Raw genomic sequence first — 144,179 nt, forward strand, 5'->3', positions numbered from 1 at the left:
GTCAGTGACATCACCGATTACATCACTGATGACAACTCAAATGACTATCTGAAATGTTCAGGGTGATTCGTCAAGTGGGGGCCTAGAAAAAGAGGGGTTCCCAAAATGCATTTTCCCCATGCAATTTCACATAGGAATTTTAGACACAACTACAGCCCCGCACCCTTGAAAGGAATTACTTCAAATTTGGCAAAAAGCTAGATCTTGGACCAGAAAGAGTGCTTTTTTGTCATTTGGTGTAAATCTGATTAGGAGTAATTAAACAATAAAGATGAATGTATAGCTAAAGATGTGGAGTATCCTTGAATCCAACAGATCTCAAACTGAGATCTGACTGGCTACCACCACTTCAACCAGGAAGTGGGGGCAGCCATCTTAGGACTGGGGACTCGGTTTACAGTCCTAAAAAGCGAACAAAAAAGACACAATGGGGCTGGGTAGGAATTCCCTTCCGCGCAGACAGGGAATCCATTATGTATCTGGCTGGGTATTCCAGGACATAGCTGGAGCCGGCCCTTGGGGTGGTGATCCCTAAGGCCATTAATGGCTCCAGGAGGGGGGCTACTTAGTCGCCCTTTTTTGAAAGTGCCAGCCATGCCTCGGGTGGCCTTCCCCAGGGCCTTAAAAGGCCTGGTGAGGTGGGGCCACGTGGCCCCCTCTTAGTTCTGGAAACTAGCCTGACCCTGGGGAGGAGGTTATCCCTGGGGCCAAGCCAGGTGGCCCTCATCCCCCTTCTACAAATCGGCCTGACCCCCGAGGGAGGTGGACGTCCCCAGGACTGAAAACAGCCCAGGAGATAGGCCATGCACACTGCTTCTCCCTTGATTCATTTAGTCGGGCCCTGGCGGTCCCGGGGGACAAAATCAGCCTGAAGAGGGGGGCCATGCATGCCCCCATTATAGTATAACCCTCCCCCCACCCGGGACCTGTCCCACTTGGAAGGTAAATGAAAAACCAAGCAAAGGGGGCTATGCTTGTTTTTTTTTTCATGAATTTGCATATCCACTGTGAATGTGTGGCAAACATTTTTAAAAAAATGTTTTTGGGCCTAGGTGGTGTCCTTGTGGACCCCATTACAAGGCCTAGCGGTCAGGGATTTCCCACCTTGTACCCTTGTGTTTTTTGCTTCATGTATAAATATGGCTTTGTGTGTGTATTTGTGTATTACTGAGTGGTGGCCTCCACTCTGTAGTTACAGTTGGAACTAGGATTCCATAGGAACTGACCTTTTTTTGGGGGGTTTGGTAATAACTCTGGTGCCATTTCACAAATCTTCACAAAACTGTCCAAAAAAGTGTTCTTTTTACTTCAGCTCTTTACTGGAACGTTTAGGGGTGATCAATCAAGCAGGGGCTGAGGAAAGAGGTAGATGGACCCTAAAACACAATTTCTCCCTTGCAGTTTCCAAAGGGATTGTTTTGAAAGGGCTACGGTCAAAACAACTGAATGAAATTACACCAAGTGTGGCAGAAAGCTACATCTTAGTCCAGAAAGTTGGCTTTGGTGTAAATCCATTCAGTAGTTTTGAGAAGTTAGGGTTCAAATACTTTGCATATCTAGACACCTGGGTTCGCAAGAGGCTCTTGAGAGTCCTGTGGTCATGCAAAACCAAAAAATAGAGCCATCTGATTGGCCTTGGAGGCTTTTTTCCTCATCGGCTGTCTTGCTCCTATGGGAGCAAGTGTTCTTGCTGGAGCATGTGCTGTGATTGTTTGGTGCAACGTGAAGAGAAATTATGCAGCCATCATTTCAGGACACAGGTACTCAGTCCCTGGATAATTTAAAAATAAAAAGAAATATGTGTGTGCAGATTAGGGGTGCCCTTACCATGTGGATAATGTGGGGGCATCCCAGTGGGACACACCTGGGTCCAAATGCAAAGAAAATAATTTGTTTGAGGTTAAGTGATCCCATGGGTGTCCAGTGAGAGCTAGGTAGCCCCTTAGACTCCCGCGGGAGTCTCCCGGGAGTGTGGGCGCCTTGCTGGCTCCAGTAGGATACTCGCTGGATTAAAAAAAATATAAAAAATGGGGCTGGGCCTGAGTGTCTGTGGTTGATCCCCACAAATAGGCTGCTGTCCATGCATTCTTCAGCTGTGTGCAGTGTAGGGTTGGCATCCAGGGACCACCCTCATGCTGCACATGAGCAAATGCCATGTGCGGCAGAGTGGTTGGATGCCCACAGGGTTGAAAGCAGGGTTTGAATGCAGCCCAGACCCTGCAGCCTACCCCATGCTGCATGTGGTCATAAGCTATGCACAGCATATTGTTGGCAACCTGCAGGTGTATGATGCATGGCTTGGCCACAGGCCAGGCCATGCTTCCAACCCAATGCTCTGCACAGCCAAAGGCCATGCACGGTGGGGGAACTGGCTGGCTGAAGAGGTGGGTTGGGTGCAGGGCCTGGCTGAAGGCCATGCTTTGAGGCCAACCTCATGCTCTGTATGGCCTAAAGTCATGGGCATGGGTACTGGCTTCCCACAGGGTGCAGGATTCAGGCCCTACAGCCGAAGTGATTCTGCCCACGCCCAAAGGCCATGCGCTGAGTGGGTTTGGCATCATGCGGGTCTTAGATGCATGGCCTGGCCACAGCTTAAATCTGGTGGCATATTGAGCACGGTTGGCTAAGTGAGCAAAAAAACGATGGATTAAGCCCAGATCTGGACGGGGGTGAATGTTTGGTTTGTGCAGCATTCTGTCCATCGTCTGTTCTTTATGATTTAGCCGTAAGTGGGAAGGATATGCCCAGATGTGGGCCCTGTGCTCACTGTGCATTGGATTCAAGCTAGCCTGGCTAATGAGGGGTGATACCTCAAAACCGGTCGCAGGATGCTTGTTTCTAGTCCAGGGATGACCTGGCCTGGCAGTTCAGACTGGACTGTTCCCATGGGGAGCGGGATCAGGACTGATTTGCATATGACTGGGTTCAAACTGGGGCAGTGTGGTGAGCAAAAAAAAGATGGATTAAATCCAAATCTGTAACTGGGGGTGAACGTTTGATTTGTTCAGAATTCCGTCAATTATCTGTTCTTTTCGAACTTATCAAGTCAGGCAAGGAATGTGTTTATTAACAAACAAGGTATATTAGCACCCAATCATAAAATCTCCAGTTAGTGAGACCTGAGCCTTCTAAATATTTTCATAGTATACGGGCACATACATTTATGGACACACACATGTGGAATATAACATGCTATTTCTTTACTCACGTTGTGTGTGTTGTGGGCCACACCTCACAAAAGTAAAGCCCTACTATCTAAACACCCCCTTCTCCTTCAACGATGAAAATATATCGCACATAACTGAGCGAATCTGCGTACCTCATGCTTTTTCTGGATAGAAATTGTAAACGCGGGAATTTAATTAGAAGCGGGGCACAATTGATTAAATATTTGAGGTGAGATGAAGTCTCATTAAATACTCGTTCTGAGTTTGCGACCAGTTGTTTTCCTTTGTAAGACCACTTTAAGATTGCCTAGCTAAATAGCATTGTGATAATAAAATTCACTATTTCTCTTACCACAGACACGACATAAGCACCTCTCAATAGGTATATTCATAAACAGCTCGCCCGTTGTTGAATTAATGTTAATTTGAACGCATTCTCGTTAGACCAAGCACATATGAAATATTTCACACGTCACTAGAGCGCTAAAACATCCTGACTGAAATCACTTCTGAGGAACGTTACACTGTTGGTTTCCATTCGAGCTTCCTGGCTTTCCCCGATATTTCATATTTGCATCAAGCAGCCTTAGACGTTAATCTACTAACGCGCACACTTCATATTTCCAGAAATGATGACTGCTCGTCGTGGGCAATGAAACGCCGATAAAGCTGGCAGTATTTACTCTGCTGCAGTAAAACACGCGACCGCGCGGGAGGTGGCGTAACGGCCGCTCCCGACAGTCCAAGGCACAGCGACCTGCTTAATTTAATGAGGGAAGAAAAACCTCCCCCCTGAATGTTTCACTTCGCAGTTATTGGGGTTAGAGTAAAGCTCAGGGCGATTAATGGGCAAGTGAGAGTAACGTGGGCCTCGCTTTGCAACAAGAACTGAATCAGCGGCAAAGGGCTTGTCCGAGGTTCCGGGGTGTTGAGGGTAACAGCTGGGGGGGGAAAAAACAACCCTGTGACTTTTAGAGGTAGCAGCGTCGCAAGTCCAACCCCTCTAAAAGAGAGTTGAAGGATGCACTCACTTTATCTCTTGCGGAAAGAAGAAGCATTATTTTAGAGAGTGGCGCAGAATTTTATCATTTATGGGAAACATGCAGGGCCGCTTTGACGAGCGTGGCGCGACCTTGCCAGAGTCTGCGCTCACCCCCCGCCCATGGGCTAAAGATGCCACCGCAGCTGACAGAGCAGAGAATCCTGAGAGGGCCAGAAAATGCACAGAAAGAGAAGACGGTGTCAGTGCCAGCAGCAGATGACAAGCTTTCCTAGAGTCCATGGGATAGGTGCCCCTTCCTTCATCAAACTATTTCGAATACCCGTTCGAATCCCTACACAGGGGGTGCTGTCCACGCATACCCCCCTTCACAGGAGCACGAGCCTGCCTCTCCAGTCACACAGAGGGCATTGAGCTGGATGAAAGGAGGAGCGAGGCCGCGTAGAGCCGTAGGCTACCTGCAGAGGCAGGACCAGCAGTGAATCCGCAGCACCGATCGCCAGATTCATCCTTGCCGTGCCGATTACTTGTTCCTCTGTCACCTTAGGACGGTGGAAATGCCAGACCAAGAGTTAAACGGAGACTGCTTGTGGAAAGCGCACTTTGCCCCATATTTATACTTTTCTTGCGCCGAAGTTGCGTCTTTTTTTGAGGGCAAACTTACTAAATACAATTATATTTTGTAAGTTTCCTCCGCTTTTGGTCAAAAAAAGCAAATTGGTCAAATGCGGAGCAAAACAAGTATAAATATGGGCCTTAGTGGTCAGCGAAAAGCGTCTGTCTTCAAGTACCATGGGTTTCGAGTGTGAATCTAGTTTCACATGCACCCTAGACATTAAACCAAGGCCCATATTTATACTTTTTTAGCCGCATTTGCGTCGTTTTTTGACACTACATCAGCGCAAACTTACAAAATACACTTGTATTTTGTAAGTTTGCACTGCTTTTGCATCACAAAATGACGCAAATGCGGCGCTAAAAAGGTATAAATATGAGCCCAAGTGCTTTAAATGGGAACAGCAGGGGCGTATACAGGTCCCTGAGATGCAAGGGGGTCCCAACCCTTCAAGAGGCCCCCAAACATTCAGGGGGCCACATTCAGCCCAAACCTAATGCACACCTGTGGGATATGGGATGATCAGGGACCCTCAACACATTCTGTAGGGGATGGATGTGCATCATTTTACATGAAGTCACTGGCAGTGGGCGCTAGATTAACCTTACAAAGTAGTAATCGGTGCCATTACACCGCAATTTCTTGCACATCGAGCACAAGGGACACAATTCCTTGTTTTTGAAGCTATTCATTTATTATTTATTTGCAGTTTTACATAGGCATACGGCCTAGGGGCATTGGAGAGCTTTGCATGAGCACCATATCACCTTACAAAAGGTCAGTTTTGGGGGGTTAGGGGCTGGGAGATTCAGAGATTTGCCCAGAATCACAGCTGAGACTCCAACCTTGCTCAGAAAGAGCTGAGACTCTAACCCTGCTCCCCAGTTTCAAAGTCTTATTAAGTGCTGTCACCGATCCATGCGCCTCCCGAGCAGGCCCTGCCCCCGTCTCATTAATTGTGCACATTCGGGCCATTATTCTTCGGTGTTCAGATCACGTGTGAAGCTATTAGTTGCATCCGGGGGAAGGAAACAACTGCTGCCCGCACGGCCGAGGGCGGCTCTCACCTTGTCAAAAATCACAAGATGAAGCATTGAGGCTCCGTGCGCAGCCACTCCACACTGGACTGAGCGGGATGATGGGATCACAAACGCACCAAAGCGACCCCCTCTGCAACCGTTCATAAATGCACAGGGAAATAAATTATATTCTTCCCAAACCCGGAAAGCCAAATTACACAATCTCTTTTAGGGTTTTTACTAAGAGGCTTCGCCCAAAAACCCAGGCAGATGCTGCTGGAATAGAACACGAGATTGTTCTCAGTGGATGGACCTCAACCCAATATAATTTAGCATTTGTTCGTGTAAGTGACATCATCTTGCACAAGTGTAGTGGCATTCACACACATGTCGCCAATTACATGATATCAAAATTAAGTGGCATTGCGTTTGAGAATTTTCCTAGGAGCAGTTAGAAACACTTTGCAATTAACATTAATAATTTCAATTACATTAAAATTAGCAGCGGAGTAGCATGATGGAGACCGGTGAGCGCGTTTAGGCGTGTTTAATAGCCCTTACTGCTGCTCGGTGTTTATAAACAAAGGAAGGAACGTGCGGGGAACGGCGACGTCCTTCCCTAAGCAGGCTCCTCCGTTCCCGAGACCGCGGCTTTGAAGTGTCACTTTCATCCGCTGTTATTGACGCGTCGCGCTAAGATTCCGCGCAACCACAACGCGCAACTGGCAGTCACTCCAGCCCGCCTGTCTGCGGCAGGACTGGACTCGCAGGACATCTCCCTCCATGAAAGGGATGGGTTGGGTACCTCAGAGGTGCACTTGACTCACTAATTAATCCCACGGATTCCCTTTTACGAGCCAACAGGTAGGATTACGACACCCCCCTCATTCTTTATCAATTATCTCTCGGCTTCCAGAGAGCATCGATCCGCTGCTCCCGTGATAGCTGTCAGTCCCGGGGCGGGAGTGGATTATGAGAGACACAGACTATTAACTAGGGGCGTCTCGCCCTAAGGATCCGATCCAGATCGATGCCAGCCCACCGGGCCCAAAGCAGTGCGGGCCCGTATCTAAAGAGATCCCTTTCGTGTGTGTGTTTGTTTTGGGGGGTGGGGGTTGTCTTGCTCAGTGCTCCATTCTAATGTTTAGAGGCTTCTTGTTTGTCTATTACTCTTTTTGGGCGAGGAGATGACCTTTTATTCCATTCATCATATAACTACACCCCTTCACTTGTTTGACTTTAGATGGATTCTGGTTTGCCGCGACCCTTTCAAGTTTTTGAGGTTAATACTCGTTCCTATGTGCCCATTTCTGAGAAATGTGGGGTGTACTCTGGATTTTATCAATTTCAGCATTCACAGAATGGATATAGATCTGGTGAGGGTGTCTTTCACCTTTATTTGGACTTATTCTTCCAAACCACCATTTTTTGTGTGTGGTGGTATTTGATTTGCTTTTCATTTTGTTACATTATTTTTCTACATAACAAGGTTATACTTCTTTCCTATGTGTGTGTTTTGTGGGGAGCAACAGCTCTGATTTTCTTTTAGCATTCAATTATTTATAGAATACAAAGTAGCCATTTTTAGGGATGCAGCCGTTGCTCCCCTTTCCCAGTTGCTTTGGCAATGAAGGCTCAGGTGGGAGTTATTTTGCTGTTACTACTTTCAGGCGCACTCTTTTAGTCTTTGATTTCACTATTAAAACCCTCCGCCAACTCTCACCTTTCTTGAATAAATGGCCTGGTTGGCCTGTTGTGTTTGTTTATTAGTATTATTATTTTCATGTGTATGTTTTTTTTTTTACTTTCGTATATTTGTAGAAGGCTTGTATGCTTGATTTTGGTGCGGGGTGGGCGGAGGCAGAGTTCGCCCCGCCTCTTCATAAGTTTTCCACTGTGGTGTTCCTTGCTGGTGTGTCTGCCTCACCTCCCACCCAAGCAGGGGCCCTGGACTGCAGGGCGTGATGAAGTGAGGAGGGGAGCCAATTGCCTGGCCGAGGAGGGGAGAGATAGCTGCTGGCTGCGGGCTGCGGTAATTGCCGGAGACAGGCAGGGCTGGGGGTTGGGCCGAGGTGGCCGCGTATATATAGTGAGCTCTCAAAAATTGAGAGGCATAAATAACAGCAGGAGTGATCTCAGCCCGCAGAGCCCCGCTCGGACGTGCGCCAATAAAACGCTCCCGCCCCCTAGAAAAAAAGAGGAGAGGAGGAAAGCGAGGCCCGGTCCAACCGAGGACGCAGGAGAGGGGTCCGGGCTCGCACTGCCCGGCGTGGCCATGGAGGAGCTCACCGCCTTCGTCTCCAAGTCTTTCGACCAGAAGAGCAAGGAGGGTTTGGGGGGGCTGGGTGTCGGCTGCACTCCTGTTGCCGGTCGAAAGGATGGCATCACGTATCGGGAGGTGCTGGAGACTGGCCTAGCACGGGCCCGAGAGCTGGGGGGGCCCGAGGACGGCGGCCCGCAGGAGCCCACCGAGGGAGGCGCGCACCACTGCCCCCTCTTCAAGGAGCTTCCCGAGTCCGAGCGGGACAAGCTCAAGGACTTCGGCAGGGGGGGTTCCGAAGGTAAGAGGACAGCTGTGGACGGCACGGGGGAGGGAGTGTGGTATGCAGGGAGGTGCAGGGGGAACTTCCAACTTTACAATATCATCTGGAGGACACCCTACCTCACAGTATCACGTATGTATGAAAGTCTCACCTGCTCCTCTCCACAGTATCACCTTCACCCTATCAGTCAATCTTAACACCTACACATTACCACCTCTAAAAAATAACCTCACATACACATACATCTATGGATACCCACAGGGCTTCGTGGCGCTAGGACTAGATAGCACATCATCTCCACTGTTTCGCATATACACATCAGCATTGCATATCGGCCCACATTATCTTTCCACCCTATCGTAGCGTGCACAGCATGGCTTCTACTGCACCCTCCCACTTTATTCCCCCACAAGACACCCTCCTCATTATTTTCGCCCACTATTGCCCCCATATCACCAGTTACGCAATCTTATTCCACACTATCCCCTTCACAACAGCACTTGTGTATTCTCATCCCACATTTTCACCTCCACAGTATTCCCTGCACAGTATCAGCCCACAGCATGACCGACGGTATCACTCCTGCAATGCCACCTGCCATTACCACTCACAGCCTGTCACCGCCAGCATGGTACCGGCACAATGTAACCACAGAGTACCAACGTCGAGCAGTTTCACAGTATGCGGTGTAGCGCCATGGTAACACCACGTAACATAACCCACACAGCATCGATATCATATTGTCGCACCCACTGTACTGGTTACATAATATTACGCCGGAATATACACTTTCAGAGTAACTGTAGCTATCCGGCCAACCCCCTGCCCACAACTGCACCTCAACAATTCATACGTTTCTTGAGTTTTGTAGTTCGACATGAAATTGCCTTAACAATGAATGGATGCTACATTTTTTTAAAAAAAGTTGAGCGGTCTGTGTAGCGCCTCTATGGCAACATTACGTGGTGCTGTTTTGTTTCCCAAGCATTTGCATTGATTGAGGGTTGTTTTAGGAGGGTGGACGTAGGACAAGTTACATAAAGCGAGTATCAGTCCTAAATTGGAAGCGTTGGCATATGTGATAGCGCACAACACTATCCACTAAATCTCCTCTGGGCGCTTTAGCATTTAGCCTAGACCTACAGACGAGCAGCCCTCTGCACTTCCTGTATCCAGGCTCAAAAGACTTATTCGCTCTCTAATTCACTTGGAGGGGGTTATCCGTGTACTGAATTTCAAGGAATAGCGAGCTTGCTTGTACTTTGAGAATTATTATTTTTAACTATTATTATAATTTGTTTTAACTCTTGAAACAATTTCCCAGCCTGTGCAGCGGTTGGCTCCTTTTTCCGGGACCCAGGGTAACAACACACAGATGTGTCGGCGGCTGTTTTTCCCATTCACAGCGCAGATACAGGAACTGTTTCCAATTTGAGTGAGGGAGTGTGGATGGCGCGGAGTCCTGCGCTCTGACGGGACATTTGCATTTCAAACGCTGCAACCTTTCGGAGGTCTGCGCAGACTCCTTGTGCTGGGAAAAACGAGTGCCCATTTCAGTTGACAGAAAAGAATTGAAACAGCGAAATTCTTCTAGATCAAGGGGTTTGGATGAATGGCTCTGGCCCTGTAAATTAAAGCAGAGGGAAGGTTGAATACTGTTTTCCACGGCAGCGCAGGGCGTGCACTGGGGAGAAGGTTAATGAGATTTGGACACGATAAACCAGTATAAATATGATCGTGGGTACGTGTGCAAGGGAAAACGCACAAACACACACAGAAAAGCACTCTAACTCCTTATGGTGCACACAAAGCACAGCCTCACAATATTATTTGTTTTAATTTAGATTTTAAATGAAGCGCTAGGTAACATTTTACCTTACCTTCAGAGCGCTAAACAGTAAACAGGCGGGCTTTGTTATGCATAAAGATTTGGATGGATAGAAAGGTAGGTAGAAAAATACGTAGATTGATAGATAAAAGAACTTAGCTACTACGTAAAGCACAGATAAAAACATAGGCGACCGGATGAGATATATTTTAATATACAGAAAGATGGATATATTAGATAGATGGATTGGATAGGTAGGTAAATGGATGGCACTGAATTGTTCTAAATTAATCTGTTGCTCCCATAAACAATGCATAATTCCAGACATCTTATTCATAATATATATATTAACAGTTATAGAAAAGCAGACAATCTATCTATCTATCTATCTATCTATCTATCTATCTATCTATCTATCTATCTATCTATCTCTTAGGCACTTGTGAAGCAGACACAAACGCAGACAGACATTTAATGGCACTCCAGTATCACAAACACACGAATACATTGTGAAGTGTGTTATGGCAGCAGGCCTGTCTAGTGGTAGGTGAAGTCCTCACCTCACTCTGTAGACTTTGGACTCTTGGTGGGGGGGAGGGGGGTGGCTGCTGCACTAGGCCCTGTTGGGGAGCAGACCCCTCCTCCCCCCAGGTTTACAGTAAAACACAATCTCGCTGTCACCCGCGCACCCCACAGTGGAGGCTCCCTTCTCCGCTCCGAGCCGTGAGTTCAGGGCCTGCCGCACCCGGGTGCCTCTGGGAGAGTCTCACCCACCAGATTCCCGGCCGCTCCTCCAGCGCGCTTCTGCTCTCCGGCAGTCCAGCAGTTCCTCTCACTGATGCACTCGATGAGTGCGCTTCAGGGGACGGAGAGGTCAAAGGTCATGATTTCCATCAATATAATGATTTTGTCAGTGGCACGTGGGCAGCATATCCCAAGCCACTGCACTCCCTGGTGTGATCTCCACTCACAAGGCGCCCTGAAGGGAGACAGCTCCCTCGGCACCCGGTCTCCCTTGGCCAGCCTTGATCTCTGATCCGGGGACGGTCCATCCGGGGAGAGGAAGCGAAGGGACAAGGTCACTCCTGCCGTGTAAAGGCACCAGCCGGCCCAAGGGCAATATGCACCCGAACACCAGCTAGAGTACAGCACTACACCGCTTCCGGGAGCATCAGATGCGCATGCACGCATACTCGTGCACAGATGTCTATACCATGACGCTTTCTTTATATGCACGTGCGCATATAGATATGGAAACAGAGAAGATATACTATATATATATATATATATGCATGTATATGTTTGTGTGTGTGTGTAAATATATGTTTGTTTGTGTATATACATGTGTGCGTATATATGTATGAGTGTGTGTGTGTAAATATATACCTATGCGCGTATATCTATGTATGCGTGTGTGTTTGTATATGTGTATGTTTGTAAGGGTGTTTTTGCATAAACAAGGGTTGCTAAATGCAGTGCTCTCACCTCGTGTCTATATTGTTTTATGAAAGTTTGTTAATTTATCAGGGTTTCAGCATATATATATTGTATTTCTAGAGAGAACGAGATAGAAAGTAGAATGAATGAATGTACCCTCATACACATTATTAAATAGATAGGTAGTATTTGAAAATATTCGCTACAAAACACGTGTGATTAGTCACTATAACAGACTCCCGAAATCATACGATTCTCCATGAAATAATTTCAAGCTTCACCTAAATCAACTATCAAGAACTTGCCTTCTGAAGGGCGAGGATTGGAGTTAGAACAGCAAATAAACCCTGAAAGAAAATTGTAAGAAATAGAGTTGGTCCGAATTTATTAAATAAATACAAGTCAAAATATATTCAGAGAGACACTTTTGCAGGCTGTATTTTAGGCTCGACATTTTTTTTTTTACAAATTATTTTTTGCGATTTTGGACCATGTACATTTACTTACGCATACCCATCTCTCTCCCCACGTACATTTACACATATAGCTATACATTGGTGAGTTCATAGAGAGCAGTGGCGTATGCCCATCCATCTGTTAATGTCTACCTAAATAGACACAGTGACTTATTCACGTGCACACACACCCACACGCGCGCCTGTGTTCCTGTTCCAGGACTTGTCTATCAACTTCCTAGCATTTGTGTGGTTTTACAGAGTATATAGCCCACATACACTTAGGTGTATACATAAACATAGGTAATTCATGCACCTTTTCTCAGTCTGTGGGTCTGTGTGTGTGTGTGTGTATATATGTATACACAGATACATACATGAATCTCTCTCTATATATACATATATATATATATAGTGAGAATATATGCATGTATGTATATATATTGATATATATAGAGAGAGAACTGCGTTTATACGAAGCAGCTCGGGACTGTCTATCCACCTACCAGTACATACATAGATTAAACACACTTGTCTGCGTGTTTTCGTGCGTAGTCTTCAAAAGATAGTTATGCCTCAGTACATTCTTCTCCATCCTGTGTACAGAATGTCTGCTTTCATACCGTGCTCAAAACACTGTGCTCCTTCTGGCAATATATACTGCAAATAGCATCTGGCTTCTTTTGTTCTTTTTTTTGTATCCAAGTTTGCGAAAGTATCATGTTTTGTTGCTGTTAAGTGTTAGAAAGATCGAGCTGCTTTTGTTAATTCAGTTAGCACTTTGAGTCTGTACATAAAATGTGCGTCTTCGTCGCACAATATTTTCCGAATGCGTATGTCACAATTAACACGTCTTCACTAACTGTCCTTTCCTGTAGCCCCGGCCTCTAGAAACGGGGAAGCCGTCCATAAAATCATTAGTCACATTAATACACGCAGAAATTTGTTTGTGAGAGAATGTTAATAAAAAAAGCCATACATTACAAACGTAAATACCTAACAAATAGTTCTCTGGACTGCGTTGTATGTTCAACTCAGTTATATTTTTAAATTGTATTTGTATAGCGCTTACTACCCCTGACGAGGACAAAACTAGGTAAAATATATCTCGTTGTTGTATTTATTTTGAGGGTCACATGAGCATTGATCAAAATCTGGAATTGATGCATGTGCAGACTGAACAATTGAGAGTATAGGCCGCGATGGCACAATTTTGAGAAACTCAGATGAGCCTCGAAGCTTCATCGACGATGCGAGAAATATTTCAAAAACGACCTGTGGCTTACTTATAATTCTGATTTCCTAAAGCACCTCCCACATCTAAATTAAGTACAAAGTGTATGCGTGCGCTGCCATGGCATGCAATGTGCAGTTATTCCAGCAAAAAGTATTAAAGAAGGGAATAATTGTATTTTTAGGCATAAACTTTAGCTTGGGCACCGACGGCCTGCTCTGTTCATAGCAGTAGCATGCCCGGGGCAGAGCCGCATGTTCCCCTTTGGTGCTGGTGAGACGGGATCTCTTGGCGCTGGTTTCTGTCACTTACGCCAGAATGTCTGCGGCCTGCGCTATCCGCACATCCCCACCTATGCAGAAAGCGGGGTAAAAATGTTACTTCACACAAAGTGAGGTTGTTAAAGGTTAACCCTCAGGTGAACACTTCAGTTGAGAGCTTCCACTCTGATTTCACGCAGAATGTTTTTCAGTTTTCTGCAATTTACAATGTGTGGCATTTGAGCCTCTAGGCGCCCATACATAAATAAAGCAACAATTCTCTTAATAATATAGACACTATTACACGTAAACATCTTACTTATAGTAATAAGCACACAGACACATACATCACAGGAGAAATAATAGTGATTACAGTTATAACACAAATGTACATACTCTTACCTTCGCACTTACCTACACTACATGTTCTTTTCTACGAAAGAAAAAGTTTATACTTGTAGGGATCAACTTATTTATGTGGTCTTTGTTTATTTTATATATTCGATTAGTCTAGGGTACGGAATCAGGCGAGCAGGTAACGTGTTCGTTTTCTGCACTAACAGTACTCCCGTTTCAGGTGTTCCCTAAAATCCAGGTCTGACCAAAATATGCAGCAATGTTAAAATAAAAAATAACACAATAAAAGACAATAAGTGGGGGAGTTGTGTTTGTGCTTCGGTTCGGAGGAGCGCGTGTCAGGGAAGCCCACGGTGTGTTTGTATATAATGACATCATGTGATATTGACACGCTGGGCGCAGATAAGGAAAGTGAGGCAATCCGAGGCAGCGAGAGGCAGAAAAATAGAATAAGATAGATGGAGGCCTGGAGAGACAGGGCCGGAGCAGCGAGAGGCAGAACTGAGAGGAGAGACAACGAGAGGCCGAGTTAAAATCGGAGAGACGTCGGGAGATGGGGAGTAAAAGGGAGAGGCAGCGAGAGAGTGAGTGCAAGAGTTAGAAGGCGCCGAGAGAAGAGAAACAGAATTCAAGGCGCAGCGCGAGGCAGAAGTGGAGTGGCCGGAAACTGTCGGAGACAGCGTCTAGAAGACGGGCAGGGGGCGACCGAAGCAACCTTAGAGAGAATCGGACAATAGAGTCAGCTCTTGTTTTTCTGATTATAGGAGTCCCCGAGAGCGCTCTGACAGGGGCAGTGAGAGACACCGAAGCTGGGAGAGACGGGCAGACTTAAAGATAATCGGACAATAGAGAAGGCTCCGTCCTGCGTTACTTGTCTAGAGGATGGCATACAGTGGGAGACGGAGACAGCGTGAGAAAGAGCGGGACACAGAGGCACCCGCCCCTGCCCAGTTGTCTCCTCTCCGCCCCAGCACTCGCTGCCTGGTGGCTGACGCTCTGCCTGCAGCGGTGGTCTCTCCCTCCTCGCTGTGGGGCTTCCAGGCACCGGCCCGGAGAGCTTTCGGTTACCCTGCGAGCACCAGTGCTTGTTGCATTCCCACGGTCTGAGGACTGGGCCAGCAGCTGCCGCCGCTCGGGGAGGTACCACTGGAGCACGGAGCTGTGTCCCCCGTGTGCCCCCGAGCGCTGCTCCCAAAACAGACACTGACAGCGCGGGTAACACACACTGAGGCAGACTCTGGTGAACACACACTGGGACTGAGGCTGGCCGGGGTACACACACTGAGAAAGGGACAGACTGGTGAACACTCGTAGGGCAGACTGTGGTAAACACACTGAGAAAGAGGCGGAGCGTGGTAAACACACTGAGGATCAGACTGACTGTGGTAAACACATTGGGACAGGGGCTGACTGCGGGGAACACACAGTAGGTCAGACTGTGGGAAACACACCGGAAGAGAGGCAGGGGCTGACTGTGGTTAACACACACTGGGGAAGACTGTGGCAAACGCACTGGGAAAGGGACAGAGGCGGAGCGTGGAAAACACTCTGGGGATGAGACTGACCGTGGTAAACACACTGGGACTGAGAGTGACACTGGTAAACCACTGGGGCAGATGCTGACTGTGGTAAACACACTGGGTATGAGACTGACTGGGGTAAACACACTGGGACCGAGAGTGACACGGGTAAACACACTGGGACGGAGACTGACTGTGGTAAACACACTGGGGATGAGACTGACTGTGGTAAACACACTAGGACTGAGACTGACAGTGGTATACACAATGGGACAGGGGCTGACTGTGGCGGACACGCGCTGGGGTAGACTGTAGCAAACACACTGGGAAAGAGGCAAGGGCTGACTGTGGTTAACACACACTTGGGCAGACTGCGGTGAACACACACCGTGACAGGGACAAGTCGCGATAAACACACCCTGGAGCAGGGGCATGTTGTGTAAGCAGGCAATGAGGCAGAGACATGGACAGGCTATGGTAAACACACGACAGGCAGATGCACGGACAAACTGTGCCAAACGCACACTGGGACGGGCGGCTGCAGTAAACACACTGAGACAGGGGCAGACTGCGGTAATCACACACCTGGTCAGGGGCAGACTAGTAAACACACACTTGGTCAGGGGCAGACTCTGGTAAAAAAAAGAATAATAACAAAACACAAACACTCGCAGATGATAGGCATTGTAGATTCAACCAATTAGAGTGTGACCCGCCAAACTTTGAGACCGAGTGTGGTAAAATGGTGTGGGACGGGACAGGGTGCGGTAAGTACACGTTGGGGGACGTGTGGTAGACCCACACTAGATCAACGTGTGGCTAAGTAAACATTGGGACTGGGCGTGGCAATGCAGGGCTAAGTGTGGCGAAGACACGCGGGGTCAGAGTGTACTGCGTGCAGTGTAGAGCAGTCTCGTAGACACTCGGGGCAGGGGAAGAGGGCCAAACACAGGCTTGAGCAGAGTTTTAAAAGCTCGGCGGGCAGGTGCAAAGTGTGGGAAACACACTGGGATGAAGTGCGGTAAACACATTTGGGAAAATCTGAGTATTTGATAAGCATATTAAACACACAGCTGTAGAGTGTGGTAAATACAGGGAGCCTGCGCAAAATGTGGTAAACACAAAACGAGACAGCTTGTGACAGAGAAGGCTAGATCAGAGTGTAGGAGAACAAACAATGTAGCTGGTGGGTGTGATAAGCAAGAGCAGGTGGTGGTGTGGTAAACAAAGCGAGAATTTGGTAAACACTTTGGGACAGGGCAAAATGTGGTGAGCACGAACTGAGGCTGCGTGTGAAGCAGACATATTGGACAAGAGTGTAGACAAATACTCTGGAAGTTATAAACACGCGCAGGGGCAAAGTGTGGTATGTAATGGGAGGGGGTAGAAGGAGGTAAATACGGAGATGGGTCAACATATGATAAGCACAAACTGAAGCTGCCTGTGACGCATGAAAAATAGATAGGATTGTAGGCAAGACAACACTTCAGACGCTATAAAATACACACAGGAGTAGAGTATGGAAGACAGTGCACAGGGCAGAGAGGGGTAAACAGCAGCGAGACAGAGTGTGGTAAATTCGCTGAACACAGGGTAGAGCATGCTTAAGACAGCGTCACAGGGCTAGGACACACTATGGTACAAAGACTAGGCCACAGTGACGTAAAAAACAACTTTTGCTGCAAGGAGTGGAGCGAGGCCTGTGTTTCTCATCATTTCCCCTTTTGCAGGCATCTACGAGTGCAGTAAGGACAAGCGGGAGGACGTGAAGTCGGAGGACGAAGACGGCCAGACCAAGCTGAAGCAGCGGCGGAGCCGAACCAACTTCACCCTGGAGCAGCTGAACGAGCTGGAGCGGCTCTTCGACGAGACGCACTACCCGGACGCCTTCATGCGGGAGGAGCTGAGCCAGCTGCTGGGGCTCTCCGAGGCCCGGGTGCAGGTGAGGAGCAGGCGGCGCCCCAGCCTCCGCCCACAGAGCTATTGGGGACTGGGGGTCTGATCCATGTGCTAAGGCTGTCCAGGGCTCGGTCCAAGTGAGGAGTAGGCCATACCTCGGTCTCTATCCCTCTCTATCACTGACCTATGGGTGTGGTGTTGGGGGAAACCTTAGCCAGCGGCCGGGGTCACAGTGACCTTGAGGGCCACTGTACCCAAACACCCAATTTCAACGTCGAGTTATTGGGGGAGCTTAGACAAAAGCTGATGCCGCTTGAGTTCAGTCAGGCAGAGGGTCCTGGCCCCCAGAGCCCTACCACGTCCTCTGAGGTGAGGGGAGAGCTTAGCCTCATGCTGGGGGCGAGATATCGTGGTGCCCGTGAGAGGTAGGGCTCCACACCACAAACCCACTTCAAGAACTCTAACACTGATATTGGGGGGGGAGGGGGTGGCTTTGCTAGCGGCTTGGTCCGACCGAGGTCGTGCTGCATGTGAGAAGCAGGTCATTGAATCTACAAACTCCACTTCAAGGACCCTAACAAGGCCACTGGAATTATGGGCAGGAGAGGATCAAATTATGCAGCAGAGTTGACTAAATTAGGCGTCAAGAAGCGGCAAATTATGCAGCATAATGTGGTGTATTTTGTGATGGTATTGCTTCATTATTGTATTACCTATATTAACACTGTCCAAGCAAAGTATTCATCTCATTAGTAACACTTTAGCACCTGTATGCTGCAATAAGATACTGAAAGATGGTCAGCCATCTTTGAGCAGGTCCTTCCACTGGGCTGCAGTGTGTTGCTACCTTTTTAGTATATTTTGGTCCATCTGAGCCCTATATTTTTTTTAAAGTAAAATCTGAAAATGATGCAGCAGATGCTGGATTATGTGGCAACTGAGTTAAACCCATAATTTTCCAAAAAACGCAGCAGAATCACCTAATTTCAGTGGCCCTGCCCAACACAGCAGTTGGGGTAGGGATATCTCAGTCAACTGCTTGGGCCACCCAAAGTCCTGATGCCTGTGAAGAGTAGGCCGGTATGTTCACAAGACCCATTTCAAGAGAGCGCTTAGACAAAGCCTGATGCTGCCTCGACCAGGTGTGCAGTAGGCTGTGACCCCCTAATCGCAACTTCTCGAGCCCTAAGGCGACCTAATGCAAGAGAGGGGCTCAGCCAGTGAATTTGGGAGCCTAAGGTCTGGGTGCAAGTGAGAAGCAGGCTTATTACTCCAAGCTACTGAAGGGTGATGTCCAAAGTTAGGTGTAGTGTTGAACAAGAGCGGTAGTTACATAACAAACATTGTATTCCATGGAGCTTCTAGGCCAGGCTGTCAGCCAGTCAGTGTCAGGGCCCTCTCCATACACTACAGGACATGAAAATGGGTGTGCAGAGTCTAGGGACACTGCATCTCTTTGTGAGACATTGATGTACTAATATTGTTCTCAAAGATAGTAAATAGCTTTAGATACTGGCTGTTTCCCTCATCTACTGGCCCGAATGGTGAGGACACATGGAGAGATTGGTAATAATTCCTAGCGTATTGAGTGTAGCCAAGTTCAATAATGATGTGAGTAAACTGATTGTTATTTCAAGGAAGTTTCAGGTGAGGAGCTGGATCAATGCTACATACTTCATTCAGGGTAACAAGCCTGGCTGAACTGCTGTGGTCATTCTACTGCAGGTGCTTATATAAGTGCTTCACTGAAGTATACAAAAAAGTAATGGGTGGAATACTTGAATTAATCTCAGCCACTGGTAATCGCTCGAGGCAGCATCCCAGTCCATCTTTATTTTGCGCACCATGCCACCTCAATTTGTATCCACTCATATACAAATCAGTCTTGACCCTGCTCCAGTGGAAACAGTCTAGTCCAAACTGCCAGGCCAGGTTCTCCATAAACCAGAACACAAGCATCCCAGGACCCGTTTTTCCCGAAATAGGGCTCAAAAGTCGTGTATAGGTTTTCTAGTGGCACAGTGTGCACAAAACCTGTATCTGGGTATACCCAGTCGACTTAGGGCATCATCCTGGATTAAAAGCGACAGGGTCAGAAGAACACAGAGAAGGATGAGTGGGAAAGACAGAGAGAGAGTGCAAGGGGAAGCCAAACAGAGCCTGGGCAAGAAGAGAAGAACACAGGGAGAGAGAGAATGGAGTGAGAGAGAGAGACAGACAGAGGAGGGATAGAAACAATTACAGACAAACTGAAAGAGATGGAAACAGACATGAAAGTGATGAGAAACCCTACTGAAAGAGAAGCAGGAAAAGAGAGAAAGAAAACTATATAGCGAAAATAAATCCAAACAGACACAAAGAAGGTGAAATTAAAAGAGAAACAGAAATTTCTGGAGTGTCAATTAGACAGGGGCGGGATAGGGAGGAGCGAAAGAGAGTGTTATAACGTCATTTCAGGAAGAGAGATTGAAATAAACAGCTCATAATGGAGGCACGGAGGTGGAAAGAAAGAAAAATATAGGGTGGTGGATAAAGGGAGAGGGGGTAAAGGGATGATGCGAGAGAGCAGTGCAGGTAGAAACTGTGGGTGGGAAAGAAGGGGGCATAGAGAAACTGTGGAGAGAAGGGAAAAGGGGTTAAAGTAGGGAGAAAAAAAAAGAATGGAGGAGGGAAAAGGAGAAGGGAGGAGAGAAGAGGACGGGCTTAGTGGCAGGAAGTACCCCTCACAGTGGCGAAACAAAGGCCCCAGCGGTGAGGTGGGCCGATCTCCAAAGGGCCCTCTCAGCACAGTACACTGTCCAGGGGAGACAGACTCCTGACTGGGTCCAGGGGGCGGCCCCCTCAAGGTACTTTGCAGCCCCCCACCTCTAGTTTCGTTTGGCCACTGACCCTCATGTGTGCCCTCATTGCTTCCCTGTCGCCCCCCCTGAGGATGACCTGTGCTGTGGCTCTCGAGTCTCGGCGCACTTCCGAGTTTCATAAACATGACGTTATCTATTTAAGGATCGACAATTAATCACCGGCGCACATCGATTCCCTTCGCAGTGCACATTACAGAGGCGGGGGGGGGGGGGGGGTGGTGGTAGACGTGAACGAGAACGAGAACACGGGAAAGGTCGACTGTGGTCTCCCCGCCTCTTCCTGCTCGTTGTGGCGGAGGTTGGGTGGGGGCAGAGATTATCTGCAGCCGGAGGGTGGAGGCCCCCGCTGCCCCAGAGGCAGACATATGGATTTTTGTCACTTAAACCCAGCCCATCTGCCACCGGTTCCCGTCCCCCTCAGTGCTGTCAGATGTCTGAAGACCTCAAACAACCGCACCCCACTGCAGGGGCAGCCGGAGGGGGGGGGGGAGGGGGGGCGCCGTTCTCCTCTCTGCCTCATCTACCCCCTGTGACGTGGCACCCAAAGGGCAGTGTGTGTGGGGGGGGACGTGTGGGGATGTTTCCAGCCGCCCGCTCCTAATGTTAAAACCCCCGGCTGTGCTCTGACGCGAGGTGGTATCTGTAACAACAGGCGGTGTGTGCACGTCTGCACACCCCTCGGTTTGTTATGCACATGGGAGCCCAAGGGGCAGCTCTAGTACAGGAGCCTGCACCGACGGTACTGTCGTGTGAGCCCCAGGAAAGCTGCGCTGTCATATGATCACTCCACTTAATAACTGCGCCCATTAACGGTACATCTGTCATTGTCACCTTGGCGCGGCTTCGAAATTAAGTAAAACCAATACATCGTCTTCTAATTGTCATGTGGCTTGTAAAGAGGGACGTCCTGCGCGGTGCAGGACGGGAGAGTGCTGGAAACACGCGGGTGCGGGGACCGTCGTTCGAGACACCCCATCCCTCACGCCCCTTCTCTGAGTATACAAACAGAAGTACACACACACAGATACTGCCACTTTCTTAGACACACACGCACACTCCCCAGCTCTGTCTCACACGTTTATATTCACACAAATATTCACAGCCTCCCACGTACACAAACTCTCTAATACACATACAGGTTATGTCACACACAAACACAGATAAACACACAGAGAGACTCAAATACGATCTACACAGAAACACGTACACACCACACAGAAACACTCCTTCACCCTCACTGACACATAAGTGCGAGTGTATGCGAAAATAAGTAGCTGCACAGAAAAGCAGGAACATGAACATAGCTACAGACCTAAACCTAGTTTCCCATTATATTGAATATCAGAACGCAGAAAATATGCATTTCTCGGGAAAATGTAATTACGGTATATAATAATAATAATAATAACATTTTTGTTTATTATTATTGTTCTTGTAGTTATTATTACTATAATTGTTATTATCCCATGTAATATCAAAGTATCGGATTTTTCAATGTTATTTTTTTATCCACACAGTGGATGCGGTCTGGATGTAGGTCTAAACTTTCTTCTGGGCCTGGAGGAAGCTTAGTGACGGAAAACTTCGATGCACGCACTGCCCGAATCATTAAAACGCTTATCGTCTTAAATTATATCTAGGTGCGTGTGTGTATGACAGTGTTAATTTCCTATAGGGATGCGTGAGTAGATAAGTAGATAACCCTCAAAGCCGCCAGGAACACGCCTAGACACCGCCAAAAGGCAGATGTTTGCTGCGTGTCCCCTACTCGATCAGTCTTGCTGCTGCTTCGAGGTGCTGCGCAGTAGCTGCATGAAACACACCACACAGATAATGCACAAATAGAACTTTGACAGACGGACTCACACAATTAAAAAACACTAAGGAGATGTATAAACCATCAGAAGGTTAAATATAATTTATAAACGTTTTAAATGGTGACAGATAAAGATGACAATAGCCGCACACTGTCGAAGACGCACGGTTTACACTGAAAGCTCACTGATCCCTGTGCTTCCCACATCGATCCCACTGCCCCATAAACGAAGGAGGAGAGTGGCCCTTCACAGGGTGCACTGCCGTGCGTGACATCTGGCCGCTCGTCGCCGCAGCCTGCCCCAGCCCCGGGCCTCTTTGATGTACGGTTTCCATAACCAAGAAACGGCTGTAATTGAATTCCGAGCCCTTTATTGCTATCGAGCCGCGTCGGTGGGACACGAGCGCATCTTGTACGCTGCGGGTCCCGGCTCGCGCACGGGGGAGCGTCCACGTGAAAACGTGGCGGTGATTGGTGCTTGTTCGCCGGGGACCGCGGTTCGAATCGCGCTCTCGCCGCTGTGCCAGCGCTCTTAAACAAGTCGCTTCATCCAGGGGGCAGGTTTTAAATATATCTGATGTAAGAATAACTACAGTGTACTCTTGGGTAACAGCTGAAATACCACTCTCGACCTTTCTCTCCGCTGTTCCTCGAGGCTGGTCTCACATACACCGTTTACCACGCTCGACACGGTTCTTTTAGCACAACATGTTCAAAGCGCCCCTAGCTTCTTGGAGCCATGTCTCCCTTCTATCGGCAGTTCCAGGCCACCTGGCAGGCAAGACTTTCAAGGCGCAAAGTGCACATGCGAACCTGCCAGAAAAATAGGATGACTAGGGTTAATAGTGAACCCATCAAGGATAAGGTGTCCGCCATGTTCTTAAGTTCTTAAGATGCATTCTTGGGGTCGATGTCTCGACTCACCTCGTTTGACCTGCTTCGTAAAAGGAAAGCTCAGCACTGGCACTGTGTCTCTCATACACCCATATACTGATACTGTTTGGTACCAGAGATAGCTTAAAATTTGTAGCAGTGTAAGAATTATTATTGCAGCATCACTTTTCCAAACCAGACCGAATAATAATAATAATAATAACAATATATATATATATATATATATATATATATATATATGGATAGTTTTTTCACGAAAGGCCGATAGAGTAAGTACGTGGGAAGTTTAACGTGCTTCTGTTCGTAGTTCAGAACTCGACTCCTAGAAATGCGATTTAATTAAAGCCGGATTCGCCTTCTATCCACTGGAAAGGGGCCTGGGCTGCGGTCGTTATTAAGCTTGTATTTTTAACGGGCCGGGAAGCCCACAGCGCCCAGCTGTCAGGGGCCTAATTTGAAGTTATGAGCCCGGAGTGAGGAGCCGGCAGTAATTCAATTACCACGAAATATCTGCGACTTTATGGAGCAGCGCTAAATTAAATGTCATTATTCACTGTCTCTAATGGAAATCAAGAGGAAATCAGATTAGAGCATTTGTGGAGGAAATCACGTCGCGGGTCCTAATGAAGAAGTAACTGTCTGGAGCTCTGTCCTGCGCTGTACGCCTCATATTCGAGGCTAATTGCAAAGGCACCCGGACTGCGCTTGATTTATCATCGCTTAACCGAGCGGCGAATATTGCGTTTTCATGCCGCATAACTAGTTGTGTTTCTCTCGGTTTCCACCAGCCTATTCTAGGGCTCCTCGCATTATTTAGAGGGCCTCCTAGAGTTTGCTGAACGTAGAGCTACCGGTTTCTTGCGTTTGTGTTGGGGCAGGGGGAGTTTATTGAGTCATACAAAATTCACTATCCCTTGGGGGTTCCTGTAATTCCCACCAAAGCTCCCCTCCATTTAAATCGCCCCCCTACAGTTCAGCACGAAATATTTCACATTAAAAGTAGCATTTTTTTTTTTAAAGCTGGATTCGCTGGCATATTACGATCGCGAGTCAATTATAAAGTCTAACACATTGAACTTTAATAGTGGCGCCGGAGCCTGTGCAGAAACTTCAAAGCGCACAATATAACAATACGCACTTTTTAAATTAAAAAAAAGAATAGTGTGTGCCATATAATACACACACGCATACAAATGTCGGAGGCATGACACGGCCATAAATAGTAATAATAGCTTTTCTAGGTGTAAACCGTACAACTAAGCTAAATTAATTAGTATTTTAACGTGCATTTGTAAAGCGAGCCTTCACCCCTCGCGGTATGTTGGCGCTGAATCGTAGCGGCTCGTATTTATTTTATCGACGCAGAAAAATGAAAGTCTGTCTGCACGCTCCAGTATTCGAACCCTTGGCCATAGAAAGGATTTTGCTGGGAACAGGAGTCCACTGAGCCATAGCTTGCGACGAAAACAGATCTCAGCAAATTTACCTTTTTGCCCCGTCCTGTGCAAACCACAGTTCTTCCCGCCTTCTTAATCATCCACTAACATAATACGGTCCCTTCCCTTCCCTCTAGTGACACAAGCTTTACAACCGCGTTTTTTTAGAGTGGAATTTAGTCCTTTGTACACTTCGCCTGATTTGCCTTTGTTGTTCGTGCGGAACATGAACGTGTTTCTGAAAACGAGGGACAGCTCACCTGACGGGGTCACTGTCCGCCCCCGGCCTGCAGTAAGTGTGTGGGACGGATGTGTGCATTCTTTGAGAAATGCGCCAGCTTTGGAGGATAGTCTATGGGGCGACCTCGAAGAAAGGATCTAAACTAAGGCGTGGACTGCGGGTAATAACACAGACTACACAGCTCCCAGAGGCTCCTGTGCAAGCACATTCTTTATATTCCATTTCTTTTCAACCTCTGCCGTATAATTCATTATTGATTATATTTCACATATAGTGCTTGAATTAACAGAAAACGAGTAATACAATTCAAACTTGATCTCAACAGGGCCCCCCAAAATACTGTTGCCCAGGGCACCCATAACCCTTAACCTGACACCACGATCCTGAAAAGCCTAAGACTAAAATGCTTGAGTCTGTAGGACCCAGGTACTTTTAACTAGCAGGGAGATAGCTCAGTGGGTCACAGCAAGTGGTGTTTGAGCAATTATATGTCACGTTTAATCAGTAGCTTCGAATGGTTAATGCCATGGGAACTATGGAGTTTGCAACATGGTCTTTGTAGACTTCGGTCAGAGCCGTACAATTGAGTCCTATTTCGGACAAATCCTTAAAATTGAGTCTTTGTAGATCAAATAGCCCGTCATCACACCAAGGTAGATAAAAAATGTGCTTTTGAGATGGGCAATGTTTATATGTAGTTATGTTGATTTATGTAGTGCCTACGTTTTGCATGTTAGACACTTCGGTGACATTTGCTAAAGAGTAGAAACAAGGAGCAAGCTATCGATTTTGAATATTATCACTGCAAAAAAATTGAAAATACATAATAGGGGTCATCGCCCATCAGATGCCTCCCTTATTGGGAAGGCTTAGTTGATTAAGCGTTTTTCTGAAAATTTAACGTGCTTGTTTTATCAGTCAATCACAAGAGTTCGGCGCATAATGCAAATGGGATCTAGGGGTTTAATCGCACACCTTGGAATTGGACACACACCTGTGCATTTTTAGCAAGGAAAAATTAGAGCAGACTAATCCACGAGTCCGAAGAGATGGAAGAACTTTACTTTTCTTTTCTTGTCACAGTGAATAGGACTCTGGATCAACCCCCGACTCAGCCTTACGTCCTTCTGAGATGGATAATGTGAGTTTAATTAAAGTGGATAGAAGCACTTTTGACTATTTACAGCGCCACAAAACCGTACAAAGCTGCAACAATACATAAAACAAACACTATTGTCAGACTTGTTTGTGTTAGACGTGAGCTGCCGAGCTACGGGGCGCAATAGCGCCTACACATTCAGCATTGTTCCTGGGCACTTTATTCCACTCAGTGAGCTCAGATTCACCACACACGCAGGCAGCTTCATGCAGAAAGTTACACTTTTGGCTGAGACACAGAGGCCACGGGAAGTGTGTTAGACACTCTCATAAAGTAGGTCGCATGAGGAAACCCCCAAACCACCGCAGACTAATATCGACTTTGTGGCTGAATGGGTTAACGCACGTACTGCAGAAATCTATCACCTCACGGTCGCAGGGTGTCATCACTGCGGGTCTAACCCACTCCTAACATGTTAAACGTTTTTAAATTCTACCACTAGCTTTAGTAAATATAACACAAAGCGGTGATGTGGTTTTACGTGTTTTACGCAGCATGCAACGTTTTAGGCGTCTTTCTGCCCACCCTTTGAGCGCTAAGCATGATGATTGGACTAGCAATTAATGTTCCCCATACTAGATGTGGGCCTAGAAGTCCCAGCATGCTCTGTGCTGTTGGCTGACAACCCCGAGGTGGCCGAAACCATCCTCGGGGAAACAGGGCAAGGTCGCAGCTTTGGTGACAGCCAGTTGTCCACGCGGCTGACACGAGGCCACCCTGAAAACAAGAGGCCAGTCAGTCGCCTGCATGTTATTAGCAGTCAGTTATCCACTCCAGTGGTCGCCGCTCTTGATAGTGAAGCATCCTAGTGGCATGGGCCTGTGTGACACCTCTGCCAGTTGTGGTATTAACAGCCTCCAATAATGCACGCAGTGGCACGTGTTCATGACGCAGCCAGTACACACCGATTGCATTATTTTCAGTCAATAACCCACGCATTGCTGCTACCAGCGGGCAGTTACCAGTTATGGTGTTATTAGCAGCCATTAATCCAAATAGTGGCGGCCGCGCAGCGGCCAGTTGTAAACAGTAGAATTCCAGCAGGCAGTAATCTACACACGGCAATTGGCTCATGGGCTCAGTTGGCAGCTATGGTATTATTAGCAGTCAATAACTCAACACCGCCGCGGCCCAGGCAACTGTGGTATTATCAGCAGTCAGTAATCCAGCAGTGACCTTTTCTCCCGGAGGACCCAGTTGGCAGATATGATATTATTAGCAGTCAATAATTCTACACTGCCCAGCCCAGGGACGGTTTGCCAACGGTGGAATTATTAGCAGTCAATAATCCACGCTGTGGCCTTTGCTGATGAAGGAGTCGATTGGCAGCTATGAGATTATTAACAGTCAATAACTCAACACTGCGGCCCAGGCGCAGCTTGCCAAGCGTGGTATTATTAGCAGTCAAGGATGCACGCAGGGGCACTAGCTCGTGAAGGACTAGTTGGCAGCTCTGCCATCATTAGCAGTCAATAGTCCACGCAGTGGCCTTTGCTCAAGAAGGAGCCAGTTGGGAGATATGATATTATAAGCAGTCAATAACTCAACTCTGCGGCCCAGGCGCAGTTTGCCAAATTGGGCATTATTAGCCGTCAGTAATCCACGCAGTGGACTTTGCTCGTGAAGGAACCACTTGGCAGCTATGCCATCATTAGCAGTCAATAGTCCACGCAGGGGCCTTTGCTCAGGAAGGAGCCAGTTGGCAGATATGATATTATTAGCAGTCAATAACTCAACTCCGCCGCGGCCCAGGAACGGTTTGCCAACTGTGGCATTATTAACAATCAGTAATCCACGCAGTGGCCTTTGCTCATGACACGATTAGCAGTCAATAACTCAACACTGCGACCCAGGAGCAGTTTGCCAAGCGTGGTATTATTAGTAGTCAGTAATCCAGCAGTGGCCCTTTCTCGTGAAGGTGCCAGTTGGCAGCTATGATATTATTAGCAGTCAATAACTCAACCCCGCCGCTGCCCAGGAACGGTTTGCCAACTGTGGTATTATTAGCAGTCAGTAATCCTCGCAGAGGCCCTGCGATCAGTGCCAGGTTAGGCCTAGGCGCAGCAGAGGAATGACCACCCCGGGTAATGAACGCCGTCAGAGGCGGCTCTCTGCATTAATTACTCCCTTGCAAATGACCGTCATTAAGGCAGCTCCCGGAGCTTGACGCGGAAGTGCAGTTAGTATTAATTAACCGCATGATTACCTGGCAAGTGCGCGGGGCAGCCAGGGTTGGAGGTGTTTGGTTTAACTTCAGCTCTGATCAGTGTTAAGAGATGGGTCTATGTGTGCAGCAGCCCCCAAAACGACCCCCCCCCCCCCCCACAACCACCTTCCCCACCGACTGGCGAGGCAAAGCAATGCCCGCCTATAGTCACCCGGGCAACCCTGCAGTGGCGGACGCGTGCCCGATTAAACATGTCTGCTCTGGATGGACTACTAGGGGCATTCAAGTGGGACGCCATCGTCAGTTTGTGCACGTGCAAACATAGTAAATTGCTTATTAAATAGCGCTTCATGCCAGACTTCTTTCTCGAGGAGCTCTGAATACCGATAATTACACAATTCCATGCAGCCCAATAATCAGCCAGAAAGTACTGAAAGCCGAGGCTTTGAACTCTTGAACTATAGATCACTGCTGCATGTCAGCGATGGGCGTTATCTACCGAGCCATCTTGCCAGATGCACACATTGCCTCACTTGCCATTCGCAAAAATTATGCAACAACAGCTTTTCGATCAGTGCTAGGGACCAAAAGAGCCCAAGGGAGCGTCAAAGAAACTTTGCGCCAGGGCAAAAAAGAGTAAATCCATTTCTACCAGGTTTATGTAAGAAGAATGAAAGCGAACAGTATATGCAGCAAACTATACCTTTGCATAGGTGCAAGATTTCACTCCGTAACACGATATGATATGAAATGGGAATAATAAATAATGCCCAGTTTTCAAAATGTGGAAAAGGGATTAGGTGTGAGGCAAAACCATCTCGTGCTATTTTTTATGTAGTTTGTAAACACACACACACTACACAGAACCCTTTTGCTGTGTTTTTTTTTTTAAAACAAGTTATCCAAGGATTGAGATTTTTACTGTAAAAACCTCTAGCATGCAGACAAAATTATCCGTAAGCAATATACATATTGTGAGAGTATCACAGAAGCACTTCACTAGTTGAACAAAAACCTGTGGCAAATTTCCTTGCACACTTTTGCTGCTTATCTACGAAAGCTTGAGGGAATTGTATTCCACCATAACTAAACATGTGAACAAAGTTATTCCACAATATGTTTCATGCTTTAAACTAATAATAAGTGGATAAAAGAGATTTCTCTACTCATTAAATGCAGTTGTAGTAAAATCAGTCTACGCCATGTTTTGTCTTTTATTGACTATTATTATTTAGGGCTAATATATGTTACAAGTGACTTCTTGACATGAAAGGACAGCACACAACACACAAAGACTTAGCACAAAACAAGCATTGTCAAAGCCAATAGGTCTCACCTATAAGATCTGTTGGCTCTGCTAATGTATTTTTAGCCATGATGTACAGCATCAAGGCTGCTGTGCATAATGGCAATGAAGCAACCTCCAAGTGACCTAATAAGTGCATGCATGCATGCATTCAACATTCGTGACCATGCCTGCAAATCAGCACTTTTTTCCCATCTTGAATCGGTAAATGCAAAACTAAAGTACTAAAGCGGTGCTTTAAAAAAATGAATGGATGAGCGAGTTGTGTGAGTACGTTAGGGTTTAGATGGGGGTGTAGCAACAAGTCAGGTGAGAGGAGAAGCAACATGACTTGAGAAGAAGCAACATGGCAGGTGGGTGGAGAAGAAGCAACAAGAGGAAGAGAACATGGGAGAAAGAGAGAAATGTGGAGGGTGGAGGACAGAATCAGAGGGGCCTGAGAGAGTAACTTGAGTGCTGGTGGGGGACAGAAGAAAGAGAGAGCTGGAAAACACATGCACTCCAATGATGTGCTTAAATAAAAAGGTAATGTATTTCCCTAAAAGAGAGCAGACGCAGGATAGAAGCCAATCAACTAAAGAGGTGTTAGCAAGGGTATGCTCCATGGTAGAGACAAGCACACAATTACAGTTAAGTAATCAAATAAGAAGGAGCCAAATAAAAGTAACAGAAAATCTAACTAATGGTATCCAGTGGGTGGGCTTCCATCTCCTATATGTTCTTGGTAAGTCCACAACATGTCTTTTGCAAACAAACAACTTGTGCTGTTTGGTAGGCTCGACTCAAAGAATCTCACTGAAGTCAATGGACTTCACGCCATCGCCAACTAGATGGAATCAAGCCACCTCAAATTAAACACTGACAAAACAGAGATCCTCATCTTCGGCACCAACCTTTCAGCTTGGAACGACTCCTGGTGGCCTACCTCCCTAGGAACCGCACCCACACCCACCACTCAAGCACGCAACCTAGGACTCATCCTGGACTCAGCACTCAGCATGACTCAGCAGGTCAGTGCAATCTCCTCTTCCTGCTGAAACACCCTCTGCATGCTCCGCAAGATCTTCAAATGGATCCCCATCAAAACCAGGAAAACAGTCTCCCACGCTCCTATCAGCAGCCGTTTCGACTACGGAAACGCACTCTACGTGGGAACCACGGCCAAACTCCTAAAGAAAATGCAACGTATCCAAAACGCATCCGCCTGCCTCATCTTCGACGTTCCATGCCGCTACCACATCTCATCTCATCCCACCTCAGAGGCCTACACTGGCTACCCGTAACAAAGAGGATCACCTTCAAACTCCTCACCCACGTACACAAAGCCCTCAACAACACCGGTCCGACCTCCCTCAATGACAGACTCACCTTCCACACTCCCACCCGCCATCTCCGCTCCGCCAGCCTCGCCTCCGTTCCCCGCATCCACCTCACCACTGCCGGAGGAAGATCCTTCTCTCACATCGCCGCCGCCAAGACCTGGAACTCTCTACCTCTCCCCCTACGTCAGACCCAGGACCTCCTGACTTTCAGGAAACGCCTCAAAACATGGCTACTCAAACAGTAGCTTCCCCCCCCCAGCGCCTTGAGACCCTGACGGGTGAGTAGCGCGCTTTATAAATTACCTGATTGATTGATTGATTGAATCTACCAAATGCACACATTATCCTTGATATGAAATAGCAAAAAAACAAAAATAGTAGATTTAATTCTAATTTCACATGTGTGTTGGCAGTGGTGGCAAAATGTTGAAAGCGGGAAAACATATTGAGAAAAGAAAATTTAAGCAAAAATGAATTGCCCTCTTATGTCAGAAAGTTACAACTTTTTGCAAATTCATTTTTAGGTGTTGACAAACTTGTTTTGCCTGTGAGTGAATTTTCCTCAGCATCCTCCTTTTGTCCAGAGTTACAACACCTGGTGCTCCAACTTTAAAGACTTACATTTTATTGGCAAATTACTACATGTTTACGCACATTGTAGAGTAACTCACGTTACTCTCTTGTTTTCTCTTGTGCATCTTAGACATTTCTGGCTTTGTGAAATATCTAAGTTACATGTGTGCAAGTCATCATACTTTTTTCTGGAACAAGCAATTTGTTTTTAAGGGACACTTAAGGGAAAAGCTTTACACATGTTGTCGTTATTTCCTGTTTTGGAACAGGCACATCATACTCATGCCCCGAGTACTCTTCTAAAATGGGTGTAAGACCATTTATGACAGACTGTACAGCTCAAAGAGGAACACTGACTGCTTAGAAATGGAGTGAGCAGCTGTAGGTTTTCTAAATCTCGCAAGGCCACCTCAACATTTCATTCTTCCAAGACCGGTAAATTGAGTACCATTAAATTGTTTAATGGTAACATCTATTATGTCCAGCAGTTAGAACCCACAGCAGTACAGTATGAAGTGCTACATACATTTTTTTTTTTGGTATTGGTAAGAACTTTTTTCTTGCAAATAATCCCTTGACGTGAGTGAGGGTTTTATGCAGTGATAGCATTTCATAATGCAGGGTGTCTAACCTGAATGTACAGGGCCTCATTTACGAGGCCCTAGCGGCACACTGCGCCACCAGAGCATCATATTATTTGATGCTCCGATGGCGCAGTGTGCCGGCTCATATTTAGAAGGCCACACAAAGCTACCTTGCATGAATTTTCATGGCCTTGTAAATATGGACCCCTTTCAAGCATAACACTGCGTGAAAGGAGCGTTCCATGCCTGTTGCTTGGGGTGTTCCTATACAACACCAATGGAACCTGAAAGAATCTGGCGTATTCCCAGATTAACAAGTCTGGGAATGCATCAGGTTCCTACTCCACCTCTGGGATGGAGCAAGAGTGGCGCATTGGGGAGAAATATCTTTATTTCTCCCCGTTTATTCCTCTTTGTGTGTGTGCTGCAGTCTGCAGCACACATAGAAAGAGGAAAACCTCCTGGGATTGTTATTGTGCAGGAAGGCGTTCCTTCCTGCACAAATACAGTCACCCCCATAACGCAGGCTCCCTTGCACCGTGGTACAAGGGAGCCTGCATTGGCGCATGGCAGCAATTTGTGCACCAGTGCAGGGGGAGAGGACAGAAATGCACTGTATCTTGTAGATATGATACATTTCTGCCCTCTCCCGGTGGCGCTGCAAGGCACTTGCTGCACCTCCCTGCAGCACAGGCCTTGTAAATGAGGCCCTCAGATTGAACCTTTTTATAGATCTGAAATAAGAGTATGCTGTCATTTCCCCCATCCATGCTTGTCAGAATCATTTACAGAGCCCAGGTCAAAAAATTGGAGGGGGTCTTACTCAGGTTGAGAATCTTTTTTTAATTAAAAAAATATGTCCTGCAGGTTAAGAGAAGGCAAGGCAAAGTCAGCATTTAGTGGTATTTTTTCTGCCTCGTCATTAGGAAAAAGTGCAGCGTGATCCAGTAGCTATGAGGTTGTGTTTACAAGAGAGGGTTTACTGAAGTGGTAATTCTGTATTATCTAAATTCAGATGTGGAGAGTTGGAAATCATCAAGTGCGAGAGGACACACATGCGATTTTTAATGAAGTTCAGGATCCATGTCAATCCTTAGGATCATCTGTGTGTCATGTCCCTATTCAAGTAGGGTAAAGCCTAAACACTGAATCCAAGGAGCAAGCTGAGCAACATAAATGTTAAAAAGGGTAGGGCTGGGGGATGATCCGGAAGGTAACCCAAAGGGTAACGAGTTAAAAGAGGATTGCTAAGGAGCCCCGGATACTGAGATCTGGCAATCACGCAGGAAAGAAGCCATTGTAAAGTCCTACCCAAAATGCCCTTGGGTGCCCGCTGCTCCAGCACAAATGAGTGTGAGACAGTGATGAAAGCGGTAGAGAAGTTTAAAATACTCAATGTTGCATGCCTGTCCCTATCCAGATTCATGCTGCTGTGATTAGAACTGTTTCTGTGCTTAAAGAAGCTTGGAAGCAAAACTGATCCCCATCTCTGTCTCTCTGTCTGTCCCTGTACCATCAGTGAGAACATCCCCGGTCTCACTTTCCTCCTCTCATATCAGTGCCTATCTCTTTCTCTCAAGTGCCCATCTCTCATCAGTGACCACTTCCGAATCTGTCCGTGTCACTCTCCCTCTCATCAGTGCTATTCTCGGTTGCTCTGTCACTCTCGTCTGTGCCCACTTTTTTTTACCTCTCCCTTATTAAGGTCCACCTTTTTGTACCTTTTGTACTCTTGCTCTCTCATCACCGCCCACACCCCTTGCATGTTCTCCCTCAGCAATGACAACCTCTATCTCAGTCCCATTTTCTTTCTCTTATATAAGAGTCTACCGCTCCCTCTACATTTCAGGTGCCATATATACCACTCGGTCTCACTAGCACCTACCTCTGCCTCTCTCTGTCTGTCTCTCCCTCCCATCCGTGCCATTCTCTCCTTCACCGTCTCACTCTTATCTGTGTCAACCTCTTCTGCTCTATCTTCACTTCCCACATCTCATTCTCTCTTATCAGTGCCACCCTCTTGCATACTCTCTCACATCAGGACCCGCCTCCTGTGCACACCCCTAGAATCAACCTCAGTGTCTCGTTCCTCAGTTATCTCAAGCCATTATGTGCTTTAACTTCACATTCAAACGAACATCACCAGAAAGCTTAATAGAAGATTTAGGCGTGCTGGCAGAGTCATCACATGGCGCACAAAACGGTAGCATAATATGTGTATTTTATTATTTTTATATATTTATAACTGTGAGTCTTCACAAGCATATATTTAAAACCGCACACACTCACACACAGTATCTAGCCACACGTTAACATGTCCATAGCCTCAACATCACTGACTTAATATTTCATGTCAACTCATGACAAGAGGCAACATATCTGATTACTCATGAGTCGCTATATGTTAAGGAATCATTCATTCTGAGACCATGAGAAAATGTCTTTAGCTTGTATTCGTGCCTCTTGGTTAGCGCAGAGAGAATTGTTTCCCAGCTCCAGTTCCTCTTCCTCGTCAGGGTACTTGCAGAGCTCAGGTTTTCTGGGTTTCTACGTCTATCTGTGGCGACGTGGTTTAATCGTGAGTCGTGTTCAGCAAGCCTGTACCTTTTGAGTGTCTGTCAGTACTGCTCATTCGTGCCACAGAGGAGACACATTGTTGAGCTGTGGTGCATGTTCAGGGGTCCATTCCATATCACTTTTGTGTTCCCCTTCGTTGTTGTAAAGCCTTTCAAAGGCTACCTCTCGTTTCCTTGGTCTGGCTTGCGCCCTTTCTCTCTCTCGCACACTCTGTCTCACGCTCTCTTTCTCTCAATTCCCATATCTCTCTGATGGAACCTTCTTCCTTGGTCTTCTCTCGGGGGCAGCCAAGGCTAGCCCATCATCTACCAGGTGAAGAAGAACTTTCTGTGTCTCAATAGGTCCAAGACCACATTTCCTTTGCTAGAGCTGACAAAGGAGGCCAGTAGATCATTTGAGTGGCAACCAGAAGGGGCAGCATCAATATAAGTGAGAAATGTAAAACACCTTTGTCCCTGGTTGGCGTCAGATCACCCCCTTCTAATCAGCATGTCCATGTAGTCATAAAGGAAAACAACATAAAACTATAGATTCAGCATTCAGTTGGACTGACGACCTCAATAGGGTCCTGCTTGGTCTGCATTTAATTACCAAGGAGCAACCTCAACAACCCAGAGGACCCAAGGTCTTGCAACAAGTGTTTGCTGTAAATAGAGTCAAATAGACCACATCTACTGGCAAAGATAGCACAACGATCCTAACTTAAACTTTTATTCATTTGTATAAATACTTGGAAGTAAAAATGCACAAAATCACTAAAAACGAACTCACAGTCGTAGCCAGGAATTTAATATAGAAACGAATTCATACTCATAATCAAGAATTTGTACAGAATCCATAAGCACTTGAGAATCCAGACATTGGCAAAACAACCAACCAAGGTAAGTCTTTGGGCTCAAAGAAGAGTTTTTAAACTCCCTTTTTAATCATACCGGACACCCAATGACCATAATGTCCAGTGTCATAGCGAAACTTAATGCACCCCCCGCAAAGTTCTAAGTGTGGAGGTATAACATCATGCTTGATAGTGCACTATTTGCAGATTTCACAGAAGTGGGCTATGGACTCTCTTTGAAAGGTCCACATTGAACGCAGCTAATAAATGAAGGAATTATTTTGACGTCTTGTGTTGTCTCAGTGGCATCCTGGTTTAGAAACGATTTCTGTTCCTGGGATTGTGGTTCACTCAGGGAGTGAGCATTCAAGGTACACTCTCTCACCAGTGCACTCTTCTCATACAGTGCCTTATTAATACTATCAAATTAATACCACTCTGTCTCCCATCTATAGACTCCCCTATTGCTGTCTGCTGTCGATGTTCTCTCAGTTTTCTGCCCCTGTGGTTGCTCCTTTCATGTTCTCACTGGTGGGTGTCATGTTGTTTGGCAAAGCAACTTTTTGTGTTGAAAACACAGCTAGAGGGCTTTGGGTCAGTCTCCTTTAAACCGGTCACTTGCTTGAGAGAGCCCCCCTTCAGCCATTGGCTTGAAACATTTTCAGTCACATCTTGGAATAGGCCAGAAGATATTTTATTCTCACCATCGTGCTGTTGTCTGTAATCTTACATCTCTTATGAAGTGTTTCCATTGAGTGCATAAGGGTCTATTTTTTATAGGAAACTACAAACATCACACATTTGTTACAGTTCAGTGTTTATTTTATTAATGTATTGTATACAAAAGCAGACAATTTTGTTTTTTACTTTTTCACTCCAAGACAAATTGGTTATTTTTGCTGCAAAAACACATGAACTGCTAGATAGCCTTCCCCTGCTGGTTTCCATTAGAGAAATGACTCTTTGGCATCCATAACAACTATATTCAGCTGTTAAGATGGCAATACAATTCAGCACACTATGCAGGTTCCCTTTTCCGGCTGCAGGGCTGCTGCTGGGCAAATGCAAATTCGGCTTTAAAAAAATCAATAGGTCTAACTTATGCAAGCCAGACGTGTTTGCTTTTCCAATGCTTGTTGTTTATTAGCTTCAGTTCCCTCCACTAGCGTCCTTCCATCATCTGCACCCCTAACGTGCTCTACAGATTCTCTGGCACAGTCCTTGCTATCTTCCATCTCCATCTCAGTAGTCAAGAAGAAAGAGACAGGAATCAAAAGTAAGTAGGGCAGTTGGTGGTTGGCTAAGGCTGGGTAGAAGGTCACGCCTTTGATGTCATCTAGGGTCAAGGGGTATATGTCTTTTCCATTACCTTATAGGAATTTTTGGTGAATCAGCTACATGTACCACACTAGAGCCTTCTTCATAAGCTTCAGCATATCATGACGTCCCTCTTCAGTGCATCTCTGCCTTTGTATTTAATAAACATTCACAACAAATGTTCTTTTTGGACCATTGTTGGACCTGACCCTTTTTGCAGGGTTACCCCCAAACGTTTTGCCTTCTTCCACCTATTTTTCTGACCTGTTTTGGTTGGCTGTAGGACTCTGGGCACTTTACCCATGCTAACCAGCGCTAAAGTGCATATGCTCCCTATCTAATTTGTAGAGGTGATTGGTTTATCCATTATTGGCACATTTGATTTGCTAGTAAGTCCCTAGTGTAGTGCACCATGCACGTCCAGGGCTTGTAAATCAAATGCTACTAGCGGGCCTGCAGCACTGATTGTGCCATCCACACGAGTAGCCATGTAAACATGTCTCAAGCCTGCCATTGCAGTGCCTGGGTGTGCAGTTGTTAACTGCCATTTCGAGCTGGTAAATGCACCCCTTGTTAGGCCCAAACCTTCCCTTTTACTACACGTACGTCACCCCTAAGGTAGGTCCAAGATATCCCCATCTGCAGGGTGCAGTGTATTTAAAAGGTAGGACATGCACTGGTGTGTTTCACATGTCCTAATAGTGAAATACTGCTAAATTCATTTTTTGCCAGGCCTATCTCTCCCACAGGGTAAGATGGGTGTTGCCTTGAAATGGTTTTTAAGTGTAATTTCCCATTTGCGGAAGTTAGAGAAATGGAGTTTGGGGTCTCTGAACTCACAATTTTAAAATGCATCTTTTTGTGAAGTTGTTTTTTGAATTGCAGGTTTTAAAACTCACTTATAGAATGTGGGCATTTTCTTGCTTAACCATTCTGTCCCTCTGCCTGTCTGTGGAATACACGTCTGTGTCAGGATGACAGTTGGGCTGTTTGTGAATTCACTCTAGACAGTCACACAAAAGGAGCTGAGATGTGCTCTGCATATCCTGATGGCCCATCACGAGGCTGATGGGTCTTCCTGAGCTAGGGCAGTGGGGGGGAGTTGCCACTTGTACCTGCATAGGACTCTGCCTGTCTTCACACAAAGCAGCCTTCAACCCCCTGGAGTGTGTCTGGCACCGGGGCATGGAAAGGCAGGGTCTTGTGCACTACAAAGACTTCTCTTTGAAGTTTGCCTACTTCAAAGACAGAAATGCATATAAGTACTGGACCTTTCATACCACATAGTTAGAACACTTCTGGACTGCGGACAATCTGCCAGGATGTAGAGCTGGATGCTTTACGAGGGACTGCCACTCTGACTGTTTTGTTGTGCTGGCCTGCTGCTTGCTCCTTCTTTCCTGGAAATTAAAGAACTGGACTTTGCTTTCTACATCCTGCTTTCCAAGGGTCTCCAAGGGCTTGAACTGAGCTTGACTCCTGTTAAGATGTCTCAGGGCCTTAAAGACTTCACCTACCAGTACTTGGGCTCTCTTGCTGACAGTCCTGATTTGCCAAGTGGTGCAAAATCCAGTTCCTGGGCCCTTAGAAGTGAGTTCTGCAACACAGGCCCAATACCGCTGCAGCACCTCCAAAGTCCCACACAACATAAGTACCGTGTCACCGACATCAGTGACGCTCAAATCCACCCCAGCACCTGTGGCCCGGTGGTGTGATTGTGACACCGCGAAGTCGACGCCTCACATCTTGACCTGCTGGATTCATTGACCCCGCCTTGTCATAAGGGCCATCACCTCACCAATGATGCTGCATCACCTCCCCTGCAACTACAAGGGACTGATGCCTCATCTCCCCTGCCCAGCAGTAAGGCACCAAAGCCTCACCTCCTCAGTAGTAGCAAGAAACTGATGCCGTACCAGCTCCAGCAATGCCTTACCTCCCTGACTCCATGCAATGTCTTTGCTTCCTCAGCCTTTTCCAAGGTACTATACCTGGGGACTGGGTGATGCCGTGACCAGCACACACTTCCTCACAAGTGGCATCGGGCTGTTGGGAACGACTCCGTCAAGATTATGTGATAACCCCAGTTGGAGCTATTGTGTTTCTAATCACTTTACTAAGATTTCATCTTTGAAAATTCTTATTTTTACTTGTGTATGTTGGATTTTGTCTTGCTTTAATCAGATAGGTATTGGCTGTGTTTCTAAACTGGTTTAGAGTACTTTTGTGGTGTTTTCACTGTGTTACTGTGTGTGTGTGTGTGTACAAATACTTTACACATTTCCTCTGAGATAAGCCTGACTAACCATGCCAAGCTACCAAGGGGGTGAGCAGGAGTTATCTTAGCTGTGTGACTCCCTTCCCCTGACTAGAGTGAGGGTCCCTACCTGGACAGGGTGCAAACCCCTGGCAACTAGAGACCCAATTTCTAACATTGCTGATCAGCAGGAAAGACAGGACCTGTATTTGTACTTGACATACAGTGATTGGTGTACACCAATTCAATATTGCAGACCATCATGAGACCACATACAGTTTTTCCTTTTGGATTTTTTTTGCCTTCTTGAAACTGTGCAACCCTTGAGTTTTGGCCACAATCATGTCTCAGTCTGGTGAGCCATCAGATATAGCTGCAGATTCGGTGTTTGAGCAGGAGAGGTTGGAAACATATACAGTGCCTCAGATCAAAAAGTTCTGCACGAAGTTCTAGTGTTCTTTTAAAGGCCTCACTAGGAAGGAGTAGCTGCTAAAGCGCTGAGGGCCTAGTTGGCAGCTAGGAAATCTGGTGAGCACACAGAGGATTGGAATGATGTTGTGGAGGAGGAGGAACAAATTCTGCACCTGGGATGTCTGGAGGAACCAGCATCGTCTGTGGAGCATGGGCAAGCCTGAATGATGGAAGAGCTCCCTCCAGAGATGGCAGCAGTGTTTCCTCCCCAGGTCTGTCTTCAGAGGAGCTGGAGAGTAGGCAATTGAAACAAGACAAGCTCCAAACTGAGACAGTAAAAGAAAAACTTGCCATAGAGGAAAAAGAAATAATGATAGCTCATGAGCTGAAATTGTGGAAGTTGGAGCTGAAAGCCAAGAGGGCTGAGCTCAGCTCAGCTCAGATGGTGGCAGCAAAAGTGTCATGTCCAGTACTGAAGAAAGGTCCACATATCCAAAGACTTCTGAGGAGGGGGTGGCATACACCACTAGGCTCAGGCATATGAGGTGGCTCCAGTGGTGCGCAAGATCCCTGAGGTGGATTGGGGGAACTGGCATGGGGAGTCATATTCCTAGTGGTGGGAGGGGCACTATACTGGCTCTAGAAGGGAGTGACAGGGAGAGCTTTATCTCCACAGAGGAATCCCTGGTTAGGGAGTATGGAGTCACCCCAGTGAGAGTAGGTTGAGTTTGAAGGACAGTCAGATACTGTCACACCAGATGGGGGATGGGTGGGTACTTTTTCAAGGCACTCGATGGTTGGGTGAAGGGTAGTATGGACAACACATTTGAGGAGCTGCACAACTTGATTACTAGAGAGCATATGTTCAGTCACGGTTCTCCAGAACTATGTCAGCACCTGGTGGAGTCTGGGTTCTCTGACCCCAGGGAGCTTGCAGTGGAGGCAGATCTCTATCTCTGGGTGAATGCCAGAGTATCTGTGTTGGCACTGGGGGAGTGATCCCAAGGAGGAAGGTTTTCCCCACAGAGTGAGGGGGAGGGTTGCAGTGACTCAGGCAGGTCCCAATATAGTAGGGGGGAGAAGGGTCCCAAGTCCTATCCAGGATTGGGAGGAAGGGTGAGGGTGGGAGTGAGCCACCGACCCAGGGTGCCATATCTTTAGCCCCAGTGCTTGTATTGCTGTCAGAGTGGGCACAGGCAGGGGGTCCTGGTCTGTACCAGGAGTCCATCCGCTGATGGGTGTCCCATTGTGTAGGAGAACTTGGGGGCAGCTGTCACAAGTGTCTCCAACAGTTCTGGTGTCTGGCAGTGCCACTCCAGACAGGAGGGTACAGAAGCCTAGACCATGAACAGCAGCAACGGTTTCATAAATTCTGCTTTATGGACTGAAGAGTTAGAAAGCACACTATCACTTTTTCTACTCAGTTCAAGGGAAGGTACAATTTTAACTTGGCGGGTTAATAAAGTCAATCACTGAAAAATGAGTTGACAAGAGGACCTGTAACTTAAAATAATAATGAATTCAGTTCATGTAATAAACAACAAGGCTACTTCTGACATCTTATGCTTTTTCTCCCTCTCCAGAGTGTGCTTCTTATGTGCTCTCTTTCATCAGTACCTTTCACTTATGTTGTTATATGGCATCGATTTCCCATCCTCTCCTTTCCACTTTTGCCCATTCGACCTCTACCTCTCATGCCCCTAGCATCAGTACTATTCCCACATGCGCACACAAGTTTCCTGCTCTTAAGCTCCCTCCGTCATGTGGTCTCACAGACTCTAACACGTCTGCTCTCCTCCTTTCAGGTATGGTTCCAGAACAGAAGAGCAAAATGCCGGAAGCAGGAAAATCAGATGCATAAAGGTAGGTCCCTCGTGGAGCTGTGGTTGGGAATGCAGACAATATTGGTGGGCATCAGCTCAGGCAGTGATTTCTACAGATCTGAAATGCTAAAGAGATTGAACCCTCTGTCGCAGGTGGTGATTAGTCCTAGGTGATTTTGTTGTTTAGTGGAATGCAGAAGGGAAATAGCTACAGTTCATGAAATTTCGCATTTGTGTCATGCGAATGGTGGAAATCAAATTTTGCGAAAAAAAGTGTCACAGCAGTGATTTGTTGTTTCGCAGTGATTAACTTGTGTTGTATTCAGGTAGAAAGTTTTGTCCAACTCTAGTAGAGATTTTAAACTAGCATTATGAAAAAATGTTTTAACAGAACTGATATACACCAGATCAGCAACATGAGCAAATCTATTACACTGTATTATGGCAGGGGTAGGAAGAAAGCATGGATAAAACAATGTATCACTCTTATGAGAGGTTGTGAGCGCTCGCAGTAATAGGAAGTGGTGATATGGAGGTGCCATAAAATAAAGAAAGGATTACGCTAACTCCAAAGGTAATGAGAAATAACGTTGAGACTAATTATAGTGACATATGCATTGGAAAGTAGTCCTAGCATGAAATTTACAGTTTGTGGAGAATCGCCTCTGTGACAAGGTTTACTGCCATTCTTGCTGTCCTTTCACAGCAGAAGGTACCACACATTTATCGTTGGCAAAGGTACGTAATGAGATATCACAAAACTTATAGTGAAAAACCAGACCTTTTTAACTACATATATATATATATATATGTATATATATATATATACATATATATATACATATATATGTATATATATACATGCATACATACTAATATGAGCTTTTAGCCATCCATCTTCATACATTGGCCTGTTCTTGTGTCATTCAGATACAGATTCAGATTCACTACAGAATAAAGCATGAGGCAATTGGTCACCTACTTCAGCCATTGCTTAGCCGACTGTGAGAGATGGCATTCTGCTCTTTCACAAGAAGCAGTTTCACACACAAAGCAGTTATCTGTACATCAGAGGCTACTGTCACACTATATGCGTTTTGAGACTAAAAACAATTTATTTCTGCCATTAGACATTTTTTTAATTGGCTCACTCCCACCCTCACCCTTCCTCCCAATCCTGGATAGGACTTGGGACCCTTCTCCCCCCTACTATATTGGGACCTGCCTGAGTCACTGCAACCCTCCCCCTCACTCTGTGGGGAAAACCTTCCTCCTTGGGATCACTCCCCAGTGCCAACACAGATACTCTGGCATTCACCCAGAGATAGAGATCTGCCTCCACTGCAAGCTCCCTGGGGTCAGAGAACCCAGACTCCACCAGGTGCTGACATAGTTCTGGAGAACCGTGACTGAACATATGCTCTCTAGTAATCAAGTTGTGCAGCTCCTCAAATGTGTTGTCCATACTACCCTTCACCCAACCATCGAGTGCCTTGAAAAAGTACCCACCCATCTGGTGTGACAGTATCTGGCTGTCCTTCAAACTCAACCTACCCTCACTGGGGTGACTCCATACTCCCTAACCAGGGATTCCTCTGTGGAGATAAAGCTCTCCCTGTCACTCCCTTCAAGAGCCAGTATAGTGCCCCTCCCACCACTAGGAATATGACTCCCCATGCCAGTTCCCCCAATCCACCTCAGGGATCTTGCGCACCACTGGAGCCACCTCATATGCCTGAGCCTAGTGGTGTATGCCACCCCCTCCTCAGAAGTCTTTGGATATGTGGACCTTTCTTCAGTACTGGTCATGACACTTTTGCTGCCACCATCTGAGCTGAGCTGAGCTCAGCCCTCTTGGCTTTCAGCTCCAACTTCCACAATTTCAGCTCATGAGCTATCATTATTTCTTTTTCCTCTATGGCAAGTTTTTCTTTTACTGTCTCAGTTTGGAGCTTGTCTTGTTTCAATTGCCTACTCTCCAGCTCCTCTGAAGACAGACCTGGGGAGGAAACACTGCTGCCATCTCTGGAGGGAGCTCTTCCATCATTCAGGCTTGCCCATGCTCCACAGACGATGCTGGTTCCTCCAGACATCCCAGGTGCAGAATTTGTTCCTCCTCCTCCACATCATCATTCCAATCCTCTGTGTGCTCACCAGCTTTCCTAGCTGCCAACTAGGCCCTCAGCGCTTTAGCAGCTACTCCTTCCTAGTGAGGCCTTTAAAAGAACACTAGAACTTCGTGCAGAACTTTTTGATCTGAGGCACTGTATATGTTTCCAACCTCTCCTGCCCAAACACCGAATCTGCAGCTATATCTGATGGCTCACCAGACTGAGACATGATTGTGGCCAAAACTCAAGGGTTGCAAAGTTTCAAGAAGGCAAAAAAAATCCAAAAGGAAAAACTATATGTGGTCTCATGATGGTCTGCAATATGGAATTGGTGTACACCAATCACTGTATGTCAAGTACAAATACAGGTCCTGTCTTTCCTGCTGATCACCAATGTTAGAAATTGGGTCTCTATTTGCCAGGGGTTTGCACCCTGTCCAGGTAGGGACCCTCACTCTAGTCAGGGTAAGGGAGTCACACAGCTAAGATAACTCCTGCTCACCCCCTTGGTAGCTTGGCATGGTTAGTCAGGCTTATCTCAGAGGCAATGTGTGAAGTATTTGTACACACACACACACACACACACACACACACACACACACACACACAGTAACACAGTGAAAACACCACAAAAGTACTCTAAACCAGTTTAGAAACACAGCCAATACCTATCTGATTAAAGCAAGACAAAATCCAACATACACAAGTAAAAATAAGAATTTTCAAAGATTAAATCTTAGTAAAGTGATTAGAAACACAATAGCATAAAATGCATAAGTCACTATAATTAGTCTCAACGTTATTTCTCATTACCTTTGGAGTTAGCGTAATCCTTTCTTTATTTTATGGCACCTCCTAATCACCACTTCCTATTACTGCGAGCGCTCACAACCTCTCATAAGAGTGATACATTGTTTTATCCATGCTTTCTTCCTACACCTGCCATAATCCAGTGTAATAGATTTGCTCATGTTGCTGATCTGGTGTATATCAGTTCTGTTAAAACATTTTTCCATAATGCTAGTTTAAAATCTCTACTAGAGTTGGACAAAACTTTCTACCTGAATACAACACATGTTAATCACTGCGAAACATATATATATATATATATTTGCAAAGATTTTGCAGGTCTGTCAACACTAACATTTTATAAAAGCAATGACAAAGCAAAACAAGCATTGGCAAAGCTAAATGGCTGAGGCAGCCAGTGACAGACTGATTAGGTTTGTTGATGCTTGTTTAGATAGTTAAGGAAGGGAATGTTATTGTAGATAGAATTTAAATTTGATCCAGTTAAATATTCAAATTAAGAGAGGATGAAGGAAGACCCACTACACATCTTCGGTAACTGTAGCCAGCGATTGGAGATGGCATCTATCTAATATCTTTCAAGTGAACCATTTCTTGCTTCTCCTCCCAGGTGTGATCCTCGGCACAGCCAGTCACCTTGATGCCTGCAGAGTTGCACCATATGTGAATATGGGTGCACTGAGGATGCCTTTCCAACAGGTAGTTTGTTTTTTTTCCAAGTCATAATGTTTGCATTGGATAAATTTGTTTGTTGTTTGCTGATTTATGTCGTTTTAACACAGTTGTGTCTTTTTTCGATAATTTGTATGTTTTGATCATCATGTCTGGGCGATCTTTGGCTCTAAAGAAGTGAATAATTTGTTAGATGTCACCTGAATCTGCATAATATTATTGTCCAATTAGCATCTTGCATTTGCATTAAACCTCCCAACAGGAGAAAACACTTGTTTTTAAAGGGATTAGTGGAAACAAATAGAATGGACAATGTGGCTTTGTTTATTTGGAAATTTACAGTATTTTTTCAAGGAATAATAGGTGGCTTGTTCCATGAATCTACCCATAGAACATACATTTTAAGATTAACTTGCTTGGTTGGTTGGTTCTATGGTCTTTACCACTGACAAATGTAAACACCATAAACACAAACAAGTTCTTATGGTATGATCAATTATGCGCTACTTCTTTTTCTTCTCCATCCTCTTAGTTCATCCAATAATTGTTATTTACTTGCATCTGTCAAGTAAAGGCTGACCAAAATTATTTTGTTTTGGGTGTAGGTCTATTTAAGAAAAAATATTTCCTGCACATTTGTACATTGCTTTTCAAGGGGTATTATGTAGTAACTTCACACACATAATAAAAATGTTTAAATCTGTGCATTGAAAATATATCAGCGTACAAATGTGCACATACGCATGTTAAAATGGGCTCTGTGCTGTACTGACATGTCATCGAAGCTGTATCCTAGCCTGCGATTAATAAAAAAAAAGTGAAATTAATGTATGTAACTTGCTCCACTTGCTCCTAATAATGTGCCCCTGGGATGGCTAATTGCATCCTTTGCGAGATTCCAAAATCCCTTTTGGAAGAAGCTTAGCATTCTTTATGTCCCCAGTTCACATGGATCTGATTTTCTGTGCCTGGACAGAATGCAAGGGGCGTGGACTTCGCATGCATTTGAACCCATGACCTTCAATCTGCAGCTATTACAGCTGGTGCATTAAACCCTTGAGCCACATCCTTTGAGTCAGCTATTTTAATTGAGACCTATTAAGTCCCACGACAAAGATCACATGCCTCGTAGCGGAATACCGATGAACACATTTAAATTACATTACACTTTATTACATTTTACCAAGTGAGGTAAATGCCTTGAAAAGTAAAGCTTCTTTTCTAGACAAAGAGTGATGTTCCAGCTATTCTGGAAGGCAACAAGGGTTCCTGTTGCTTTTTTATACAGATCAAATGAACCCGAGTTTTTTTTTGTCCCTTAGTGTGAAATAGCATTTAAACTTTTCTTTTGCTTTGCATCATCATCAAATGTTTTTTCATTTAATTTGTAAATGATTTTAGGAAAACAAATAGTTACATATATGTATGACATAGTTTTAAAGATCTATGATTAAAAATCGCACATAAACCCAAAGACATTTCTGAAAAAAACATTGATGTCTCAGAGCAGATTTTGGAAGTAGATTATATTTCATCTAGCCTAAACAGAGGTGTCATTATCTTCCAGACACAAAGTAGGGCTAAATGAGGTTGAAAGCCCTCAGTGTGAACTTTTGTGGTGGTACTTTGGTAAAGCCAAAATGTTGATGAATAGTTAGTCTTTTAATTGGCCAATCTCTGACACATACATTTTTTAATCAAAGTGAGACAGGGCACCATATCTGACTGCACCAACATGGACACCTTAGTATTGACAAATATGATGCAATCTGCATGAATTCCGGATTTCACCCTTGAGGGGCCGAGTGTTAGAGTTCCTTTCTCCCTCCAGGTAATTTGCTGTGGAACATGCTAGTGCCTTTAGATAATGGCTGGTTCAAACCACAATGGTGAGCATTGCCTTCGCCATAGCTTTTTTATGAGCATTCTCTCCATGAAAGATAGTCAGATTTGAATTTTCTAATTGCAAACATCCATTTTTTCATTTTTCATTGCAATCAGATCTCTTTGTTTGCCGAAGCTTGTGCAAAGTAGCCTCAACCTAGGCCTGGGTAACCTTCCATTTGGCTTGCTTAATCTTGCATAATTTTGCATTATGTTTGCTATGAAGTATTCACAAACGTACACCATTGTACCTTGTAGTACAAATATGCTGCATTGATGGCAAGTTTGAGCCAGGGAGCACTTAACAACACAAATGACCACAAAGAGAGCGGTTGATCTATGCGCCACTTTTGTTTTTTTAACTAATATTTTCTCATGAAATGCATCCTCACGTCCTAAATAAACACAAAGATGCATTTCATTCAGAAATATAATGTTAAGTGTTGGCTTTGCATTTCCCATAATTTCACACAATGTTTGACGAATTCTGAAAAATTGTGTGAAAACAAATTGCATGAATCTCATCCACCCCAATTCAAAACTCTGTCTTACACAGAAAAAGTGTGCTTCTCAACACAGCAAAACGAGTCTTCACTAAAAATCCATCTTGTGAACAAACCAGTTGAACACTCCTGTTTCCTTTTACTGCTGTGACATCATATACAAAAAAAAAAAACATATAACAAATGAAAGGTACCTAGTGGGTAAGTAACATGTGTACTGTGGCCCAATTTAATTTTTGGGTAAATGACTCCATAAGGACAGCCTCTGCAGAGCTTTAACATTTTCTATTGTTTAATTAACAACCTCTCCAGGAAAGTTAAGCAAAACAAAAATAATCAGGGCAAGACTGACAAAGGTAATTTTCTTTTTTTTTTATTTTCCACAAACTCAGAGTTAATAGTAAGTTTATGACTGTGTAGACTCCATAGTCGGGGCAGAGAACGCCACCCAAAGTTCTCCACATGGATTGCAAGGTCTCAGCAATTGTAAACTTACTATTAACCTGTAGTTTGTGAGTAGCAAAAAAATAGTAAACTTACACAAAAGTGTAAGTTTACCTTTGTGAATAAGGCCTTTAAGTTGCAGCTAGGACCAATTGTTAGCTGAACTTTGCAGGAGTAAGTTCAAAGTCCTCTGAACTTAGACATTGCTTTGTTTAATTAGCAGCCTATTTGTGAAAGCCAAGCAAAACCTCAACATTCTAACTGAAATCAGGACCCATTGTTAGCTGAATGTTGCATCTGTGAAAGCAGGTGCGTGTATGCACACACACCTCCATCATCAGAAATGAGGCGCATTAGTAATCATTGCTTTGAAGCGTTCATTACAGGTTGCTTCCACAGCCTGACACTTTATTATTACTGCCAAATAAAGCCAATTTTCTCTAAGCAATAGTTTCCAGAAACACAGAAGGCGTTATCTGTTTGTTTCAACACACATAATTAGTTGCCATTTAGTATTTAAAAATAATTCTTTCAGCAATAGGCATAACCTGGAGAACCCCTTACAATGCACATACCTTTCCACATTTCGTATGGTGTTCTTGTTTACAAATCAGTTGGACATTCCAGTAGTTAGGCTATTATCCAAACTCATGGTTCCTGTAGCCCTGTCCATATCGCATTCTCAGTGGCCGACTGCAGGGGTCCTCATTCTACATGGAAAACTAGAATGTTCCTAAATGATGCTGCACTCATCCTCGTCTCTCCTGTTTTTCATATTTACGGGCTCTTCCCAAATCTTAGCTGAAAAGTTTTTACACCAAACATTGTATTTCTGAGCTGACTGTACGAAAAACTAGAAATAGGGCTTTAGATGTGAATAGGTTGAATGGAATGGAAGCCAGCCTCTGGAAAGAAAATGCAATAGGAACTCAGTTCCTGGAGTATAAGTGCCATCTTTCAAATATGTTATCTCCACGCAGACCTAATTTAATACTGGGTTAATGAGTGCTGCCATGTTGGAATGAATAATGGTCAAATAAAATGTATCGTGATCCCACCATGACTGTTGCATTCGCACCATATTAGCTGTTCCCATAATGCTTTGTGTGCCATGGCCATGCCCAATCTGACCAGGGGTGGCTTTCATTGTCAGTTAATGTTTTTTGAATATCGTCCATAGGTACCTTTGAGCAACACAGTGTGCAAAAATCATTTATTGTAATAACTTGATGTTTGACGTGGGGCTATTCAATGCTGACGTATGGTGTGCTATGAATTTTTCAAAGCTTTCAGCAAACCCCTTTGGATGAACTGAAAATCAATTGTAACAGATACAGTATTATAAGAACCTCATTCCACCTGCCCCTCTCTATCTTCAACACTTGTCTGATTCCAATAAACATCACTCTAATACTCCTAGGACAGCTCCATGTTATTTACTTTCTGTGCAGATCAATGTACATATTGATCAACTCTGCACGCTCCCATTGTATCTCAATAGTCTACTGCCTTTCTTCACCATAGAAAAGCAAAAGTGTGTGCATGAAAAGTGCACCGTATGTCATCAATTTCAAATCCCTGTCATTGCAGAGGAAAGGACAGCAAATCCATGTACTCTTTTATTTTAAGGATTCTAGGAGAAACTTCGTAGCAACGAGCATTAATCTTACTAGCATAGAATGTTGCATTGATTTTTTCAATGCTATATCCCAATAACCAACGTGAATTTGTGTTTTCCTGTTACTCCTGCTGGCGAATCAGAACCATATGTTGTATTACCTAATCCTTACTTTGTTTTGTTTTCTTTCTCTGCATTTCTTTAACTCCTTGCCTATCTTGTGATATTGATCAAAAATGCTATATTTCACTTTAACCTACTATTTCTTTCTCAGTCCTCTCTTTTGTCTGCAAATATCCTCTGTTCAGTGGTATTCAATGCCCCCATTTCACCTTTCCTTACTACTCATCTCTGTGTGTTACTAACTATTATCCAACACATGCACCACTTCCTTTTCTCCTCATGCCATGTTTCTTCCGTTTACCTAAAATCATTTTATTTTTATTCATGAGTAATATTTTTATTGTATTTTAAGCGAAAATCACCAGATTTCATAATAAAATTATGGGTTTATCACATTATTGTAACAGGTGGGAAAACGTATTAATCTCTGTTTTGAATACACCTCCACCAAAATATATTGACTGCATGCTAAATTAACAAACACTAAAAGAAAGGCCAAAGGATGCAATTGTTCAGTAATATTTTTCAGTAGTACAACAAAATGTTTTGTGGAAGAAATGTTACGATGGTACAAAAATATTGCTATTTTTAAAGATTTCAAGTTATCCTTAATCAATATCTTCAAACACGGCTGATGGTCTTAAGAACACACTACATTTTTATTAGTTCATAATGATTAAAATCTCAAAAAACGTGTTTCACAATAAATCAGCATTTTATAAAGCTGAGCGCCATCCTTCTTCAGGCTCACCTAATGTAACGCCAGATCAGGCCAATGATCATTAGGTAGTGCTCATCATCAATGCTCGAAAGCGGGGTCCTGCACGTCATATAAATAATTCTATTATAATGATAATAAGTGCAATCTCTCCTTTATTGGCAGTCTGATAGATAACATCAACAACTCTACTCGTCTAATATGTAATTTTGTTTTCATCAATATTGATAGTGCTACGGCCATGTTATGCCACACCCTCTTTACACCATTCTTAATTCTGGCACACAGTTTTTTTAGCAACAATGCCACTCTTTCAAGAAGTGCCATGTTAATTGCACTTAATCCCTCCCTTTTATCACGTGAACCATACTGCTTTTATGATATTCCTTATTCCGAATTCATTACTTCAATGAGAAGTTTATTAGCTACATAAGGGATGCAACCGAGACATGGGTTTACCATATCACCAAATGTTCGCATAATGCATTCTGCTCAATGTTTCACTTCCGAGATCCTTGCTGAAATTAAATAGGAGTCATGAAATTACTACATTTCCAGTATTAACATTCAAACACGGCAATAAAAAATGTGATTCCCTTGCAGTATATTCCAGAAGGCATCATGACCTTTAAAGCAGGTGAGAATGAAGCTGGACTCCATCCTGATACATTTGTTGACACCCTGTGAGGGACGTCCAACAAGGTTGCATCACTTGTGTGCTAATTAATGTAGCAGGTTGATGGGGACAGTAAGCGAAAGAAAGGATTAACAGAGAAGTGTGATAAATTAAAAATTACTTTGCAATTCTTCAACAAAGTAGTTTAGTAATCCATCACTACTGAATTAGTTTCAGATGTAATTCAGCTAATCATTATACATGCAAGTGAGCATTAGACATGCAGTGGAGTATTAGACATGGAGGTCACTAGATAGCAATTGGTTAGTAATGTCTTAGAAATGCTTGCAATGTATTGTACCTAATTGTTCCGTGTGAGTGGCTAATTTCATAACCTTTCTGATCTATGTATTCATCCCTATGTGGAAGGTAGGGCCCAGGCTGATGATGTCACAGATCAATCACAAATATTCTCTGGGAGAGGAATATGGTAGTGTCTCCACTCAACATCTGCTTGACACTCTAGTAAGCATACCTGCATGGCTGCAACCTCTGATAAATGTTCGTTTCAAAATCACATAATTTAAAATGCGTAACTTCATCATACAATACAATATTTACTAAACTATTATTTTTTCCATGGAGATAACTTCAGGGAAGACTGTGAATAAAATAAATTTGGCTGTTAGTGTCCCCAAATGTGTACATTATTTTTTGTTATAAAAAGCACATTTATTTGGGATTACACCACCTCACGTGCTCATCGAATGCGAAAATTGAAGCAAAATTTCACAAACATGTGATTATATACCTCTCTGTTACTTATTGGCTTATCTTTTCATTGAGTCCTAAGGATAATCATAATTTAAAATATTTCAAACATCTTGCGACCATTCTCTCACCTACAGTTAACATTCTATGTATCTTTACTTTAAAAAGTAATAGTCTAACTACTCTCTTTTCATGTATTCAGGTAGCATTAGCATGGTTCTCTTGTATGCATGGGTTATGATTGACCATTTGCATTTCCTGAGTGCCTTATTTTAGGTCTTAGCTACAGACATGTATAGCTGTCTGTTGTTCAAAGGTATATTGTGGACTTTACTTGCAGTGGGTTTTGGGTCATTACCATTTGTTGGCTTTCTTGTCAATCATATTTTCTACATTTGTATTTTATTGTATTCCTTTCTCTTCCTGTATTTGTCCTTTCCTGGAGCAGAGTTTCTTTATTGTCCTTTTGACTAGATAATTTGTGTCCTTCTACTCCTTAGGATCAGAGAACTAAGGGCCAGATGTAGCAAGCAGTTTTGCCCATTCTGTGTCTATGGGAAAATGTGTTCGTACATATGGCCCTAAGTGTTCTTTCACTTTCAGAACTCCATTACAGTGCATGTGTGTTTATTGCCCTTTTCCTCATGTGCCTTCCACTTTATACCCCAAGCTTGTCCATTGCTTCCTCTGTCCCATGTAGTCTTCGTTTTTAGCATTTTGAATGTATTTTTCCTCCCACCCAAGCACCTTTGTTGTTCCCCTGTCCACTCCCAGTTAGTTTCCAGCAACCCACGTTCATTAGTCCACCAAGTGCTTCTCTGTTGCTGCTCTTCCACTCCTGTCATGTTCTTTTGGAAAAACTTTATTTTAAAATTTTGTGAGGGCCTGGCAGCTGACAATTGCTGTCTGGACACTCTTTTTTTAAATGCTCTTTTGCACATGTTTAAACCATTTTTTTTTTTTTTTTGCTGTTCTAAGGTTTACACCCACTATTGTGGAATAATAGATAAAAAAATAAGTAAAATGGATGCTTCATCACACCGTATGAGCATGAATGCATGATGACACACGTATGTCAATACATCATCATGCTGGGTCACCTTGGCATCAGAGCGCATACATGCACTGGGAACATATGACATGCATGCAGTCATTACATTTTTTGCCTTTCCTCATTAACATTTTTTAAATTTTTTGGAGAATGCTGCTGCATCAGCACAAATCATATTTTTTTGTTGATGCTGAACCTGGTTGGCAAAAACAGAGGCAATAGTTAGAAAAAGTGAGACCTACTTACTTTGCAAATGCTTGCTTTACTGCTCACTTCTACAGAGAGCTGTAAGTTGATTGTGGTTTTGAGTCGTACTACTTTGAGATTAAGACAAGGTATAAAGTGTTTGCTGGCTTTGTGAATCAATAAACACAACCAATCATGGATATTCTTCTTGTAAATGACACTTGGTAAACTTATAAATGTGCTGGTTAAGCCTTGCCCAATGGCAGATGAGCAATACAGGAAGGAAGAGTCTGACGTATTCATGCAGATGATATAAAAGTGAACCTGAGGGATAAAGGCACTGAAAAATTCATCTCTATTTCTATTTTTTATGAGGCCAGTGAGTAAGATACATCAACATAGGTGCTCTGTTAATGAAGGGCTATCTGACAGATGGGCATGGCAGTGGAAGCTTCTGGGACCGTTGTAGTGATCTCATATCTGGCTTACTCTGATTGCATTGCAATGTCCACTTTTTTCTTTCAGTTTCACGACTGACTACTACCAACCATTGTCTGGGTCATAAAACACCTTTCTACTGAGGCAGGCAGTGAACACCAGACAATTCTCAGTCCGTAGCCAAGAAGATAAGAGATTCAAGCCTGGCAACAAAGGGTCCCCCATTTGACCCCCACATGTACTGTCTTACACATATAGGGACTTTGATGAAACCTTATTTGTACACGCCATGTATTATTACAAAATTTTCCAGTTAGGAGAAATTTCTTTCTCCTTTGGTCTCTGAAGGCCACACTTTAGTTAATATATTAATCTGAAGCGAACATGCATCTGTCCTTAAATTGGCAGAGTCTTTAACAGAGAGAGACAAAACCTTTTACACACATTTTGCCATTGTTCAAGAGTGGAGGACAGCACAGCAGTCAGTCCTAACATCCTCGAGGCTTGGCACAGACTATGGAACAATACAACCTCAGCTTTAGTTGCTATTCTAGAGTAATAGTAATTTAAGACAGTTTTCCAGTTATCACATCATTGACAATGCTGGCACAGCTCTATCTATTGTTCTTCCGTAGAACATTTCTCATCTGGACCACTAGCAAATGTTACACCTGGAACTTTGAAGAGTAGGGTTACACCGTCATCTTTTTTAAATTATCCCCGTCACCCTAGCAATCACACAGATGAGGACTGTAATGTCTTTTCTCCAAGTTTTTTTTTAAGATCATCACAGCCCACTTGACATTAGCCGGCCCTACATCACATCGGTAACATGACCAGCCTACTATAAATGTTTTATTGCCCCCTCTCTGTCCCTCATGTAATGGCCTGCATTATAAAGTACGCATGTAAATATGTTATTAAATTGCACCATGCGTACTGCAGCCGGCAGTGTGACTTTACAACATGAATTATTATTATCAATATTTGCAAACATCACATTACATCTCTGGCCAAACAATAGCTGCTTAACAGTGGACACCATATTCTAATTTGTCTAAACGATTTTGTGGCATTTATCTTTGCTGCTCCCCTTTTCCAGCTCACTTTGTTCCTGGTTTAGGTTTTTGGATGTATGCCTTGATAGAAAATGGACTGGTTTACCACCTTGGTCTCATGTGACCTTATACTTACTCTTTCATTGGCATTGCAAGTTCTCTAATCTGTATAAATGGGTCGCAACTGTGTTCACATTTATATTTCCTTTATTGTTGTATCCCACTCACCCAATGAACATGTGCATTATTCATTATTGTTTTCTTTTTACTTTCATCTTACTTCCCTTCCTTTCTTTCGACTTCCGGTCTTTTGCTGTTGACTGTTGTCTCCTTTCCCCCCCTCAAGTTTTTATACAATGGCTTGACATTTTTACAAATGGTTTGAGCAGTAGTATAGCAAGGATGCCCTGGGTCCTGGTGCAAAGAAGGAAAATGGCACATTTGACTGCTGTTAGGGTAGGTAAATACATCAGTTATCCGGGTTTAGTGAGCCCTTGAGGGCTGCTTCACCAATGGCAGCTGTGTCTAGGTCTAAGATCCCATTATGAATCTTTGCATCGTTTTATGTCTGGCTGTTTCCTGTTATAAATCACATTCAGAAAATAGATTTGGGGCGGTTTTAGAGTTTTATTTTTAAATCACGAAATAATTACAAAGACAATACATTTTGTTATACAGTGTGGGCTATTTGGAAATACTAGTTACATCAGTTTTTTGTCATTTATAAAAAGAACAAAATGAATAGGTGAGGGCAACGAAAACTATAGTAGCGTTACTCCGACTTTGTGTAATTCAAACAATTCAGAGCAAGCATTGCAAAAACAAAAGACATTTTTATACTAATGATAATACAACTAAAATAAAAGCCGTTTCCGTTAGTTCATCAGTCTACCATTGGGTGCTTGTATTTCCTAAAAAAGATTAGCTCCATAGTTAATACTGGAAGGCCCCATTTTGAACGGCAATAACTTCCTGACTTCTAGAACTACTCCATCTTGCAGCCGAAATGAACCTATACAACTGTTTGCCAGTGGTCGCTCATCGAGAGATGTCTTAGTTTTTAAAAGTGTGACAAAGAACTTGCAACATCTTCAGTTTTGTATCTGTTGGGTCCATTTTAAAAACAACCAATGCTACAAACATTGCAACGAGGAATTAAAAATGTCCCCTCGTTGTACAAAACATCAACTCAGTTTTCAGTCAGCCAATTTTTCACTCTATTAAAAACACAGCTAATGTAATCCCTTCCCCTTATAACACATGTTTCTGACATATGATCTTCACACTAAATTGACTGGGTAGACTTTTGTTAATATATACGGTTTCTGTAGGGCACAACGCTATTTTAAAGTTTTAACCCCCATTAACTGTTTCTGAAAATAACCTTTTGCTTATCTACTTAATCTAATTAGGAGTTTAAGATTGTCAGGCTGCAGGAGCTGTCAGACCAGATGACATTTAAAAAAATTAAATTTGCCTCTTCACCAATCACATGGCGGATTGCAAACGATAAACTTGGCAACTCGTTGATCCCTATTAAATTTTCTGCGACACGCCTTTAAATATATGTTGTGCTGCACAGCTTTTGCCCCTACTGCGCACGGAGCGATGGGAAGGTTGATCCGTCTCTAGTCATCATTACAGATATCTCTTACAACAATTACACAAATCCATATCCTCTTAATTTTATTTTTTTTGGGTTTAAATCGATTTGTGGAAAGATTTCTGTATATAAGTGGTCAGAAATTTTTAGAATAATTTTAAACTTATGCCCTGCAATATTCTTTTAAATCACTAACTGCATGAGAAGAAGCAATGATGTACAACCCATCAGATTTGTTTTTTTTAACTTTCTTCCCCACTCACTTAAAAAATTCGCCTATTCACATTCTTCCTGTCTTTTTCTTTGAAGTATTCAGGAAGACATTCCATCCACAGTGCTCCAATACCTCCGGATTAGACTGCATTAAAAAAACCTTAAAATAAATAATATTCTGTGTTCATATTAACAGGGTGTTCTGCCTTCAAGCTTGCAGACGGTTTCTAAACCTGATCTTTTCATTTGTAAGCTGTTCCTTTGCAATGGAACCTTGTGTAACCCTCTGTAAAAAGTGCAGTGGACTATTTCTGCAGTGCAGCAACCCAAGTACCCCCCTATTTGTACTAGTGTGTTCCTCCTTAATGAGGGCTGCACTGCCCTGTTGGCCTGCAATGTAAAGATAACATTCCCACCCCCTCCATCTGATTGGCTCACCAAAGGATTGAAGTTCCTCTATTTGATCCTTCATTGGTAGCCCCACTTTCCTTATGACCTCTTATTAGCCTCTCCCTTCAGAAATCTCTACCTGAGACTTTTAACAATCAATAGGTTTCTTCCAATTGCAATCTATTGCTAGTTATACTTCTTGTGCTGCTAAATGAAGGCTGTGAGACAAGTCGCCTTTTCCAAATTCTTTTTTGGCCAGGCCGATGTTAGATAATACTATAATGGTGTCTTCAAAGCAAATACGATTTCTAGACCACCAATGCTTTTCAGGTTCATTTCTGAAATTGCTGATTTTGTCAATCCCTGCTATAATTATTTATCAAGGTCTTTATTTAGATTAATGCATTGCTACGAACACTTTACAACAATGACTGACATGGTTATAATTATGGTAACGTACTTGCGTCAACCACTGCATCGTATTGGGGAAGACTTCACATTTTCATAACTTCTGCTCAAAATAAACACCCAGTAAGCCAGGGACAAATGCAACACATAAACTATGAGACACAATCTAATATTTAAGACAAGACAAAAATATTTGATTGGAAAATGTTTTAGTCTGAATCAAAGTCACATTGCTTGGCAAACGTGTCTTGTTTTTATATAAAAATAGCTGATCAATATACCAATATTTTCAACATTCCTGAAATTCAGTAAAAATTTAAGACAGTCCTCTGAAATTCCTGAAATATCTTTTTGATTACAGAACTCCAGCACAAAAATAAAACGGGTTTCTAATCTTGAAAATTAATACGAATTGATTGTTTATTGATTAACAGTACTATTAATAGGTAGCATTTGCCTACATTGTTGATAAAACATCCCAGATGGACAATTCCATTGCCTTCCCAGTGGCAATATGTAAGGTGCAAAAATGGGGATTAATGGTGTAATCTCATGACAATTACTAAAACTGAAATTTTAATTTCTTACAGTGAGCATTTCATTGAATACACTTGTATTCTAGTGGAAAAGCACAAGAGGTTTTCTTTCTGGTTTGCTTGAATGACAGTTATGATCCTACAAGTAATGGAATTAATTCAATGCATGTTCGTGACATTTATGATCACTTTCAGTGTGGCTTCTGTGTTAGTGAAAGCTTTGTCATCGGAACTGAGCACCAAGACAACCATGTTGTATTTAAGACTCAATTAAAGGAAGAATTTTAAGCAAGTGTTTATGTCAATTCTGATGATGCCATGCTGTTTATACAAATAGTCTCATCAGCATTTCTTATTCCGTTGAATTGCTAACAAGGCAATTTCCAGGAAATCTCTGAAATCAGTCCTGCCACCGTGCTTCAGTTTTGAATGAATATACATGAGGAGATGTGCTAACTGGCTCTAGCCTCGCTACAAGAAGGGTATAATGCTGCCTTACATATTCAGAGTTTCTACAAAGATCGAATGTTAGAAGGTTGATCTTCAAATGAAGTTGTGGTAGAAATTCCAGCTCACCCGTTACAAATGGGTTCCAGTGGATCTAGTTACTGGCATTTGTGGGTCTTTGACAACTAATAAATGGCAGTGAATGAAAATTCATGTGACTCCATTTGCACAGTGGAAATGCTTATCAATGTCTGAAAGGTTCAATTGTTTCAGTATGTGTTTGTTTCCGAACACTATTGCAAATCTTTTTTCCACCATACACATACAATCAAATCCCTCAAATTTCAAACACTCATGTATCAACCTAGTTATGATAAAAAAACATTTGCAAATACTCAACTGGAATTTCTGCTAGGAAACACAAGATTAACTACTTGTATAAATCCTGATATTAAGCTAGACTTTAAAGGAGACTTCAATCCTGACACAAGTTACAAAAAATATAAATGTATTTTGTTAGACAGATTAAAATTAATATTTAATATATTATGTTTTGCATAGTGGTTACACAGTCTCAAGGCCATGTAATGGTGCTTGAGAGCAAGGGAGACTCAGAAGAGGACAGGGATCACCCAGCTGTAAACTAGTATGGGTAATACAACTCTTACTTGCAGACTACATAAGCTGTAGATGCCACTGTATCTGCGTTTGTGCACTTCTTGCTTGGGATTTTGAGTGCCAGAGGGAGGTTGCGATAGTCAGCTGGTAGAAGAAGACGTGCAATTTTAAAATCACTAAGACGGAGGCAGTACTTATTGGTAGGACTCCGTCCCTGATACAGCCTAATGTCATCAGTCAGTCTTAATTTTGGGGCTTTTGGCCTTGTCCTGGCAAACAGAGATATTGTAAAAATCCACATATGTAACTGCAGTCAGTAACATTAGATATGATACACCTTCTGAGCTCTCTTAGCAAGCATGTGTAAACTCAGAAGGCCATAGATTGAAAAACAGCACTCAGTAAAGTCAACTGCCAAAATAACCACCATGCATAAATATTTTCCTACAAAAACGTTGAAATGTACATAAACCAACTACCAGGCACTTCTGCTCAAATATGTTAAAATTGATGTAAGAAATAGTATATGGGCTCATTCTTACTTAAAGTGAGGTTTCTGCAATTGAGAAAGAAGATTCAATGGAAGGGTGTTATTCAATTTCCTTTCGTGCTTTTGTGGTCCTGGTAGCACAACAAATCACAGTTAAAGTGACTATGATGTATTTTAAATGAGAATGAGGATTCCCCTCAGTGTTTAATTTGAGCTGGTTGTTGCCGGTGGGGGCCACAAGAAGTTATTTTCGGGGACCGGCTCTTATTCCTTCACATCAGATATTTCCCAACACCAAGAGAGGGAAAACAAACAAATTGGAAAGGCAAAAGAAGAGAAAGACAGAATAATGTCACAAAGGGAGAAAGCAGGAAACTGCAAGAGTGAGATAAAGGAGCAGGGAGTGTTTGGTAGTTGATTAAAGAGGCATGAGGTGGATTTAAAACTACCAGCTTTGTTGTTAGGTGGACTGATGGTTAAATGCACCTGCCACTGGCATCAGAGCAGATCTTTGACATGGGCACTCTTTCTTTTATAAATTAAGCACTGGTTCACTTGCTTGTCGTATACTTAAGGCATACATCCCCTCAGTTTCCTCAAAAGGCACCTGTTGAAGAAGGCTTTTACTGAACCAGAGTTGGTCATGAGTTAGGCCCACTTATCTAATTCACTCACAGTATGATGATTAGTACAAGTATGAGGAGACCCTGTAGTATTTACTAGCCCTAATAACAAGCCACACTCTGGGGCAACTTCTGGAAGGCTCACAAGATCGTATACAAATGCTCACAGGTGTCACATGAAGCAACCCTCTCTATATTCATCAGTGTCACATGTATGTGAGAACAGAAATAAGCGTTCAATGTCTGTGGAGACAGGTGGTTTGCTTCACCAAAAACCTCTGAAATGTAGTAGTATGTTTCCTTATACATTTGCAGTTAGTTTCCATTTTTTTGAATTAACAAAGGTTTGTAGATGTATGCTTGGGAATCTGAAACTGTTGCAGTTTCCAAGGTGTATGCCTGTAAAACATTTGTGACTTCTCAGTTATGACTATGCAAATGGATTTCTGTATGCAAAAATGTTCATCGAATTCATTGTTGGCTGTGAAAATGCATCTCTTTAGCTCATTTGAAATTTAAAGCTTCTTTATGTCCCACTTGAAGCCTCTTCTTTCAGCCACAATTTATTATATCTTCCTACCTATTACCACATTGGAAACTGATTTACTCCAACCCTTGACTAAGATAGGCAATGGACGTATTTGTGACTATCCATAAGCAAGTGCATGCTTCAGTATTCCCAATGCCTAAAAGGGTTACCTGCCCTGGAATGCTTATGTCCCAACCCTTGCAAAAGATTTACTTGCACAAAAGTATGTTTGGCTAAATGCCTCGCTTGTGTCAATTGAACTTCGACATTTGTGAACTGGGACACTAGAGCTTGTCCTGCACAACATAGCTTTGGAGTCTATAGCAATTTAGCATGCCCCAATGATGTGAAGATATCATTGTTATTTTGTTCACCTTTTCGTTCATAGGTTAATATGATTATTTCTACAGCCTTTGCCAAGTCTAGGGGTTTTGATGTCAGAAAAACTGTCCATTAAGATTTACAAGCTCTAAATACTATGAATGTCACTTAGAGTTTGAAGGACCGGGAGAACTGCTGTAAATCAGACATTCTCCTACCTGATTTGTTGGCATTTCATTGCAGGGCAAACAGCAACTCACTCTTGATGCTGGTGTTTGCCTTGCGGTGATTGGCACTTTTCTTTTTTCTTTTACGAGGATGCCCCGTGAAACTTTGCTCCCCTTCCCATTCTGTCAACAGTCATTTTACCATCTACAGCTGCAGCATTGTTTAGTTATCTCCTGCACTGCAAGCGACTAAATGCTTGTTGGCATGAATGATGAGGCACAAAGTCTGCATAACCTCTCATCCCACCAAACCTGTAGTTCTACAGCCTCATGAACAGTCGGTCTCTGTGAAATGTAAATTACGCCTGCGTAATTCACATCATTTTGGGAATTTCACATTATGCTTATTGAGAAAAGTTCTCAAAATAACGCCATAAAATGAATTTGTGTAATTACATGCTGTTCGCGGTATCGTTTTCCTGCAAGTGCTCAAGAATACCGTGAGTGGCCTGAACGCCTGTGACTGTTACTCCTGCACTTGTGGTGCCGTGCTATATTTTTACCAAGAAATGTATCCCTCCCTCAAAAATTGGTATACAGGTGCATTTTGTGCTAAGACATAGTATTAAATAAAGATTTGCATTTCTTATAATTACGCAAATTTCACACACACCTCTAATTAAGCAGTGGGGTAACTGCCAGATTTATTGTGGCAAAGCCTCAACTATCTCTTCCATCAAAAACCTTTTACTCACTATTCATCTACAGTGGGCTGGCATCATTGAAGTGTTTGAAGGTACTCTATACCAGGACAATCCTTTTAAAATATGTCTTTCATGTGAAGCCTGGCAGATCCTTGCAGGGAAAAAGATCATCATTAGCCCTCATACAAAGAGAGAAAAGCCCTGTTTTGGGGGTGGGTTTCTGAAACAGAAAAAAGTAAGGGACAGATTTACAAAGCCCTTGTATTAGCCTTGCGTCACAGAAGGAGATGCAAGGGAACACAAGTGCCAAGGTGAGATTTACTAAGCCACGTACAATCATCTTGATTGGCTCTGCATGGCTTAGTAAGTCCAGAGTAATGCAAGGTTGTGCAAATCTTTGCCTTGCTTTGCTCTGCATTGGAAAGGCATTCCATGGGTGGATCATGGGCATTCCCATGCATCCTCCCAGGGATTTTGGCACATCCTCAGATTTACAAAGACTTGTAAACCTAGTAATGCATTAAAATGCTGCACCCCAACAACAGAGGCAGAACTAGAAATATCTTTAGATCTAATAATTTTCTGTCTAAGAGTGCTCCATTCTGCAGCACACATCGAAAGAGGAAAATCCCTCAAAGGAGGCAAACGAGGAGAAGGTGTACCTGCTTACACAAAACAATCCTGTCACTAACACAGGTACTCTTACACTATGGAGCAAGGGTATCTGCATTGGTGCTACGCAGCACTAAGTACACCAGTGCAGGGAGAGGGAAAACATTCGTAATTATTTAGTAGATATGGTGCACTCTGGCTCTCTCCATCTCACATGGCACAGGGCAGCAAATCGTCTTGCTCCATCGTGTGACATTTTAATAAATCTGTCCCTTCATTTTTGTTGAATGCACTGCTATTGTATCAGCTGAAGTGTTTTGGTAACACTTTTGGCAAAAAGATTCCTACCAAGCTGGAAGGAATCTCTAATTTCAGTAGATGGTCCTTAGCTGGAATGGCAGATGAAGAGCCTCCCCACACCTATAGGCTGGTGGGTCACCTTCCAAACTCTAACAAAATCCAACATCTCTATCCAAGACAATTTGTCGGGATCTGCGATAAATATTTATTGATTGGTGTTTTTCATTTCTAAATTGCTGTACTTGAGACACAATTGCCTAATCACGAGATAATATTGCATGAAGTACAAGTATTGCAAAAACATGTATTGATGTACAGATGTAGATGTTATCTATATAGATCCTTTAAAATCCATGTTTTTCTTCTTTTTGCAGGTCCAAGCACAGTTGCAACTGGAAGGAGTCACTCATGCACACCACCACCTTCACCCTCACCTGGCTGCCCATGCACCATACCTTATGTTCCCACCTCCCCACTTTGGACTTCCTATTGCCTCACTGGCAGAAACTGCCTCTGCTGCCGCTGTTGTGGCGGCCGCAGCAAAGAGCAACAGCAAAAACTCCAGCATCGCCGATTTGCGGCTCAAAGCGAGGAAACATGCCGAGGCATTGGGTCTTTGACAATTCCAGTCCTTGGTAAGAAGGTGAACTGAGGGTCTTCTTCTTGCCATGCATTTTGACTCTACAGGCACAAAACTTGTTAAGAACATGTTTTTTGCTACAGAAAACCTAAAAGGCCTGAACATCCTTTGCTCTGGGTCAGAGGCACTCTCCGATTCAACTCATTGAAATGCCGAATCTCGGCTTGCTCTTGCCCACTTCCCATTGTTCCCGCCACCACTGATCTGTGGGACACAATGACAGATTAACATTTTCTGCATCAACTTTCCAAGCTGTCAAACTTTACCCAATGGCTCTAACCAAGAACAGAAACTTTTCATAAACTTTTGGAAGGTGGGGGAATGAATACTGTACATTTTCGACTGGCACTTACTTGCAGACATGGGACAACTTGGGAATCTTTGAACCTTGGTGAAGAGCCCTCCTCAGCAACAAGCCACCCGCTGCTGTCACTCCATCCTCCATGTGCATGTGTGTAGCTAAACACGTTTTGAAGGTTAAAGTATAAATATAAATATGTATAAATATAAATCTTTATCTATAAAATAGATCTGTGGGGCTGGTCTCCATGAAAGACGTTTCTCCATTGCCAAGAGTATTAATTCACTGATATGAAAAACATCCACCTCAAAGCATTTGCTGAAGAACAGTTTGAATGTAACATTCAGATTTTCATATTTAGGTCGGGGGCAGTGGCGTTACGAGCACCCTCCCTCATGTCTTTCTTTTTTTTTTATTCAAGCAGCAATAACAAAATTCGTCTCTACAGTTTAAAATAAAATTGCGGAAAATATGATGTTACTGGTATTGTAACTTGAAGGATCATCAATGTGTGCACTTGCTTAACCCTGAGGTACCTGCACTATTTGATAACATGCAAAATGAAAATGTCGTATTTTGTGCCATAGCGACAGGGTGATTATTTTTCAAAAGTTGTCCATGGTCTGCAGCTTGAAAATGTTATTTTCAAAATTGTGGTTTATCAATGTTTTTCGGGGAGGATGAGGAGGATGATGAAAAAGGTGGGCCTCAGAACAGTGGGGATAAACAGTTTTCTGAAATAATACGAATTCAGCATTCATTTTAAGGACATGCATTTAAGTGCAGCAAAGTGCAATACTGTAAATACTATAGATTTTTAATGAATTGACTATACATTCGTTTTCTGTTAATAACAAGCTCTGCATTCTCCCAATCGGGGATGTCTTTCCTTGTACTGGGTGCCCTGGTGCATTTTCGCTTTGCCAAAACTTCAGGGTTCAGTTGCCAAAATGACACCTTTTTGCCAAAATGTCAGTATGTGTTTTCGAAATAATTGTCAAAAGGCATGATCCCCTTGTTAAAATAAAAATATGCCATTTCTTTTTAGTCCAATTAACTTGCAGTTGCTCTCAAAATTTAGCTATAAATTGCTATGGATTAATAATGTGACCATTTGTATTACAGACCACAAACATAATGTGCCCTTAAACCGAAAAAGTATTGTTGTACCTATGTTTTGCCATTTACAGAAGCTTACTTCTTTTAGCTGTGGTCATTTGTAATTTAAAATGGAAAGAAAGAAAGAGAAGAAGAAGAGAGAGTGAAAAGTGTGAAGGCCAGAGTGAGACAGAGAGGCACAGCAAGGGAACGAATGAAACATCTAACAAGTAGAAGACTGATTTCCATTTTGTCAATTCCTACATATGATCCATGTGGCCTTATGAGGCCAGCTTGGGGTTCCGGCGACACCTACAAAACACTTGTCCTTCAGTTGTATGGTTTACCACAGTTTCACCAGAACCCCTCAATTAATTGTAGGGACAGTATGCAGGGTTCCTATTATGATTCCTTTCTACATACAGTAAATGGCTCAATGTGTCAATAAATCATTGAAAACATCTAGATTCTGTTTTGCCACTTACATCTCCACGAGTCTGCAATAAGGAAATTAAATACCTCTATCTTATTTCTTACTGCTTGACTATTTGTAAAGGTAATACCTAGTGACAACAGTAGTAGTCTCATAGGATCCTTCATAATTCCAAAAAAAGATGACTGCCACCTACCCACCACGGCTTGACACACAGGTTTCTCTAGAAGTATGTTACAACACAATATAGGCCTGCGAGGCCTAAAAAAATGAACACGTCCTGCATTCTAGTTTAGCCTCCTCTCTGACTAGAAACACACTGACCCTGTGCAGTTTTGGGGTATTATTCTCCATAAAGTTTAAGCCTCTAAGCCACACCGTGCACATACACACTGTATTGGAGAAATAATGCGAATAGTAATCCCAGGAATTTGTAAGTGAATGTCTAAAGTACTAAACCAAAACAGTTTTCACCAGTTTCTCCATAAACCTCAATTGGTGAAACTGTAAGATCACCAAGAGTGTCTTTGCTTTCATTTCACACAAAAGAAATACAACTGTTTGCATTTATGAGTGTAACACTATGTTGTTCCGTAGCCAGATCCGCTCTTGAGTAAAGCTAAACAGTACATACCCGTCTACGTAAACACATTTCTGCAGTGCTTAATTTGTGAAATAATAACTGCTGGGGCCCAAAGTTTTGCTCAGATGACTGCGGCTGGCACTACTGAATGTTGGGGTGTCGAATAACAAGGAGGCATAGTCTTAATTCTACCTCATACCTCTTTCATCCATCATCAGACACTTCCTACTCCTTTATCTCACAGTTTTTGGGTCTTTTTTGTCTCTGCTTTCTTTCTTTGACACTATTTTATCCATCTTTCTCTTCCTTCTTAGCCCCTCCTATGTGTGTTTTCTGTCTCTTTTTCTAGAGGAAAAAGAAACGCTGGCTCCCAAAAATGAGTCTTAGTAGGCCCCACGGTCCAAAGTACGCACTGCACACATGCACATACTTCTTCTGTAACCTGTTACTATTTGTTTGTATAATGGCACCAATGAAATACATGTTTACAATTCTGTAACCAGCAAAAAGAACATGCATAATCCTTATTAAAAAATGTGAAAAGTGAAGGCAACAGGCTCACATTAAGTAACTGTGCTTGATATTGGTGATTTGCCCCATTTGTCAAAATGAGTACAATGTTTTGTTAGCTACTTGGCCACATGCTTTCCACTCATTAAAACAATACCAAGAGATATATGTTACAACAATAGGCAGACTTTTTTAAACAATGGTGGAAGTTCCAGTTGACCAGTTACAGTTTGTTTCTGTTCTATCACTCAAGTTGTGGGTTGAGTGTTTGGACAATGATTCATGCGTTCTGCAGAAAAAAAACAAGACACACTCTACTGGTTACACAACAAATTAAACCATTAGATGGCACCAGCTGGGGAGCAGTGGGGGCCCCTGCATCCCCTTTGGTGCAAAGGGCCCTCGTTCTTTCTTCAAATTACCCTATAAATTCACGGCCTATGAATATCTATGATTCGTGAGAGTGTCAGGCCCACACCACATTCTGCAGGATGACACCTTCCTTATGTGTTAGTCCATCAGACACCATCAACAAAATCCATGATGCACTTAGAGTGAGCCAAACCTTTCTTCATCATTTGTCAAAAACAAGTAAGCTACCAACGGAATCTATTGAAAACATTAGTAAATGGTAACCTGGTAATGTTTACCACGAGTTACACTTTTTATCAATGGCAGTCTTCTCTCCAAACATTCTCACATTATCCCTGCTTCTTACACTCTCTCTCTCTCTTTCTCTCTCCTTTATGCAGTGAGAAGAATTTTTATTCAGGATCCAAACCTCAGGCTAAAACATGGGGAGTAACAAAAATGGGAGAGGAAAAATGTAGGAGTTAAATAATCCAGAAGGGTACAGTATTATGAGGCAAGGGTGAAGGTTATGATTTTAGGGTGAGGTGTATTGTTAGGAGAGCATTTGAGATAAAAGGGAAACTGTTAGTCTAAGGAAAGTAGAGGGTAAAAAAATATCCATATATAAATACAATGAAAAAAGGAAAGCCAGAATTTTTTATGGGATTTCTAAAAAATAAATAAAATGAGATTCAATTAAAAAAAAAAAAAGTTCAAGATTATTAACCCAAGATTAATCACTTGTTAGTATCATCAATGGGACCGATTCACAAATGCATTAATGAGCCGGTAAGTCGTTGAACAGGAGTACTGCTTCATGTACTCATGCATGATTTTGTGACTCGTCCTAGCATTGTCCAATTCATTTACAGTAAAAGTGCAAAAGCGACACAGTCCTTTGTAAGTGTACTGACTGTTTATGAATAGTCCCTACTTGTTCTCATTTAATATGCTTTGGAGCCTATTCACTGAGGAATCCAAGCGTACAAGATATACTAGCGCAGGAGTACTACTTTACCTATCCCAAGATGACTTCCAGGGCAAGTTCCAAAGTAATTAGTTACCAGAAAAAATGTCTCTTTATCGATCTCTAAATTTCAAAGCCTCCCTACACTTTCGCCTGTAATAACTCCTCTCATCATCCGTCTTACTCCCTTCATCTCACCGTGGGCCTGATTCACAATGTTTTTCCGGGAGTAGCTGTGCTAACCTTTAATTTGTTGTAAAACATCTTTAGTCACGGAAAAGACATGGCGAATGGGAAGCCATGACGTTAGCACGAGACGTCTATCCCAGCACGTGGCACCGTGCGTTATGTTTGTGAGTGGTTACTTGGGGACTTTACCCAAGGGTCACTATTGCACTATTTATTGCTTGCTACAGCGCTAGGGCTGGTCTGGTCTACCTCGAACTAGACGGTGTACAGTATTCTACCTTCGTTGTCTTGGCATTAAATATATGACCACATCCACGACAGGCAAAGCTTGTTTCCTTCTAATGGTATATGTCAATGTTTTATTTATTGCTCCTTTTGGTAGTTTATAAAAGTGTAATATTTTAATTATGTCGAGTGTAAATGTTGAAACGTTTCGCATTTATTTTTATATGTTTCTGACGTGTTGCTTTTGCCAAACGAGAAGCAGCCAACATGATTGACATATCATATGATTTCGGTTACTCAGAGGGTGCTTGGTTCTGCGTGCGTTTCAGGGATTACAAATAAAGGGTGAAAACTCTAAGGACTAGCTTGGCAAACCCAATTGAAACCGCATTTTGTAACACTTTCTTCCAGTGGCAAGCCCTTGCATTTGTTTTATTTTGTTTGTGCAAGCATGCTTTTGCATTATTTTGCCCACCATGTTAAGTTACGATTCAGAGTGTAACGAGTTGACTCACATGGTATGAGTGTAAATCTTGTAAATTGAATAAACATATGCATATTTGTATCTGTGTCTTAGCATGCCCCTCTCTCCTAAAGCAAAGAGGCCATATTACAATGATGTTTGGTGGCCCAAGCTAAAGAATCTTCAGCCTCTGAAGTGCTCTCCGTCAATTGACATGAATTATTTTTTAATTATTTTTCACATTTTTGGTACAATATAGCACCTCTACCAGATGACACCATGGAGCATCCAGATTACCACACCTCATAGTAAGGTATCTTCCTAGGAATAAAGCACAAAATCAAAATATTCTGCTTTTTCAATTATTTGATTTTTAAAACATTTTTATGATGCCACACATTGTGAGAAAGTGAGTTGTTGGTTGACTAGCACGTGAACACCGGTCAAGCAACAGCCACAATTCCATGAAAGGTGAACAACAAAAAGTCTCTAAATTAACCTGTGGTTAACCCTGGGTACAGTGAATTTTAATAAATAATTTGACACCAAAATGACATGATAAAAATCCAATCAGTAAACCCAAAGTTATGAATTTTTAAAGCTTAAGTTACAAAATAGCACCTAAAAAATAAAAGTGCCAAACGCAGACATCTGATCGTGTGAGACTGGGTTAAAGTAGAAAGTTAAGGCTGAACCCGATCGAGCATGGTTCAGATACAAGAAGTCAATTACGCCTGGTAAGCGCTTACCTTTGAACTTAGAAAAATTACTGAAGAAAAATGTCTGAGAAAGTAGAAGTTCATTGAAGTAAAGCTGTCCGAGGAGGGTGCTTTGTCATCAGATGGCCAGGGAGCAAAGCTGTGGTGAAGATTTTTACCTTCGGACTTAGTCGCCAAAGTGGAAGTCAAAAATCTCAAGTGGGACAAAGCAGAAGGCTGTTGCCAAAGACAGTTACACGGGGTCAGATACCCCTTTGGCGAAGGACCAGTGTAACGGACTTGCTGCTGCAGATAAGAACATAGTCGGAGGTGCTGCAAAGTCAATCCAACCAGCCGTGCATCTCAGGTGGATAAGCAAGCAAGTTGGTCCCGGTCTCCCTCTGGTTCTCCAAGCACTTTTGGCCAAATTTTGTCTTAGTCCTCATTTTTGGATATTAGCCTTTAGGTCTGCAACCAAGGGTCCTGGAGTAGATAGAGACCTCTTGAGGGTTCATGGGTCCAGGTGCAGGTTGAATATGATGGAAGTCTGTAATGTTCTTGTGGCTCTGAACAGGAGGCCAGAACACTAGCTCTTGGAGTAACTTCTGGCAGTCCTGGAACAGATGTAGACACAGGGCTCAACAGCAGGACTGGCCTCCGAGGGTTCAAGGCAGGCTTCAGGCAGCAAAGCCGTCTTTTCAGATTCAGCAACAGTGTGGCAGAGTGCGCAGCAGGTCTCAGCAGCAGGCTGTTCTCTGTGAGTCCTTCTGTAGTTCCAGTAGTGAACTGAAGCGAGGGCCTGAGAGTCCTAATTCCATACTCTGGTGCCCTGCTCCTAGAAGCTGGGGGAAGTTTCTGAAAAGGGTTTTGGAAGTTCGTGCATTTTTCTGACTTCCATGCCCTGACTCCAAGATGGTTGCAGTGACAATACAAAGTTGTTATGCCTATTGGAAGGAGACAGGGCACAGCCTGTTCAAGTGAAAGTGTGGGCTGTGCTCAGCTCTGCCCCTTCATCCAGCCAATTGATGGAACATTGAGGTTCAGCTAATCACACTATTGTGTGACTGTCTGGTAGGAAAGTTCAACTGTCAGCTAAACCCAGTCATGTGACCCAAGACAGGCTACAGGCATAAAGAGTTAAGGGCAGGCAAATGCCAACTTTCTAAAAGTGACATTTTCAAAGGTTTTTGAAAAATCTGCCTTTACCATTAAAGATGGTATATCATTACAATTCCACTGGTACCAAAAATGACTACCTTCTCTCAATTAGGAATTACAGTGTAATAAATATAATAAGGAATCCCCAATGTTATCCTACAGGAGAAGTAGGCCTCACAGTAGACATAAATGAGTTTGGGAGTTTTTGACTGCCAGGACATATAACACTCGAAAGTACATGTAATTACACAGCATCCTCCCCTATGGGTACCTAGGGCCTACCTTAGGAGGGACTTATGCAGAATAAAAGGGGAGTTTAAGGTTTGGTAAGAGGGCCTAAATGCCACGTCAACATGGTAGTGTGACACTGTATTGAGGCTGCAATGGCAGGCCTGGGACAAGTTTTAGAGTGCTACTTAGGTGAGTGGCCCAATTAATGCTGCAAGCCCATAGGTAGCATTTAATATGCAGGCAATAGGTATATGGTAAACCACTCTATAAGAGATTTAAAAGTAAATTAAATATGCCAATTAGGCATATGCCAATCAAACCATGTTTAGGGGAGTGATCACAAGTACTTTATCACTGGTTAGCAGTGGTAAAGTACACACATTTCTATGGCCAACAGAAGCAAAAATTCAGCAAAAATGGCAAGTAGGCAAAAGCTTTGAGGGAAGACCACCCTAAGGCTGACAGGTGTAACACACATTGATTACTCTCACCGCAATGTAATCTAGCCTTGACTGCGATATTTAAAACATTGCTCAGCAAACTATGTGACTGATTGAGAGATACATTGTTTGTGAGACTCACACAAAAAAATGTAAAGGGCTGAACAGGATCTTTTTGGGATCAAAAACATTTAAACTGTAATGACATTATAAAATCAGTCACTCTCATGGCAACTTGATGGACGTTCAAAGCCACACATTTTCCTTCACATTTGGAATGCTGGCATGAATGAGACATTTTAGCTCATGTCTAGCAAATACTTAGGGACAGATTTATGAAAAGTGGCGCTGTACCTAGTACAGTGCCACTTTTATTGCACCCCTTAGCTTCCCCCTCACGCCACCATGTGTGCACAGTATTTAAAGTATGGCACACCATGGTGGTAGTCAGGGGTACTAGTGCCATGATTTTTTACTCTAGTCCGGTGCATTGCAGGATTAGTATAAAAGATTATGGCGCCAATCCTGCACAGCACCCAGAGGCCTTGTAGCCAATGGGAGCCTCTTTTTAACGCCTGCACTTAGATTTCCTAGCACCATTTTTACAGCCCCACTAGCGCCAGAACACCCCCCTTGAATACATTATGCCTGGCGCAGGCATAATGTGGCGCAAGAGGTTACAAAGTGGTGCAATGCAAGCACTGCACCACTTTATCAATATGTCGCAGGGTTTTTGCCATTCCAACGCCACCTTAACGTAAAAAAATGACGCTAATGTGGCGTTGGAACGACGCAAGGCCACCATAAATCTGGGCCTTAGTGTGTGATGTTTTCAGCTTTGTAAGTACGCGATGTACCAGTTGCAATTGATAATGGATTCCCAAGATACATTTAAGATAAAAACACCAAACTTCAAAAATGAGTCTCCAGGTGGGACATAAAATTGGGTCTTGAACTGACATAGTCTGAAGCTTATGCTTCTAATAGTTGGCTGCTGTTGTCCATATAATGCAGAACATTTACATAATGTTATCAACTGTGAACACCTATACATTTGGCAATGGGCCCAACAGCCCATACTTTTCCACTCTTCTGTCTCTTCAATTTTCAAGACATTTACTTGGGTTTCACACTTCTATTTGTGCCTTTGGTGTAATTGTTCTAACTAGGTATGGTGCCTCTTACCTACCTCACTCTCACTACACTTCTCAATGCCCATCATTACCCATGCCCAAATGTGCCTCCAATAAACAATGTAGCTGTTTGCGGCTTACATGAATGACAGTAAAGGCCATGTGGATTATGTATCAGGAGTAATTACTGTTACCCAAGAACCTGCCTAAGCAATCACTGAAACCTGTTTGTGCCCGTCCACACCTGGACAACTCCAGACGCCAGGACCCCTGTCCTGTTTAAACTTTAGTTTTCCTCAGGCCGGTACCTGAGTTGTACTAATTCTACATTATGCTGCACTCAACCATTCCCGACCCTGGAGGGGCTGGCAACTTTCTTTCCTGCACAGCTACAGAGAACTTATTAGGTGTAAGTTAGATTAGGAGACTAACTCACCCGCATCTTAGGCCCTCTATAACACTCTCTCTGATAGCGTCAAAGAAATATAGCAGCACTATTGCGCCGCCTCAGAATAACAACCTTGCAAAGACTGACACCCTCTATTGCAATATTACATCCATGACAAAACACTGTATTGAAATTTAAGATCTAATTATTTCTCTCTGTCCCAAAATTGTGCTTCTTCACTGAAATGGGGATTTGCTCCTCAGCACTCCCATGTATCCCATTAGCTATTCCAGCCCATTACTCTTTGGTGAAACTAGACAGGAAAGAGCTTCCGGGAGGGTGTGTCGCAATTGCCTTTCACAACTCCTTAAGAGCTGAATTAATTGACATCCTACTTTCAGCCTTAATCGAGATGTGTTTCTTTAGGGTCACTATTTCAAATAATGAAACCTGAGAGGAGTTTTTTGATTTACCGTCTGCCGGGACCCAGGAAAGATTCCTCCCAGACACTGATTGACTATGTGGCATCCCATATCATAGCTTCGGACAAATTTCTACTGCTGGGCGACTTTAACTACCATGGTGAAGATACCAATAACTAAGGGGTATTGCAGCTTCTAGCAGACATGGAGACAGTTGGGCTAACTAAAATAGTGACAGGGCCCACACATAGTGCTGGACACACACTCAACCTTATTTTTACAAACACAGCAGATATTACCTGCAACCTCCCCTGCCAGTCACTTCGCCAGACCATTATCAGATTAAGTTCTCCATTCCATATATGGCTGTCTTAGGCAAGCTTAAGATGGAGGATATCAAACCCCTGTGCCCCTGAGAGTTGGTTTTACCTGCCACTTTCTTGGAGGATTTTAAGGCTACCACTTTGTCTCCTGAAATGGATGCTGATTCTTTACTTGCAGCCTACAATGAGTCGCTAACTAGAACCTTTGATCTTATTGCGCCTTTTAAGATCTCCTCGCAGACTTCCGCCAGGTGTCAAACTCCTTGGTTCTCAGATATGCTCTACTGTTAGAAATTGGGTCTCTAGTTGGCATTGGTATGCACCCTGTCCAAGTAGGGATCACAATCCTAGTCAGGGCAAGTTAAAATACATGACATAAATTAACCTGTGCTCACCCTCTCGTAGCTTTGCACAAAGCAGGCAGGCTTAACTTAGAAGGAGATGTGTAAAGTATTTGTGCAACACACACACAGTAAGCATAGGTGGTACGCCACAAAAATACTACACACAGGTGTAGAAAAATAAAGCTTGTTTATCTGCATAAACCAAGTTCAAAATGACAGAAGTCAAATCCTTTAATTATTAGTTAATCAATATTTTAGGTTTAAACAGACAAGGCTGACCTATGGTTATGGGATAAGGTGGCGGTGCGGGGGACTCCTCTACATGAGTACATGTTGTCTCCATAGACTATGGTAACATCTAGGGAGCGGTTGTCCTGAAGAGCGGCGGAGTGTTAGGTAGGTTTTTCCCCTGTGCGGGGACAAGTCAACAGGTGGAGACCATGAGGGTTGGGACTGCGAGGCGGAGGCCAGCAGCACCAGAGAGAAATCACTGCTGGGGTCCTAGGCCTTGAAGGTTTAAGGAGACAGTAGAGTACACAATGCCACTCGGGCCTTTGATGAAAGCAGACACCCAAGTTCAGCAGAGCCTTTCAAGGTTGTTGATGAAATGCAGGCAGCAAAGTACAGAAAAACTGCTCGAGGTTGTTGATGGAGCAGTAGACTAAGTTCAGCCAAGCTGCTCGAGGTTGTTGGTGAGAGTGGATGGCAAAGTACAGCAAGGCCACTGGAGATTGTTGATGAAGTGGGTGGTAAAGTCCAGGAAAACCACTCCGGGTTGTGGAGGAAAGTGGGAAGCCAAGTGTAGAATAGCTGCTTGGGGTTGTTGAAGAAAGTGGGCAGCAAAGTCCACAAGGTTGCTCAAGGTTGTTGATGAAGCGGGCGACGAAGTCCAGCAATGCCACTTGAGTGTTGTTGATGAGAGCAGGCGGCAAATTACAGCAAGGACGCTCTACATTGTTGATGAAGCGGATGGCAAAGTCCAGAAAAGCCACTCTGGTTTGTTGAAGATTGCGGTTGGCAAAATATAACAAAGAAGCTCAGAGTCACTCTCGGGCAGGTGTATGAGTCCTGGGGTATTGGGCAGAGATCAGCAGGGTGGCACAGCAGGGCAGCAGACCCTTGGAATAGTCAGTCTTGGTAGAGTGACAATCCTGACACACAGCAGTCTTTACTCCAGCAGAGTTTCATTGAGTACAGAAGTGTACTGATTTGAGTGGGTCAGGCACACAGTACTTATACTAGAAAGTGTCTTTGATGTAGGGGTGACTTCAAAAGGTTACTGTGAAGTACAACTCAGACCCAGCTACAGACTATCAGTGGGAGGTAATCAGCCCCTTTGTGAGGGTCCTGGCCATTACCCTTTGAAAAGTAAGTGGGAGCCCTTCCCAACCTCCTCCCCAGGTAGACTCATCAATATGCAGATGAATGCAGATTCAGCTGAGTGTCCTGTATTGTGGGTGTCTGAAGGGAATGCACAAGTGAAACCCAAACTAGACATGTACTGGAGATAGGCTGTTGGCACAGGGCTGTGGGAGCAGAGAAATGCCCATTTTGTAAAAGTGCATTTCTAAATTAGAAATAATAATCTGACTTTACTAGTAAAGAGGACGTATTATTACCATTCCAATGATACTGAACATGATGCAGTTACTTCTCTCAGATCAGGAATTACAGCCCAAAAGTATTATAAGCAATTCTCAGTGCTGGCCTGTGAGAGGAGCAGGCCTCACAGTAATGAAAAACGACTTTGGGAGTTTTTCATTACCAGGGCACGAGGAACATAAAAGTACATGTCCTGCCTTTTACGTACATGGCACCCTTCCCTATGGGTGACCAAGGGATCACTTCTGAGGTGACTTATCTGTACGAAAAGGGGAGTTTAAGGCTTGGCAGGAGGTTTTAAGTGTGTGCCAAGTCGGGGTAGCACTGAGACTTCACACACAAGCTCTGCAGTGGCAGGCCTGAGACATGTTTACAGGGCTATGTAAGTGAGTGGCACAATCATTGCTGCAAGCCCACTAGTACCATTTAATTTCCACACCCTGGGTATATGGTACACCACTTTACAAGGACGTACATGTAAATAAAATAGGCTATTTGTGGATACACCAATGTTACCATGTTAGAAACACATGCATGTTAGCATTGGTTAGCAGTGGTAAAGTCCTCAGAGTCCTAAGGCCAACCAAAAGATACAGCAACAAAAACTGGAGGTAAAGGCAAAAAGTCTGGGGGAAGATCACTCTAATCACTCTAAGGATGCCAGGCCTAACATATCCCAAGAAAAATCCAAGTGAAAATATCTGGAGCATAGATGGCACTCCTCTATATCCACAAAGTATACATCCATATGAACTGCACTGAGGCTCTACCACAATAAGATCAAAGCAGCACAATAGTGCATATTTCTACTACCATTGCTCAAGTGGGTAACTCCACTAGGGAGGTATATAAAGCATTAAACAATTTTCTGAAACCCCATGCCTGCGTGACCACAATTCCGGCCTCTCAAAGCCTTTGTGACTCACTTGCGGATTTCTTTCAAGTGAAAGTTGACACCATCTATAAGAGTTCAGCTAGCTCAGAGATGGAATTCAATTTGAATTTTCTGCACCCTAACGCCACTGCAAGCATGGGGGACTTTGATTTCTGCTCTACTGAACAGGTCCTGAGATGTACCAAATCTGACTCCCCTTGCGATCCCTATACCCCCAAAATTGTGTCTAGCTTAATGCACCACCTGACGCCTCTCATTGAGACGCTGTTCAATCTTTCTTTAAGCTCTGAGAAATTGTTGATGGAATGGAAATGTGCACAAATTTCCCCACTCTTAAAAAAGCTCTCTTTAAATCTCGAAGTCCTTTCAAATTATAGGCCAATCTCATTGTTACCCATGTAGGCAAAAACCCTAGAAAGCTTTATCAACAGCCAACTCATAGCTTTTTTGAAGGCTCACAAGATCGTGGACTCTTCTCAATCGGGTTTCCGAGTCCATCATAGTACGGAGATGGCGCTGTTGGCAGTAACAGATAATATTCCTCTCTTCCTTGATGTCGGATCTTCAGTAATGCTTGTGTTACTGGACTTATCTGCTGCATTTGACATGGTCTCTCACTAAATTCTCATCCAAAGACTGCATGCTGCAGGTATCCATGGAAGAGCGCTATATTGACTGAGGGACTTCCTTGACAATCATGCCCAGAATGTGTGTCTGGGCCCCTTTAAATCCTGAATGATGTACATCAATAAAGGGGTCCCCCAGGGCTTGTGTCTGAGCTCTACTCTATTCAATGAATATGTAGCACCTCTGGCTCAGAGTGTAAAAATGTGGTGTGGAGATCATGTCATATGCAGGTTACACTCAACTTCTTGTTTTCTTTAGCACCGACAAAGTAAAATCCCTGTTTGCTCATTGTATGACAGAAATTGACAATTGGATGGCATTGAATTGTCTCCAACTTAAACAGTGCAAAATCTAAAATTGTACTATTTTGCACAGCCCAAGAGCTTTGGTCAGGGGATTGGTGGCCTCCTGAACATTTGCCTAGCCACTCTACCTAAGCTAGTGGTGAAAAATCTGGGCATAAAGATTGACCACACACTCTACATAAGAGACCAAGTTAACTCCACTTGTGGCAGTGCTCCACCACCAGAAGGCTCCTAAAGAAAGTCTTCCCTTGGCTGCTTTCCACCTCCTGAAAAACCCTCGTCCAAGCTTTCATAAACAGTCGACTTGATTATGGGAATGCTTTACTGGTGGCCGCTAATGACTCTCTTTTGGCTAAATTGCAAGTGGTGCAGAATGCTGCCACCCAGCTCATCTGTAACCTGGCTGCCCATCAGAAAATGCTCCATTTTCAAACTATGTTGTCTGAAACACAAGGCCTTTTATGAGGCTTTACCAGCCCTTCCACATTCCTGGCTCAGACCCTATGGCCCTCATTATGACACTGGCGGTAAATCCCGCTTACCGCCATGCTGACGCCGCTAACTTACTGGCGCGGTTGCGGATATCTGCTCATCATTTTATGACACACAAACCACTCCGACAGAATACATCCACATACACAAATCCGTCAGACCAAGTGGCGGTCCTAAAACCCATACTGTTACGCCAACAAAACAACGCCCACCAGATTATGACCCACGAATCACCATGGCGGACATTCAACGGCGGTAAACCATTGACGGTACATACCGCCGCGCTCAGAATGAACACCCACATGCAAAACTGGCGGACATTCAACGGCGGTAAACCATTGACGGTACATACCGCCGCGCTCAGAATGAACACCCACATGCAAAACAACACCACATTGGCCAATACTAAAAACACACACCTGACACCTATACTTACACCACACCCACACCACTATAAAACACACACCCTCAGTACCCACAACCCCTTACCAACAACAATTGCCACCAGGAGACTGAGAAGAAGAGCACAGAGACAACTAGACACACACACCACTTACACCTATACACCCCTCACACACTCCACATCACACACCCCACCACATTACCCAAAACACCCTCACAAACACACATCACACAACACCCATGGCACCACAAAGGCACCCCCGTTTCACTGAGGAGGAGTTAAGGGTCATGGTGGAGGTAATTGTCAGGGTAGAGCCACAGCTCTTTGGAGCACAGGTACAGCAAATATCTATTGCATGGAAGATGGAGCTATGGCAGAAAATCGTGGACAGCACCCAAGAACAAGGGATGACATCAGGAAGAGGTGGACCTACGGGGGAAGGTACATTCCATAGCAGCGAGGCACCAGCTCGCCATACAGAGGACTGTATGCACCTCCTCCTCCACAGCGCACATCATGGGAGGAGCAGGCAGTGGCAATACTGCATACTGAGGGACTCGCTGGAGTAGCTGGAGGACTGGACACTGGTAAGTCAACATTTACCAATCATAACCCCCATACCTGCATGCCATCACACCCCCTCACCCGCACTCCCATCACTCCACACCATCCCACACACTGCACCTACACATATGACTAACCACAATGCCAAGCCCTGCATGCAATACCAATGCATGGACACCCCTCCCAGCCCTGCATGGAAACCCATCACTAAAGCATGAACAGCATAGGGAAACTAACATAACCACAATACATGACCATACACAACCAAAAACTGGAAGGGTAACACCAACCATAGAGGGGAAGCTAGGGAAGTACAAATGTCATACACTTGAAGAATAATACATCATTTACATCCCCACAGGTACCCCAGCCAATGTCAGTGGAGAGGAGATGCCACCACTATCCAGTCCACCAACAGAAGAGGCCCCCAGTGATGACAGTAACTCTGGACTTCAGGATCTGGAGGACCTATCTGGCCTATCAGAGACATTGGACAGTCAGTCACCCAAGCCCACTCACAGACCACCACAGATCCTCCCCCATCAAGAACCAATACCACAACACCCACCCAGCTTACCCACACTCCTGTCCCCAGGACACGTCAATCAGCAGTGTGCTCACCTGGACAGGGACTCCAGTCCACATCTCGCCCACAAGACAATCAGGGACCTGGGGTAAGTGGCAATGGGCACACGGTTCAGGGGACAGAGGCACAGGCCAACAGGGACACTGGGAGGACTGCTGTGTGCCAGGGGGAGGACAGGACCAGGGAACCGACCCTCCAGGAGGCACTCTCTGAGATCCTGGGAGCCTACCAACATTCCCAGGACATGATGGGCCAGATCCTTGACAGCGTGCAGGAGAACAGGCGGCTGAAGGAGGGACAGTATCAGGGGATCAGGGAGGATTTGCAGGCCATTAACAACACCCTGATCTCCATATCAGGGGTGCTGGCAGACATGGCCAACATCATGAGGGAGGCAACAGCACACCAGCGGGCCCCTACCACTAGCCAGTAAACTGAACAGCCCTCCACTTCTGCTGCCGCTAGTGGCCAGGAGGCTCCACCACAGGACTCACAGGCCACTGGCACCCCTCCCACTGCAGAAGGTGAACCACCCCACAAATGTTCCCTGCGAATCGGACAGAAGCCAGATACACTTGCCAAGACCACCGTCAGGAAATGAAACTCTCCTGATTGTCACCCTTGTGGTCCACTCAGTCACCTTGTCCACCTTGAAATGCCATTGCTACCCGTCCTATGTCCCCCTTGGACACTGCACCTGTGCTGCAAACAGACTGGAACAACACCCTGGACTTTCCTCCATCATCACTCCATTCCATTGCACTTTCCCCTCAATATCTTAGTACTACAATAAACACCCCTGGACAAACGTCGACTACTAGTATTTCATGTATTGCAACTTTGTATTCATTGAAACAGCTACATCCATTGCAAAAGAACTGTACATAGTGAGAGCATAGAATGAATGACCTGTTGCTGGCTGTTGTGATCACATCAGGACATTATTGTCATATCACCAATATCTGTAACATGACAATCCATAGGTGACAGTAAGTAGAGGAAACAAGTGGGTAAAGCCAGCATGCCAATGCCACACAGAATACAACAATAGTAATAGAAATGTGAAGTTTCAGTGTCTCATCTGTGTGTCATTGGAAGTACTGACGGATCACTAATGTTCTGTTTTCCACATCCTCATCCCCTGCCTCCTCATCCTCACTGTCCTCACGGTCCACTGATGCCACAGGGAATTCTCGATTCTCTGCCTCCTGCAGAAAAGGTACATGGCATCTGAGGGTGAGGTTGTGCAACATGCAGCATGCCACTACGATCTGGCAGACCTTCTTGGGTGAGTAGCACAGGGATCCACCTGTCAGATGGAGGCACCTGAACCTGGCCTTCAGGAGGCCAAAGGTTCTCTCAATTATCCTTCTGGTTCATCTATGTGCCTCATTATAAAGTTCTTTAGCCCTTGTCCTGGTATTCCTCACAGGGGTCCGCAGCCATGATAGGTTTGGGTAACCAGAGTCGCCTGTAAATAGTGAGGGACAACATTTAGCCACACACTATCCTATTTGGTCAACAGCATAGGCATACACTAACATACACTGGGTGGGGACCAAGGCTCACCTATAAGCCACACCCAGTGCCTCTTTAGTTGTGCCATCACATTTGGGATGCTGCTATTCCTCAGGACAAAGGCATCATGCACCGACCCAGGATACTTAGCATTGACGTGGGAGGTGTACTGGTCCGCCAGGCATACCATCTGCACATTCATGGAGTGGAAACTTTTACGATTCCTGTACACCTGTTCATTCTGCCGGGGGGGTACAAATGCAACATGTGTACTGTCAGTCGCCCCAATTATATTGGGGATATGTCTCATTGCATAAAATCCGGCATTCACAGTGGCCAATTCTTCCACCTGGGGGAAAGCAATGTAGCTGTACATGTGTTTTACCAGGGCGGACAAGACTCTTGCCAGCACTATTGAGAACATTGGCTGTGACATTTCTGCTGCCAACCCACTGTCACTTGGAAAGAACCAGTTACCAGGAAATGGAGCACTGATAGAACCTGCACAAGAGGGGGGATCCCAGTGGGATGACGGATAGCAGATATCAGGTCAGGCTCCAACTGGGCACACAGCTCTGTGAATGTGGCCCTGTCCAGTCTATAGGTGAGTATTATGTGCCTGTGTAGCTAAGTCCACCAGGGGTCTGTACACGGGGGTATGTCTCCATCTTCTATTCATCCGTAGCAGTGGGTATCTAAGGGACACAAGAGTGAGTAGGACATCACAATTTGAACAACTGTACCACAACAGCAGTCCACATCATACAATCATGTTTTGGGGCAGTGGAATTTAAAAGTATGTGCCTATTTATCCTGTGACGCAGCAATTATCGATAGGCCTGTTCCCCCCTGCCCCGAAATGGCGACCGCCTGTCCTGTGTGTAGGGACAAGTGGAAGTGAGGTAATTCCACTGACGTTGTGCGCTGTGGCGGTAGGCGGTCGTGAACCACCGTGTAATTCCTCATTGGATAATATTGGGCCCTATGGGGTACAGTGGCCAATGGGGATGTACGCCGGCGGTGATGGTATACATCGCCCAAAACGTGACCACCATTTTATTTCTCAATCATCACTTGTTTCCTGATCTTCCACAGGAGAAGACCTACACTGCATGTGCTGCTGTGACCTGTGTCTGGAACCTACCGTGGCCCGTGTGACCCGGGAAAGGGCCCTAGCCTTCACTTCTGAGGAGTTGGAGCAACTGGTGGATGGGGTCCTACCCCAGTACGGACTGCTGTATGGGCCTCCAGACCAACAGGTGAGTACACTGTGGGCACGATGCATGTGGCATGAATGCATGGAGATGTGTGTGAAGGCATCATGTAAGAGTGGTTGGGGAGGGGGAATTTCTCTTGGCGGTGTACATGTTGTGAGCTGGCCTGTGTGTGTTGCAATGTGATGGGATTGGGTATGGTGGGCCATGTGTGTGACAGGCTGGACTGTTCGTTTAATGAAGTTCTCCTGTATGTATTACCTCTGCAGGTCAGCGCCCATCAAAAGAAGGGATTATGGCATGCCATCTCCAAGGACATGCAGGACCCTGGGGGTCTATAGCTTGCGGAGCACCCACTGTCGCAAATGGTGGGAGGACCTGAGATGCTGGTCACAGAAGACCGCGGAGGCCCTGCTGGGGATGGCCTCCCAATGAGGAAAGGGTGCCCGTCACACCCTGACCCCCCCAATGGCCCGCATACTGGCGGTGGCCTACCCTGAGCTGGATGGGCGCTTGAGGGCATAACAGCAGCCACAAGGGGGTAAGTACAGTGGGTATAATTACAACTTATGGCTGGTGGGGTGGTATCCAGGTGGTAGTTGTGTGTTAGTGGGTGCCCCTAAGGAAAGGACAGCCACAGCAGAAGGATAATGGTTGCATGGCAAATACAGGCAACCTAGCTTATTAGTATTCATTTCCAGGCAGGGCTGCGTGGGTCCCAGGTGTGCTGCAGTTGGCAGTGCGTGCTCCTCTTCATGCCTTGGTGACTAGCCATTTCACTGGTAGTGCAATGCATAGTGCGTAGGCCTGTTCCCTGTGTGTGAGGGTGCTGTGTACGTCAACTGTGGTGTTGGTGCAGTAATTGACCCAGTGTATCCTTTGTCTCTCTCCCCCCTTTCTTGTTTTGTCATCCTGTCCTTATGTGCATTAGCATCATTTGGTGGAGGAGCAGAGGCACTGGCGACAGAGGGAGCTGCATCGCACAGAATCCTGGAGGCAGAGTCCACCGATGCCAAGGAAACCAGTGGGATGGAGGGCGAGGGGAGTGCCATGGCGGAGACTGGAGGGGACAACACAGACTTTGATACCTCCTCTGTTGGGAGTTCCCTGGTGGTGGCGGACACCTCTGTGACCACTCCAGCTGCAGGTACAGCTGTGAGCCCCTGTACCAGCACCGCCCTCCCAGTAGCCCCTCAACGAGTTGCCCGTGCCCATTCACCCAGGAGGGTGGGCATCTCCTTCGCCCCAGGCACCTCAGGCCCTGCCCCAGTGAGCCCTGCTGCCCTGAGTGCGGAGGCTATTGACCTCCTGAGATCCATCTCTGTAGGGCAGTCAACCATTGTAAATGCCATCCAGGGACTGACATCCCAGAAGCAGCAATGCAGTGCATTCCTGGAGGGCATTCACGGTCGAGTGGCGCCCCAACAGAGATCGATTCAGGCTCTGGCCTCCTCTCTGATGGCAGCCATTGTCCCTGTTTCAACCGTTCCCCCTCTAACTCCCACTTCCCAGTCCCATTCTCCTTAACCCCAACCCATCCCAAGCACATAAGAAGATGAACATGCACATAAGGCAACACCCAAGAGTGGCACAGGCAAACACAAACACCACACTTCATCCCACAGGCATTCACACAAACACCATACCGTTGCAGACACAACAACATCCACAGTCTCCACTGTCTCCCCTTCCTCCTCCACCTCCCTCACAGTTACGTCCACACTGACACCTACATGCACTACATTAACATCCACTACCAGCATCACCACACCAAGCAGAACACACACCTCACTGGCAGACACCTCCACAACATCCATGCACGTGTCCTCTGTGTCCTCCCCCACTGTGTCTGTCCCCCCCTCCTAAAGGACACAAACGCAAGCACTGAGACACCCAACAGCCTTCCACCTCACATCAGCATACAGCCCATGCACATGCACCCAAATCCAACAGACATACACCTCCAACAACCACTCCCTCATCCTCCACTGCCATTACTCCTACCTCCTTCCGCCCCAATGTCCCTAAAAAGCTTTTCCTTTCCCAAATTGACCTCTTCCCTACCCCTCCCCGTCCTATAGGAAGGGGAGGGAGCCTACAGCAGCTGTGAAGAAGGAGAAGGAGCCTGCACCAGCTGTGAGGAAGGGGAAGAAGCCTGCACCACCAGGCAGAGGGGAAGAGCCCATCCACCCCTGCCAGGAGACGATGCACTCTATGCCAGCGGAAGCTGTCAGGCTAACATCGCCACCACCACAAGATGTCACGGGCACCCACCGCCAACTGTGGATGTGCAGCCATCAGTGAGTGCAGGGGCTGCCCAGGAGCCTTCCCTTTCCAAAAACCACCACTACCATGCAGCCATCACCCCCGGTGGACGCCATGTAGTCCACACTCCAGGGGCTACTGTGCGGGCTGCCCCCTCCAGAACCAGTGGGCAAGTCACCCACTCGAGAGACTGTGGCCTTGTACTCCCCAGGACAAAGCAATGGGCATGTTGCCCCCTCCAGAGCTAGTGGGCAAGTCAACCACTCCAGAGACTGTGGCCTTGCACTCCCCAGGACAAAGCAATGGGCATGTTGCCTCTTCCAGAACCAGTGGGCTTGTTCCCGCATATGGCTGTGGTGCCCCTCCTCCCCCTGAGGGGCCTGCCTATTTGCAAACTAATGACCCTGCAGTGTTCCATTCGGATGTGCTCAGGATTCGAGTTGGGCTTTAGACTGTGCTCTGTGGCCATGTGGGCCCTTTGAACTTTGGACTAGGTAGTGCCCCTTTTTTGTACATATGTACAAATCGAATTATAAATTCTGATGCTGATCTGATTTCAATCACTTTAGTCAATTCCTGTTGTCCTTGCATTATTCTGCCAATTTTCGGGGGACAAATTGTTTTTGTAGTGCAGCTGGTTGTGTGTATGGTGTGTGTGTCGGGTGTGTGTGTGTCACTGTTGTTTTCCTCTCACCCTCCCTTGTGTGCTAGGCGGCAGTACTCACTGCTGTCGTCTTTGTCAGCGTTGGTGTTCCAGGTGGAGCATAACATAGAAGATCATCGGAAAAACTTGCAGTTCGGGTTTCATGGTTCTTCCCTGTGTCTCCAATGGTGAGTCCTTTCACTTCTGAGCTCTGGTTCCGCCAGGTTTTTTTTAGCATTGGTACTGCCCAGGAAAAGGTTGCAGTTTGCAGGGTCAAAATATGGTGGGCGATACTTTGTCTTCCACCTGGCTGTTGGCGGCTACCACTGTGGTGGCTGTTGTTTCCGCCGTGGCAGTTGGTGTGGTACATTGACTGTCTATGGGAGATATCACCACCATGGTCATAATTTGGTGGTACTTACCCCCTGTTGGCGGTATTACTGCCACCTTATCACCCACCACCAGGGTCGTAATGAGGGCCTATCAGCCTTCTAGGCAGCTAAGGTCCTCTATTATGGCTCTTCTCCAGACCCCGTGCATTCATACAGTCAGACATGGTGGCAGGTCCTTCTCCTATTTAGCCCCATCCCATTGGAACAAACTCCCTCCTCACATTCGCCCTTGGTCAGACTTCCAGGTCTTTAAGAAGATGCTGAAAACCTGGTTAATCTGATTGTGGCTGCCCTTGCCTGCATTGCAAGCGCTGAGATACTCTTTCGGCAGTGAGTCACGCGCTATACCAAGTTCCACAAAATAAATAAATAAAATAAATAAACCCTTGAGACATAGGGAGAATGTTGGTAGTCTTTGTGTGTGTGTGTGTGTGTGTGCTTGTGTGTATGTGTGGTGTGTGTATCTGTGTGTGCCCGCGCACACCAGCTTTGTGCTTCATTGCACCACTGGGTTTCAATTGGCCCTCTGCCTCACACACATTAAACTATTTGATCCATGTGTGTTTATAGATGTACGCACTCAAAAGAGAACAAAACTTCATGAGGCAAATGAAAAAGCCAATTAAAAAAATCAGAAAGGGGAAGTAATTCACTCCAAATATGTATTACAGAACAATGTTAAAGTTCAACACATTTAAATACGCATTTAATTACCCAAAACGTTCTTTACATTTTTCAGTGAAAAGAGTTGAAGTAACTTTTTAATCTTGAGAAAGCAAATTTCACAGAGGGTGCTCTAGAATTATAGGAATCTGTCAACCGGCGCAGACCAGGCTATGAGGATATACACTGTTGCACTGCTTAATTTGAGCTTGTGGTTGTTGATGGGGCCCACCTGCACCTATTTCTGGGAACTGGCACTTATTTTTCCTCATCAGACTTTGACCCAGAGCAAGGACGAGAAATCACAAAAGGGGGAAGAAAAGAGGAAGAGAAAGACAGGAAAATGATAACAAAGAACCTGAATGTGTGAGATAAAGAGGCAAGTGTCTGGAGGTGTCTGAAAGAGGCACGTTGAATCAAGACTATGCAGCCTTGGTGTCCAGCTCTCCTAATCTTCAATAGCTCTGGCTACAGGCTATTGAACATAATGTTGGGCCCGGCACTCAGACAAATTAAGAACTGCACTGTTGTACTGGCCACATAAATGGGACTGTGTCTTTGCAAAATAATTGAGGCAAACCAGGCCATTCTGATGCATCAATTTGCACATTCCTAAAAAAATTATTATGAACCATATTGAGACCCTCGGCCTAATCCTAATTGAGTTATCGAAGGGACAAAGAAGGGATTCATGGGACAAATGTTCATAGGTAGGGGAAAAAATAGCAGTGATGAGAAGTGCCAAGACCAGTTAGTAGTTTGGGAAAGTAAAATATGGAAAAATACCAGTAGGCAAAGAAACTGGCCCTGCTTTTAGATACGAATTGAAGGAAGAATCCCAGCCTCTTGACAAACAGCCTCAAAGGAACACAAACTTTTCTTGTAGACACATACAATTTACCTCCCAAATCCTATCCTGGGGAATGTAGGACTCATTGCTACACTCACTCGTTATACTAGAGGCCTGGTATGACCATGACGTCCTGGACTCCTTTTCGCTCCCAGACCACCACTGCAAATAGTCCTAAAAACAGAATTATATTTTTGTCATGTGAAATATTGGCTTTTTGCCCACTTCCATGAATACACTCCTTGTTCCCCATAAATTCTAGAGCACCACCCACGGAAACAGATGGCTTCAGGAATCACTTTTCAATTAGGAGCTGTTGTCATGTTGGCTCTCATTATAACAATGAGGCTGCTGGATTTGGGCAGCAGCACCATTGGATTGTGGGGAACTGAATCCAATGCCACACCATGTGGTAATTGTCGGCCTAAACCTTCTGGCCAGCTAGCAGTAACTCAGTAGTACCCAAGAGTAGAGGTGATTACTTGCAGCCATCCACATGACATTCTTATTTCTCAGGGAATTTGTGTTGTAACAGATCTTACCCTTTTCTCTCAGTAACATTCGTCTCACACATGCAAAGACAAACAGAAGCAGAACTTGGTTAAATGAATTTTATTGAATCAACTGCATCCTAGATAAAAAGGCATGTACTGCAATATTAAGGATAATGAAACATGATAATAGCAGAGCGGTGATGAAAAAAGTGAAACATAAGAAAAGTCCCACCATAATGTCACAGTGTTAGGTTTTAGAATTCCTACCTATACAATCAAAGTTCTACACCAGAGCACAGCAGTCTTAGACCTAATCCACCCTTCAGGACGCCTTGTGAAAACATCATCTCCATACCTGAATATGGTAGTAGCGAAGAGGGCTGTTGGTCTACCGAGAGTCTTCTCCCATGTAGGCAGAAAAGATGTCTAGTCTCAGCAGACAGCTACATTAAGGCGAACAGCATGCAGTGGCAACTTCTGGCTGGAATTTCCCTCTAACGTATATGGGGCAGATACGTGATTTTATAATAAAACATCTGATGTTCTGAGAATATTGCCCTAATGTAAAAATACATGTGCTTCCATGAAAAAAAGGGAATGTGAGATTCTGCTTTGTATCAACATTATTGTTTAGATGTTGTGCTAAGAAATGAAAACACTTTTTAAGCAGAGGAAATAACAGATAAGATAATAAAAACTTCACCACAGAATGAGGCTTCTGTTAAAATAATAAAAAAAAAATTTATGCTAAAGAGCACAAGCTGCAGGCCTCTGGCTAAAATAACATTCCCATAAAATAATGCTAAAATAACCTTATGACACCCTCACCTTGGACAGCATAGAAGTCAGCATAATGCACTATGAAAAAATAAACAAAAATATGTACATAAATGTTGAAGTAGACAAGCAGAACACACTGAAGCTGCCAAATAAAAATGATCAATGTAGAATAGAAAAACCTTGTGAAAAAGCTGATTGTCAACATTATTTCAAAAGTCAGAGTCATTTTGAAAATAGCCAATTGCCTCTAGGACAATTGAATCAAGTAAAGATCCCAAATTGGCTGGTGGTAATGCTACCAAATGGGTGCCAAGGAAAAACAAAGAGCACTTGTGTTCGAAAGCCTCAGCTCCAGCCAAGGAGACAGCATTCCGTGTAGTGCCAGATGTTAAGGTACCAAGAGCCACTTGATCCACAAAGAGCAGCTCATAGGAGGCTTCCTGTAGCAAACGCACAATCAACGCACATATCTGGTAATGAGTGCTCAGCAGGAACATCAACAGATTAGCATCTAATGAAAGTAAGCGCCCCATAGAAAGACACAATTACAATGAACATTCAAAAAGGCACCAAAGGCAATGAAAAACGGGCTGCACATAGTCCAGGACTGGTTTAAATGATAAAGCCAGTTGCACTCCAGTTCTTTGAGGAGTAGTGCTCCGAAATACTGCATCATGCTTTCACGACACAGTTCCGCTGGTGGAAGTGCTATCAGTCCTTCTTGTTGAGATGGGGCAGCCATTGCGGGTAAAAAATAGCAACAGCAAAATGCCACTAATTAAAGCCAAAGTAATTGGGAATCCCCCCACAATGCCTGAAAATATTGAGTGTATGCCTGAATGTATTCTATCAAATATAGACGAAAAGGTGCTGAAAAACCGAGAACCAACAGCCTTACAGAAAGTCTACAATCCTGGCACTGTTGGATGCATTGAAAATTCATCCCATGAATTCACAAAAGTGTTTTGTAAAGTTTGTATTTAAAAGGAACTGTATCTCTGTAGATGACCTCACTACTTGGAGCGCATAGGTCTTGCGGGCAGATGTCAGTGCTACATGTTTCTTAAACAATAGAGCTTTCAGTCTGCTTAGCTTGTCAAAATGTACATTAGAAGTAGCAATATGAGACAAAATGTCTACTACTTTTGTCTGTTTCAGGGGAGGAAAAAACATGTTACCACAACAAGTAACAATTTTGGAGACTGAAACCACATAGGCAATTCCTGCTCGCACTCCACATCAGCCCTCACTGTTTAGAAGCACATAACTTTAATTTAAGAACACCTGGAAAGCTAGTCGACTCAAGGGAACAGGAACTCCCTTCCAGGGGTGTAGCTTGGACATTAAGGGGGTCATTCTGACCCTGGCGGCCGGTGACCGCCAGGGTCACCGACCACGGGAGCACCGCCAACAGGCTGGCGGTGCTCCCTCGAGCATTCTGACCGCGGCGGTTCAGCCGCGGTCAGAAACGGAAAGTCGGCGGTCTCCCGCCGACTTTCCGCTGCTTGGGGGAATCCTCCATGGCGGCGGAGCGCGCTCCGCCGCCATGGGGATTCTGACACCCCCTACCGCCATCCTGTTCCTGGCGGGTCTCCCGCCAGGAACAGGATGGCGGTAGGGGGTGCCGCGGGGCCCCTGGGGGCCCCACGTAGTATTTCAGTGTCTGCAAAGCAGACACTGAAATACGCGACGGGTGCAACAGCACCCGTCGCACCTTCCCACTACGCCGGCTCAATTCTGAGCCGGTGTCCTCGTGGGAAGGTAGATTTGCCCTGGGCTGGCGGGCGGCCTTTTGGCGGCCGCCCGCCAGCCCAGGGCAAATCTCAAAATACCCTCAGCGGTCTTGTGACCGCGGAGCGGTATTTTGTCGGGGGAACATTGGCGGGCGGCCTCCGCCGCCCGCCAATGTTAGAATCACCCCCTAAGTCTGGGAGGGGGTATAAGCTTCAGATTTCCCAACAGTCACGCTGCCATATCTTGTTAAAATACATTTTGAGAAACAGGACATGAGATGGGCTTAGGAGGCAGTGAAAAGAGAGGGGAGTGCGGGTTGCTAGGGGTACTTAAAACACAATAGTTTTCAAACTAACTAAGTTTTAAGACAGAAATTAGAGAGAGAGTGTGTATGTTTTTGCCAGTGTGGGCATTTAAAAATCCAGGGTGAAATTCGACAGACACCTCACCATACCTGACTAAAAGCACCTATACCTAACTATTTGCTACAATACATTTTTAGGGGGTGTAACACCCCAATCACCCCCTTGAAACTACACCCCTGCTCTGTTCAGATAACAAGCCAAATTCGCTGCAGAAGCATTACATGCTCCGTACGAGGGCAGCTGTTTACAAACCATTGGTTGGCTCACAGAAGTCTCACATCCACTACTGCTAAGAAATACCTCTTTCATGCCATTGAAACATTTGTACATGAAGGATAGTTCCCACACCTCATGAATGTAGCTATCTCCTAGTTTTTCATATCTGCCTACTGGAATGTGTTTCAAGTAAGATGTGAACTGTAGTGTTGAAATAAGGAGAATGATAACCCCATGAATTAACCATACTGCAGATGGAATTTCTGCCACAGTTAAAGGCAATTTTTCTAACTTTTCGATTTCAACATAACATAAGTTGCTTCCTTCTTAACCATTATTAGTTGCTGGTGTGTCAAATTAAATGTGGCAAATAGGTATTTTGCTCTAAAGTATTGTTTTTCTGATCTATTTGCCTTAACCGGGCAGCTGCTTCTTGTTGTGAAAGTTTCCAAATGTTGTTGTAAATTGCACATAAGAAGTGCTTTTTACCCTGCTTCTGGGACCTAACAGGAAATCTTGTAAGTTTGTGTTATTTGACAGGAGACTGGAGTGTTCTTTTACAGCATCTGGTGAGGAACTTTTTAACAATTGCTGACATAACTTCCATGCACTGTATGTTGTCACAATACCTGAATGTTCTGATGACACATAAAAAGGGTCTGGTCTGCTTGCTCTAAACCCCACTGTGGAGTTTGCAAAACCTGTATGGCAACGAATTGTGTCCACTGTCCACAATAACCACTCGCCAGGACTTGAAAGTGTTGTGTTAAATGTTCCTTTCCTGAACCACCCATCCAACTGTTCTTCAGTTGCATTAATGTATTTTTGCCATTTGTAACATTTTGCGGGAGTGGGGATACTGGGCGCATTCAATTCTTTGATTTTTGCCAAGCCTCGACAGCTCCTCTGCTGCACTGTGTATTTAAAAATATCATTTGTAAAGGTATCAGGCATGCTCTAAATAAAGCTTTCCTACCCTGTATTTCCAATTTTTAGTACCCCAAACACTCTTTAAGGGAAACAACCTCATCCAATATTCAGAGCCTTCTATAGTCAACCTGGAAACAAAGGGATCAGAATAAATCAATTTTGTGACTTCTAACAGTACATTGTGCATTTCCATTGGAGAAATTTTAAAATAACAGGACTCAACATTTGTAACATTATGCCCAGAAAAATATGCAAGCTTTCCATTTATGTTTTAGAACTCCTCACTGGTGCGGTAAGACAATGTTCCCATTGTATATAATTAACAACAATCTTCAGGGTGCTAGCTCTATGAATGAAATGATGTCCGCAATAATTATAACAACAAATCTCCATCATTTTCTTTTCTTTGGTAAATATCTTCACTTTGAAATACAGAAACATATTCAAACTCAGAAAGCATTGAATCAACTGTTTTTAAATCCCAGTCATCAGAAACAACCCCAGGTTTTATCACACCATTCATTGAAAGTGTGAAAACATGTGGAATTTGAAGAACCTCCATCGGGCCAAATATATCAAAAGATACTTTATCCCAAACAATCCATTCAGAAATTGGTATAGCTGAAATGTTCACTAGGGACAAGACTTGTGAGACATTATTTGAGGAAAGATGCAGTTTGAGGACCTCATCATCCAATGTGACTGCAGAGTGTTCAGGAAGATAATGTCCATGTATGAGTAAGAAAAAGTAAATGACAAACCCAATCCAAAGGAGAGTGCAGTTAGAAGGAGCCATCGATAGTTCCATGGACAAATAAAACAGTTAACTTTGAGCCAATTTATCAGCTTACATGCTCTTGACAATGGTGTCACAGAAGGAGTGATAAGTTGGTGAAAGAGTCATTGATGTCGGCAAAATATCCAGAAGCAGTTCATGCAAGGACTGGAGCCATGTTTGGAAGTGGAGTACTGGCAGACGTCTCCCTTGGTGGTTCGTAATAAACGATTCCATCAGTTCAAGTCGAATTTGAGTAGAATGGCTAGTTATTTTGGACGTTTCTTGTCGCAGATGAAGATAGTGGTACTATTTAAAGATAATTTTCCACCCTCCCGAAGCTCGGGGAAGTGTCAGCATGGCTGTTTGAAACCTGTAGAGGAACTTCCTGGTCCTCAGTGATAGGGATTCAGGAACTACCCAGAGGTGCTCTAGGTTTGCTGTGCAGGAACAGCCACATGGTGTACCTTGACATTATCAATGGAGACAAAGTGGTTTTCCTTTGCTTTGAACCAGGCAGAGGCGGTAGAATAACAGTTCTGGTACTGTGTATTCCCAGGACTGGACCCGGTGCACTATAGGAAGGACTAAACTCCTTTTTCACAGCAATCTTTTCTTGTACTAGATCCCCAACCTTCGTAATCCAGTCAGTAAATGTTATTGATGCATCCTTTATTTCCAAGGAGATGGCACAGGTAGATTTTTTGAGCTAACCAAAATGGAATTTCTTCATGTTTTGCAGATACCTTACTCGTAATCGAATGCACTGTTGCAGGGTTAATTCCTGGTGTGACTGCATGCGGTTGTGCGGGAACGGCCCGTGCTGGGTTAGTATTTAATGTTTGCATTACAAATTGTACTAAGAGTCTATATATTGCTACCAGCAACACATTTCTTGAAGGACCTAGCCTAACATGAAGTGTTGTATGTGGTAGGGTGCCATCAAGCCAGTTTTGGTGGTCTTGAAATGATAAAGGTATTTCTATGTATGTGCATGCTCTGTATTGTGCGGGTGCATTAGCATGTGTATAATAATGAAATGTATTGCTGTTCCCATCAACTTCAGGAAATTTAAACCAAGAGTAAAATATTTCTATTCTATAAGCTGAATGTGCCTCAAATACAAATGTAACAGTACTCAAGCCCCTGAGCTGTGAGGCCATTATTCAATAAAAGTTTATTGAGGGGGGCCTCATGTTTACTGCAATTACCACCCATAGTGGGTTCACCATGTTGAATGCATTTGTTAAGAGATAAGGACACCAATTGGGTATCAACCCTTTTAAGGTTCAAGCTTGAACAGCCCACTATCTTAAATGGCTGCTACCTATCCAACAGAGGAGGATATCCTCAATACCACAGATGTCTTCGTATATAGTATTAGGGTGACTTTAGCATGTAGCGAGACAGGAATACTCAGGGAGATCCGTAATCCAGTGCCTGACCAAACGTTGGTGGTGCCATGTCGTGTAAGCTCTCATTATAACAATGAAACTGCTGTATTTGGGCAGCAGCACCACTGGATTGTGCGGAACTGAGTCCAATCCCACACCGTGTGACAACTGTCGGCCTAACCCTTCCAGCCAGCTAGCAGTACCTCACCATTACCCAAGAGTAGAAGTGATTTGTGGCAGCCATGCATATGACATTCTGATTTCTCAGGGAAATCGTGGTGGAACAGTTCTTACCCCTTTCTCTCAGTTACATTTGTATCACATGTGCAAAGACAAAAAGAAGCAGAACTTGGTTCAATTAATTTTATTGAATCAACTGCATCCTAAATAAAAAGGCATGTACTGAAATAATAAGGATAATGAAACATGATAGTAGCAGAGCAGTGACCAAAAAAAGTGAACCATAAGAAAAGTCCCAATGCTAGGTTTTAGAATTCCTACCTACACAACTTAAATTCTATGATAGAGCACAGCAGTGTTAGCCCTAATCCACCCTTCCAGACCCCTTGGGAAGACAGCATCCCCCATACCTGAATATGGTAGTAGCAAAGAGGGCTGTTGGTCTACCAAGAGTCTTCTCCCATGTAGGTGGAAAAGATACCTAGTCTCAGAAGACAGCTGCAATGAAGTGAACAGCATGCAATGGCAACTTCTGGCTGGAATTTCTCTCTAATGTATATGGTGCAGAGAAGTGCTTTTATAATAAAACATCTGATGTTCTGAGAATATTGCCCTAACGTGTGACTATGTATGTTTCCATGAAACAACAGGGAATGTGATGTTCTGCTTTGTCCCGACAACATTATCGGGTTCAGCCTTGAGCAAGCACAGAGTGAAGATGTTGTGCTAAGAAACAAAGGGCCAGATGTGTCAAAGATCCGTTTTGCATTTCTTAAATAGCGAATCTTAAGAAATCACTATTTAAGAAATGCAAAATGGGATGTATGAAATTTGCGATTCAGTAATAGCGATTTCTTAAAATTCGCAGTCACTATTACCAAATCGCAATTAGAGAATGCGACTCCATTCATCCCTATGGGCTTGTAGGCCCATAGGTGCGAATGGTTGTGCATTTCCCAATTTGCGAATTCCAGTTAGGAATTCGCAAATTAGGTAATGCAAACCCCAGGGTGCTGGGGGCCTAGGGCCCCCTCTGATGCACCCCAAAGAACTATTTGCAGACATTTTTAAAAATTGCACATGCTTACCACCAAACCGGATTTGGTGGTAATTGCATTTCCTAAATGCCCAATTTGTATTTAGGAAATGCATGATTCGTGTGCTTTGGAAATCGCAAATAGGAATTCCCTATTTGCGATTTTTTATTTAGAGAATCCCAGTTTGCGATTCTCTAAATGGGGTCTCAATTTTAAGGAATCGCAATTTTAGCGATTCCTTAAAATTGCACAGCAAGTGCCTTTCATACATCTTGAAAGGTATTATTGCATTCGCAAACGGCCAAATTTTGCGATACGCATCTTTTGCGAATGCAAAATTGCTTGATACATCTGTCCCAAAAACTCTTTCTAAGCAGAAGGAACAACTGATAAAAGAATAAAAACCATTACAGAATGAGGCTTCTGCTAAAATAATAAAATTAATTGTTTTTTAGGCTAAAGGGCACAAGCTGCAGGCCTAAAGCTAAAATAACGTGTCCATAAATTAATGCTAAAATAACCTCACTACACTGTCATGATCTATTGCACAAAGGAAGCGTGCCACAGACAATTTCTACCCCTCCCCTGTCAGTCAATTTCCTGAAGCATCTGGAGGCAATATTGGCTTTCAGGCTTTCAAGTGTTCGGCTTGTCCGCCTTGACTCTTCTGACCACAAGGGCTCTGATGACCAGCAGCTTTCACTGACCTCTCAACTGTTCTCTCACAGTCCAGCAGCTGCACCCAGGTGAAAAGCTAAACCGACGAAGAGATAACGTCACAGCTCCACCCATCAGCAGTCACTGCCAACAGACTCTGAAAGCATCTCGGCTTTCAATCAAAGCCAGGGGTCTGCCCGCAGCCAAATCACTTTCAGGTCAGCAGGGCCTCTTCTGTTCATGTGTCATTAGTAGAACAAGACATGCTTTAATACAGCTTTGAGAGGCACCCCTAATCAATGTTCACGGTCCATTTGCTGCAACAACAGGTTTCTTGTTTTTTTGATGCTCAATAACACAAAATCGGTTACCTACGTCGACACTCTTGCACAGCTTTTGTCTCAAGCTGGCGATATTTCCCTGCAAGCTCTAATTGGCAATGAAAATGGATGTGTTGTTTTCTCAAGAATTAACTTTAAACCGTTGACCCCATCTTTTCAAATTCCATGAATGATGTTTTCCCCTCGAAGCAAAGTAAAACAGTTCGAAAATCACGATTTTAACCGTACATGCAGAAATCTTTGTGAATCATAATTAGTAATTATTATATTCCCCAAAATCGCAGAATGTTTGCAACACAAAAAACTTCACAACTGCGCCCTCCCCAGGGCTGATTTGTGTAGCAGCCGTGTGCCTAATTTAACTGTGGGTTTCTGTGCGGCTCAAAGAACGATGTCTCACATGTCTTTTGACCAGCGTGGATTAATCCTTATTTCCGTTGCCAAAATGATTTCCAGACCCAGCCATACATCTAAATTATTCCGAGCGTTTATAAAGTACACACAGAATGTTGGCCATTGCGGTCTGAATGTTCTATAACAGGTCCAGAAGTTTTTTTTGGCTTTTTCTTCAAGACACAAGAAAGACATGACTCACATTTTAGGTCTTACCTAGCGCAAGCTTTACCACACCTAAACATATCTTTACCTCACCTAAACATATCTTCACATATACACAAATTGAAGGAATTGAATTAGCCTTCTTCATCCATTGGCCTGTAAAATTGCCAATTCCATTTTGCTGCTGGGCACCACTGCAGACAGCAAAGGGCCATGGGCCAGCCCGCTTCGGCCATTGGCTCTCCTCTTCTGTAAGTAATTACCTGATACCTAAAAAGTACAGCATTTCGGTGCCGGTTCTGGGGGGTCAATCTCTCATTTAATTTAATGTCTTATTTATTTATTTTTACTTTTAAACTTTTAATGTTTGTGGCACATGCTGGCAAAAAAAACATGAGAAATGAAAATGTTATACTTTCAAAAACCAGCCATATTGGCTTTACAAATGCGTGTTTGTATTCTAGACAGTCCTTCCGTACAATTAAAAATACCCTTTCTGCATAAAAAAGCCGATAGAACACGTTTATGCAGTATTTCAAATGGAACTGTTGTGTGTACAATTGGAGACTCAAAATTACTAGATAGGATCTATGTTTGTATTTTTTTTAATGAATTCTGGCGGAACTTAGCCAAATACATGATCTCTTGACTCCAAATTTACAAAACATTTATTTCCCTCAGAGTGCCATTCGAGTTTAGAAGGCCAAATGTAGCTGATTGCTTGCAGTATTGCTAATGCCTGGTATCCAGTCACTTTATATGTTTCTTTAGTGTGAATTCTATTGCCATTGCCAATCTTTGAAATAAGTACATTAAATAAAATTGATAGAATAGTTCTCTGAGGTACATATTTTAAGTACATGATTTCTGAGACATCATTTCTGCTATCTGATGGACTGATGAAAGCATAATATTAAACCATAACCTAAACTTTTAGTTACTGATATAATTATTTTTCAAAGCTTACTAATAGTGTTTCGACTTTATTCATCGTTAAAGGACTTCCAGAGTCTCTTAAGCATTGTTATTTTTTCCTTCATTTAGATGATGCAAACATTGTAAAGTCATGCAACTCACATAAGTGACTCGGAGTCTCCTGAGACTTCAGTTGAAGTAACTATATATGGTATGTTGATTTATATAGCACACTAATCACCCGAGAGGGTGCCCAAGCTCTTAGGCAGGGTGTGTAGATGTGTGGTCCCAAGGTGCTTATATGAAGAGCTAGGTTTTCAGCTTCTTGCAGAACTCCATGAGTGAAGGGGAGGTTCTGATGTGTTGAGGGATGTTGTTCCATGTCTGGGGTGCCTGCAGCCAACTCAGAAGCCGACCCCCACTGCATTCGGCCTTGAGCCGTGAACGGCATGGGGTTGGCTGCATGCAGTGAGTTGGCTGCATGAGGTGTGTTGACTGCAGGGCATGGCTGCAGGAGGTTGGATTAACCTATGGTAATGAAATATTCACGTAGCAAAAAACATAGAAATTCACTGAAAAAACAAAGCTTACAGAGACGCTATAGTTAGGAAATAGAATTTAGAAAGCAAATGTAGAAATTCACTAAAAAAATAAAAGGTTACATGGACCGTATACATTTTACATGTACAAAACCATAGAAATGCAACAGTTATAGCTACAGTTTTCTCAAGTAACTATAACTTGTGCCCTAAGATAAAAATAACTCATGGCCTCACCGTGCACTGCTAATGCCCCACATATTACATCACTCATGACATCTTTTGTGACATCATTGATAATATCAGTGAAACATTTTCTGTAAAGTTATTAATAAAGTAAGCATGAATTTTAGAACTAGACCAGTGGTTCCCAACCTTTTGATTTCTGTGGACCCCCACTTTAACATTAATGGAACCCAGGGACCCCCAGTGAATCATCATGGGAATCCGGGGACCCCGCCTGAGTCATTACTGGAAGCTGGGGACCTAATTTGTCAATATTTGTTAATATCTTTTAATTTTCTAGGCTCTTGCGGACCCCCTGAGAAGGCTTTGCGGACCCCCAGGGTTCCCCGGACCACAGGTTGGGAAACACTGAACTAGACCATCCAAAGTAGATATATCAAGAGGAAGCATAGAGAAGTAAAGACAGCAAAATTCCTTAGCTGGGCCTGGGAACGCAATCTGTATTAATCAAAGCACAAAATAACCATACCTGTACAATAACACCGGGAAAGTATGATTCCTAAAATGGCACCGCATTTGGATCCTTAATAATAAACAGAATCACACAGTCTGAGTAAATTCCAGAATGTATGGGGTATACTGTGCAAAACAGATGTTATCATACACAGAACGTAAAGTACAATGTAAAGCATTCAAAACATGAAATAAATTGTGTTTGACACCCCAACATTGTCTGGGACACTGAGTGTTATTTAATGCTCTAGAAAAGTAACTGTAAAAACTGGATTGTTAAAGAACAGACCACAACGAATATACTCACAAATCACAAAACCTGACAAGTTTATGTTATTCAATTTTCCCAAAATTACAAGGAAGGAAAGTGAAACCGACCAAAAATGCATGCAGTCAAGATTACACCCAGTGTGTTGTGCTAGACTTATAGTTTCTGAAAAGAAGCGTTCAATTAATGTGTGACAGTCAAACCATTAAAAAGAAGCATATCCGACAACCAAAATGGTCTGGGGTGTTGCGAGATAGTAAATATGCCAAAAATGTAACAGTAAATATTGCAATATTAAAAATCAGACCATGTACAATGTGCCATAAAATGTAAACTATGGGCAACATGCACAAGCAGGAAGCAACATGTATGTCTCTCATAGGTAAGAGTAGACGCACAGTAGGTAGTTATAGTTATGACCTTGTTTCCATAGTAAAAGTGATTTTTGACTTGCCTATATATTTGGCACCCTTTGACGAATCATCACAATATATCCCCAAAAAAGTGCTCTGGTGATTCTTGCTGCAAAGTTTTGGAGTGATCTGTCAATCAGGGGCTGAGAAAAAGGGGGTGGGGGTTCAGAAAAGTTGTGTTTCCCATGATAATTCCCATTGAGCCTTTAGACACAACTATAGCCCAACTACTGGATGGAATTACATCAAATTTGCCAAAAAGTTAGCTGTCGGTAAGCCGATTAAGCTTTTAGTTCTTTGGTGTAAATCCACTCAGTAGTTTATGATAAGTTAAGGAAATCCAATTTTGTATATCTCTGACCGCAAATAAATCCAGAATATTCACAAATGTTCGCTATGTGCACATGACTAAAAGCACTGTAATTGGCTGGCCACAATCTGACTAGAAAGATGCAGCCAGCATTTTATGTTATGGGAGAGAGTCCCCGGGGCTGAGACTAGAAATTATAAGTGGTATAAGGGGTCAGGACGGAGGTATCCTGACCCCAGGGGTGTGATATAGGGTTGTTTTAGGGTCAAATTATGGGTTTAAAATGTTTTTTCTTTACCATGCACGACATCCATGATTATCCTCCAATATCCAGAATTCTGTGATAAGATTAATCCTCCTATAGAGAGGCCAGCAAGACTACAAAGATGTAAATCTCCACCAAGCCAGGGTCCTTCCCCTTATCTATATGAAGAAAGTGCTTCTTTCTTTTGTGGAGATGTCCAACTATTCCTTGGCATCAAGAATATGCCATCACAATTGGCGAGAAATGCACTTGGGGCCCTTTAGGAAGCTGTCCATTATCTTGGTAATAGGGGAGAAGAATATGCATACTAGTGAGGTATATTGTGTGGAGCCAAGTGGACGCAGCTTTCGGGTGATTTGCACATTTGCATACTCTGAGCAAATTAAAGGAAGAACCATGGAGGGGAGCCATGTGCCCCCTTTTCCCTGGCCAATTTCAGCTCCGGGGAGCCATTCCCCAGAGCCTACCTCTATTCAATGGGTGAGGGGGCCACGCGGCCCACCTCCCTCGGCCTATTTCAGCCCTGGGAATCCCATCTCTGGGGCCCACCTTTATTAAATGGAGGAAAGAGGCCACGCAGTCCCCATCCCCGGGTCGATTTCGGCCCTGGGAACCCCATCCCCCAAGGCCTGGCCTTAAAATATCTTAACTTTATATTGCGATGGGCCACATGGCCCCCCTCCCTGGGCCACTCTCGCCCTGGGGGCCCCAGGCCTGCACTTAATGGAGGAGGGGGGCCACGCTCCCTGGGATGATTTTGGCCCTGGGGACCCCATATCCTTTGACCTGGGCAACTCTCCTGGGGGCCCTCCAGGCCACCCAGTGTGCAATGGGACCACGTTGGGTGCCTCAAAACCCCGCAGTCCCAGCCAGCCCCCACCTCCTGTGGGAGCTGCCCTTGCTGTCATAGACAGGGAGCTGCTAAACATACAGCCCCCTGTCTGTGAGAGCAATTGTTTCCTATGTTTCCCCGTTCACCTGTCCACAGGCAGGGAAACAGAGGAAACCTCTTCTCCCAGCAAGTGAGAACTGTTCGCTAGCTCTCACTTGCTGGGAGAAGAGTGTTTGCTTTGACTTGGAGGTGCTGTCAAAGCTTCCTCCAAGACAGAGCAAACAGCTATGTCCCGGGAGTGGGCAGCCTGGGACATAGCAGGAGTCAGCCCAGGGTGGTGGCGCATTCTCCAGGACCATTAATGGCTCCACAAGGGGGGCTGTGCGGCCCTCGTCGAACCTTTCATTTAGCCCTGGGGAGGTGGTGGTCCCTGGAGCAGGGAGTCTGCAATGGATCCCCTTCATCACTTTATACCAGCCCTGCGAAGGTGGCGATCCCTGAGGCAGTGGGGGGGCCACCACCCTCCCTCAATTGTAACAAACTACCCCAGGGAGGTGGTGGTCATGTGGGCCACCGTGCATAAATTTCAGAATTAGCCTCAGGAGGTGGCAGTCCCTGGTGCTGTGGGAGAGGCTTATGAGCTTCCCCCATTTTAAATAATGATTTTGCCCCAGGGAGGGGTTGGTCCCCAGGGCACTGGGGGAGGGGGCGAATGGCCCCCTGCACATTTTTGCTTCATTACCCCTAGGAGGTGGTGGTCCCCAGGGCTAATAGAAGCCCTAGGAGGGGGGCCCCATGTGCCCTCTTCCTTTTTTGATTCCTACAAAGCCACCAGGACCTGGCCCACCTGGGGGCAAAATAAAAAAATGGTGAGAGACATTCCTTATTTTTAATGATGGAAAAATCTGCAGAACTGCGGTCATAAAAGCACATTCTGTTGAGCAAGATCTAGTTTTCTGCCAAATCTGGTATAATTCAGTTTTTGCGGTAGCGCTTCTTAAAAAGTCCATGTAAAATGCATGGGGATTTCGCATTTTGGGATTCTTCTTTAGTCTCTTTGGCCCTTGCTTGATGGATCACAACAAAACTTTTCATGTGCAAACTTAGTTGAAAATGTAGCACTATATTGGGAAGGCTCATGGAGAGTCGTCAAACTGGACCAAGTTTATTGATAACACAAAAAATTGAATTCTTATGGAAACACTGAACTAACTATAACTACCCAGTGGCAAACTACACTATATATATATATATATTCCCAGGGGAGGGGGCCATGAGATCACCCTCACATTTTTAATAACATGGCCCTGCAGTGAATGATCTCTGTACACGATTCAGGAACCACAAATCAGCAATAAGTAACAAGAAACGTGACCAGCCTGTAGCCAATCATATTAACCTTGTGGACCATTTACTGTCAGATTTGAAAAGTTTCCCTGTGGAACATGTCTTAACAGAAGAACTACTGGACATTAGAGAAAACTTTTGGATGTACTGTTTAAAATCACCTCAACCAGATGGGCTGAACATCACTGACAATACCACTTGAGTTCTGCATATCTGAAGTGTTCTCAGGACTGCATTGATTCCACATTCTAATTGGAATCCTCACTCATGATGCTTTTTGAAAATCCAGTAGTGTCAGCTGTGCAGCTACTGAGCAAACCACGTTGTACTACCTGAGGAAGGCGGAAGTTGAAACATTGTAGTGGAAATATATTTTTCTTATTTGATGAGACCATCTATATATATATTTATATAAATATATATATATATGTAAAACAAACGGTCCAAAGCACATATGAACGGCGCACTCTGCTGCCGGTGCCGGTGACAAGGAGGACCAACATCGAATTAACCTTGTAAGACGAAAAGAGTTCACCGCACTCCAGAAGCTCCAAAATCACAGTCTTTATTAATGGAATTAAGCAACTACCAACGCGTTTCAACTCAAAAAAGAGTCTTGTTCACTGTTAGTAAATCCCTTCACTCTTTCTCTTAAATACAAAAAATCCATCCTGCCTGTAATAAAGCTTTCTGGGTATCGTAGAACAAAAAATTAATAACAAAAAAAAAAGAGTGATTATTAACTTTAAAAAAAAAAAAAAACATACGATGGAAGTATTATGGGTGCTTCATTTTTTAAACTTCACAAGTCCACTATAATAGTTCATTTTCTGTTCTGATTTTGCCATAGCACTAAATAGTTCATGATATTATGCAATCAATCAGGCTCATTGAATATCTTATTTCTCAATTTCCACATTTTAACTCTCAAAATATAAAACAAAAAGTCATAAAGTGTACCAAAAAACAGTAAATATTGCTAATAATTAAGATATGTTAAATTTAAAACTAATTAATGGTACTTATATAAACATAAATCATTTCCTAGGCTAAGTGCCTTTTGAACATGTATATAACATTCCTTCTATTACTATTTTACTTATCCTGCTCTTTTTCTGATTATTTTTATTCCTTCATACAAGTTATAGTAACTCAGACATCTAATCAGTTGGATTCACATATTTTTTAACAATAAGACTGACAATATTATTGTTCTTCCTAGCAATGCTATTTTATACTACTACTCACTAATACTTTTTTGTTGTAATCTCTGCTAATTATAAATGAACAAACAATTATTCATCCATATTCAATCCATATGGTGCCTTTGTTCGAATTCGAATAATGTATTTACTTTCCAACTGTTGTAATTTTAGAGTTCTGTCTCCACCTCTCTCATCTTTGTGTATCTGAGCTAACCCAAAGAATCTTATACTTTTTCAATCACTTGTATGATGTCTATTGTGGTATCTTGCAATGGCATAACTGTGATCTTGATGTTGGATTGCTCGTGTATGTTCTAATATTCTTTTCTTCAAAGGACATATTGTACTGCCTATGTACTGTAAGCCACATTCACATTCGATCAAATCTACAACATATTGGCTGTTACATGTTATTCTTTGTGAGATGCATATCTCCCTTCCTTTATGATCTTTTATGGCTTTCATGTTTTTGGCTATTTGACAAGCCTTGCAATTATTACATTTGGAAAAACCCATCGATCCTTTTCTCCAGCCAATTCCTTGTCTCATGTGAGGTGAAGTGGCTTTTCATTAATATATGTTTTATGGAATATGATTTCACGTATGTTACTTGGGGTCTTGGACCTATAAATTGTCCTATATCTTGATCACTCTTTAATAACCTCCAATGTTTTTTGAAAACTTTGACTGTATCCTTACTTTCCTTACTATAAGTAAGTATTAGTCGTGGATGTTCTTTTTCATCTTTTTGTGTGATTGGTATTTTGTCAATTAAGGTTTGCTCACGAGTTTTGTTTCTTGCCTTTTGAGCTCCTAGTTCTATATGAGTCCTTAAATATCCTCTACGAAGAAATCTTTGCTTGACATTCTTGAATTGAACTTCCATTTCTTTGTTATCCGAACAATTTCTCCTTGTTCTTAAAAATTCTCCAAAAGGAATACTTTTGAGTAATGGTTTAGGATGAAAACTTCTACCATGTAAAATACTGTTTGTTGTAGTTTCTTTTCTATATATGGTCATATGTACTTGATTGTTTTCCACATACACTTTAATGTCCAAAAAATTCATTTGAGTAGCATTGATGTTATAAGTGAATTGCAATCCACAATCATTCTGATTTAGTTTGTCGAAGTAAGTTTCAAATTCATCACTTGAGCCGTTCCATATAATAAATAGATTGTCAATGTATCGAAGCCACAAGACAATCTTTTCGAGATGCATGTGGTGATTTTCCTGCCAAGCAATTTCTCTTTCCCACCATCCCATGGTGAGATTTGCATAACTTGGAGATAAAGATATGCCCTTGGCAGTACCGCGAAGTTGCTTGTAAATCTGATGATTGAACAAAAAGATGTTATTCTGAAGACATATTTCAACCATTTCTAAAAGCATGATTGAATGTTTTGTCTCTTCAATGTTTCTCTGTCTTAAAAAGTATTCTAAGGCCCGAAGACCAACATAATTTAGCAGTAGCCACTCTGTAGTTATAGTTAAGATTACCATGAATAGAAATTCCATATATATATATATATATATATATATATATATATATATACATATATATATATATATATATATATATATATATACATATATTGTCCAAAATTACTGATATTCACCAATTATAATTCGCTGTAACTCATGCCCTTAGTAATCTATAACCCATTAACCCTCCATATACAGTTTTGTTATCAATAATTTCATTACAAATGTTGCAGTGATATTCTCAATGATGCCATAGACGATGTCATGACTGATGTAATATATTGGGTAATTAGTAATGCAGGCCTTCAGCTGTGTGCGGTGGGGGTTGGTCACAGGACCTGGCCAGTCACTGCGTCTAAACCATTAGCTCAGCCCCCCTCCCCTTTCCAAGCCTCTTCAGGCCCTGGAGACCCCATCCCCTGTGGCCTTTTGTCTTTAATTGGGAGCCACAAAAGCCCAGAAGACCCCAACCACTAGGGCCTTTAAGGGGAGGGAGTGCACAGACCCCCTCCCAGAGCCAGTAGTAACCCCTGGGACCCCACCCAAAGGACCATTACTTAAATATAGGGGAGGGAACTCACAACCCCCTCCCAGAGCCTAATATCCCCCCATGCCCTAGGGCTGATATTCACTGGAATAGGGGAGCATTAATAGGCCCTGGGGACCATGTCCCTCTGGACAAAATGTCATAAAACTGAGAGGTCCACATGGGCCCTCCGCCGTAAGCCTTATTAGGCTCCAGGGATCCCATCCCCACCACTGAATGCCATAAAAAAGAGAAGTGGGGCCACACAACTTTTTTTAAAAAGCTTTTTTATTTAATGTTTCCTGGGTGCCGTGGCACTCTCTGCAAGTCGAACATTTAAAAAAGCTTTATGGTGACCCTACCTTTTCTTGGGGCATGACCAGCATCAAAAAATATTTTTTTAAAAGCCCTTACAGGACATTATTGGGTGCTTCCCAGTGAATGACAAAATAGAGTCTAGTCTGCCCATTTCACATTCACTACTTTATATTTTTTTTAATTTGTGGAGGGAAGCATGTGTGGACCATCCCTGAGCATTTTCAAGGCCCTAGAGACCCCATCCTTCAGAGCTGATCACTTTTTGGATGGGGATGTTGGTGTGTGGCACCCCTCCCCAAGCCTTTTTGAGGCCCTGGGGACCCCATCCCACAGCTCCAAAGTCTATTTTCTCATTTGGGGAGAGGAGAATGGGCCCTCTTTCCCGGGCTATATAATTGTCACAGAGACCCCTTTCTACTGGGGCTTGATAACAGCACTGTCCCAAGAACCCCATTCTCCAGGACACTGAGTTGTTCCCCGCTGGATAAGAGTAGAAAGAAAAGCTGCTCCTGCCATGTAAGAGTAAATATGTGCAGTTGACCCCTGCTGCACCTGGGCTCCCCCAGTGGCCCCAAGGTCTGTCATTGCTGTGGGTGTCCCAGTTGAGACCTGGCACTCTCAGCATTTTAAAATTATTTAGGCAATGGGGAAAGGGAACCCAAAGACAACTAATTGCTCAGGGAGGGGGCAACATGTCCCCTTCCCTTGAAAAAATGAGTCAACCCATTTGGATGGGTCCCTGGGGCCACGTAATTGCTCAGGGAGGGGGCTGAATGCCTCCTTGCCTTTAAATATTAAAGCAACCATGAGGAATGGATTCCCCAAGGCCTTGTAATGGATCAGGGAGGTAGGGTTACAAGCCCGCTCCCGTAAACTACATAATTTGCGACCCCAGGCCCTGGCCACCCAGAGGGGTGATAACATTAAAAAAATTGTGGGATCCTACTCTCTTTTTACTAAGAAAAAATGCTTTTGCCTCTGTGGGGTTCCTCTGGGAGTCTCCCAACAGGTAGGGGGCCCAGGCTATCCTACCCTGCCCCCCACATATGTTTTTTTACCATTTTTAGATCAGGGAAATGAGTCCCAAAATCCTAAAATGGCTAACGCAAAACCATTGTTTATGTTGTGGCAGCCTAGCAGATCTTATCTTTCGATCTGTTGGCTCTACAGATTCTCTGCAGCATGAAATATACATAGGTTTTTAACCTTAATTCTCAAAACTACTAAACATATTTACATCAAATCACAAAAGCACGCTTTCTGGATCCAGATCTAGCTCTTTGCCAAATTTGGCGAAATTAATGTCAGACTTTGTTGTGGCATTGCTTTTTAGTTATACTTAAACAATTGTATGCAGAAAAAGTATTTTGGGACTCCCTATTTTGTTGAACCCCACTTGACATATCACCCTCAAACATTCCAGGAAAACGCTGAGGTAGATGAGACTTTTTAAGAAACTTTTGTGAAGATTTGTCAAACAGCGCCAAAGTTGTTAGCAAACCCAAAAATCAGTTTGCTCTGAAAACATGGTCCTCACCATAACTAACTAGTGACAACCTATATATAGGGAAAAGTAATACTTACACCATTAGCTGCGAAGTCAAGTACTCCGATGTAATAACCCTTCATGTAAAGGTACTCCTGATGTAATGACTGTGATGTAATGACTCCCAATGTCTAAAGTAACAACTTACGTTCAGAAAACACTTCAACGAGAATACCTGAATTCTTCAATTACATTTGTGAGCAGAGCGAGAGAGGAATGTGATCCGTGATTGTAAGGAACAAGAGGAACAGCAATATATAAGAAAGAGAGATTCCGAGGCTCATTAAAAACAGCACTAAGAAAGGAAAACAAAGTGGTATGACAGCTGAACTTAACTAGTGGTTCCATTCTTAAGCAACAGAAGGAAGACCAAAGGGGTATTCCCAAAGAAACAGGATAGTAAAGGAAAAGATTTGGCACCACTTATTTCTTCATAGTTTCAGAACGAAAAGGTGGTGGAAATGCTATCACCATACTATAGCTGTATAGTGGCCCAGCCTCAAGCTAACAAGATTTACTATCTCAAGATAAACTGGAAAAAGCTACTAAGCCACAGCAAAGGCTTGCCTAAATAAGCTCAAAGAGTCTTTCACCCTTGATTCCCCACCTGCCCAGAAAGTAAGAGTAGGTTTATTGAACTGTAGGATATATAACAGTTTTAACATAATCAAAGAAATCTTCACCCAAAGCATGCAAACTCACATCCCTTATATCATTTATGATGATTGTCTAGCAAACTCCATCAAACTAGCAACTAACAAAATGTATTGGACATTCAGGTATTTTTACATCTCATTTCAATTTCTGACACTCACTTAATAATTCTATCATCTCTACAAATTGATCTGGCTGTGAGAAAGCCATGTAAATTCCAGCTCCAGTAAAGATGCCTATTCGATAGACTACCATGCGGAAATTAGACTACTAAGCCATATTATGCAGTGGCTCCAGAGTCCAGCTCACTCATAAGAACTTGTCAAGAAATAATGGAGAGATATTGTAGTGAGTTGTCCACGATAAAAGAAAGCTCAAAACCTAGGTACAAGGTCAATAAAATATAACATTCATAGAAGTTGCCAAAATCAGATCGTTGGAAACATGGAAAGCATTAATGAATACATTCTTAACCTGACTCAGAGGAAACTTCAGCTGCAAGTTTGATTAAACTATGCTATTTTCATAATTATTTATTTTATGTGCAATGTTATATAGCATGAACCAGACCCACCAGAGTTTCAGAGTGCTTTACATATGTTTACTTTAGTTACTGGTAATACAGAGAGTAAGTGATGGGAGACTATCAAAGTCCCCAATAGGAGAGATTCTCAACACAGAGCAAAATTATTTCCAGAGTCTGAAGATCTGAGTCATTAGTGGGGTAAAGTTCAGCATGAATATTTAGGCTTCAGCGTGACCTCATTGTAAAGGAAGATCAGAACTTGTGGTGTCCCATTTATATCACCAATTCTGAGACCCTTCTTGTAGGTAATAATCTGATCCTAGCTAGAATTACCAAGTTGATAAGTAAGGGTTTCAATTCATTTTTAAAGGTGGGATAAGAGGGGTTGGTTCATAATATGAGCGGGGTGGAGTTTCACATTTTGTGTGCACTCCCAGAAAGGGATTAGTTCAGTGTTCTGGATTTTTTTTAAGAGTGGAGCTTCCACTTGAAGTAGGCTTGCTCTTTATAGTTTGCAGAATTCACCTAAGATAATGAGCTTTCGAGATGGACAGTCCGGTAAACATCCACATAGGACTTGTGCATGATACAAGCCATCTTGAATTAACATTTGGCCTCCATGAGGTTTAGTGTGATCATAATTGGGGTGATGCGGGTGTATCTTTTGGAGCGGGATACTAAGGGACAAAAGAAAAGGGCAGGAATGTGCCCTATGTATGTGATATGGCACATTCCTGTCCCTTCCATCTGTGATGGCGCTGTTTTGGCTACATAGCGCCAATGCAGGCACCCTTGCAGCATAGTGCAAGGGTGTCTGCATTGTCGGCAGGATTTTTTTGTGCAGGAAGGTTCCCTGGGAGGTTTGGAAAGACGAGGAGAAATGAAGGTATTTCTCCTCATTGCACTCTTCCTGGGGAGGCGTAAGGTTTTGAGAAAACCCCAAGGTTTACAGTCTCATGTAAATCTGGGGATGCGTCAAAATCCATGGGTGTTGTGTGGGAAAATCCACATCAACACCGATGGAATGCTTGCCAGGTACAAAGAAAGCCAATGCAGCAATTTACACTGCCTTGCCTTACTCCATATCCATGAGCCATTCAAAGCCACGCAAAGTGGCTTTGTGTCGCCTCATAGATATGGTTGAGAGGTTTGTACAGCTGCTGAATCACTAAGAGTGGCACAACTGCAGCACAAGCCTCTTATAAATATGCCCCAATTGAGCAGCTGCATTGAGGGCTGCTCTAAGTGGGGCTAGGTGGATTCTGGGTAGGCCGGTCAAGAGGCCATTTATGTAGACAAGCCTTGAGAGGACTAGCGATTGCACTAAAGTTCTGAAATCTTTAACTAAGATGAGGAGCTTGAATTTCCAGAGAAGCCTCATCTAGTGTTGCGAGGCCCTCACTAGGGCATTGATATCTGCATGTAGATTCAGGTTCTTATCCAGAGAGACTCCAGTAATTTCACATTTTGAAGAGTGCTAGATTTTTAGTCAATAATGTTTGTTACATCTCTCTATTTTATCTGATAGCTATTACAGGTTAATACTAAGGCTCCGCCCCGTTGTCATCACCCTTCCACCTTTATGTCCTACATCACAGTTCCCATGCTGTGTTTTTGCACATAGACTACTGGTTGAAACTCCTCACTTTTATCTCCATGCACTCTCTTGCCTGCGCACTTGCATGACGTAACTCCACAACAAACAGAGCACTTAATTGCTTACTATCGTCAAGGCCCACATACACTGTGCTAAATTACGTTGCTTCATGCAAGTGTCAACGCAAACTTTATTGAATACTGGTCCTAACTTTAATTTCTATTCTCCCTTCAGTCCTTCCAATTCTTCCTCTCTCTCACCATGATCTCAAAGCACTTGGATGTAGCTAAATGATGAAATAATGAATCTACATAAAGCTATGTAAACAAATAAATATCTGCGTATGGATCACAGTGTGCAATTTGTTTTTTAGTATGGAAATGGGGCCCCTGGCGGGGGGTGGCTGCCAAATGAAGAAAAGTCTCCCCCCCCCCCCCCTGTATTGTATTTTTGGAGAAGGTGGTACGGTCCAGGGCGATGTTTGGGCTGCATTGGGCTATACATGGTGGGCTGGGGGCACAATGTTTTATAAGGAGACATTTTGTGTGCCCGACCACCATTTTGTTGTAGGTGAAATGGTGGCTGGTTCGTAGATGGGAAGAAAAAATGTTGCCTCCCCCATTTAAGGTTAAGAGAAGGGAGATATGAAGGGGGAAGTGTGGGACAGGACAGTTTGGAGGAAAATGGGTGCATGGGGCTTGAGTTGTTGTAATTGTCTCTTGGAGCTGGTGCAAGTGGAGGCAGAGAAAATTCACATGACAACCGAAAAAGGACGGATAGCGAACATGACAGACACTTTCAGAAATGAAGGGGGGATGGACAACAGCAGGACAGGACAGACAGGAAGGAAATTTGGCATTAGAAGTTATGCTACTTTGCAAAGTCGATTGTCAGGTTGCATTAGGACCTGGTTAAGGAGACAATAGGGGTTCAACGGGGAAAACAGTATTTAAAAACATGAATGTAGGAAGATACAGCAGCGTTAAGATTAAAGGGAGGGGGGAGGACAAGGTAGGGAAGGGGGCCGAATTTTGGCTAGGTGATTTGGATGTATAGTGAGGTTTTAGTTTTGTAAGGCGAAGGCCAAAGTTTGGTTAATTGTAAGTGCACCTGCTTCCAATTTTTCACACAACAAAGGGTGTTGTGGCGTTGTTCCCGCTTCCCCAATGGCAGTTCTGCATGTTTGTAACTGCAGCCCATGTTTACACATGCGCTCCTCTGCTTTGCCCATATAGAAATAATGTCTGCTTCTCAGTACCTGAACACCTTGGAAGACCTCTTTGTAGTGGCTGTCGGAAGCAACACAAGTCGCTACTTACATCTTTATATATCGAGCCACTGTCTCATAAGGGCCTCAATTTCTTTTTCTGCACTCGTTGGCTTTTTATTTATTTATTTGTTTGTTTTATAAATCACTTTTATGCAATGCGTTCAAGTACAAAAATGCACAACTGTGCAAGAGTCAAGCAATTGTGAAAACATAATGAGGCGGAGTGCAGTGATATAAAGTGGAAAACACGTCTTAAAACTTCCGTAAATACGTTTCCGGTGGCCTAATATTTATTCATTATCTTGTGGGCCCCTCCTTTTATTAACTGGTGGCAGACCTGATGCTCTGAGTGCTGCTGAAAGCAGCAGCCTGATAGACGGTATAATGTTTCCCCAAGATGGCGGGGAAACAGCTGAGGACAGAAAATAACAATCACCCTCCCCCCGGAGCCCATTGTAAGTGTGGAGCATCTGCACAGCACTCAAGCACCGCGAGCCGACAAGAACGGGTCCTGGGGTCATTCATTAACCCGCGTTTCCCCTAAGGTGCTGCCACCAGGGCCAATCGAATTCATTATTTCATTTTTCCCCTATAGCACATGCATGCAAATCGGAGCAGCGACAATAGGCCAGGCTTTATAATCTTGCCCATTACCAGCACCTGAATGCGGTGGAGATGTGCAGGCTTTAACTTTTTTAATAGCCGGCTGCGAAACAATTATTTCTGCATCAGAAATACGGAGCTCGGCGGTCTGCCACTGCAAATGATTTCTTTACCATTGCAAAGCAGAAGGTGAAAACGCGGCCAGTGCCAGTTGTCACTTTGTAACACGATTCTTTCAGGGGCGAATGCGGCCAGAGTTAACGACGGTTACCGTTATGGAACATATCAAAAAATGTCCGCGAGGGTCGCGTTGCATTTAGGATGACTGACGCCATTAGAGGCCTGATTATTAAAATGAGCTCGCCAATGTTGTATGTCAGGGGGGCCGAGGCATATGTTTGAGTGGCCAATCCTTTTCAGCCTTGAGCTACATTTATATACGAGTTTAAAAGTACACGGTTTGTGAAGCTCTTCGTACCGAGTGGTAAAAAATACACAATTTTGTCATTTGTGCTGGAAATAAGCAGGTACTCTCTGGCAAGCTGAAAAAAGCCTCCAAGAAAAGTGCCACAGAACTACAGTACTATTTCATTTAACAAATACATATCTATCACATGGGGCTGAGAATCTGTGTTGTGGACAGGAGGACTAGATTGTATTAGTCTTCCTCTCTCATCAGCTGCTATGTATTTTAGTTTTATTTAGTTTACTTACCTTAATGGTAGTCGAGCTCAACTAATTATAATCTTCATTATCTGTGGTTCTCTGTAGACAAAGCTCTGTGTATGGTGCACGTGCTCAATAGCATAACACAAAACGATGGGCCCTCCTGCAGAATGTGATGAGGGCCCCCTGAGTCTCCCATATCTCAGAGATATACATTGGCCTTGAGCTGAATGAGGGGGACCTCTGATGAAGGTTTGAAGGCTCCCCTGAAGGGTTGAGAGCCCTGCGGCTGTGCAAGGGCTGCAGGGACCTCCTTTACGCCCATGTGCGTGCTCTTAACTCGTAGGGCCTAGTCATCGCTCGACCCTTTCAAGTTGACGGGAGCTTCTTTTATTTGCTTGTTTTATAATACTCTTTAGTGCTCTGCACCCAGTGCTCTGAAACTTACCTTGGATCATCTCGTCTTCCAAAATAAAGTACCACCTCTCACTTTACCATATAGTTTGCTCCATCTCTATGGGAGAATCGAGTGCCAAGACCCTTAGGAATTAGTTGGCTATGCAAGATCAGCAATAAATCACTCAAAGAATATGGTGCACGAAATGTAATAAACACTCAACCAAACTGTCAAGGAGAATCGACCATAGGCAATTCTGCACGAGGGACATGTGTCCTTTGGTAAGAAATGCAGGCAGGTGCATGATAAGGAGGTGAAAAGCGCATGTTCATGCACCTGCATTTCCAAGTTTTTGTTTAGAACCCTCCCAAAAATGTCATCATGAATAATTTTGGAGTTGGTTGTAAGAGACAGCGCTGTTTTCACATACTACAATGTATTCAGGAAACTGCTATGCTATGTGGTAGTAGGGAGAAGTGTCACTCTAGGCATGCAGTTAAATGATGAATGCATGTATACTAAAACATTGAAAATTGTATGGCAAGGCCAAAGGCTCCTATTGTGCTTTTTAACTTGCTATTTATTAACTTGCTGAAAGACTTTTATAAACTACAATTTCTTTAATGGAACAGTTACATGTAGGTTTTCTATAGAACTGTATAAATTGCCTGGGTTTCTAGACTTAAATTTTTTCCATGCTGTTAGCTCTCTTGCTTGCCAGGGGAAGTCAGCTTGTCTTTTGTGGCCCCCCATCGGGCTGAAAGGCCTTTGTATCTGCTGTCAGAGACTGTGGGCTTCTGTGTGCTTGGCTGCTGCATGCTGCTGGCACCCCGAGCTCTCCTGCTCAGGCAGCGCTTTCATGATGTATTTCTGAGACATGTGTCTCCCTTTTTGCGACCATGAGTTGGCAGTTATGTTTCTTTTCTCAGTACATACAGGCCCAGATTTAAGAGGGCCTAGCTCCTCTTTGCGGCACATTAACGTCATTTTTTTATTCTAATGTAACCCAACGAGGCCAAAATTGCCGCACCAGATTTGCAAAGTGCTACAATGCATGCATTGCGAGACTTCGTAACCCCTTGCGCCATATTATGCTTGCGTCAGGCATAATGTATGCAAAGGAGGCGTTCCCCGTTAGGGGGGACCGAAATAAAGGCGCAAGAAACTCTAAAAGATTTCTTTGCACCATATTTTTGCCATTTGTAACACCTGCTCAGAGCAGGCATTAAAAGTGGGCACACCATTGGTTACAATGTGCCCTATGTACTATTCAGGGTTAGATTCAAAATTTTGTGCAAAAATAATGAAGCTATTGCCCCCTACCCTGTGCCATGGTGCCCTGTATTTTAAATTACAGTGCACTCATGGTGGCGGTAGGGGGGGTTAAGGGGCGCAGGGAAAGTGGCGCTGCACTGGGTGCAGCGCCACTTGTCTCTCTTCTTAAATCTGCCCAAAAGTCTTTTTGGCTTTTTTGAGCTTCTGAAACAAAACCTCAGGGTAGTTACTGCGCATGCAGTTTAATACTCAGTTCAACATTCTCCAATGTATCAGACAGTCATTTGTTCACAAAAGAAGCATTTTCTTTTTCCTTGCAGTCTGTGGTAAAGGATGTAGACATTCGTTTAAGGTTTCACTTCACAAAGAGTATGTCTGTTAGCAGTGCTTAATTTGTAAAGAAAAATGTGCCGGTGTCCAAAGCTCTCCTCTGAAACACGCGGCTGCTGCTGCAAAAAAATGAGCAAACACAGACTACTGAGGCAGCATAATCCTAAAGCCATCTCAGGCCTCTTTAATCCATTTACGGCCACTCCCTGCCCCTTCAGCTCACTCTTACAGCTTTCTACTTTCTCCCATTGTGACGCTTTTTCGTTTTTCCCTTCCTCCATCTTTCCCATATGTGTCTTTTGCTTGTACAAAATGCTTGAGTCAAAAAAATAAGCATCAGCCCTAAAAAAATAAGGGCTGGTGCTCCGCACAAGAAACAACAAGCACAAATTAAGCACTGTCTGTTGGCCATAGCGCTGTTGTTTCCCCAGAGGTTAAATAATGCCAAAATGTTGATATCTCTTCTAAAACCTCAGAAAAATCAAAGGTCTGACCCAAAAAGAAACAATGCAATATCTGAAAATTTAATTGCTCTATTGAGTATTTCAGAGGTGATTCCTGACCATGTTGGGCCAGTGATGGTGGTCCTCACCAGCATAATTATGGTGGTTCTCTGCTACACCCTAGACCATATGACCTACAGATAGATAAACAGGTCCCTCTGACAGCAAGAGCAACAACTGATAAGAATACCAGCATGAGCCCTGAGAATTCCTTCCATTTTCCAGATACCCTGACAGATAAAGATAATTCCATACATTGTTTCCAACTTAAGAGGAAAGGAGCAAAGTGAATGTCTAAGTTTGAGGTAGAGAGGTTCAACCAAATCTAATTTCATTTTAGACACCATTGGTGAACCAATGTTTGATCCTGGTCTGACAAACTGTCCTTTTTCCTCTGCAAGAGCTCCAATGGATCATATTTTTGACAACACAACATCCGCCATATACATCCTCTGTATGCCAAAAAACAAACTGAGATAGCGAAAGAGTCCTTGTCTCAAGTAGGTCTCAAGGAATTGACAAGTTGGGCACAAAGAGCAATATGCTTTATGGGTAACCTCAGTGTAGTTGCTTCACACGAGAGAAAGAAAGGTATCCTAACAAAGATTGACACAAAGATAAATCATCTAACATACTCTGAGGCAGGACCAATGGCACAAGGCTTGACATTTGGCAATCAATTCATTAAAGGAGTATTATAAAATGTAATAACTTTTCTTAATTGACGAAGGGCAAATATCTTTGTGCAGAGGGTTTGGTGTGAGAGTTTTCACTCAAAAGTGAGAAAATGTACAAACAGATGTAGGGGTTCTTTGAACAGTTGAAGTCCTTCACATAGTATTCTAACAAACTCCTTTTCAGACATCTTATGTTTTACTTGTCCATACATATATATATATAGTAGATATTCACAGAATTGGAGGTTTAACCCATTCACTGCTAAGCCTTCCATCCCTGCCTCCCCCGTGCTGAGCCTTTCTTTGGCTATTTGGGGTAGTTTGCGCTTAGGCCCTCGTAACTTTTTGTCCACACGAGCTGTCCACGCCAAATATGAATCCTTTTTTCCAACATCCTGAGGATTCTGAAGGTACCCAGGGTTTGTCAATTCCCCGAAGGGAGACCGAGAAATTAGCCAAAATACAGCTACTTTTTGTTTTTTTGGGAAAAATAGAAAAAGAGTGCTGCAGAAGAAAGCATCTGGCATTTTCCTTACAAATGACATCAATGAAGGGCTCATGTTGCTAGAATCACCATCTTCCCAGCTTGCAGGAACAGGCAGACTAGAATCAGAAGACGACATTTTTCTACACAGTTTTGGCACTTTAATGAGAAATACCCAATTTTTCCCCATCTTTGTGTGTTCAACCTCCTTTCAGTTAGTGACAGAAATGGGTACAAAACCAATGGTGATCCCAGAAACCTGAACATTTCTGAAAAGTAGGCAGAATTCTGAATTCAGCAAGGGGTCATTTGTGTAGATCTTTCAAGGTTTTCCTATAGAAAGTAACAGTTGACATTAAAATAAATATTGGAATTGAGTTGAAAAGAAAACAGCCATTTCTGTATACGTTTTCATCTGTAACTTTTTCCACCTATGGCAGATTTTTGAAAAGCAATACACTTTTATGCCCTTTGGATCCTTCTGGTTGCTGTAATATATAGGGCTTCTAGGTTCACCAAGAACCTGGGGTACCCAGAGCCAATAATTGAGCTGCACCTTGCAATGGGTTCTCATTGTGTACCGGGTATACAGCATTTATTTGGTAAAATATAAAGAGTGAAAAATATGTATTAAGGAAACCTATGTATTTCCAAAATGGGCACAAGATATGGAGTGTAGAAGCAGTTGTTTTTTTGCACATGTCTGATTTTGAGGGTAACCATTCTAGCAAGTGGATTAGAGGGCATTTCTCAAAATGACTTCTTTTTTACACACTGACTTACATTGGAAGGAGCAAATGCAGAGAAAGACAATTGGTAATAACGCTTGTTCTACTATTCTGGGTTCCCCCAAGTCTCTCAATAAAAATGGTAAATTTGTATAAAAAACATATTTTCCTCACATTACTGGGATGCAAAGTTTCTGGGATGCAAAATTTGAGGGGAGTCACAAACTTCCTTCCACCCAGCATTCCCCCAAGTCTCCCGATAAAAATGGCACCTCACTTGTGTGGTAGGCCTGATGCCTGCGACAAGAAACACCCTAAAACTCAGGCCCTCATTACAACCCTGACGGTCGGTGATAAAGTGGTGGTAATGCCGCCAACATGCTGGCGGTAACTACCGCCAAATTATGACCATGGCGGTGCAAACTCATATAGACAGCCACTTTACCACACCGATCGACAGGACGGAAACAACAGGCACCACAGGGGTAGCCGCCTACAGCCAGGCGGAAGTCAGTGTACCCCCCACCATATTAAGAGACACAAATCCGCCACCTTTTCAGGGAGGTACCAACAACATTAAAAGCCTGTCGGAAACAGAACACAGAAGGGAAAGGACTCACCTTTGGAGACACAGGGAACAACCACGCCACCATGGAGCCTGAACGTCAGATCTTCCCAGTGATTTTCTACGTCCTGCTCCACCACGAACACCAATGATAGCGAAGACGACCACGGTGAGTACAGCCGCCTAGCACACAGGGGAGGGAGGGAGGGAGGAAAAAGAGAGTGGCACACACAAGCACAACACACACCCCCACCCCAACACCATACACACAATCAGATGCAGTAATAAAACATATATACCCCGTACCCCTCAGGAATAATGCAAGGACAACAGGAATTGATGAAAGTGAGTGTAATAATATAAATACAGTAGAAATACGAAAATTTAATCTAATGGTATATACATATGTACAGTTCAAGGGACACTGCCCAGTCCTCAATGTGCATGGGCCACAGGCCAAAGTCCAAGGCCCCACTTGTCACCAACAGCAACACGGAGAGAACACTGCAGGGGCATCCGTTGGAAAACAGGCAGGTACCTCAGGGGGATAGGGAACGGGGGCACCTCAGCTGGCAGATGGAACAACACCACTGGTCCTGGAGGGTGCAACATTCCCTGTGCTTGGGCCTTGGGAGGGCAAGGCCACAGTCTCTCATGTGGGTGACTTGCCCACTGGCTTTGGAGGGTACAACATACCCTGTGCTTGGTCCTTGGGAATACAAGGCCACAGTCTCTCAAGTGGGTGACTTTCCCACTTGTTCTGGAGAGGGCAACATGCGCTGTGCTTTGTCCTGAGGAGTGCAAGGCCACAGTCTCTCAAGTGGGTGACTTGCCTACTGGCTCTGGAGGGGGCAACATGCCATGTGCCTGGTCCTGGGGAGTGCAAGGACACAGTGTCTCAAGTGGGTGACTTGCCTACTAGCTCTGGAGGTGGCAACATGCCCTGTGCTTGGTCCTTGGGAATGCAAGGCCACAGTCTCTCAAGTGGGTGACTTGCCCACTTGCTCTGGAGGGGGCAACATTCCCTGTGCTTGGTCCTGGGGAGTGCAAGACCACAGTGTCTCAAGTGGGTGACTTGCCCACTGGCTCTGGAGGGGGCAGCACGCACTGTGCTTGGCCCTGGGGAGTGCAAGGCCACAGTCTTTCAAGTGGGTAACTTGCCCACTCTTTCTGGAGGGGGCATCGTGCCCTGTGCTTCTGATCCTGGGGAGGATGGGGTGAGTGGGTGTCATATCCACGGCTTCTGGAGGGGGCATCGTGCCCTATGCTTCTGATCCTGGGGAGGATGGGGCAGTGGGTGTCATACCCACTGGTTCTGGAGGGGGCATCATGCCCTGTGCTTCTGATCCTGGGGAGTGCAAGGTCACAGTCTCTCAGCTGGGTGTCATTCCCACAGGATTTGCAGGAGGCAGGCCGCACAGCAGCCCATGGAGGCAGGACTACAGACCGTCCGCTGGCGGTGACGGCTGCTCAGTGGTGGTGGTGGTGGTGCTGGTGGGGGGAGGCTCCAGCCCAACCCCTGCAGCCTCAGATGGCTGCCCACTGCTAGTGGTGGTGCTGCTGCTGCTGGTGGTGGGGAGGCTCCAGCCCATCCCCTGCAGCCTCGGACGGCTTCCCACTACTGGTGGTGGTGGTGCTGCTGCTGGTGATGGCGGAGGCTCCAGCCCAACCCATGCAGCCTCGGACGGCTGCCCACTGCTGGTGGTGCTGCTGGTGGTGGTGGGGAGAGGCTCTAGCCCATCCCCTGCAGCTTCGGACGGCTGCCCACTGCTGGTGGTGGTGCTGCTGCTAGTGGTGGTGGTGGGGGGAGGCTCCAGCCCATCTCCTGAAGCCTCGGACGGCTACACAACCATGGTTGGTGGTGGGGACTCCGACCGAGTCCCTGCACCAGGCCCCTTGTCCTTCCTGCCTGCTGGTGCTGGCTCCTTACCATTCCTGACAGCAGCTGGTACATGCCCCTTGCCCTTCCTGGGAGCAGCTGGGGATGGCTCCTTGCCCTTCCTGGCAGCACTTGGGGCAGGCTCCTTGCCCTTCCAGGCAGCACTTGGGACAGGCACCCTTTCCTTGAGGCTGCCTGGTGCCTTGGATCCTTTCCCACCACAAGTGGGTGTGGAGACTACTGGGCCCGTGGACTGGGTGGCTGAGGTGCTGGTCTGGGTTTTTGCCACCCTGGCCAGATGTGAAGAACGGGGGAGGGGTTGGGAAGAGATCTATGGTGGAGAGGAAAAGCTTCTTAGGGACATTGGGGCGGGAAGAGGGAGAAGGTTTGGGAGTGGAGGAAGAGGGAGTGGTTGTGGGCGGTGTCTGCTGTGTGTGGGTGCAGGTGCATGGGCTGGATGCTGTTGTGAGGAGGATGGCTGTTGGGTGTCTGATTGCTTGCGTTTGTGTACCTTGGGAGGTGGGACAGACACAGTGGGAGAGGACACAGGGGACGTGTGCATGACTGTTGTGGTGGTGTTTGCCAGTGAGGTGTATGTTCTGCTAGATGTGGTGGTGATGGCGGGAGTGGATGAGGATGTAGTGCATGCAGATGTGAGTGTAGATGCAACTGGGAGGCAGATGGAGGAGGAGAGGCACACAGTGGAGGCAGTGGATATTTGTCTGCATCTGGATGGTGTTTGTGTGAGTGCCTGTGGGATGATGTGTGGTGCTTGTGCTTACCTGTGCCACTTGTGTGTTGTCCTGTGTGCATGCTCGTCTGCCTGTGTGCTTGGGATAGGTTGGGGTTGAGGGGAATGGGATTGGGAAAAGGAAGTTGGAGGGGGAGGGTGGAAACAGGAACAATGGCTGCCATCAGAGAGGTGGTCAGAGCCTGGATTGATCTCTGTTGGGCCACCAAGCCAGTGTGAATGCCCTCCAGAAATTAATTTGTCTGTTGCATTTGGGCTGCCAGACTCTGGATGGCATTCACAATGGTTGACTGTCCTACAGAGATGGATCACAGGAGGTCAATAGCCTCCTCACTCAGGGCAGCAGGGCTTACTGGGGCAGGGCCTGAGGTGCCTGGGGTGAAGGAGATGCCCACCCTCCTGGGTGAGCGGGCACAGGCAAGTCGCTGAGGGGCTGCTGGGCGGGCAGTGCTGGTACAGGGGGTGGCGGATGTACCTGCAGCTGGGGTGGTCCCAGAATTGTCCGCCACCACAAGGGAGCTTCCATCCGAGGAGGTATCTGTGTCAGAACTGTCCCCTCCAGTCTACGCTGTGGTGCTCCCCTCACCTTCCGTCCCACTGGTGCCCTCAGCGTCGGTGGACTCTGCTTCCTGGGTCCCGTGGGATGCAGCTCCCTCCGTCACCGGTGCCTCTGCTCCTCCGCCAGATTATGCTAATGCACATAAGGACAGGATGACAAAACAAAAACGGGGGGAAAGAGACAAAGGATACACTTGGTCAATGGCTGCACCAACTCCACCCTTGGCATACACAGCACCCTCACACACAGGGAACAGGACTACGCAATATGCCATAGCACTGCCAGAGAAATAGTTAGCGGCCAAGGTATGGGGAGGGACACACACCGGCAAATGCATCACACCTGGGACCCCATGCAGCCCTGACCAGTGGTGGATGCCTACGAGCTAGGTAGCAAGATTTTCCCTTCTGAACCCTAGCCACCAGGGGACCTACACTGCAATGTCAGGCCTGGCCTAGGGGCACCCACTAACACACATCCCCCACCCGGATACCACCCTACCATGCGTAAGTTGTAATGATGGACACAGTACTCACCCCCTTGTGGCTGCTGTGAGGCCCTCAAGTGCCCATCGAGCTCTGGATAGGCCACCGCCAGTATGCAGGCCATCGGGGGGGTCAGGGTTCGATGGGCGCCCCTTCCTCGTTGGGAGGCCATCCCCAGCTGGGCCTCTGCCGTCTTCTGTGCCCAGCGTCTCAGGTCCTCCCACAGTTTGCGACAGTGGGTGCTCCTCCAGCCATAGACCCCCAGGGTGCGCACCTCCTTGGCAATGGCACACCATATACCCTTCTTTTGATGGGCACTGACATGCAGAGGCAATACACACAGGAAAATAGATTTAGACAAACAGTCCTGCCTGTTAAACATATGGGCCACCATACCTGTTTCCATCACCATTTACACACACATGGCCCAGCACACAACCTGTATGCTGCCCAGTGGACATCCACCCACCCCCCTTGCACGAGGCCTTCACACACACCACTCCATGCATTCATGTCACATGCATCGTGCCCACAGTGTACTCACCTGTTGGTCTGGAGACCTATACAGCAGTCCGTACTGGGGTAGGACCCCATCCACCAGTCTCTCCAACTCCTCTGATGTTAAGGCTGGGGCCCTTTCCCCGGTCACACAGGACATGGTAGGTTCCAGACACAGGCCACAGCAGCACATGCAGTGTAGGTCCTCCCCTGTGGAAGGTCAGGTAGCAAGTGAGGAATCAAATAGAAAATGGTGGTCACGGCCGCGGTGGTGCATATCGTCACCACCGGCGTAGATCACCATTGGCCACTGTAACCCATATGGCACAATTATAACCAATGAGGAGTTGCACAGCGGTTCCTGACCTGCTCCCGCAACAGCGCACAACGTCAGCTGAATTACCTCACCTCCACCTGTCCTTCCACACAGGACAGGCGGACGCCATTTCGGGGGTGGACAGGGCCTGGATCACAGTTCAAAATTGGACATACAGGACAAATGCCACTTATACATTAAAAATTAACTTCATGCATTGTACTGTTGTAGCTACGATGGACATTTTGTGACCGGCTCCTCACTCTTTTGCCCCAGAGATTGCTACCGCTGCGGATGAATAGGAGATGGAGACATACCCCCATGTACAGACCCCTGGTGGACTTGGCAACAATGGAGGACAGGCATATTATCCTCACCCATAGACTTGACAGGGCCACAATCACTGAGTTGTGTGCCCAATTGGAGCCTGACGTAATATCTGCAAACTGTCACCCCACTGAGATCCCCCCTCTTGTGCAAATCCTATCTGTGCTCCATTTCTTGGCAACTGGTTCTTTCCAAGCGACAGTGGGCTTGGCAGCAGGAATGTCACAGCCAATGTTCTTAATAGTGCTGACCACAGTGTTGTCTGCCCTGATTAAACATATGTGCAGCTACATTGTTTTCCCCCAGGTGGAGGATTTGACCACAGTGAAAGCTGACTTCTATGCAATGGGACATATCCCCAACATCATTGGGGCAATTGATGGTACACATATTGCATTTGTCCCGAAAGATTTGGCGGACCAGTACATCTTCCATGTCAATGCTAAATATCCTGGGTCGGTGTATGATGCCTTAAGCCTGAGGAATAGCAGCATCCCAAATGTGATGGGCCAACTACAGAGTCACAGGGTGTGGCTATTAGTTGATCCCTGGTTCCCACCCAGTAGATGTTGGAGTATGGGTATGGTGTGGCCCATATGGGATAGTGTGTGGCTAAATGTTGTCCCTCGATATTTTCAGGGGACTCTGGTTACCCAAACCTATCATGGCTACTGACCCCTCTGATGAATCACAGGACAAGTGCAGAAGAACATTACAATGAGGCACATGGGCGAGCAAGAAGGATTATCAAACGTACCTTTGGCCTCCTGAAAGCCAGTTTTCGGTGCCTCCATCTAACAGCCCTGTGCTACTCACCCAAGAAAGTCTTCCAGATAAACGTGGCATGCTGCATGTTGCACAACCTGGCCCTGAGACACCATGTGCCTTTTCTGCACGATGAGGAGGCTGGAGATGGCCGTGTGACAGCAGTGGACCCTGTGGACTGTGAGGATGAGGAGGCAGAGGATGAGGACAACAGAACTGCAGTGATTCGACAATACCTCCAATGACACACAGGTAAGACAGTGTTACTTCATATTTCATTGTCATTTTATGGTTTATCTTTGTCACTGGCATGCTGTTATTTCCCACGTCTATGCCCAGTCACTGTACCCTTTGGCAACTCATTTTGCAGATGTTGATGCCCCAATATCGCTCATGGTATGATCACTGCAGCCAACTACAGGTCTTTCATATGTGAATATTACTGTACAGTTGAATTGCAATGTTTGAACCTGGTTAAACGAATGCATACTTAAATCATTTGACATACTCCATACTTGTATTTATTCAAAGGGTATTTACTGAAATGCTAAGGAGAGGGGCAAGTGCATTGGGATGGGGTGATGATGGAGGAAAGTCCAGGGTATTGTTCCAGTCTATTTGTAGCACAGGTGCATTGTCCAAGGGGACATTGGAAGGGGAGCAATGGCAGTTCAAGGTGGACAAGGTGACAGAGTGGGACACAAGGGCGACAATCAGGAGAGTCTAATTTCCTGCCCGGGGTCTTGGCAATAGTCTCTGGCTTCTGCCTGGATCACAGGGAACGTTTGCGGGGTGGTTCTCCTTCTGCGGGGGGAGGGGTGCTGGTGGCCTGTTGGTCCTGTGGCGGGGCCTCCTGTCCACTAGCGGCAGCGGAGGTGGAAGGCAGTTCAGATGTCTGGCTATTGGCAGGGGCCCGCTGTTGTGAGACTGCCTCTCTCATAATGTTGGCCTTGTCTGCCAGCACCCCTGCTACTTAGGCCAGGGTGTTGATAATGGCCAGCAAGTCCTCCCTGATCACCTGGTACTGTCCCTCCTGCAGCCGCCTGTTCTCCTGCACGTTGGCCAGGATCTGGCCAACGTATCCTCGGAATGGTGGTATACTCCCAGGATCTCGGTGAGTGCCTCCTGGATAGTCAGTTCCCTGGGTCTGTCCTCCCCCTGGTGCACAGCACACCTCTGAGTGTCCCTGTTGTCCTGTGCCTCAGTCCCCTGAACCGTGTTCCCACTGCCACAGGCCCCGGGTCCCTGATCATCTTGGCGTGAGGTGTGCCCTGGGGTCCCTGTAGTGGTGGACACACTGCTGATTGACGTGCCCTAGGGACAGAGGTATGGGTGCACTGGTTGGGTGCTGTGGTGGTGTTTCCTGAGGGGGGAGTCTCTGTGGTGGTGTGTGACTGTGCCTGGGTAACCGACTGTCCAGAGATCCCTGATGGACCAGGTTGGTCATCCAGATCCAGGTGACCAGAGTTGCTGTCATCACTGTGGGCCTCTTCTGTTAGGGAACTGGATAGTGCTGGCACCTCTTCACAGCTGATGTTGGCTGGGGTACCTGTGGGGATGTAAATGCAGTATTATTGTTTCTGTGTGTGACGTATTGTGCATCAGTGGTTTGCCCTCTTTGGTTGTATTTGCCCTGCCAGCTTTCACTTGTGTAAGTTGGAATGTGGTGAGCTAGCTGATTCTCTCTAGTGTGCATGCTTTGGTGATGTGTGTCCATGCAGGTCTGTGAGTGGTGTCCATGCATTGGTATGGCATCCAGGGCTTGGCATCGGGATGAGTGATATGTGATGGTGGGGTGTGATGGAGGTGGTGGAGTGATGGGAGTGAGGGTGAGGGTATGTGATGACCTGCAGGTTGGGGGGGTGATAGTAATAGTGAATTGACTTACCAGAGACCAGTCCTCCTGCTACTCCTGCCAGGCCCTCAGGATGCATGGTTGCCAAGACTTGCTCCTCCCATGTTGTTAGTTGTGGGGGAGGAGGTGGGGGGTCCACCGCCAGTCCTCTGTATAGCGAGTTGGTGTCTTGCTGCAGTGGAACGTACCTTCCCCGTAGGTCGTACCACCTCTTCCTGATGTCATCCCTAGTTCTTGGGTACTGTCCCACAGCATTGACCCTGTCCACGATCCTCCGCCGTAGCTCCATCTTCCTTGCAATGGATATCTGCTGCACCTGTGCCCCAAATAACTGTGGCTCTACCCTGATAATTTCCTCCACAATGACCCTTAGCTCTTCCTCTGAGAATCTGGGGTGTCTTTGTGGTGCAATGGGTGTTGTGTGAGTTGTGTGAGTGAGGGTGTGTAGGGTGATGTGTTGGGGTGTGCATGTGGGGTGCGTGGGTGGTGTATAGGTGATGGCGGTGTGTGGTTCGGGTCTTGTCTGTGGTCGTGGTGTCTGTCTTGTGCCAATGGCTTGTAGTCATAAAGGGTTGTGGGTAATGTGGGTATGTGTTTTATAGTGGTTTGGGTGTGTGGGTGTAGTGTGTATATGGGTGTCAGGTGTGCATAGTTTGAATTGTCCAATGTGGTGTTGTTTCGTATGTGTGTGTGTATTTTGAGCGTGGCGGTATGTACCACCAATGGTTTACTGCCATTAAATGTCCGCCGTAGTGATTCGAGGGTCATAATGTGATGGGCGTTGTTCTATTGGCGTAACGGTGTGGGCTTGGATACCGCCAGGTTATCACTGACCTTTGGTGTGGCACAATTGTGTATGTGGCTGAATAGTGACGGATTGGTGTGTGTATGTGTCATAATATGGTGAACGGATATTCACCACTGCGGCGGTATGTTGGCGGCAGTCAGCGTGGCGGTAAGTGGGATTTACCCCCAATGTCATAATGAGGGCCCTAATGTGTACACATCACATTTTCCCTCTGAAAAATGTCTTGTTTTTTGCAATGTGCCTAGCTGTGGATTTTGGGCTCTAGCTCAGCCGACACTTAGGGAAACCTAGCAAACATGTACATTTTTTAAAAAGTAGACACCTAGGTAAATACAGGATGTGGTGAATTGTGTGACTCTTACCACATTTTTCTACACAGAATCCCTTGCAAATGTCAACATTTGACTAAAAAGAAATTTTACTCACATTTCCGGATTCTGAGGGGAGCCACAAACTTCCTTCCACCCAGCATTCCCTGAAGTCTCCCGATAAAAACTGATACCTCACTTGTGTGGGGAGGCCAAATGCCTGCGACAGGAAGGCTCCAAAACGAAACATGGACACATCACATTTTTCCACTGAAAACTGACTTGTTTTTTGCAATGTGCCTAGCTGTGGATTTTGGGCTCTAGCTCAGCCAGCATCCAGGTAATCCTAGCAAACCTAGCAAACCTGTACATTTTTTAAAACTAGACACCAAGGGGAATCCAGGATGGGGTGATTTGTGTGGCTTTTACCTGCTTTTTTTACTCAGAATCTCTTGCAAACCTCAAAATGTGTCTAAAAAACACATTTTCAAACACATTTCTGTGATAGAAAGTTCTGGAATCTGAGGGGAGCCACACATTTCTTACCACTCAGCATTTTCCTCAGCCTTCCAATAAAAATGATACTTCACTTGTGTGTGTGGTCCTGTGACAGGGAAGGGCCAAAAACATGTAGAGATTGAGGGGGCAGCAAAGCGTGTTCATAAGCAGTTTTTTTTATACATTGTTAGACTGACTCTACTTTGGGACCAACACAAGTGAGGTATCATGTTTATTTGGAAACCAAGGGGTTCACTGGGTGGTAGGAAATTGGAGGTTTATTTCTGATTGTGGTTTATTTCTGTTTCAGGAAAGATATGGCACAGAAATGCAAGGAAAATGTGTGATTTTAGTCACATTTTGAGGTTTGCAGGGCATTGTAGGTAAGAAAACTTGTTGGGATCCACAAGAGGCACACCACCCTGTACTCCCCTGGGTGTCTAGTTTTTAATATATCTAGAGTTGGTGGATTTTCCTTAGACAAGACGCGAGCACGCTCAAAGTGTGAAAAATCACCTGTAGTTTTTGTTAAAAAGACCTTGAACCCACCAACCTAGTTGATGCCATGCTTCATCATTGGGGTCCCAGTGAAGAAACCTAGCATGTCAGGAGTGTGCTTCAATGCCTGATTACAGCAGAGCAGGTTTTCTTGTAAGTTGAATTCCCAACTAAAAGGAGAAGTGCAATAAAAACGTCTTGTGGCTACTCACCATTATTTTTACACATACATGCTGGTTATATTTGGCATGAGGGTCAGTGATGGTTCAATATATAACATTTTATTAACAAGAGATTTAACAAAAATGAAATGCACTGTTAATAACTGAAAGATAAAAAAACGTAACCAATGAGTCACAGCTCACGAACTGTAAAGCTGCGACAAGGCATCAACAACTTTACAGGCCATTCACGCTCCTTCCATACATCACACACACAAGACCATTCACACCCCAGCCGCGGGCCCAGCACACTACAACATTCACAACAAGAAACAATGGGGAGACAATGTACACCCTGGCTGAGAAAGACAGAAAATAAATTATTCCAGCACAAATATATATTCATCAAGTACACGCACATATTGGTTAGATTTGGCTCAAGGGTGAGTGATGGTTCAATATATACAATTTTATTATCAAGAGATTTCACAAAAATGAAATGCACTCTTAATAACTGAAAGGTAAAAAAAACCTATGACTCACAGCCCATGAACTGTAAAGCTGCATCAAGGCACTAACCGCTTTACAGTCCAAACACACACTTTACATACGTGACACATACAAGACCATTCACGCTGCCAGCCTATGGCCCAGCACATTACAACACTGACCTCCACAGACAGCGGCATACAAAGGCCCATAACTTTCATACGCCGAAATGCCTGACACAGCAATGACACCGGCTGATGGAGTGAGTGGACTGGCGTTTGGCTAGCAGTTTACCATTGTGTGTATTGACCAGCAGCAAGTCACTAATCACACATTGCCAGCCAAATACCAGCTTGCACACACCACAGCCATGCTCCATCTCACTCACACAGCCAGCCAAGCACCAGCCCACGCACACCGCTAGCCAAGCCCCAGCCCACGCACATAGCCAGCCAAGCGTCAGGTCACGCACATCGCCATCCCTTTTTTTAAATGAAAAAGTAAACACAAACTAACTGAAGTAAATACAAACCAAAAACAACAGCTCTAACTAAATACATAACACTAATGCCAACCGTGAAACTGAACAAAAAATATTAAATGATACAGAACAATCAACGCTCACGGGTGCTCACAAAAAAGTATTTTGCATGTGGTATATTCAAAAATAAGAGGGCACACACAGCCCAGGATTAGGACAATCAGGCCAGTGCAGAAAACTCTCCTTTAACATGCCTCTTCGCATTTAGACTCTACAACACTTACAGGGATCATTTTTATGGGCGTGGGAGGAATGTGATCAGCAAAGTGGCAATCTTTTGACCTAGCCACATCCTCCACTACTCCAACTCTAGGAACACTTGCCTGTTCCACTACAACAAGGCTGCCTATCACAGATTCCTGAAACTGAACAAAAGTCATCTTTGACTTTGAAAAAAATACTTGAACACAACAAAAGCATTAAATGTTGCTAAATGGAAGAGATGGATAGTCAACTTCTTATACCAAATGTAAGCCTTACAAACAGGAGTGTAAAGTTCCAACCACTTACCTACACCACCCAAGTGCTTATTGTAGGCCAAAATGCACGCAGGTTTGCATACTTCAGCAACTTGACCCCGGACAATCACAGGTGAAATACTTTCATCATGGATGGCAGCAGCATATAGACATCCCTCCTGTCTGCAAATGTCACAGCCAGCAGGTCATCACTACGCAAGGCACTGCACTGTTCCCCCTCAAGGTTTTTACAAACAACTCATTTGGCTACAGTGTCCACTTTAAACAATTCCCTGAACAATTGCACACCACTGTAGAAGTTATCTAGGTACAAATGGTGACCTTTGCTAAAAAGACCTCTAACAAGTACCCACAGAATGTTTTCACTAACTCAGAAAGTGGACGAACAACCTGGGGGGGGGAAGGTCAATAGAGGAATCCCTACCAGTGTAGACTTGGAAATTATAGACATATCCTGTACTACTCTCAAACAGCGTATACATCTGAATTCCATAATGTACCCTCTTGCTAGGAATGTACTGCCCAAAAACCAAATGACCCTTGAACAAGACCAAAAACTTATCCACGGCTATTTCTTTCCCTGTTACAGAGATCTCTGAAAATTGATCTACAAAGTGATCAAGGACGTGCTAAATCTTAAAAAGACAGTCATAATCACAGTGATCTTGTGGCAGCGCTAAAGCATTATCCTCAAAAGGCAGCATCCCAAGCAGATGCACATACCAATTATGACTCATGATTGAGAAAATATGGCAGTTGCCATCAAGGGACTGGTAGACCAATATGAAGACAGCAATGGCTTCCTTATCAAGCCCATCAAAAAAGTTAAACCGAAGAACTTCTTCAAGTCTTCCAGATTTGTGGGAGTCCACCGGGTAGCTCTAGAGTGGGGCTTAAGTCTGGCACTGTTGTCCCTCAAATACTGTTCAGCATACAAATTGGTCTGCTCAACAATTTCACCCAAAAATACATCGTCCATAAACAGCCAAAAGAAGGTTATAGGCAAAAAGTTTTCAGTATTCACTCTAGACCCTGCAATACCAGTAAAGGCTGGCAACGCAGACTACAGCATGTTTGGGGCAACCCAGAATTCAGCCTTTCCAATGGGAAGCGTTTCAGCCCCAGGCTGCAATCCAGATGCCTCTTACTGCACTATCAGTACCGTCCTCTAAAACAGGCACTTCACCCACACAGAGAGTGGCTTCATCATCAGATGATGATTCTTCTTGGACAGAAAATTCACTGCCAGAATCTTTCACTTCCTCCTCTGCCTAAGATGCAGAGTCATTCTCATAATCATGGTCAGAGGAAGAGTCAAAAAGCATACCAACAACCTGCTGAGCGGTCATCCTGCAGCTAGCCATAATCCTTCCTGATAAATAATTCATCAACAACCAACACTCTGTAAAATACGTAATAAACAAAGTGTGGCTTTATTACAAAGATCTATAATGATATCACTCACTTGCCAGACAGCTTGACTCACCAGCATCTACTCTGCACAGACACAGCAAGCACCAACGATGTCCTCAGGGGTGGCTCCTCCGCAATAATGGAGGAGCGTTTCACCTCTGGCCAAGAGCCAGGAGCTGAAAAATTAAACGATAGTTCCACTATCATTTTCTTTTTCATCTACTGGCTCAGCCTGCAGTGTAATGAGGAGGGATGTGTGTTTGGTCGGCCGTCTCAGGCCGGCCAAACACACATGTTCAGTTAGGTTTCTCCAGCCCGGCTGTTTTTAACAGCCGGGCTGGAGAAATGATTCAGGCCACAGGGCTGTATCTGAGCGGCAGTCTGAGCCACTCAGACCAATCCTGGTGCTGCTTTCATGCTAGCTTTAGCACGAAAGCAGTTCAGAGAGTGCCGGGGGGGGCTGTGCTGGTGTCCCAGTAAATGCTGGGACACCAGAAGAGGAGCGACGATCGAGGCAGAAGGAGGCGGTGGCAGGAATGGAAAGGTAAGTGTTTTTTTTTCATTTTATTTCTTTCTTTCCCCCATCCCCACCCCCCCACTGTGCCCATTGAGTGGCTATCCCAGTAAAAAGGAAAAGCAAAAAAGAAATTACATATAAGAGAGCACAATACACATAGGGGGTCATTCCAACCCTGGCGGTCAATGACCGCCGGGTTGGAGGACCGCGGGAGCACCGCCGACAGGCCGGCGGTGCTCCCAAGGGCATTCCGTACTGCCGCGGTCGGACCGGCAACACTGGCGGTCTCCCGCCAGTGTACCGCCACCCTTTGGAATCCTCCAAGGCGGCGCAGCTAGCTGCGCCGCCGAGGGGATTCCGACCCCCCCTACCGCCATCCAGTTCCCGGCGGTCCGCCCGCCGGGAACCGGATGGCGGTAGGGGGGGTCGCGGGGCCCCTGGGGGCCCCTACAAGTATTTCACTGTCTGCTTGGCAGACAGTGAAATACGCGACGGGTGCAACAGCACCCGTCGCACCTTCCCACTCCGCCGGCTCGACTACGAGCCGGCATCCTCGTGGGAAGGGAGTTTTTCCCTGGGCTGGCGGGCGGTCTTTTGGCGACCGCCCGCCAGCCCAGGGAAAAACTTAGAATACCCTCCGCGGTCTTTTGACCGCAGAGCGGTATTTCGGAGGGGGGAAGTCTGGCGGGCGGCCTCCGCCGCCCGCCAGACTTGGAATGACCCCCATAGTGCACAAATTCAAGAGAAATTCACACACAATAAAACATAAGCTAAATATGCTGCTATTATTACACCATTAAAAAAAATTATTCATGCATGCCAATGATACTCATTGAAGTAAAAGTTTTTCTGACCAAACACAAGCAACTCCATAACTGCAGATCTCCATATCTAACACTGCCGAAACTGCAAGCCGGAGTCACAGCAAAGGAATCAAAAACTTTGCACTAGAACAAAAAGGAGAAATAAAACATTGTGATCACAAAAGCAAATAATGCACCAGGCAACACACACCAAGCTGGGGGGCAGATGGGCCTAAAAATATGGCAAACACATTAATCACCTAAATGGGAGTGACCTTTGCCCAAGGGGCTGTTCCCCACAACAACGACAACAACATATTGAATAAAACATCCCTGGTGCCTAGTGGCATCTGCCTGCTTGGGGGGGGCAGATGGGCCTAAAAGCATAAGGCCAATCTGCCCCCAAGAGGGCATAAACAGCCAAACTAATCACCTCCTAAAGGGGAGCAATCCTTGCCAAAGGGGGTACTCCCCACAACAACAGCAACAAACTGAATAAAACATCCCTGGTGTCTAGTGGTTTCTGCCCCCCTCGGGGAAGATGAACCTAAAAGGATAAGGCAAATCTGCCCCTCAGGGGGGCAGAAATGGGCAAACAAATCACCCCCAAAAAGCGGAGTGAGCATTGCCAAAGAGGCTGCTCCCCAAACACAAAAATCCTGCTCGTATAGAAATGCGTGGTGTCTAATGATTTTTACCCTCCTTGGGGGCAGATGGGTCTAAAAGGAGGCTGATCTGCCCACCCAAGGGTGAAGAAATTGACAAAATATGCCCAAGGGGCAGCACCCAAAAATCACCAAAATGTAATTCCCTGGTGACTTATGGGTTTCTGCCCCCCTTGGATGAAGGCTGGCCTAAAACAATGGCTGATCTGTCCCCAAGGGGGGGCAGAAACTGCCAAAACATGAGCCCCCTAAGGGGAGAGGACCTCGCCCAAGGGGCCATTACCCACACATCCAAAAACACACACACACACAACACAAATATCCCGGATGGCATAGTGCGTATTCCTGATGCACGATCAAGACGCTATGCGCAACCATGCAGCAGGAATACATTTCAATGAGACACCAAGGGAATGGAAAAACTCTTACCTTTCCCGCCGGGGCCTCTTTGAAACCCCCCACCCCTCTCATGATGAAAAACTTGCCTCCTTCTTGTCTTACCACTGGAAGAAAATGGCTTCCAGCGCCGCCGGCCTGCTCTGGTGATGCTGATGCAAGACGTGCACTCTGAGGTCATCAGATCGCCGGAGGGAAGAGACTCAGGGGTAGCAGCAGAAGCGCTTCCACTGCTACCCCTGGTGGAGGGGTGTACAGTGGTGGCCTACGAGGGAGCGCCAGCATTTCCCCCATGGGTGGGTGCTAGGATGGCTCAGAGCCATCCCACACATGCAAGGGATTAAGATCTTGTGTATTTTGTTGTTGTTGTGTTTTCCAAATTTTAAGTGCTTTTCCCTGAAGAAGAGGCACAAGTCTCTAAATGCACTGGGCTTTCCTGTGCACCGATGGAAGAACTTGTCAAAGACACACTGCAATTAGAATGTGAATGTTTTAAGTATATGAAAATGGTAGTCATTATTCACACCGAGAGTATGAGATTTTGTTTATCAGCAGCCCATTGCATTATAGGCATGTATTTCCATAATTAGAAACTAAGCAGGCAATGTTGCAGACCAGCACCTAATAACACTGAAATTATTGGATAATGAAACATGAGAATGGGTGATTATATACTTTACATTTACATTCAATTTTTTCCCAGGGATACTATAAGAGTATGGCACAGGTTTATTAGGATGGCGAGTATGGTGCAGCCAGTATTCGACTGAGCCAAACAGAGTAAAAATGCATGGCAGTTGTTTATAACTGCTTGCTAGCTCTTTTGCCATACAGACTTTTGCAAAAAATGTAAATTGCTCAATTCCTCTTAATATCAGTTGGAAACTAGACCCTGCAATTACAGCTACAAATGCTTTCCCTCAGGTTCAGTCTAAAGACCTCTATTAAGCCGTCTCTCACTTTATTAAATCAGGCCCTAAGTGCATTTCCCAGACTTTCTTCCACTATCTTCGGATCGACCATTTCTCCTGTTGCTTTTGCCCTTTGAAGCCATGAACCCCAACATCATGATCACAGTTTACCTCTTGAAAGAACTCTGGAATTTATGGCTTGCATGATTTAATCTCTGCCTGAAATTTCAGAGGACTTTCAACAGTATGTGCCTCCTGCATTGCAAGTTTTCACCTGGCAAATACCGCAAAATCATTTTGTCCCACTCGGACTTTATTGTGTTGCTGGCATGTGGATTCCGATACAAATCCAATTTTGTTGAATGCCACAATCATTGTGAATTTATTAAGTTACCTTTTATCTTCAGCCAAGAATACCAACGTGTTAATACATATAGAACCGGTATTTCCTACAACCCTATTAAAGGTAAAAGAATAGGTGAACATCCTCGAGAATGCAGACTTTAGAGCCATATTATATACCCAAGCGTCCTGTACCGACATATTGTTCTTTATTTCGGATGTTACAATAGTGCAGGAAATGTTTTTCTACTGGCATCAAATGTCTTTTCAAAACAGAGACCTTTTTCTGGTGCTTTCTTTTTTACTCCAAGTCTATTTATTGGGTTTTCGTCAAACAATATGATGTTAAACAGTAAAATTTCGAGTACCACGTAACAAGACAAAATCTTACATTGCAGGCAGGGTAGCTGCAATACAAAGAGCTAAAAAAATAAAATAGTAGCAAGCCAGCGATAAGGGAGATTATCAAGGGGGAGAGCTAGAGAGCACAATGGTGTGTGCGGTCAAGAGGAGCTAAAGGAAACCCAGCATTTGCGTCTCTTGTCTAAAAACCAGGGGTGAGATTTACTAAAAAGTGGTGCAGAGAGGAGCTGCACCAAAATCTGCAGCGCTGCACAGTGCTGTGCCACTTTAGAAATGCAGGGATGTGCCATATTTACTGAAATATGGTGCACCCCTGTGTTTTCACCTGCGTCAGCTCTAAATTTAGTTGGCAGCGTCAACGCAGGCCTACTTGTCTCATATTGTAAAGGTTTCTGCCTTGAGGGGATTGATTATTTATGTGCAGGAAGGGAGGGTTAAGGGAAGGGTTAAACTGGGAGAAATTGCTGCGGAATGGTTAGGTTAAGTTCTTGTGATTTGGCAATGTTTACCTTGTATTCTGACATTGCTTCAAATGCTTGTAGGGGAGGGTGGACTCTGGCTCCATCAAAGTAAGCAGTAGATCATCAGCAAAAAGTAGGATTTTCTGGTCTTGCCCCCACAAAGGGAATGCCGGCAATGGTCTGGGCCTGCCCTAAGTGGATGGCCAGAGGCTCCACCAGTAGGGCGAAGAGCAAGGGGTGCCCTGGTGCAATGTGAAGGGTTGCATCATCTGAAGTTGACTCAGATGGTTTCAGTAGGTGCTGTATATGGGCCCATAATTGTACTAATCAATTAGGGATCCAGGTTGATCTTCTGGAAAACCGCTGTAGGAATTTCCATCTCACCCTATCAAATGCATTGAGTTGGCTTGCTAGAATTTTGGTGTAAATGTTTGCATCTATATTTAACAAAGCAATTGGTTAATAGGCTGAGCAGAGGGTATGGCCTTTGCCAGGCTTGGGAATTAGTATGATCTCAGCAGTAGCCATCATTGGGGTAAGGCCAGTGGCATGTTTGAAAGAGTTGTACAGCCCGAGTAAGTGGTGTGCAAGCCATCAGGGCCTGGAGCTTTCTTTATGTGTAGCTCCCTAATAGCTCTGCAGAGCTCCACCACTGTGAACAGTGCCCCCAAACCCACAGCGGACTGAGAGTCTACGGGTGGGCAATTAAAGTCTTGGAGATAAGAGCCAATAGCGGGTTGGTCTTCCCTGTTGATAGCAAAAGGTTTTAATAGAAGACACTTAAGATCTCTTGTCTATCTGACTCGCAGATTAGCAAGCATGAATCCCCTGTTTGGATTTTAGAGATATGGTTGTATTGGTGCTGCAATTCAGACATCAGTAGGGTGCCCGCTTTATGTCCTGCATCATAGTATTGTTGTTTAGGAGCCATTAGAGACTGCTCAGCTTATTGACTCGATGTGTTCGCAATTGGCCTCCCAGCACAGCCAATTGTCATTTGGCATGTGTTGTGGGATGATATTTATCTGTACGTTCTAAAGAGCTGATCTCCTCAGTCAAATTAGCTTCCAGCAGAAGTTCCTCCCTAGCTCTAGCGATAGAGATGAAAGAGTTGACTCCCATATGGTTGCCTTAAAACCATTCCAGAGGAAGGGGGGGGTGTCTGGAAGGGTGTTGAGCAGGAGATATTCAGTGATTGTCTCTTTCATAGAGGACCTATCCACCAGGTCACCTAAAAGATGAGGGGGGAGGTGCCAGTGTGGGAAGCTGTGTGTGGAGTCTAGGCATTTCATCCAAGTCAGTTCAATATGAGCGTGGCCTGAGATGCAAATGTCAGATATCTGGATTGAGTCAAGGCTTCTTAAGAGGGAGTGGGTAAGGAAATAATAAATAAAAGAGTAGGAAAGGTGTAAATGAAAATAAAAAGAGTAGTCTCTTGCATCTGGATGGTGGTAGGGTCTTGCGTTGACCAGCTAAGAGTCTGACAGTTTGGCAGTTTTCTTTAAAGCAGAGCAGACATGGCTCCCATGTCCTGAAAATGTGCTCTGTTCCTATCAAGTTCAGAGTCCCATACTAGGCTGAATTGGACCCCCTCTATTAGGTCGTTCTGTGCATTGCCCAGTTGTTTTTTGAGTACCTTTTCCAGAAACACATCCTGGGCTTGGTTGGGAGCGTTCAGATAAAGGAAAGTAAGAGTAGTCCTTCCTCTCTAAATTGACAAAGTCAGGAACCATCCACCAGGGTCCCTAGACACTTTGGCCAGTTTGGAATAGAAGCCCTTTTTAAAAAAAAGAATGGGTACTCCTAATGTTTTGGAGTCTGTATATGCTAAATGTTGGCAAGGGTACTTGGGATGAGCCACGCAGTAGCAGTCCTCTCTGAGTAGGTGCGTCTCCTATAGGTAAATGAAATTGGGCTCATTGTGCAGTACTTGGCATCATATTTGCCTATGCTTACTAGGGGAGTTTAGCTCGCAGACATTTAAGGACAGGGGCTTCACGTTTTCTAGGGACCCAATGGCATAATAGGAGCAGGCAAAGCAGCAGAACAGCAGCACCAGCCCAGAAGAGTCATAGCAACAGGGGTGAGGAGCCAGCCCTCCATGTCAGGAGCCCCGGTCTCAGTGAGGTGCACAGCTAGGAGACTGGACAGGTGAAAACTAAACATATAAAAACTGAATGGGCCAACAGAGTCAAATGTGGTGGCCTACTTAGTTAGTGGACAGATGAATAAATCCATCAGTCCCTACAGAGGTGTCACTCTCGACAGAGAGAAGCCCGGGGGGACGGGGAACCGCGAAGGTGGTGCCAGGGTGTAGACCTACAGAAAAAGGTTAAGGATATACAAAAGTATATAAGTCTGGCCCCAGGTCCGTGGGCTCATTTTATGCCCAAATGTTATCGGTGCACAATGCTGGTCATGCATTATTTGTAGCACCCAGTAAGGATTCCTGTTTCATGTTATGTAGGTGCGAGATAATTTCGTCCTTAGCTTTGTGGAGAAATCTGACTTTCAAGATGGGGCGGCACCCCAGCCACAGAGAGTATGCAAGGCATGGCGCCATCCATCAGGTCTCTTAGGCAGGGAGGGTGAGAGGTCCTGGTCGGGTTACCCCTCAGGCAGGCTCAGCATATGTTCGGCCAAAGCCGGGGACCTCTCCATTCTCTGTTTTCCCTTTCCCTGGAAGAGTAGTCCAAAGGGGTGAACCCATTGCTATATATATTTCTTTTAATTTTTATTAAGCAGAATCATAAACAATCCGTTATCCAAGATGCAACATCACTCAAATATAGCAGCAGATGAATAAATGTGAATAACAGGTCACCATTTACAATTTAAAACAGTTGATCTCAGCCGAACGCGGTGGAAGGGGCTGAACAATAAGAGAAAGTGAAATCTTAAACTGACTTTGTGCCAGTTTCCTAGTCAACACTCACAGGTATAATGACATATCCCTATAGCAGCACATCACAAAAGTGCCATCATGCCATCAAAGAGAAGCTAAAGTAGAAATGCATAGCTGAGTGAATTGTGGCAGCCGTCTACCTAAACCAGATCAATATGGTTACACCTCAAAATAGAGTCAAATGAAGACATACCAGTGTCCCTCTGTTGTGCAAATAGTAATACGTCAGTGAAGCAAAGAGGGCAAACCGACCATTTTGGAACAACCCCCCCACCCAAAATTCTCTTTTGCCAGTGCTGCTGTAAACGTGCAAATCTGCAAAAAAATAATAAAAGACAATAACCCAGCAATCGCATGCGGCCAGAAGTAGTGCGAGTGGAAATACTTAAAAGGGCCCATGCCACAGATAATTTCCCGCTTCCTCCCAAACTTGTCTTGGTCTAAACAAGCCACCTGAGAGAGCTCATAGGACTTATGATAGCAATGCTAATAGGCTAGGCCCCCATCTCTTCCAGCACCTCCAGAAAACCCCATAAGGCCTGGAACCTTTTCAGTCCCCCTTCCCGGCTTGCATATGCCTCTTCAAATATTTTTTTCCTGAGCATTTTATTTGCCCACCCCTGAAAACTTGAGCCCTGGATGATCTCCAGCTCAGCAGAGACTGGACAACTAATGAGGCAATGGAAACAAATACCAGGCCCCATTTATCCATGCCTGACCTCTGGACTTACTGACCAAGCTAAAGAGTCCAGCCTCTGGTTCTGGAAGCAACTTTGTCCGGAGTGCAAGGCTAAGGGCGGCAGAGACCTCCTGCCAAAACTGCTCCAACTTCTGACAAGTAAAAAAGATGGAGGGATAGGGGATTTAGAGAACTCAGCCACTTTTTCCTAAGAGGGAATTGTATCAAATGGCAGGAATTACAGGACCGATGCGGGGATTCCTGTTAGCAGCTGTTCTTGGGGTTTCAGCAGATTTCTTCTTGTTTGAAACATCATTGTCTGATGTTAGATCGGACCCCCACCCTCTCATGCGATCATTGGTGAGGTTGAAGTTGAAGGGGGTAGGCAACTGGTACAGACTACTCCTTGGTCAATATGAGAGGTCTCAACGGGGTAGTTTTTTGGAAACAAAATTGCATCTCCGCACTAGGTACCATCTCAGAGGTGGAATGGAATTTCACTTCAATACTAGGCCATAAGGCACTGAGGGCTGCTAATTTAAAAAGAAAAAATCTCTTTCTTATCTCATTGGATGGCTTATGAAACTCCTGATGCTATCCAAAGAATGTTCCCTTTGGTGGAGGATCGATGCTTCCACTGCCAGCAATCTGAGATGGGGGGCTGGTTGAACCCATTGATATTTGATACCTAGTCTTGCAGCTTCTCCATGATAAGCGTAAAGTCTTGTCTCCTTTTAAGCTAGAAAGGGGAGAGATCCAGTAAGATTTGTGCTGTGTGGCCTCTGAAGACAATGTCTGCTTTCCCTCAGGCCACTCTTAAAAATGGGTTCCTTGTCCTAGAAGAAGTAGACTCTAGTGAGAATGTCGAGGGTGCCATCTGGGTCGGTCAGCCATAGCCGTAATACAGTGTGCTCTGTCAAGGATTAGGGGTTGGTCGACTGTTCCTCCTTGGATTGCCCGCACCAGGCATCTGGTGAATGCCATAATGTCCTCCTCCTCCGCTCCCAGGGACACCACTGGTTGTGGATGTTGTTGTGGCAGCTGCAGTACTTGAGGTCCTCCAGTTTAGCCTGCAGTTCAATCTATTTTTTCCTCACGGTGGCCACCTGGTGCCAGAGAATCTCTTCGTCCTCTTCTCTCAAGTCCACCATTCTCTCCAGGTCATCCACACTTACACCCACTGTGGTAACATCCATCCAAACATCATGGATACAGCTCTTAAAGTCAGATTTGAGTGAGCTAATTTCAAGGCGAATATCATCCAGGAACTTCTCAATATAGTCCTGCATGATGGGAAGAGCAGAAGGGGCCTATGTCATCTGTGAAGGCAGCTTGTTCCTGCCACTCATGTCTGCTGGGGAGGATTGATACCAGAGGGAGATTACTAAGCTGCCTTTGTAGGTTTGCCCTTACGCATGAAAAGTGAATCTTCTGCTGTATTGATCCAGCTGTCGCCACAGAAGATAAGTAAAATGCCCAGGGAATGGTCAGGCTGCACCCACCCAGGGTCAGGAGTGCAACCCAAGTGTTTGGGCCATCAATAACAGGGAGGCGTGGCATCCAGGGAGATCCCAGGACAGACATCTCCAGTTGCGAGAGGAGCTGGCTAGCACCACGCGATCCTCAATATTTTGATGTAGGGGTCACTAGGGGAGGAATCTTTGGGCTTTGTGGAGTGGGGGAAAACAGGCCAGGAGACATGTAGGGCACCAAATCCAGGCAGTGAGTAGTCCCAGCCAAGAAATCAATCCTACAGTTCACCCGTATAGCCTCTCCGGGGCCGGTGCATGCCAGGGACAGCAGTGAAGGAATTCACCAGGAGAACCACCTCACAGGTCAGGGCACCTAGAAAGTGTGTTGGGATGCATCACCAGGCACAACGACCCCTGAGTCCAAGTGGAGCTACTGGGCTCAAGAGCAGAAAGAAGGAGTCACCACCAAGGGTGTCACCTATGGTCTGGAAGCTGCCAAATCACAGCAACAGTCCTCCAGCTATGGGTACCATCCAGTCCCATAGCAGTACCTTGTTCCATCCCCAGGGAATCCACGTCCAGAAAAGTCCCAGGGACAGGGTCATGTGAGCAGCTCCACAGACCATGCCAGAGAGCGACCCAGTTGGTGGTGCTATGTATATCACACTGCAGGCAGTGTCCCCACTACCAGGGGATGGGGTAGTCCTCTGGCTGGCATCCATGAGGCCCAGGCTCGGCCCAACTCCAATGTGAGGCTTAGGGGCTATGCTCCCCTCTATGTCTCTGTCGGGACTCACCAAGGCAGTGGAAGGCAGGGATGAAGAATGTTCTGTGTGAGCCCCCCCAGAGGACGATAAGTATGTTCGCACCACCTGGCGCCCCAGGGCCCTACTGCAGCCGACTCTGCCACGTGGGTCCCTCATTCTTCCACATTGCGACTGTCCTCCAGCGGTGTTGTTGCGCCCATGAAGGCCACATTGATATGTTCCGAGGCTGCCATCAGGCTCCCCAGCAGCATGGGGTGGAGACAGTGCTGCAACTCTGAGCAGGGGGCTAAGATCACCAAAGCGGTTCCTGCAGTAGGGGTGAGGGTACAGCTGGGAGGTATCTGTGGGAGTCTGCTGTGTATATCCTGTGCAGCAGGTCTCTGGGGAAGGACCCAGTGGTGAGCAAGAAGGTGGGCTGGCCTGTCTGCGATCTGCCAGGCCGCACATCCTTAGGGCCCAGACACCCCCACAGTCATCGATAACAGCAGGGAGGAGCTCACATTGGCTTTCCTTTATGCAGGTGGCCACTCTGCTCTACTAGGGCACTCGCTCCTCCAACTCCGGTCACTCACCCTCAGCATTACGCTGCACAGAGAAAATGGTGCAGTAGTCCTGATCTGAGGACAAATGAGCTAGCACCTCTCCCACTGGCAATGATTAGGAAACAATCATCAGTTATCAGCGAGGCCTATCTCCTGGTGGGGAGGGGAGACAGCACAGCATGGCTGGCCATATATGGAGTTACAAAATCAGGTGAAAAGAAGCTTTGAGGCCCAAGGTAACCCCAAGCTCGGACAATCAGTGTTCTACTCCATTCCCAGTCAAGTCACACCCCTCACTGGTGCTTTCGTAACAGTAGAAAATTGAATAAAAACAATACTAATCCTACCAGTGTGGACCAACGTTTCTTTTCAAATCACCCCAAATTGTATGTAGTTAGAAGTTTTAAAAATATGAAGTGAGTACATGCTCTCTCAGATTGTCCCTTTCACATTGTCTTACCTCCTTCAAGAAATCTCTTACTCTGTTTCTTCTCCCATTCCAGCTGAATGCTCAAGTAGATTATACAACAAGCATAAATAGGCAGTATGAGTTTTGGAGCTCACACATGTAGAAGGGGCTGGAGTGCTTTTGGAGGATCTCAGAGTTTGAGCTGGAGGGCATTTGGAGGATCTCAGAGTAGCAGTTTAATCAGATGAGTTTAGTTTCAGGACGTTTAATATACAGATATTCCAAGCTTTAGTTTATGAAAGTCCTAATTTGATTAAAGACAGAGGTGGTATGTGTCACTATCTTCCATTATTCTCTCTACAGCCAGAAAAATAGGTGAATAGAAATAATAAAGGCATACAGTCAATGAAAGAACTACAACTCTTAGTAGCCTCTGGACCTGGACTATAATATGACCGACAGGTGTATCTTTGAGATGGTATACAATGACAATCTCTAGCTAGCTCTTCCTCTTCCTTGATGTATAGGAATCAGTTTGCTTGGTTCAAAAATGGGAAGAAAATGAAGTACAAGTAGACAGTCAACAACAGAAGAAAGTACACCAATCTTTGACTTTGAAGAATTATGATGTAGTTTGAGAGGCAGTAGACTGGATGACTGCAGAAATTAGAGAAAGTTATCAATAATAGTAATAATATCATTACTACTAATAATGATAAATATAGTAAAAGGGAAGAAGAAAAAAACCTATGGCACAATGTGATAGAAATATTGCAAATTTAAATGTTAAACATAAAAATGATGCATTAGGAAATAGTAATCATTTCTGTGCCTTTAATAACATTAGGACTAAACCTAGACCAAGATTGGAGTCTCCGATTAAAAGTTTAAAGCATGGTTTCCACAAACCTCCCTCTTTAATACACATAACTCATCCTTAAGGTAGGGCGTGAACAGCCCAATGGGAAGGGTGCATTGTATTTAAAAAGTAGGACATGTGTTTTTAGGTTTCACATGCCCTGGTATTGTAAACCTTCCAAATACATTTTTCACTACGGGTTACCTTATTTCATTTAATAAGTGTTATCTTGTGATTGGGAACAGGAGGAAATGTTAAGATTGGTTTCAAATGAATTGTAATTTAAAATCCTTTTTAATGATAGTCAGATTTTAAATCACAATTTTGAAAGTGCCATTTTTAGAAAATTGGCATTTTCTTTTCCTAACTATTTGGTGCCTGCAGACTGCGTCTTAAGTGACATGGCTGTGAATAGCTTTGCAGCCGGCCTCTGGGCATTTCTCCTAGACAGTGAGACAAAGGATGACTAGGTGCTGGCGGGATGGACCATCCTGTCAGGATTGGCAGAGTGAAGCTGTTCTTTGCCTCACTGACATTTAAAATAACTGCCTTTAGCACACTCACAAATGAAACTGACACCAGTCATTTGTCACCCTAGACTACTTGGAGGGTGGAATGAAGGAACGTTCAAGAACCAGTTGTGGGGGTAGCCAGGAAGTTACCCCTACTTCAATGGCTAGCACATGGTATAAATATTGGACCTCTTAAATGACTTTTCCATGCACTCATGGCCCTGTGAAGGAGTGCCTTACACCGCAAGAGGGCTGGCATGCTGCATGAGGCCTGTCTTGTACATTAGAAGATTGCCTTGATGCTGCCGGAGGACTGACCTGCTACTTGAACCTTACTTTGTACCACAGAGGACAGCCCTGCTGCTTGAGGCATGCCTTGCTGCCTGAACACAATACTTCCAGAGTGCTACCAAGGGCTAGTTGGCTGGCCTACTGTGTGAGCTGAAGGGACACAACACGCTCCAGCGGTCTTGAATCCTGCAACTGGCCTCTGCTGGAGTGAGCTCTGACCCCCTCCAAGTGGTGCTTCTCTGGTCCTGGACCCATGGCTGTGGTGTTGAGAGTGCGCTCCTGACTAGCCCTAAAAGTTGGGACTTTTTTGTTCAAAATCAAGAAAAGAGTGTGGATTCAAACGTCCCTTGGATAGTAAAATTTTGAGGGTCAGCACTAATTCAAACTGTGGACATGCTGAGGTTTGTGAGCCTGTAATTAATGAGTAGCCAATGTTCGATTCTGATTGAAAACAAGAATTTATCAATCTCAGTAACAAACAAGTGCCCATATTTCCATTTTTAGCTATAGAAGTTTCATACTCTGTGTATGTTTATTTTCAGTTATGCTTTGATGATGTTTGCTAATTCTTGATATCTGTGAAGCCATGGTTTATTGATGGTGATGAGACAACTCATTTGAGTTAAATAAAGGTATTGAGTTTGCCAATCCCAAAGATTTGCACCTGGTGGGATAGCAGGGAAAGGGAAATGTGCAAAACTGTGGAATCCATGGTTCAAATCTGTAAAACACAGTGGATTAATTTTAAGAGTTGGCTAACAATGTTTATTTTAGGCAGATACTGTATTTTTTTTTCCTTTGGTTTCATGTGCTATTCTTTTTGATATCAGATTTAGGTGGTCATTATGAACATGGCGGTAAACACCGCACCACCGGCGGTGGCGTAACTACCGCCAACAGGCTGGCGGTCCGGACCGCCAAATAATGAAGCACGTGAGAAACAGGCAGCGGGCCATCCACCCACCACCATTTTGGTAGTCCCGCCGACAATGGGGGAGGCCACCCTCAGCCCGGCGGAAAGGCCCCACCCGCCCACCAAAAATGAAACACCACAGCACCATCAGTTCCGGGGCGGGAACCACCGCCACGCACAGCTTGGCGGAAATGACCAAAATAAAGGGAAACACTCACCGGAGGCACACAGAACACGCAGACGCAGACATGGAGCGAGAGTTGGAAATAATCCCAGTGCTTCTCCTTGCCATGTTTCTCCAGCACCGTGACTGCCGACAAAGACGACGACGGTAAGTACCGCAGCCTAGTACACATGGAGGAAAGGGCACAGTTACATAACAACCGCAACACACTCCCAACCCCTCCCACCGTCCCAAGCCATACATACCATAACAAGATGTACTTACCAGACACAAGCCAACAAATACCTGCATCTATGCACACACCTGTGCACACCACACCCCCACAGTGAAACGCTGCACAACGGCTCAATATTGTACCAACTGGACTGCTGGCACTAAAATTTACTTCAACGGCATTAAAAACAAATGTACAAACAAGGCCATAGGCCAGTCCATATGTACAAGTCCCGAAAGGGAAAATATAGGCTACACTTCACTCCTACGATGGCAAAGGAAACTCCACTGAGAAGGGGGATCAATGGGGCAGCCAGGCACCTTAGACATCAGGGGTAGAGGGTGGTGGGGGTGGTGAGTCAGGTTTTGAAGGGAGGGCTGGGGTTACGTTTAGGAGATGGAGGTGGAGGTGGAGAGGGTTTGGGCTTGTCCTTGGAAGGAGGGGGAGTAGGCCTGGACCGGGGGATGGCAGAGGGACCTGGGGCAACCCGGGGCTTCTTCCTCCCTGGGAAAGGGGCACAGGAATGGGAAGGGTGGACTGTTGAGGACTTTGAAGAGGAAGGAGTGGATTGGGCTAGGGCCTGGGAACGTTTAGGGACAAGACAAGGTGGGCCGGAGGGTTTGAACAGGTCAACACGGGAGAGTAAAAGCTTCTTAGGTGCAGTTGGAGGGGTTTTGCAGCCAGGTGTGGGAGTGGAGGTTGAGGGAGTGGTAGTACAAGGTGTAGGTGTGCTTGACGTGCATGCAGGTGATTGTTTGGTCTGCTTATGTATGGTGGATGTGTGTGGTGTGGATGAGTGTGAGCGTTTGAGTGTTTTGGGAGGAAGGGGAGTGGACACAGTGGGAGGAGACATGCCAGTGTATATGGATGTTGTGTGAGTGTCTGCAGGTCTGGTGAATGTGCTGCAAGTGTCTGTGAATGTAGTCGTGGTGAGTGCAGGTGTGGTGTCTGGGGTGCATGACTGGATGTTAGCTGTTGTGGTGACTGCAAGAATGGGGGCAGCAGCAGTGACTGAGGGTGCAGTGCATGTGGGTGTGCATGGTGAGGTGACAGACAGGGAGATGGGGAGGTTGACACAGTGGGGGAGGTGGATGTTGTTGTGTGTGCTTTGGTATGCTGGGTGTGTTCCTGCCTGTGGTAGGAAG

The 144,179-nt window shown here is 44.7% G+C and overlaps 1 protein-coding gene across 2 annotated transcripts; it reads left to right on the forward strand.

Moving 5' to 3' along the window:
- Positions 1–7,820: 7,820 nt before the first annotated feature.
- Positions 7,821–63,872, forward strand: SHOX (SHOX homeobox). 2 transcript variants are annotated; one of them, XM_069204315.1, is made up of 5 exons: positions 7,821–8,363; positions 17,167–17,378; positions 40,897–40,954; positions 44,446–44,537; positions 62,253–62,645. In XM_069204315.1, exons 1-5 carry the CDS (start codon positions 8,078–8,080, stop codon positions 62,496–62,498), a joined length of 894 nt encoding a protein of 297 aa, XP_069060416.1. In that variant the 5' UTR covers positions 7,821–8,077; the 3' UTR covers positions 62,499–62,645. The 2 variants fall into 2 exon arrangements, with proteins under 2 accessions (XP_069060416.1, XP_069060414.1); XM_069204313.1 differs by having other exon boundaries at positions 7,919–8,363; positions 44,446–44,534; positions 62,253–63,872.
- Positions 63,873–144,179: the final 80,307 nt, after the last annotated feature.

This window comes from Pleurodeles waltl, chromosome 8, assembly GCF_031143425.1.
Source record: "Pleurodeles waltl isolate 20211129_DDA chromosome 8, aPleWal1.hap1.20221129, whole genome shotgun sequence".
Classification (NCBI taxonomy): Eukaryota; Metazoa; Chordata; class Amphibia; order Caudata; family Salamandridae; genus Pleurodeles; species Pleurodeles waltl.

Excerpts from the sequence above, each read along its gene's own strand:
- SHOX (XM_069204315.1), top strand. The coding sequence starts at position 8,078 with ATGGAGGAGCTCACCGCCTTCGTCTCCAAGTCTTTCGACCAGAAGAGC. Across the intron at positions 17,379-40,896 it reads TCTCCGAGGCCCGGGTGCAG|GTATGGTTCCAGAACAGAAG; the intron begins GTGAGGAGCAGG and ends TCCTCCTTTCAG. Across the intron at positions 44,538-62,252 it reads GGATGCCTTTCCAACAGGTA|GTCCAAGCACAGTTGCAACT; the intron begins GTTTGTTTTTTT and ends TTCTTTTTGCAG.